Below are 118943 nucleotides of genomic sequence, written 5' to 3'. Positions count from 1 at the left end.
CACTATCCGCCCTGCGGTCCTGTGTGGAACAAGATCTGTAAAAAACACGTTGCCAGTGATCGTAATCTAGGCAGCAATTACATTTCCTCCAAAACAGGTTTGGCAGCACTATTTGGCAGCATATAAAATTTTTAGGAGATGATCACAGAGTGACGATTTACATGTTACACAAACTGCTCAGTATCAAGACACGTAACTCGTGATCCAGTGTGATATTTGTGATGAGAATTTACTATGATCCTACTGGACTGGCTGACAGTAAAGGTTTCTGTTTGTCATCACACTGCTGTCTGTAGCTGACATTTAAGTGACCCGCACTGCTGCAGAGCACTGGTTCAGGGTGTTACACACTCCCACACAAACCAAACACAGCCAACCCAAGCAGACGTCATCATGGAAACAGACCGCAGACCGTCTCGTGGTTTCAGCCTTCAGAATGCATGCTTCAGAGCAGAACCACTTTGATTACAGTCTGGTAACAGCGGGTCTGGTATATTTATGATGGTGTTGACAAAGAGCCACACTCTCTTTCCTTAGAGCCTTAACTCTTATCAGAAAAGAGAAGAGCAGCAGGGGAGGAATCCTTCTTCTAGGACAGACAGGCAGGCAGTGGGTGTAGTATGTACAGAGGAGTACACCAAGATGGTTCCATGTGATTCACTACAGAGCTGAGGCCAGTGACTACGTGAACATGTTTGACTTATAGCTCAGACTATAGACACAAGAGCCAGACTGATAAATTGGTCCTAACAGTATGAGAGGAATTGCATTTGTCAGGCCATCAACAACATAGAATTGCAGTACAGTATAGATGTGTCAATAGTTCAACTGTAAAATGTTCCCTCAGCTCAGTCACAATTCTTAAATTATTCAAGGCATCCTCATCAAAAATGTGTTTATGTAAAAACAAAAAAAATCCCCAATAAGCCCAGAACAAGTCTTTGTGCTATTTTCTTATCACCTCCTGCTCTTACTTAAATAAATAACCTCGCCTAGTACTAATTAAATCCATCTACAGACAGGCACCTCTTTACAATAATCTCATGGCCGTTTGTTATAATGATCTCTCACACATGATCTCATGATTATGTATACAGTATTTATATATAGATCTGAATCTGTATTAACATGCAAAATAAACACTTTTAAGCATCATTAAAGTAAACCTAAAGTATTGTGCAGGCTTGATGAAGATGTGAGTTCTGAAGACTATCCAGTGTTTCTACGTAATTATTTTTGCACTTACTGTCACATAATTAAGTCGATACAATAAATGTGAAAATATCTATTTTTCCACCCTTGTTTAGTCCAGTACATTCTCACACCTGCATCGTCACATATCGCTGCTTGGTCGTAGACTTTCCACGTTGACATGTGATGAGCAAGGCAGCCTGGGCGCATCTGTTGTTTTTGACGTTTCCGGATGCTTTTTGAACTTCACCCTGTTACATGCGTTGTGTCTTTTCAAAATACACTTCTGTTTTCACAGGAAATGAAAAGTTTGTATATAGTTTCTTTCAAAATAAATGTTCTACGATACGAAATGATGTTTTTTTTCTCCCTTCAACAAAACATGCATGTGGTTAGGTTTAGGAAACAAAAGCACTGAACCGCTAATAGGGTTTGCCTTTACATTCATACTGGAAGCAAACACCAGCCTCCTGGTGAAAGTTGGTGATATTTGGACCCATCCACCAGCTCTCCAACCCACCCTGCTTGGAATTTTCGGCCCCTTAATTGTCAGTGTTGTCCTTCAGCAATTCCCCCTGATGCTGTCGGGCGTCGCTACACACTGATGGTGCCGAGCCACGTGTCATGTCGACATGAAAGGACAGCTTTTTTTGTCTGTGTCTGACACAGAAGTCCCTGCACCAGTATTTAATGGCTTTGGAATGAGATCAGGTTGTTTGGTCAGATTTTGGGATGAAATGTTAAATGGAAACTTTGATGCGATTCCCCAGATTGGGTATCCGGCTTAACGTGTAGTGGCGCCCCCAAGGGCGGTGGCAGGGGCCATGGCCCCCTGAAGAATTGCTGGCCACCCTACTGGCTCCCCCAACAAAAATAATTGGAGGTGGATATTACTGTTTTTAAAAAGCTGTGGCACACTCATTTTTTAAAATAGCGCAAACATAGTTGGCAAAGCTTGTTGGAAGGAGGCTAAACAAAGCTCCGAAGTTGGGCTAAATTTGGTAAACAACTAGTGTGGCCATTTTCAAAGGGATCCCATGAACTCTCACCTCAAGATATCTGAATGAAAATGGGTTCTACGGGTACTCACGAGTCTTCTCTAAACTTGAGAAGGCTTGTTCAATGTGTTCCTTCAAATTAAAGCTGGATAACCAGCCTGTTTGAAGAACAATGAATCACCTAACATGTATTTACAGTTACAAGACACATTAAAACAGGATTGTAGTGGAACGCTTGTTAACTGTACCAGTATTAGTCCATGCATATCAGATAATTAGTAATATTAACTGTGGCGTAAGAGACCAAAGTACAGTATATCACTATGGAATTCTTTAACTCTCCATAGTGACATAATTTTTAACTAACCTATGCATTATAGCAGCCTAAACAAAGTCCTGAAATTCAGTTATGGCTTTTGGTTTTTGTGTGCCACCCCAATATTTTCAGTGGCCACATCTGGCTACCCCTGTGAAAGATTTCTGGTGCCACCACTGATGATGTGACTGATCCCCATTAGATACAGTCATCAATGTCATTATAAAGTTGAGTTTCCACAAAAGTTCCTGTAGTCATGGTGGACCACTGAATCAGATTTTAGCCTCCATGAATCCAAAGACTTTGACGCAGTAAATCTGGGAAATAGATGAGTACTCAGTATCAGCAAATAACCTGAGTTGAGGTATCTGATTCATTTTCAGGAGAAAAACTGACTATGAGCCTTGAAATGATCATTATGAGGAGAAGCCCTCCAGCTGTGAGGAATAATTTACAAAGCTGATGAGGGTGCTGCTGTCAAAACACCGTAGTAATCCGAAAATAATGCAGAGCCTGCAGCCATGCTGGTGTGATGTCCCTCCTCATATGTGGCAGGTGGAATCGATCACCATCCTCTTGCACAAACTACAGGTGGAAGCAGAGTTGAAATTATTTAACCGTGTTTTGGGAACATGCTATTCAGACTTCTGTCTCGTCACCTCACCCTCACCTGTGCCCCTTTAATGCAGAAGACCATAACGGAAATAAGGCGATGAACTCTCTTGAGGATTTATTGACTCAATTTTTGAGTATGTTTTTGCTTGAGCTTGTCAAATAAACTTGCTAATTCACTCACTCATTCAGCCTCAGGCTTTCATTATTTTGAACGCAGAAACAAGAGACGGTTTATTATTCCTGGCTGCTCTTTCTACAAACTCTTTAAACTTTTAAGCACTGAGGATTCATGTCTCTGTTTAGTCTGGGTTTTACTTTCAAAGAAATAATGTTTCTGGTTTCTTGAGGGAGTCTGGGTTTGTTTAACTGTTTGAGTCCATCAGGGGCGGAACTAGATTTTGTAGGCAGTACAATTGCACTGGGGCCCATGGGGTGGGAAGGGCCTTTGAGAAAGTGGACCCTCCAATATTGTGTTGGGTGGAGATTGTGCCCTTGAGAGTGATTTAGATTGCAACCTTAAAAGTATACCCGTGTTCAAATAAGAACTCAGGTTGCATTAAAAATGGTGCTAAAACACCGGGAAACATCTTCATCACCGACAGAGCCAGCTGAAAAATCAAGCAAAATGTCTTTTCCCCCAAAAAACTGCATGAGTTCATACTCTTGTTCTTGTTTGATGTTGTTATTGGGCTAAGGGCCCCGGGTTGCAATCAAACCCAGTAGTACACAGCTTTAGTACATGGGGTGCACATTCTACCAGGTGAGCTACTGTGTCCCTTAAATTCAGACTTGATAGTAATGGGCACAGGGCTGTCCACATATTTTTGGCCATATATGTTTGAAATTATGTAGTGTTGATTCTTTGTTCCTTCTTGGCCTGCATTTAAAATGTGTCTGCGCATATTTCTGGTTCTCTTGTGCATTTTCCTGATAAACATGTAGTTTTTAATATGTGTTTGAACTCATTTTGTGTTATATACAGTATAGTATATTTACAGTACTGTATGTGTTTGTGCTCTGTGGGGGTGAAGATGTGTCCTACTTACCACATGAATACATATGTTGTATCACAGTCTTGACACCAGTGGCTGCTTTGATGTCAACCCTCCGGGCCTTCAGAGTAGGCGCTCTGCTGCTGCTGCTGCTGTTCAACACATCCCAAATGACGTAACAAACACTGGAGACAGATTAGCTCCCCCTTTCTAAAGACGCTGAGGAAGAGGATGAAAACCCAGGGTCTCCACAGCAAAGTACCATAAAGCTGGAGGAATCTGTTTACAGTACAATTCCACAGTTACAGGATGTAGGATAAAATATGTATGTAGAGTAGATCAGTTCACACAACAGCTTTGCTAAAGATAGAAACACTTTGGAATCTTACTTTGTCAGATAAGAAGGTGACTGACAGCAGCTTCATCTCTGAAATAGGCTACATTAAGAGGATCTAGATTATGTTTTCTTTAAATCAACATAATACATGAAAAAAAATCCAACTGGCAAAATAAAATGGCTGATCTGAAGCTTTCAATCATTTTCCATGCTCCTCATCAGCAGTTGTTATCATGGAGTTGTATATAGGCAACTTGAACCCCCTCCCCCACTACTGATTTTAAAAAGAATAAATAGAAAAACTGGCTATTCTTTGACAGGCAATCATGCACTGCTGTCCGAAATTATCATTAGCAAATGTGATGATAATCATGAATAAGTTTAATAAATTTCCATTATTATTAGTATTGTTATTAGGCAGCACAGTGGTGTGGTGGTTAGCACTGTCGCCTCACAGCAAGAGGGTTCCTGGTTTGATCCCAGGAGGGAGCCCTTCTGTATGGATTTTGCATGTTCTCCCCGTGTCAGTGTGGGTTTTCTCCAGGTACTCCAGCTTCCTCCCACAGTCCAAAGACATGCAGGTTAATTGGTGACCATGCCATATTGGCCGTAGGTGTGAATGTGATCATGAATGGTTGTCTGTCTCTATGTGTCAGCCCTGTAATAGTCTGGCGACCTGTCCAGGGTGTACCCGCCTCTCGCCCAGTGTCAGCTGGGATAGGCTCCATCCACCCTGCAACATTCAAGAGGATGAGTGGTTACGAAAATGGATGGATTATTGTTATTGCTACTGGATCTAGTATTATGGTGTACTGCAGTTCTGTGTGCGGTTTATCTGAGTGGTGTTGCCGTGTTTGTGTAGACACAAACAGTGTCAAACATTGTACTTTCTCTTTATTTCAAATGTATGAAAAATTAGAAAATGTACATGAGAATATAAGTGTTATGTAGGCTATGTCACTGTCAGTGTGATAGTTTTTTTGTGTTAGCATGTCATAAACAGTCATAAAAAAGTCAGAGTATAGTTTGTCATAAAAAACATCATTTAAAAAAAGTCCTTGTACAATATGTCATTAAAGAAGTCACATTGTGTGCACTTTTCCTGTGTAATATGCTGGCTCCCTAAAATGGTACTGTGTCATCAAAAGTTTGGGACGCCCTGACCCCTGACCCAAGATTGTTGTTTCAAGATGCTCCGAAATGGTTAGTTTTAGCTGTTAAGTTTCTCCTGGGGGAGATTCCGACCAGACACCCCTGGAGATTTAAGACTTAAACAAACGAGTATGGCCCTACGGTGAAGATATGAAGTTCAGAAGGTTTTAAAGGTAACACAGTCTTAACACAATGACTTCAGAAACTGTGGGATGACCACAGGTATAAGCAATCATTCTTATTAGGTAATATTGTTATGTGTGTTTCAAACAACTTTTATTTTATAGGTATAGGCCTGTAAAAGAGTTTGAAAGAGGCAAGTGAAATAAACATTTACACAGCACATAAAAGCAAAGTGACACACAGCAGCTCTCCTCCTCCTCTCTTTGCCTCTAATCTGCCACCACACCTCCAACCCACTGCAGCCCCCGCAGACCTGACAGATTTATCAGCTTCAGGGAAGATTTAGCAGCATTTGGCTGCTGGCTCTGTGGTTATTTCCCTCCCTGAACCTTTTTATTAAAATATGAATCATGTGAGGCAGTTTTGCAGAGCGTGTTGTCTCACTAGAGGTCAGCAGACTGCAAGAAATGAACTGACAACATGAGGCCAGCACAGCAGCAAACATGTCAAAGTAAGAGAATACAAATAATGTATGTTGTGTATTATGAATATTCAGCAGCTAATATGGTTTGTCTAACCAAAGTGACATCTATTTACCATATCTGTTTGGATGTGCAGTGGATTATAATAGAAACACAGAAATATAGGAACAGAAGAACAAACCCCTAGGAGCCTATAAGGAATGTCACCTCAGTAAGCATAATCAGCAAATACAAAAGTCATGTTATCAAGAAAAATTAACAAACAAGCAACCAAAGGGTCAAGAAGCGAACATGAAATAAACAAAATAAATCAAGGAAACACATAAAATAATTATAATAATAAACTGAGAGTGTGATTGTGTATATGTGTATGAGTGAGTGCATGTGTGTGAAAGCATGCACGTACAAAAACATATTTTTGTATAGACTTTCAATAAAGAGAGATAGGGATCAGTTATAATCAGATATGATCAGTGTGAATAGTTTGGCTCAAGTGGTTGGTGAACTTCCTCAAAGAGGTAGACTGGAATGCAAATCAAATGTAAGTGTTCTATAGAGCTGAGCACCCCTACAGAGATATGACATAGTCCAATTCAAAACAATGGGAGGTGTAACAATTTGGCATGTCTGGTATTATAATAACGTACCTCATCATTAGACTGGGAAAAATACTTTGCAAGACATGGGAAACTTATCAGGCTGATGCAAATTTTTATCAATGAAAATAAGTGTTTGATACTTAATTACCATAAAACTTCTATTGAAAGTGTAGTCCCAGTTTAACACCCAGTCCCTTTTACTAGCCCAGTGTGGCTACACATTTTTAAAAATAAAGGCTGTCTCAATGAGAAGCCTGGTCTGGTTGCCAATTTTTATAGAAGTTCTTGGATGTATAAAAGCAGGTTGTTGGCTACCTACTTGAGCATTTTACCAAAAGGCTGAGCACCAGAGAGGACCATAAGTCATTCAGGTTTACCTGCATGATGAAAAAACAAGTGTTGACTCCCTTCCTCTGAAGCTGTCATAAAGTCAGATCCTCCATTACTCAGCAAGTTATTTATATTCCTTTAATCTGCAAGGGTCCAATGATCAAAATTATCAAAAGTGTTTTCAATAAAAATGAATCCAAGTTATGAATATTGTTTTAATAGGATAAAATGGTGTTGTGTCGGTGTGCTTGGTGCCGTTATCCTCGGGTGCTGTGCTTGCTGGAACAAGTGTCATAATATAACACATAATTGATATGTTATTTGAAGCCTAATTTTTATTATTTAAATATACAATTTGATCATATTTCCTGATCTTTCCTGAGCAACAGTTTTGTGTAAAAGGAATTAAAGGCCTGTCCCATATATAAGCCTTTTGAGTTATGTGATTTAAGCAAATAATAGCCCGGGCTATAAAAGTTTTAGGGTTTGTTAAAAACTGATAGAAAATTGAGCTGATTGAAGAGAAGGGCTGAGTGTTCAGTCCTGCTGCTCAATGTGACAACTCCACAAAACCTTTTTTGTAGAATGTGAGGCTTATGAAGAGGCTCCCCAAAAATAATAAAGATTTATTAAACATTTCTGACCAACCTAACTTTTTATTTTGCAGATGATGCTAATAGATTGAGACATTTATTGCAAACAGAGCGAATATGAGTCTTCCATGAGACCTGGCTAATTGGGTTATTTCCAGTGGAGAGACAAGAGTTAGAGTTACAATATTTGACAATAATTGCAATATTTGTTTTGAGTGAAATATCTCAGCAACTATTAGATGGACTGACATAAAAGTTAAGTTTGGTTCAGACAGTCACTCTCTCCTCCAGATGAATCATGATAACTTAGATGAACCATGAACTTTCCATCTATTGCCATGATCAGGTCAAAATTTAATTGGTAGCATTTTTTGGGATATGACCAAACATCTGCCAAACTAACCACTTGTCATGGAAGAAAAAAAAGCATAGATGATACACATTATTAGTTAACATTGGCTTAGTTTCTCTATTAGCCATGACAGTGAGCCAATATGCACAATACCAGCACCCTGGGGCTAACTCACCTAAACTGAATGAAGAGTGTATCTGTGTTCCCAGGGCCCCATGTTCCACATTTCAATCAGCTGTTATGACAAATTAACCCTCCATAAGAAAATGTAAAGATGTGTTAAATGTTTTGGATGTGGACGTCATCTTGTGAGGATTGTGTTGAGTTACCTTTGTCTACTACGGTGGTCAGGCAATGGTATTTGGACAAACTTAAATCTATATGAGTTGGCAGCCCAAGGCTGTATCACAGACCCTGATGCACTCCCTCCACTCACGTACCTGGACATTGTCAAGTACCTTGGATTTGGAATGAGAAGATAAAAGAGTGCGCACCCTTCAAAATGTTGCCCTAATCCCATTTGATCTAACTTGTCCCTTTCAAGTTAATGGTTTCATCTTTTGTTTTTCTTTTTCCTCTCTTTTGATTGGTTAATTAAGTGGCTTCTAATTCTTATTCATTTAAATTCAGGGCTAAAATGTGTTTGGGAGTTCTTTCTCATTACAAAAAGGGTAATTAATATCTAGACTAAGACCTGTGCCAGTGCAATTTAATGACTGTCAGAATCATAATCACAGCACCCTAACCTGCCAGCCCATGTCATATTAGGCGAATACAGACCTGAGGTACAGCTTTTTCATGTTCCCATTATGTGCTACATAGAGCTGGGAAACATACAATCCTAGGAGAGCACATAGAAGTGGGAAACATATAGGACCCTTTGCAATGTTCCTATTATGTGCCATATAAATCTGGGCAACATACAACCGTGGGAGAGCACATATGCAAAACTGGGAGACATAGGGCCCTTTGTAATGCTCCTTTTATGCGCCATATAAATCTGGGGAGCATACTGTAGGATCCTTGGAACATAGGAATGACACCAATGGGAGGAAAACAGTCATATAATGCTGTGAATGCCTCTTGTGCTTTTCTTGCTTGACATGCCAAATGTCTACTGTGAATATCTGCACCTAATTTCATGGCATCCAGCAGCTGCTGAGACACACAAGACCACAAATGTCAGCCTTAATATGGTGCAAGAGGAGACGTCAGGAGATTACAAGAAGTTATTAGGATCCATTCTCTGGGAACCACGAATGTTTGTGCAAATATAAGTCTTGAGATATGGGATAAATGACTTTATTTACCTGCTAGTAATACTGAAGGGACAGTCAAAGTATTATTAAAGTCAGTAGGATTCATCCTCCGGGAAACGAATGCCTGTACAAATGTCATGAGAGATTATCCAGTAGCTGTGAACATATTTCAATTTTTGCATGATTTTCAAAAGTCTGGAAAGGCGTAGGCTGTCGGTTCATGAACAGTAGGTTTATTTACAAATTGTGTGGCTCTCGCTTTACACTAAGTCATGTAGGACCCAAAACTGAACTGTATATGGTTCAGTAAAGCCTTAATGTTAATTTTTGGTTGGACAAAAGCTATATGTAGTTACATAACCATTTTCCTGTCCATTAAAGCTCGAGTGGGCAGTTCAATTTTGGCGAATGTGGGCAAAAATCCCATAATAACCTTTGAACATATTATGATTCAAGTTGTCTGAGAGAACTCTACATTTCTGCACCTCCTCTTTGCTGTGTTTTCAGGTTTTAGAAAAACTAGCTCATGATGGGAGACAGGGCATTTCGGAGAAAGGGTGTTCCTATTTGCTGTTCTACAAATGCATGTCCCTTCAGTAAAAGCCTGAGAATCCTACAGAAAAAGTTGTTGCCGGCATTGGCAACAACTGCCTACACTGCAAAGCAACCCAAAAAAGGAAGACAGACTTATCAAAAAGAGAGTGACAATAAAAATCTTAAAACACATGTCATTGTCATCGAAACATTTCAGGGATGGAGAAAAAACATTGCTAAAAGTTTAGCCTTTTGCTAACCTTTTGCTAAGGCTCACAGCTGCGGCTTGATGCTCATAGTTACGTTGCTAAAGTTAGCTTGAGCCTCAAATCACAGTGTGTCCTCCGCCTCTCTCCCCATTGCTACAGACCACCTCGCTGCGAGGACTCAGGCAGCAGCTCTGGAGATTGACAGTCAGTGGCTGCAGGCAACCAGAATCCAGCCAGCGCAAATTATGGGGAAACGTTCTGTTGCTGCTGTTACACAGGTTAGACCAGATGCTGCCACTGGCCACTAGTTGACTGTGACATCCGGCACTGAGGAGGTTTGAGCTGTCCATATTCAAAGCTGCCAACTGAAGGTCCATCTCCTGACCTGCTGCTCACCTCCCAGGGAAGCAATCTACTGTGGCGGGGAGCAAGGCCGAGGGACCAAGGGGTGGCTAGCTAGCTCATTGTTATTTCATTTATGGTAAAGAGAAAGAGAGTAGGGCGAGGAGGGGGCTGCATGAATGAGCTGAGTGCAGCGATACAATGGAATAAGACTAAATAAATGAATGTTTGGGAAACACGGAGGAGAGGGGGGAGCTGCAGGAGGACTGTGTTTTTTCAAATTCCTCCTTTTTTCCCCTTTTTCAGATTTCTGCCAACTTGCTTTAACTAATTGATTGATCTCCTAATCTCTTCACACACAACTAACAGATCCACAGTGAAAAATCCTGAATCCTGTCAAAGTTTCATTCATAAATCACCAAACACTGAACACGGTTTACTATTATTGAAGCAGCTGTGGTCGATGCAGGTTTTAATTGCCTAAACAGCTCAGGAAACATATTTATTCATCAGCTTCACATCCCTAAACCCACCTCTTCTCACCACACCTGCCTCAGACCAAACAATTCATCAGCCTCAGGGAAGATTTAGCAGCATTTTGCTGGTGGCTTCTGTTTATATCCCACCAGATTCTATTAAATATGAATCCCTGTCACAGGGGAGGGCAGCAGAGAGCAAGAAATGAATCAGGAGAGGAGTCACGCTCACTGCTCACAATACACAATAACATGTCAGGGCAGAACAACACAAGTCATATTTTCTCTACATGTTATGTTTATGTACATGTTTGATATGAAAAATGCAATAACTGGTGTGTCATCGTGAGGGATGTGTGGTTATTTTAACAGGCGCTGTGGGGGACTTAAATAAAATGAATGAAGGGTGAAGAACAGCAGAGTGACGCAGCCTTTTCTCAGCCTTTCTTATTCCAGCTGATGGATAACAACAGCTCTCCAGAGAGCGACCAAGTGTATCTGGAGAATGAGAATATAGCAGGCTTACAATAAAACTCCTCCTTCATGCATTCATCCTGTCCGTCCTGCATTAATACTCTCAAAAGAGACAGCACTCCCTGATGGATTCATCCTTTATCTCCTCTCTGTGTGCTAAAGCTGAAATCTGTAACGTTCACACAACAGTGAAGGTGACGGAGCTTCTTGTGTCGACTGTTTGAACTTGTTTCACCTTGTTTTTGTCTGTATGACTGACTGTGTACAGACGGATGACAGATTAAAAGGGACAAATCTGAATGAAGGAGTTGAGAAACAACAAAGTGCGGAAGCTTCCACACAAACACAGAGGCCCACTGAATGGTTTGATGAGAATGATGTGAACTATTTGCTGTGGCCTTCACAGTCGCCAGAAATTAAAAATGTTATGTTTATGTCTTTCTTTCCATAACTTAAATGCAAATTTATGGACGTTTACTCTGGATGGACATCAGAAATATTAATACCATCTGAAAGTGGAAGTCACACTGAATAATATCAATATGGTTCATGGCTTTGTGATAACATTTGACTGAGATATCGCTCCCAGAAGGAGTCGCAGTATCTTTGTCTTCCTTCACCTCTCTGGCGCCCCCTGTGGAGGCTTTGTTTTTTCTTCCTCTGTCTTGCGGTGCTCACACTACAGGGAAGGTGACAGAGCGTCTGGTTTCATCTTGATGAACTTGCTTCACCTTTTCTTGTTTGTGAAGAATGAAAATTCGTATCTACTTGTTGCATACAGATGTGTGACAATAAAAAAAAAATCTGCAAGTTCTGACGTGCCTTTTTTATGATTTCTGACCAGATTTATGGATGGTTATACGCGATGGTGATATCATCTGGTAGTGTAAGTCACACTGAATGATATCAGTAGGTTTTATGTCTCTGTGATAACATTTGACTGATTCAGAGAAAGGAGTGCAATTTTTTCACTGAAGCTCAGACAGGTGGTGCCAAGCAAGTCAAGAATCCTTCCTTGGTAGGACAAGTCCTTCTAAGGAAGGATTCTCCAGAGGCAAGGCAAGAGTCTTTCTTAGCATTCGGTAACACACATTGGAAAAACGAGTGTCCCCAGGTGTACGACATTAACCCTCAGTGCATCGAGGGGGTTTCAGGATACTGTGAGAATTCCGGCACTCTCCAATGTTGTTGTACAATTTGAACAAATGTAAGCAGTATTTTCAAAGTCATGTGCCTTATAGGGAGAATATATTTCTGGATTATACTTCAAAAAAAACCAAACAGATAGGCTAAACGAAACTTTTGTGGCTCCATCACTGCTGTAAACGATCAGTCGGAATACTTTTATGTTTTATCTTAATCATGTAATTTAACAGTCTCATTATTTGGCAGTGGACTCATTGGAAGGCATAAATTATGAGGTTTCTGTCAGTATTTTTTATGCTTGTATGATAAAAACTCCTGGAGATATTAATCCAAATAAATGACATATTTATCGAAATCATGCTGGGCTTTGCTGGCGCAGGTTTTATTGAAGAGACCTACACCTTCACTTCCAGCAAATTATGTGCAAAAAAATTGTGGGTACCTGGTGAGGATACACACATGCATCCTTTAAAATTTTCTGAATGAAGGACTCTTTTCTTGGTAGAGTTTCAAGGATCCTTGACATTGGAACAGTCCTTAGGCGGAATTTGATGATGTAGTATCCTTGACATTCAGCCATTTAAAGATCTTGCCTTGACTTTGAGAAACACCCAGTATCTTGGCCTCCCCTTCAACTCTTTATCACCCCCCTGTGGAGGATTTTGTAGTCCTTGTCATTTTACAAACCACATCCTGTGATTCTCCAGGCTGTTCTCATGCACTGGTCACACAAATACCTTCAAAAAGTAATGCACCACATTTGTACGTAATCAACGTAATCAGGAAGGCTGTGATTAATTAACAATTGCACTGCAGAGAGTGAAGAAGGAAGTACTGTTAGGAGCGAAAGTCCATACGAACACAAGGCAGGGTGGTGGATGAGTAAAACAACACAGGACTTTCCCCAGGAGACCAGTGTCTGTGTGAAACCAGGAGAACTTTGAGTTATTCTGAGGTGCGCTGCCACCATGTTTCTTTTCCTAAACCTAACCTACGTACCTTTACGTTGAGAACTTTACCTTAAGTACATGGCGACGCCATTTGTAGGGCACTTATTCATTAGGTATCACACAAATCATTGCGTGTGCATTTTTATAAGATATCATATGAATTGTTGTATGAGGATATGTTGAATTTCCTGATGGTTAAGATGTTTTACAGAATATTTAGGTTTTTTTCCCCTCCTCCCTGTGGTGATATCCCCGTCCGATTGGGTCTCCAGATAAATAATCAATCATGCTATTATTTTTTTTTCTGTTGAATGACTTTATCAAAGGACTGATCATTTCAGGGCTACAGCTGTCCTGCAAACTACTGAACAGCTCCACCATTACGTCTGAAGGTCACTGCCTTGGTAAGGAGCACTCTATCAGCAGCTGGTGATGAATACAAGGGCTGACTTTGTGATATAAATCTTTCTTTTTGAACAGTCCCATGACCAGCCTACATGTCTGAGCTTCAGGCTGACATCTTCACCAATCAATGAAAACTCCTCTTCAGTGCACTGACCTTCTAACGATCCTGATGATAATGAGGTGGTCAGCCGGTGAGCAAAGTAGCTGACATGACCGCTTACACTGAACCCTGCTGATAATACCTCAGCGTCCACTCGATTCATGTCTGTACACCTCCTCTGATCTCTGAGGAGGACGTTCGTCTTGGTGCTGAGGAGGTCAGAGGTCACGGTCGCCCACGCAGCAGCATTCCCAGGAGCTGCTGGGAATTCAACAGCTTCTTCAAGGACACTTAAGCAGGGTGGACACGGGAGCTTATTCCTACAGTGGCACTGATGGTTTCTATGACTTTTATGTGACTTTCTGTAACTCTTGATCCTGAGTGTGTTATTTAGCCTAAGATGTAGGAGATTTTTTTCAACGCATAGAAGAACACCTTATCCTTCAGTTTATCACAAACATTCAAAATCAACACATCTTGAGGTTGCTACATGGTTTTCACTGGACAGGAAGGGTAGAAAAATCTGTTATTTGTAAAGTAAATAAACAACAAGCAACAGCAACAAATATAAAACCATAATATGGCCCTTGGGAATCATGTGAAACTACTGTGGTCACACATTGCAGCCTAATAATCAGCCCATAGAATGTTACCCCTTTTCTGTTCACGTTCACACTTATTGAATTTTTTAGGCTACATTTTTTTTATTAACATTTTTTATATAAATTAAAAACATGCAAAAATAAAGCATTAATAATTTTAAATTCATTTCATAGGGTTAGATTTTTAACAGGGTCAAGTTTGATCGATGGTGTCATGGCTGACTGCTCAGTGTCACAGATCTGCCCGGTCACAGATATCGGTGTAACACCTGCCCAGCCGGTGCAGCTCAATTAGCATCGTAATGATTGACAACATTAAATGGGGATGTTGAGGATAACAGGCACCGAGCAATGGAAAATAACGAGCGCCATTTAAAAGGTAATTAATTTAAAAGGTGATTTATTTGTTTGACAGTTAACATTAAAAGCTTGAAGATGCTGTGTCACCTAACATTAAACTGTATGATGTTGTAGTTAGCTAGCTAGCACTAACTAAGCTTTACTAGCTAACAAATAACCACGGTTTGCCATAGTTTAATTAAAAAACAAGTGTGTTATTGGCTTTTGTCTACAAACCATGGTATCTACCACCATTGTTTTTATAGAAATAAAATGGTTGCACAACAAACACATGCTAATTTCAGCTACATTGCTTGCCGTGCTTGCATTAGCCCATGGCATATTAGCTAGCTAAATCACGAAACTAGCTAAATTACGAAATAATGACGTTATGTAGTAAAATTTTGCAATTACAGTCACATAATTTGGAAAAGACTGCTCGGTAGATTTGGTTATATTAAAACAATGTGGATAGCGATGTGTCAACAATATAAATATGGTTATACTGACTGATAATGGATCCTTGAGTTACTTGAGAACTAGCTAACTGTAGTGATAATATGGGTATTGACCAAGTCAGTGGTCTTAAGGTGCTTCAGGTCAAGGACCCCTTCGCGACGGGGAGATGGACCAGGGACCCCTTACTACATATACTGGGTAAAACTGAGTTGCACATTAAGCGGAATTTATACTTGTGCATCGCCTACGCTGTTGTGAGCATTTACACTTGTGCATGTGTCTGTGTCACTCTGCAGTTACACCCAAAACACCCAAAATACACATTAAACATGGCTTAATAGAGACAATTTCAAACACAAGTACACAAATCAGCTTCACTATAACTCGCAGTATTGACAGTCAGCACTTGTCTTTATCTGGACACATTTTCCCCACAAATACAACATGCTAATGTTAGTAGCACAAGCCTATGGCATTTTACATTGCAAAAATTAGCCAAGCAGCTAGTGATCTATGGACCTTTTTCACAGCAGACATTTTGACTTGTGTCAGTAGAAAAGCACAGGTGAAATTGATAACATTAAGGATGGCTGAGTTCCATTCAGTGTCCCAGTAAGCTAGTAACATTTAACCAACATGGACAATACCAGGGTCTCCCCTAAGTGGAACGCAGCTGTCATTAGTGTTATTGAACACACCTGTGTTGCTCCTACTCTGACGTGTCAAAATGTCTGCCGTGAAAAAGGTCTATTCCTCTGTACATAAAAATCGAGGGACAGTGGCAACACAAAGGTAAAGGTACATAATTTGTCTCCATTACAACTCACAAGGTTCACCGACAAAACAACTGTCTTATTCTAAACACGTTTTTCCCCCACAAATACTGCTATATCAGCAGTCTAGTAGTTAAGAGAGGACACTCCACTTTCACACTGATAAGTTGTTGCAAAAGGCAAAATACATGATCAAACATGTTTTAATTTCTGAAAAGAAAAAAAAAACGCTTTAAAAAATTACCAAGCAATAATTTAGTGCACCCCATGCAGTAACTCTGAGGACCCACTAGAGGTCACAGACCCCGTCAAAGACCCAGGGCCTAAAACTCGGCTACTTAACTCTATCTTAATCTGCTAATGTTTTAGAAATAGCCATATTTTTCCATTTGAAGGAACTGTATTTAACTCTTTTTCATTTGTAATACTTCATAGAATTGTTTAGCTGTGGTGGAACGTAACTAAGTACTTTTACTCAGTGTTACAAAAGTAGAAATTTGAGGTACCTTACTGTACTTGTGTGTTTTCTTTTTCTATCAACTACATTTCAGAGGTAAATGTATGTTTGACTTTTTATGTCTACATTTATCTGACAGCTTTTGTTACTAGTTACTGTATAATTTTTGCATACATAACATACAGGGTATACATGCTTATACATGTACAGCATTTTGAGTCATTTTCCATGCAAAAACATATGATGGTTCTAGTAATGGTCTTAGTAATAATGTTGAGGTTTGGACAGTTGGTTCTACAAAAACAAACGTTGTGAGTGTGTCACTTTGGGCTCGGGGTCATTGTGACAACATTTCTTGCTTTTTTCTGAACATTTACAAACCAAACAATCAATAGATTAAAGGTCCAGTGTGCAGGATTTAGGGGGATACATTGGCAGAAATAGAAAATAATGTATTTGGTATGTTGTCTTTAGTGTGTAATCACCTGACAATAAGAATTGTTGTTTTTTTGTTACATTAGAATGAGCCGTTATATCTACATAAGGAGTGGGTCCTGGTCCGAGGAGTCTGTCATTTTGTGCCACCATGTTTCTACATGGTAACGAAACACTGGCTCTAGATAGGGCTGTTTGCATTTTAGCGTTGGTCACTACTGTATATTTAATTGCCCCTGTGATGAGCACTGTCAGAAAAACACTTTGTTTTTTTTGTTTTTTTTTTTTTACACAAAACTGCTTTACTCAGTGTTTTTACCCTTCTAAATCACCTAGTCCATTTGTTTTGGAGAGGAAGAGACCTCTGGGGATAATTTGGCTCCTGGTAAAAACCTCCTGAAAGTCTGGGTCTTAAGTTATCAGAAAGAAAAGGGCAGCACACATTAACAGGTACTGGGCTAGCGACCCATCTCTAATGAGCCAAGCAGCATCAGAGCAACACAAATATATCAGGTGAAATTGCTTTATTGAATGGTTTTTATCGGTTGTCCTTTTTGTTTTGGGGAAGAGGAGACCTCTGTGGATAATTTGGCTCCTGGTAAAAACCTCCTGGGCATATGAATTCGAGATAAGGTGAGCAGACATCAAGTTATCAGAGAAATTAGGCGAGCGCGCATAAGCAAACCGAGAAAAACCTGTGTTAGAGGAACCCTGCTTTGTAACGTCAAAGTGCTTTGTTCAGTGTTTTGTCAATTTTAATCACCTGGTTGGTTTGATTTGGAGAGGAAGAGACCTTTGCAGATTATTATGCTCTCAGTGAAAACCTCCTGAATAATAAACACTAAAGGAATTCTTTCCAGGAGAAGTTCCAGCTAGTTGCAATCTGCAGTCCTCACCTCACCCTAAATTACACACACTGCACCTTTTTAATGGAGAAAAAAATAATCAGATTAATCCATCATGAAAAAACTCATATCTAGAGCTTTCATTCTAGAGTACTCTTACTTTTAATACTCTAATGTACTACACATAACTTTAATACGGATAAGCTGGAGTGATTTTGAATATAAACATTTTTGCAGATTAATTTACTATTTATTGACTATAAGAGGAATGATTTCAGTTCCACCCAGGTTTTTGTTTTGGCTGCTAGGTTTCTCTGCCTGAGGACGTTGTTGTAGATCGAAATGTTGCCTTGAAAGGAGAAAAAGAGAAATAAGCTATTTTTTTGGGAGCCTAACAGTGTGCAGACCTCCTTTGTGCCCTGTTGTGAAGTATTTTCTGTCTTGCACGACATGTTTTTGCCTGGGTGTGCACACACTGGGTCCCTCTTCTAAAGTTTATTTTTGCCATGTGCTTCGGCAAAATACAACATTATTTTAAAAACGTGAAAAATATGAACGTGGCTGAATTTTGAGGTTATTTGCCCTTTGTGGATGTTTTGTTGGTTGACTTCCCTTAAACTCTGTCCTCCTCGCTCTGTTTTAGGAGCAAGTCAAGCGGAGTGGTTTTTAACAAAAGCCAAAGTTGCCCTGGCTGTGGCTATAATGAAGAATAAACCCTCGGGTACGAGTGGCAGAGAATACCTTGAGGCTTTGGTCTGCAAGTTGAAGAGCCAGGATGAAAGCTGGAAGGAAAAAGCCCAGGGGCTGCAGCAGGAGGTGCTGAGGCTGCGGCAGGAATTACTGATCACCAGGATGACATCAAACACAAAGAGCACCACGGAGGCAGCAGGTTGGCCTTTCTCTGTGTGTGTATGTTACTAAAAATAAGTAGAATATCAGTCATATAAGTAGGACTACCATAACAAGAAAAGCACTTCTTAATTTGATTAAATGTAATGAATGTTTTTTGTTAATCCACACAAGAATTTCGCATATCCCTCTTACTACACACAACACACACATGCAGTTACAGTGGAGGGGTTGCGCAGGGTCAGCCATTATATGGTTCCTAGTGGCGTACTGGCACCTCTCCAGCTGCCAGCCCACACTTCATGCTTGGTCCATAAAAGGAACTGAATTGGCGACCCTCTGGTTCAACTGAGGTATTGATGCCTTCAAAGATTCTTTTTTCTTGCCTTTATTGTAGTGCAGCTGTAGATTGACAGGAAAGTGTTGAGAGAAGGAGAATGACAGGCAGCAAAGGGCCATAGATTGGAATTGAATCTGAGGTGCTGCAAAGAACTTGGCCTATACAGGGCACAGACTCTACCAGGTGAGCTGGAGGTTGCCAAATATATGTTCCCACACCGGGAGTTGAACCCGGGCCGCCTGGGTGAAAACCAGGAATCCTAACCGCTAGACCATATGGGACATCTGTAACACTGTCTTGTGTATGCTTACTTCTCACTTAGTCTCCAGTGAGAGCACAAGACATGTGTTGAGTGAAATCCCAGGGGAGTTGTAACATTAGCTGTAACATTAGGAACTGTAGTGGATGTGTTACACTGCAACATGGACCATAGTTGTTGTTGCAACTAGAGGAAGAAGACTATATATATATAAAGCTTGACGGAAGCAGGCCATTTTGTGAACATGTGTGCCAACTGGGGCTATATTTAAAAAATTGTTTTTCCGGTTCAAATCAATCTTCATTTGAATAATGTGATATCGAATTGTAAAATAGATATTCAATATAAAAGTAATACAAATAAAAATGCAGCGGTTCCCATAGATGTGCTTTACTAGGCCGGCCTGGAAAAGTAAATTAAATCCAAATTCCAATTTTCACAGTGGGCTGGTGGCCATTGGCAGCACTTGTCTGGCCCTGAACGTTTTGAATGTGGCCCTGAATGGTATAATTTTAAGTTATGCTGCACAGAGCGCCATTTGCTTGCTTATCCAATGTTTATTAAAATTGAACGTGTTGCTTGTCCAATTTCCACTAAAACCGAAACATCCTTGGGTCCCCAGCAGAACATGTGCAAAGTGTGATGTAGATTGGATGGACGGCTGTAAGGACATGCATACATACAGACAGAAAGACAGAGATCCCTTGCTTTATAGTTAGATTAAAAAAGAGAACATGAAAAGTCAAACTGTCACAACATAAGATTTGTTCAAAGTTTTGCTCTATAAAGCAGTTGTTTGAACGTAAATGAAAATACATGTACTCTAGTACTGTATGTAAATACTAATTTGAGGTGTTTTTATATTTCAAGTATTTTAATTTTATGCAATGTATACTTTTACTCCACTACATCTCAGAGGGAAATGTTGTACTTGACTCCACTGCATTTGTTTGACATCTTTAGTTACTTTTCAGTTTACTTTTATTTTTTTTAATCTCCTTCCTGTCCAGTGAAAACTATATATCTCCAAATGTATAGATTTTGCATGTTTGTGATAAACTGAAGGATGAAGTGTTCCTTTAGGTGTTGAGGATATTCTCCTGCCCTTTAACCCTTTAAAAACCCTCTTGGATCAGCTGGAAAATGCATCGTCACAAAGCTGAAAACAGGGCTGTTTTTCTGACACCATGAAAAGTAGACTTTTATAGATGCATGGTTCTCACAGGACAGCCAGGCTATAAACAAATCATGATCTTATGATGCATTGCTGTGGGTAAAACTATCCAACGGAATATAAAGGAGTTAAAATTAGCACAGCCTTAACATGCAAGCCGCAACATGCAAAATGGAATCATATATGATAGTAAAACACTGACAGGGACACTTAAACTGCACAGTCAATACTTTAATTTTACATACTTTAAGTACATTTTGCTGATTATACTTACATACTTTTACTTAAGCAAGGTTTTGAATGCAGGACTTATTTGTAGTGAAGTATTTTCACAGTGTGGCATTAGTACTTTAACTCAAATAAAGGGACTGAATACTTCTCCCACCACTGTAGCACAAGTTTCAATATAATTCATTCAGTGAGCTGTGGAGTAGCTGTTTTAACTGATAAGAACGTCAGCTGAAAGGTGAGCTCGTGTCAAAAAGAAGTGCAGACAATTTTGTAAAGGTATGTAAGCGTAGAGTGTGTCTTTGTCTGAGGAGAGGATATCTCAAGGACATTCATGTCTTCCTGACACTGAGCGAACTGTCCTGAAGTTATCTCACCAGGCTGCTAATGATTACAAACATAATGCTCATGAGTGTTTAGTTTTCAGGTTTATAGCTGCTCCTCCCTCCTGCTGAGCTGGTCAGTGTGTATTGTACAAACAGATTTGCTATTTCTTCAGACTGGTAGAATGTAGGAGTGTGATGATATTTCATGGCACCTAACCCAGATATCTAAACATAAAGATGTTGATGACATGATGAATACAGCACGACGTCACATGTCAGTGTTTCCCTAATTCTAAACTCATCTATATATCCATTATAAAATGGATAATAATTATATTTACTGAGCTATAAGATTCGTTTGTTGAGTTTGAAATAATATCAAACCTGCTCCATAGCTCTGCTAGTTCTCAAACAGGGCGCCTTGAAGTCCAAAGAGATGAAAGCTAGAGCATCTTTAGGTTCTCTACTGTGACGGTTTTCCCAGATCCATGGTCCACACAAGATTTATGTGGTGTGTGTATATATAATACAAGAGGGATTTAAATCAAATGCAGTGCAGATTAATATGACACTTGTGGATAGCTAGTCGCTCAAAGTCTCATTTGATTGAATAAACTTTTGTTAATGCTCCTGACTGCAGGATGAATCATCAAACATTTGAAACCATTTTACCTGGTTTTACAGAAAGAGAAAATATAGGGATTTTTTGATGTAAAAATACGCTGATACTGATTTTTGGACATACGTATACTTGGTATATAGCTAGAGCTATATGGACACTTAACACAGGGGAACACTGGGAAAATGTATTTACAATTTCGTGGTGATGAAGTGGTGAAGGGTGTAATGAAGCTTGTTTATGATTGGTGGGCTGTGTGGTTCCATGTTGTTATACCAGAGTTATCTGAAGGTCTTGAAGTATTAAAAAGCACTGATTTCAGTTACTTTAAAACAAACAGGCCTTCAAAGATCTTAAATTTAAAATGTTTTTGTCTGAGATTTTAGAAAAAATAGCTTGAAAACCCTCTGTAATATTTCAGACCTCTGACCTATTGTAAAATTTATGGGGGCCTTAAATTTCTTGCAGCCGGACCACCGCTCAACCTGAATCAGTCTTGGTTAAGGTGCTGGAAACAAAAAAGTCCAAAAGCAAAGAGAGGATTTCCGCACACTTACATCTGCACAATACTTCACTTTAATGTGAGCTTTCGGTCTAGGAGACCTTCATCAGAGCATACATGATTCGACAATGAATAGGCAGATTAAAAGCAGGTCAGTCCTACTCTATTCATTGGCAGTATGTAATACACCTTTGTACAATCATCTGGTAGAGGCAAAGCATTTGGGGAATTGTAGTTTTGTAGTTCTTAAGTTTTCTGGCTGTGAGGCCTACACATGGAGGCCTTCTCAAAATACCACAGAAGAATGTAACACAGTGAACAAAGAAAAACAAAACAATCAAAAAGCACTTTTGAAGTACAGTAGTAAAAGTCATGGTAAACAGGGCTTTGGAAGGGATCAGGAAAGGCCATCTTAAATCAGAGATCCCCAGATCCACAACAAAAAGACTACAAAAAATAGAACAGAGAGCTATGGAGGGGTATCAGGCGAGGGCTGTCATGAACCATAGACCACAAGTTCTACAAAAAAACAAGAACAAAGAGACATCCTGAATATTAGCCAGTAATGATTCTCTCTTAGAGCCATTATGTAATTTTGTTGATTATATTCTCAAACCATATGTTCAGAGTTTTCCTTCATACTTTCAGGACTCTACTGACTTTATCAACAAGATATCTACATTAAAGGACTTACCTAATGATATCATCCTGGCTACCTTAGATGTAGAAAGCCTGTACACTAACATTTCCCGTGATAGTGGTCTTTAGGCTCTTGAGTATTCTCTAAAAGATCGTACTGAGGAAGCTCATCCTCCCAGCACATTTATTTGCGAGCTGGCTATTTTGGTTCTTAAACTGAATTATTTTTCCTTTAATGGAGATTTCTTTCTACAATGTAAAGGGACAGCGATGGGTTCTACTTTTGCCCCAGAATATTCAAATCTGTATGTGGGTTTTTTTTTTAACACAGTTACGTTTTTGACATTAACAGAAACCCTTTTCTTCATAAGATCCTCAAATGGCTTAGATATCTTGATGATGTCTTTTGCATCTTCCAAGGTACCAGCGATGAGCTGACTGAGTTTGTTAATCTTCTTAATGGTATGAATCCTGACCTCAAATTTTCAGTTAATTTTGACCAAAAACGTGTGTCTTTTTTGGACATGTAGGTTGAATTATGCAATGGCAGCCTCATCACTACCTTGTATCAGAATGACACTGACAAAAATACTTTCCTTTTAGCCAGCAGCGCTCCTCCCAGAGCTCTTAAATATGGTTTACCAAAGAGTCAATTCTATAGACTAAGACAAATTTGTCACTCTGATGAGGATTTCACTGATAAAGCTGCTGCCATGAAAAAATGTTTCCTGGAGAGAGGTTACTCTGTACAGTGTATAGATGAAGCTTTCCAGGTTGCGTCTTCCAAAACCCGGTCCGATCTTCTACAAAAAAGTGTCAAAAAAGACAAAAGTTACTCTGTTTCTTTTATTAGCCCATAAACTCCCCAGGCTTACATAGCAAAGCACAGCATCTTAAAATACTGACCTATTTTGACCTCTGATCCAACAGTAGCTCAGCATTTTAAGGATCCCCCCCTCTTCGTTTATAGAAGAGGTCCAAATCTGCGTAATAAAGTAGTGCGGGCTAATATTAAGGCAAGCCCTAAGCAGACTCTTTTAGCTCCTCTTAAGGATGGGAATTATCCATGTGGTCATTATGCCCAGTGTCACAACATATGGAGAACTCCTGTCTTTAGACATCCTAGATCAGGCAAAAGCTTTTCTGTTAAGGGTTTTATCACATGTAGTACAGAAAATGTAATCTATCTAGGAAAATGTCCATGTGATAAGATTTATATAGGCAAAACAACACGTATGTTGAAACAAAGAATTAGTGAGCGTAAGAGCTCTATCAGACGTAATGTTATAAATTATCCTGTAGCCCGTCATTTCAATGAGGCCTCTCATCCTGTCTCTTTACGTTTTCAGGGCACTTAACATATTGAATTGCCAAGAGGGGGTGATATAGATATGAAGTTATGCCAAAGGGAGCTTTTTTGGACTGATACTTTAAATGCTCTTCAACCTACAGGTGTGTGGAAATCCTCTCTTTGCTTTTGGCCTTAAATTTCTTAAAAGGTTAATCTATCCATTTATCCATCTATTTCCTGATGCTTGTCCAGGTTAAGGTTGTATTTAATGATAAATTAATTATATATTACTTGGAATTATTGTTACATACAGCTGGCAAGTGCTGACAAAAATGTGATATCAGTGTCAATAAATTCATGAACTTAGTAAATAAGTCCAGATAATATTGTCCTGACTGGTTTTCACTGATATCTTTCACACTTCTCCAAGTATGACTTTTGAAAAGGTATTTAATTACATTCTGTTTGGTATTAAAATTACTTTAAAGGTCTTAAATTGAACACTGTGGGGGCGTCGGTGGCTTAGCAGGTGCCCCATATACAGTGCTATTGCTTTGCTGCATGTCACTCCCTCTCTCTCTCTCCCCCCTTTCACGCTTAACTGTCCTATCGATTAAAGGCAAAATGGCCCAAAAAATATCTTTAAAAAAATTGAACACTGTGAAGTCATTTTCAAAGTAAATATGCACAATTTGTATTTGTACTTACATCTTTCCATATCTCTGGTATTAAGAGGCTCCTCTCTCACCAATTGTTCGTCCTTCTTTTTGTCAAATGTAATAACTTGTTTAAATTATGTTATCATTCATTTCTCAGTAATAGCTGTCACTGTCTCCCAGTGGAGATTATGTCGTTTTGGAACAACAGCCCACTCCATATAAAAACACACACAGATATAAATGTTGTCGCTTTATGACAGCTTAGTTTCACTACAACACTTGTCCCCCTAAATCTGAAACCTCGAGGGCTGAGGGAGACATTTAGGGCTGTGGCCTGTGAAAATGATAACCAAGGTCCACCTGCTCACAGAATTATGAGTTACCCCAGCTATAATTTAGGTTTTAGAAGCCCAGTGATCTGATTTTAAGGCCTTAAACTACAACAGAGAGTCATGGTCTGCCTTCAGAATGTTTACCTTAACATATGCTTGTGTGAAAAGAATTTATATTGACTTACAGAAATGCATATTTGTTGGTGTCAGTCTCGTCTCCACTCTGGATTTTTTCGCCTTTGTGTTTTCCTTTCATATTTATTCAGCAGAAAAACAATTTACTTGCAGAGAAAAGTATTATTTAGCACCATTTTCCTCAAGATATGTGGTCCTGTTGTTTTGGACGTTTATGATGTTGTGTGAAAAGAAAAATATTGTTTTATAGAATAAAAGCATAGAAGCAGTGAGTAGAATATAAACACTGAGGTTGACTGAGATGTCCTGAACCCTCCACAGGGTTCATATTGGCAGTGATTAATTATGTGCATTGTGCTTTTATTAGCAGGGTCTAATTATATGAATATCACTTTGAATTAATATTATGCATGATCATTTGTATTATAATTCAATGCTGGCTTTTCTAACAGTGTTTAATAGGCTTTGTCTATCTGCAGTTACCTTTTGGCTACAGCTATGGCTTATAGCATTAGTTCAAAAGATCATATGCTCTGTGCTTTATTAATATGGTCTTTTGGTAGTACAAAGAGTTGAGTGAATCAATCTTATTTAGCCTGACATTAGCTCTCTGTTTGCCACACAGGTCAACATTTTGATAGCAACAAATTTCTCCTTCTGTGAGCCTTTTGTTCCTCTTTCATTGTGACGTGCTCATTCGTTTTAATGACTCTTCATATGTTCAGTGTCATTGAGTGAGTCACATGCCAGACTTCAAAGAAGGGACATGCAATTGTAATGCAGATATGTGAAAATTTTGATTTTGCGGGTAGCTTTTTGGCTAAGTAAGATATGATAATACATCAGAATTTATTAGTTGAATGTAATTTATATTCATAATCTGAATCTTAAAATTAACTAGAGGAATCTAAAAATGTAATGGAGTAAAAAGGAAACATCTCTGTGAAATGTAGTGGAGTAGGAGTATAAGATAGCACAAAATGGATTTGCTAAAATTGTCACTTCATACACACCGTATTATATGAGACAAAAACAAGACTGTGGCGCAGCAGTGACAACCAATCAGAGCCGAGGAGTCTCTAATGCAGCTGTCAATCATGTCAATCAATGCTCGTGAACTGCAGGCAAAGTGTCAAATGAGGCAGGGCTGATCGAATATGAATCAAGATTCTGTTACTGCATTGCCTATTTTTTGCCTCAAATGTTTTCAGAAACAACAGTCAAACTGAAATGAAAACAAAAAACAAAAAACAAAAAAAACCCACCCACTTGCCGGACCAACTTCCTTACTTTCTCTTAAGGTTTCTGTGTAAAACCCTCCAGGCCATGATGCCACGATGGACGACACTTCGCAGGATCTGTTCGGTCCAGGAAGTGCGATGTGCAGCATAGACCTTCAGTCAGACTCAGAGACTCCTGAGCTCCTGCACCAGGACCCCCAACCTGCCATCACATCCCCTCAGCCATCAGTGACCTCCGGTTGCTACAGAAGTCTTCGTGGGAAAGCTATGCCTCGTCATGTACAGTTACTCCAGTCGCTGTGCACCCTACACCGAGTAAAAGGGAACAACAGAGGCCTGGAGTCACTGTGGTTCAGCCCTGATGGAAGTGCAGAGTCCCTGTTGGTGGACTCTGTGTGCCAACTCCTGGACTCAGTGGTGGCAGCATGCAGAGATCCCTCTCCTCTAGAACCCAGTGACGTGGTCCTTCAGGCCTGCCAGGTGGCAGCCCAGGCGATGGATCTCTTCTGCTCTCAGAGGCTGCCGTCTGTGGAGTTCATGGGACGTGTGGAGGAGTGTCTGAGAGAGCTCACCGGGCTGCTGCTGCACAGTAATCAGCTCAGCAGGGTGAGTAACAGGATCCATGGGGAGGGAACGTTTCCACGCACACAGTATTTCCTTATCAATTTGGCCACAGCTGGAAAATTACTCACACAGTCAGAGCAGTTTAATTAACGAGAGAAATTGATCTGGGTCTTTTTTTAAAAATCATATATATATAAACATACAAACAAATAATGCTGTATCAGTTCTTGTCACACTACAACTCAGTTTCTCGCGGATGGCTGTTATTTCTCCTCAGTGTTGTCTTATTCTGGTATCTTGGGCACTGAGCAGGAGCTAAATTATAAGACTGTGGTCTGTCAAATGCTTATGAATTGTATTTTCAGTCTCATCAAACTGACATAAGGATCCCTATTTATGTTGCAGAATTTGAACTACTTAGCTGCGTCATTTTCAATGTCTGTGTAAGAAAGTTTCTTCAACATTTGCCTACACAGGAGGCCAACCTAAAACTTACTCTTAACATTCTACCTATAAAGATAACTGTTGTGCATATATTTTTTAATACAAGTAATACAAACCTCAGAATGTATCCCTTTATATCAAACATCTCAGTCAACTCCTGTGAAGTCTAAATGTGGATATTAAAAGTCTGCTGCATGATAATAAAAATGCACTCCAGTGATGGCAGAAAGATAGTATCAAAACAAAACTTTAACTCCTCTGCCACAGCAGGTGAAAAGATCCAGCATAAGATAAAATGAGGAAAAAATGTAACTAGTATACAAACAAAAAAGAAAATTTGCACTAAGTAGAAAACAAAGAGAGAAAGCACGGCCAGGCCAGGTTGTAGTGATCTGCCTCAGCATGGTGTAGGTGCAGGGAATTTAACATTCAAATCAACCTGACATGAGTTGAAACAGAAAATAATGATACAAATCATATTCCAGGAATATGTGTTTTCAGGGAACCCCTGTCTTCATGAAGTTTTACTCTATAGATTAAAGCTGCTGCAGATGAAATCAGTCACCATATTGGTCACATTCTTTTATTACCACTGGACATCCCTGGTGTAACATTAGTCTTTTTGCAAATAGGGCTTAGGGTGCCTGCGTGTCAGTTGCAGTAGTTTGAGTACATTACCTTTGCCCAAATTAAGTTTTAATACTTCACAATTTCCCACGAGCATCATTAAAAATTGATGATGTTTTATTTTATCAAGGCAAGACAATATTATTGGTGTTTGTGTAAAGAAGATGTGTTGACTCAGCGTAATGTATTCAGCTGCTGCAGCCCAGAGATTGTAGGCAAATGTAAGAATTGATAATTTGTCTGCTGAAAACCAAATAGCTTGAATATAATGGGCCAGATAGATTCAAAGGCAGCTGCAAATAGGGTGAAAAAATGCTGGAGTGCTTGGTCTATAAAATGACTGAGAATAGTGAAAAACGCTCATCACAAGGTGACATTAAATCATTGTTGCTCAAAATCTGGCCCACAGGCCAATGTCGGCGATTTTGTGCTTTCTCAGAAAGGGACATGAATCATCCATTGTCCATTTCAATGCCTTCACTTTCAATAGCTTACATATAATATACCACTCTGCTACTGCATTGAACGGCGCCCCCTAACAAACGTCTTGTCAGGTCAGTGATGACAAACTTTAGAAAGCTACTGGTTGCGTGGCAACTAGTGTCACCTCACAAGTGTTGCAGGAATTACACTCTGTCATCAGTGCTAGTGCCGTTCACCAAAATCAGCAATGTAGGTGGACAACTCACTACTGCACTTTTTCTCTGCGACCCTCACTCAAATGCTGGCTCCCTAAATTTGCACTCAAAACTTTAAGCAGCCCTGCTTTAAATATACAGTTCTTACTGTCTGCAGCAGTATCTGATGATGACAGTGGATACTAGAGTTGCGTCCTATCGCCATCTAGTGAAATCGCCGATGAACGATGTCATCGCCAGTGGGGTGGGGGGGGTGGGGGGGGGGTGCATTACGCGTCGCCGCTTAAACGTTCACTTATAGCCTCTGTTTGGCGTTTGAGCAGCTTTATAAAACTCTTGAACATGTAATGGCTCCTTAATTAGCAAGTTGACTTTACATAGACGCCATATCTTTTCAATTTCTCCTGACATTGTGTTGTTTGGTTTGTTCACGCTCGGCCTGAACATATTCGGGCGGAACATACGCGGAACGGATTCCGCGGAGGTCCGGCGGACTCAAAGTGGACGTCCGCAAGCCCTGTGCACGCAAAGCTCAGATTTTACACCTCCCCACACCTCGCGATTGCATCGTCATTTAAAAAAGACATTGTGAAACAACCCTTCTATCGCCGATGAGCGATCGGATCGCCCTTTGGCACAACCCTAGTGGATACAGTGATCAACCACTTGGATTAATAAGCTTGGAACAGAATCATACCAATACAAATGCTGTTTTAATAATTTGCTTACAAAAATAGTCTGCTGACAGTGTTTATTTGAAGTCTTTTCATACATGACAACATATAGGAAAACATTTTTAAACAAAAACTGCTATTACACCAAATCTATTATCACCAAAAACATAAGTCCTCCCGTTCATTTGAATGTGGATAGTGCGTCATGCCTGTAGTGGTGAAGCCGCAGGGGATGCAGAGAAGTTAAACAGAATGAATTTTGAGTTGAATTGCAACCCAACATCACAGTGCGGTGACCAATCACATAGCCAGCGATCAGACTGAAAACACCCACAGTTCACCAGAACAAGTAATACAGAATCTTTCTATTGTTAAATGTTATAGAGAGTAAAGGAAATAAGAGCACTCCTTTATATCTGCACATACATGTGTCTTTTGTGGCAATAAAGATACTACAGTGATGATAATACACAGGAGATCCTTAGATCTTTTAAGCCAACATAAACAAATTCACCAGAGACAATTGCTGAGATGGGAAAATTGGCTTTTCATAGTTGGTCCTCGCCCTGCCTCCCTCACAAAATGGCCATTTAAAGCCTCTATCCCACTGCACAAAAAAAACACTAACACCTACTGACATCTGTCTTTAGTATTTAATGGGAAAGCTTAAAATCAGCATTCACTTCTGGGTCAAATGACTTTGCAATAGTTATGAAAACTCCAGCTTTGATCTGCTGTGATCAGCAGTGATGGAAATATGACACCTGTGGATGTGCTAATTATAGTTCCCTTACTGGCAAGATGCAATGACATGCCACTGAAAAGTATTATCTGTTTCCGCCCAAACGGTGCTCGAACATCAGTCCAAATTTAGTCAGCACCGAGTTTGAGAGAGAGACTGAATAAGTAAGTGATACATAAAAGAAGTAACCACTATAACATTGTCACTGGCCTTGAATCTGCTTTACTGTTTACTAACCTGTTTTCAGGCATGAGCGACCCTTCTACAACAGCACATAGCCCTGTGGCTAATTGCTGCAATGTCTGATTTGGTGTGAATGTAGCCTTAACCTACTCAAACGAGAAACAGTCATGGCACCCAGTGATGGAGACAGAAAATGAAGGTGCATCAGGAAAACACCTATGGTTAAAGTCGCCCTTGTCAGGTGGATTGATAATGTCTGGACATGTAATGCCCCTGTAATGAAACAGCTTTACTGTATTTTAAAAAACAAATGGCGAAGCTGTCTGTTTAATTACATTATATTCATGTAATATTCATACAGATGTCAGTTAGATGGTAATCTGCATGAGACATAAAGGAAAGAAAAGGTTATAATCAATTACACCTGGACAGACGTGATCAACATAGGTGGTGTCCATTGTACTAGGTAGTGTATTGACTTTTAAAGGAGCAACAGCTTGCCACAATTTTTCTGTGAGACGCCACATGCTCTACCTTCATAATATCTCCGCTTAAACCTTTATTACCTTTGAAATGTCATTGAGAATATTTTCATTACAATAAAGAAGGAGAGAAGTATCCTGTATCATTAGGCTCAACCTTCACTCAAAGCCCACTGAGTCCATAAAGGGTAAAATTGCCTTCAGAGCCGCTCGTAAAAGTCAGTCACCGCCTTGCACATGTTACCGTCATGACAGGGCTCAGCAGCTGGGAAATGGAGATGAAAGAGAGCCGGAGCTGACAAGGATGAAGTTATCCCATCTGGCTCTAACTGAACGCTCAGAGAACGGCTTACCCAGCTAAGATGGCTGCAGGCAATTTCTTCTTAACAGCAAATTGCCTTTTCTGTTTGTCGTGACGAATAGTAAAGAGATGGAGTTTTCTTTCAAAGAGGCGAAGTGATGTTAAGCAGTTGTCAATGAAACTGATGATGGTGGTGAGGACGGTGTAAAGTAATGTAAATTTAATGAGGACTTCGATTAACACAGCGCTTGTCTCTGAGAAACTTAAATGCCACAGCAGAGACAAGGCGCCTACAGCCTTATAGGACAGGTTACTTAGAGACAGACAACCAATCACAATAATGTGGTTACATTTAAAAGAGCAGGAATGTCATTAGCTGGACTCAGTATTAGATTATTATGGAAGGACAGTACTTAGTTGTTATGATGGAATCAATGCATTATCATTTTTAAGGGAACTTGCATTGTTGGAGATTTAGATGTGATGAATAAGACATTTGAGTTGTTTAGGCTGTATGTTCTGACTACAGTTTATTTAATGTTGCATAGGCAGCTTCTCTTAAAGCAGGCCCCTATGTTGATGGGTGGGTGGGTTGGAGTGGTGACTTTAGGGATTGTGTGACTTGCTGAAATATTTGGTAATGTGTGGGTATAAAAGTTTAAGAAACCATTTTAGACCAGAATACAAAAGAACAAATTTTTTTGTCCATTGAGGTGGAAAATTGGCTTTACCTCACCATGTCAGGAAATGGGCACTAAAGCATACAAACCCCATAGAGGAACGGATAACAATTATACAGCACCATCAAAAAACTGGGCACCATAAAATACCGAAAATGGCTTAAAGGAAAAGACAAAAGAGAAGTCACAAAATACTGTAGAGCAGGATAGTGTTGGAACTTTTGGATGCTGATTGCATTGTAAATGTGTACATTTCTGGGAAACTTCAGTGAGCAGTTTATAGATATGGACTCTGATAGCTCAGGGTATCTAATGGTGCCGAATACAAATCAATAGTGGTCTTTGCCCCCTAATTTAGAATTAGTACCTCACTGTTTAGAGTTTATTGGAGTCTTTTTTATGTAGTGTAACACGAGGCCAGGGATACTGGTCCAGTGAATCGGACCACTGCATCCACAAACTAAAGACAACGTAAAGGAAATTGAGGAAAGACTACAGTAACGTAGCAAATTAGCAAAGTAATCTCCACTGCAAACCTTATTCACAGTAAATAAAAGAATGACTTATTGCACAACAGTTGTCCACTTTTAAGAAACCAGACAACCTTCCCTCTGTTGCTCCATATGGTAAAGTAAATGAAAGGATGTAAAGTAACTGTTGGCAATTTAAAGAAAGCACAATACAACCTTGTCACTTGTATATCGTTCTAGTTTTGTGGTGTTGCTGTCAGCAGTTAACTGTTAGGGCTGTACTCTGAAAGTCGAAGATTTGTATCATCAGTTGGAGAACCCTCAGTCGACTGAGATACTTCCAGTCAAGCATTCGTTTTTATTTTTTTTTCTTTGATTTTTTTTGCTTTGTTTTTTTTTTTTTTTTTTTTTTTTACAGTTTTTTGCGGTGTATGGTGTGGTATTAGTTCCAAGATTTAGCTTCAGAGTGAGCACCCCTCACTGTCAGGCTGCCTGGAGTAAGAGAGGCTTTGCCTGGTCAGACTCTGAGATGACGTTATCTTCTGCTTAGAAGGGGTGAATTTACAGCTCACAATACAATACACTCTCTGGCTTTTGATATCTAGTGTCAAAAAAAGTTCAACATTCGATCTGTCATTAGCATAGTTGGTACGCATTAGCCCACATTACTATACTCTATGAATGTCACTGTCACCCTGAACATCTTGCCGAACCCTGTTCAAACTCTCAAACCCTATATGGGAAAAAAGGAACGAATAGGTGAATAATTGTACTGAACAGCCAAATTGTATTTAACTGATACATATCTGAGTTGGGTGCAAGTGGCAATCTCCAGGGCCTAAAAGTGAAGCCACACTAAAGTGTCAAAAACTGCAGTTCTTTGACTGGCCACTTGAGGCTGCTTCAAGAGGCCAGTCAATCCTCATAGACCCCCATGTTAAAATGCTCAATGTTACAACAGAAATAAACATATTTACAGCCTGATACAAGCTACTTTCCTCCTTCGTGACAACTGTAGAGGGGGAAGAATTTATATATAACTAACCCATTTATATTTCATTAAGGCTTAAAGTTACACATAATTCAGTGTGGGCCACATAGAGTGACAGACTGTCTGCGATAGCGTCCTCGGCCTCTCAGTCAGATCCACCCCTCTAAAGATCCAAGGTGGCGATGAGCATAATTTCAAACTCGATGCTTCAAAATGGGAGTCTACAAAGCAATGGGAGACATCACGGTAGCTACATCCATTATTTTTACAGTCTATGGTCGGGTGCAGCCCTAGAAACTATAAATCAAAACATAAGCCACAGTTGCATATGTCTTGCATCAAATATAGATCCAGGTGTGATCCATCCTGGTGTATTAATGTAATGCAAAAGTTACCACTGCTGGTTTCTGATTTCCAAATATTGTTAATGTCAACATCCAAATCCTAAGTATGACTGTGAAACTCATATCTCTAAATTGGGGCTGCAACTCACAGTTACTTTAATTATTAATGAATCTGCTTTATATTTTCTTGATTAATAGGTTAAGCATAAGATGCCCATCGCAGTTTCCAGTCCGCAGTGTTATTATGTCTTATTTTGTCAAACCAAATATAGCCAGTTTACTGTAATGTAAGGCAAGGAAAGCAACAATTTCTTGAAATGAACAATATTTGGCATTTTTGCATGAAAACTGACTTGTACAATTTATCAGTTATAAGAAAAGCTTGTGAAGTTGCGGCACAACGCACTTTATTTAAGTTCCTCACCACCCCAAGCCAGTTGATCTAAGGGAAACACTGAGCTCTTTAACTGACTTGTTGCTAAATAATATGGAAGTACAAATGGTGTTCAGCACTCAAAAGTAGTGAGAGAGCTTGAGTCCTCTGCCAAGAGAACGCAAGCACAAGAGCTGTAAACATGGGATTCTTCCCCATCGATGCTCTCCATCCCACATGATGTAAACATGACCTGTCAACAAGTTTCTGATGGTGTGAGCACCTGTAGTCCTGTGTTTATTTTAAAATGCTATTCAGTAACAGACATGTTGCACCTGTAAACATCTCTGTGGGATTCCCATGAGATTTGGCTCAGGCCCTCCTACCTTTTCATCATAGCCCCTGGTAGTTCTGAGAGAGACTGCACTCTTCTGTTTAAAGTAAAAACCCTCTCTCTGATACCACTACTGTTAGATATCTGTGATGCTCAATGCATGTGTAATTAATCTTTTTGAAGTGCTCACTCACCTGCTTGGTCCTCTCCTTTTAGTGAGTATTATTTTAGTTTTTCCCCAGAATGTATTGTGACAAGGCTTCAGTGAAGAGATGTGAACTTGTTACTCTGGGTCAAATATGGGCATCTACAGGCAGAGAAATAGCTTTTTAAAATGTGATCATTCAGCTGCAGGTATGGATCACTGATCTGAGCTGTGTCTGTTGCTCAAAATGCAGCACCTTGTGGCTGCATCACAGTTTGGTCTATTGACACAACCATGCCTGGAGAAATTGGTTTCTCTGCCTTTTCTATTATGGATGCGCCCTTGTATTGGTGGCTGATATTCCCAACGGCAGCTTGGGAAAGAAGCCTCTGCACAGTGATTTTGAGGAGCTGTCACTGAGACCTGATGTTGTTCTAGGTCTTTAAAACATTTTTGAACCCAACTGATGAGCTGCTGATACATATGTTCACCATACATATATGTACATATACAGCAAACAACAAACTGAACCACAGTCAAGAGTCAGAGGCCTCAGGGAACTGCTCCTCAGTTTGGAGAAGCAGACAGGAGTACTGCAGTGGAATCTAAGCAATGTACTACCAAAGACGGTGGATAAACCAAGACGGTCCACTGCGAGTCAGTTTCCTGTATCAGTGTCACGTGGGGTTCGCGACCACCACGCCCCTTTAGGAGACTAACAGCAGGTCCTGAGTCCATTGACTTCAGTGGGAGAAATGAATGTGATTATAGAATATGGCTGATTCTTTCGCCCCATAGTCACGGAAGCAAATATTGGACCCATTTATCACAAGCCACATATCTTAATAACATTCCGACACCAAAATGGCAAATTTCAGAAGGACAAATCAGGAGACAATTTACTTTGTTCAAGACCTGTCTCTGTCTCAACAACACACTCCAGCGGATATCTTAGTTACAACATGATTGAGCTAGCAAAGCAGTTTAGTGTTGCTATGTGTGGTATTTTTTCAGTTTTGGGAAATCATGATGTCTAGAAAGCATCAGTGGCTGCAGCTGACAGGGACAGCAAACAACAGCAGCAAAGCTAACATCAGGACGTGATCTGTTAAAAGCCTCCCGTTGTCGGATACGACATGAAACTACTCCAGTTAGCTCAATCATGTTGTAACTAAGACATCCACTGGAAAAAAATTTTTTTTTTCACGGGCTGTTTATTTATTTAGCTTACGGCCAGTAAGTGTACACACATGTTGACAGAAGCGAGGTTGGGGATACTGGCGGTTCTCCATCGTCTTTGATTGGGGTACGGGGGATAACGCCTACTTAGGAGACCAGAAATGTATACCATTTCATACAATGGGAGTATATTGTAGGTGGACCATCTTGTAGTAACCCAGTATCTTTGGTACTACTGTGGACAGGGGCAGCAACAAAATGCCACCTAAAAAATGGCTCGCCTAAAATAAAATCAGTAACAGTTTAAGTGTATACTATATTGAGAATATTTTCATCGTTTTACCTTGCCGCAGACAGCCCTTTCCGAAGGGGAAACCATTAACAGCTTTAGTTCTCCATCTACAGTGTGCTCTCATCAAAGCCACCAGACTCCATTTACAAAAATAGAAATTTAACCTTGCTGGAAACAGGAACTGCTGGTCTTCTGCTTCCTCAATCAGTTAGATAGTTGGTGAATCCGAACTGACCCTTTAAAACACCAAAGTCACATAATAACACAAATTAACTAACCGATAGAGGCAGCAGTACACCAGCTGCTCCTGTGTTCAGTAATGTCAAATTAATGTTTTTCTCAGTGTAGTCTGGCTTTGAAGAAAGTGATAAAATGACTTCAGTTCCCCCTCGGAAAATCGCTGTCTGATGGCAAGGTAAAGTGGTGAAAATAATATAGCACACACTTAAAGTTAGAATACGTTTTTTTTTTTTTTTTTTTTTGTTAGGTGGGGCTTTTTAGATGGCTTAGTTCCAATTTGATACTGCCCCTGTCCACAGCAGTACATTGTTTAGCTTTTTCGCTGGTGCTAATGCCCACTTTTCCAAACTGGGGGCATGCCAATGGATGCCTACTGTATGTAATGACTAAGGACAGGTACCTCATACAACCCCACTTCAGAAGATCTGAACAAGGGACTGATGACATTTTTCTTGTGAGAACAGACTCTCTGACTGAAATAAAGCCAGGAAAATATGCTATACCAACTATGACTATGACTTAATCATAATAATATATACAATAATACCTCTACCATATCAACTGTAAACTCCACCAGAACAGTGGTCCTCAATTAAACCGCAGCTCCACACAATTTACCAGTCTCTGCAAGTTGCTTTGACCTTTGTACTAAAATGAGCAGAAACCACTGGCTGCCACGATGGTAGGGAATCAATCTAAATGCTCACCGTGAACTGAGGGAAATGGTGGTCAATAATGTAGTAAAGTATATTGAGTTTAGTTGTAATTTGAAAATGAAAAGCCCACAGCCCTGTTTGAAATTGTCTTTACCTCAACTTTCACTTGGCTAAAAGTGTTTTTTTATTTTTAGCTTGGAGTCAAGAATTATGTTATTTTCCACAGTTGTCCGAAACCCACAAACATCAGTAGAATTAATTATATGTTTCTGCACTTTGAAGCATTGCATTTTAAATGGAGGAGCTGCAGCACCTGTGCAAGTACCTCAAAAGCGCTGAAAAGACTGACATCCCAACAGCTGTTAGCATCTACACATTAACTGCCACTTCAACTGCCTCTCTTCTTATTTTAAGACTTTTTAACCTGTTTATAGAGTTTTTGCCTGGGATGTAGCGCATAAGCGGGCACATTAGCATTCCCCCGTAGCCGTTTCTACTTTTATATCTGGCTGTATGAGTGCCTTGCCATGCACAAGTCACTCTGCATTATCTGTATGTAGAGTTCACTGATTACAGTGTATGAGATGTATGTATGTTGATGTGTATTTCAAAGCAACACGTCACTGCTTTGACTTTGACCGCAGAGCTTAATGTTCGCCACACTAAGCATTTTCTGTGTGTAGACGATAACCTTCTCGCAATTTCCCTTCAAAGAATTGTCCTCAAAGATTTGCACATTCTTTAACTTTCTCCATCAGGACGTTGCAAAAGACTTTGAGAATACACGTTAATGAACTCTTTATATTTCTGACATTGAGTGAACACTCCATCGCTCTGCCAGTCAAACTGATTGTTGAAGACAATTCAGATATGGAGGAGGGAGGTCAGAGATGAAGGGCAGGGGTAATTTCAATACTGGAAAGACTCCTGACAAGATCAAGGAGTGTTAGCGGAGGAAAACCACCACTGCGTCACGACTCTAAAACATTCTGACACCAGACTAATCTTTCCAACATGCTGTTCAAAAACAATTTTATATTTGGAGTGGGATAAGATTGTCTTCATGAACCACTGAATAGATTTCCAGTGTATTTCCTAACATCTGACAATATTAAGGGATTACTTAGTATATGTAATTCTGAACATTTTTCATATTGTCACAAAATGGAATAGAATAAAGACATGTATTGTATATATATTCAAGTACAGTCTGACCTCCTTTTATGAGAAAAAGAACAGAATGTAAATCAGCATATCTAGAGAAGATGACAATATAAAGAAATTCCTTGTGATCTGACGTCAACTTGAGCCAAAGTAGAGACAAACATTGGAAACAAATTATTCAGATGTCTCTAGAGTATTCTGTAGCCTGAAGTTTTTGCTCACAGGGATTACTTTATATATGTTTACCTTATTATTGGAGACTTTGGCCATGTTTAATATGAACATCCGACATCTTCAAATAGACAGTATATGACAGAAAATAAGGAAAAGCATAAGAGGTCCCCTTCAGTAAAAAGGTAGTAATAAAAATGATGCTGTAATCATTATGAGTGGAAAACATATTGCAAGACAAACAAATGAATACATTGTCACATTTTGCTGATAGGTTCATTACCATCAGTTTTGCAATATGTCAGCCTTGTTAATCAGCAACATTTCTTCATTATGTTAATAAAAGTGTAATTTGCTTGGCATTATATTTCCCAAAACTTCTTTGCGGTTTCAAATTTGTTGTATATAAAAATATTTCTCTGAGACAGGGCTCTATAATTACACTGTAACTCTTGTTTATGTGACATGCTGTTTTTCCTGGTAAAGGAAAGAGGGAAGCCAGTCAGTCCATGATGGTCTGTGTACATGAATCACAGCCTCAGGAAATTAGATTGTGGTGACAAGCAGGTTTGAGTTTAAGATATGTCTTCCACAGGCTCCTGTAGGTCTGCTTTGTTGTCATACAGGGAGCGGTGTAATATATCTTACTGTACATACAAGCCCTGCCTAAAGTGATGTATCATTTGGATTTGGCCTGTCCTCAACAGGGAGGCGGCCCAGGTGCTCATACAGGTTGCCTGTAATCTTTCTCAACCACTGAAAGTGGGAATGGAAGTTTGTTGAACATGTGTTCTCTGTGGGAGCTGTAACCCAGCCTAACAATCTGCTGCTCGCAAACATGGTCCTATAGCAGAGATAAATTAGGTATTTGGGTGAAAATGGCTTTCTCAGCTGCTTTAGTCTGTGCCCTCCACCTGTGGAGATAAAATAACCGAACAGTATATATATATATATATATATATATATATATATATATATATATATATATATATATATATATATATATATATATATATATATATATATATATATATATATATGTTATATATATATTTTTTTTTTTTCAAACAGCGCACCTAATTAACAGTCCAGCTCCAAAAATAGAAAATCAAAATGTGGTGGCAGATGTTTGAATTGTGGTGGTCTGCCATAAATAAAGGTGTGTGCACCTGTGGAGAGGCTCTTCAGCCTGGACAGTCTTGTGGTGACTCAGAGGAGGAACAGGCCCACAGCAGCAAGTGCTAGGCCTTTGAGCGACACTTGTTCGTGTTCTTACTGCAGTTTTGGCTCAGATTTGAATGCTCACAGTGTAGTCACTGAGATGTCGCCATTTTAGGTGATGGAAATGGTTTGTTGTGTTTCCTGTCTTGGCTGGCACCAACTGAGGGCATATTTTGCAGACCATCTTTGGACTTTTTTATCCACATTTTCATCTGTGTTTGAGGATAACGCGAGCTTTTCTTAAGCTTTACTGCCGCTTTGCTCCTCACTTCCACTCATTTTCCCCTTTTCGTTATGTCCACGCTACTTAAAATTCCTCCTCACCTCGGCACACTCACCTCAGCACAAACTTTGCTGTGAAAAATGGGCGTGTACAATGAAGTGCATCCCCAACACTGCAGATTGACTGACAGCTGTCTGTTAATTTCTGCTGCATGACACGCTGTTTGGATCTATTAAGGTCTATCCATATCGAGTAAGAATGACTATAGTTTATCATCGTCATCGACATATATTTTATTGCAATCCCGTTTCGAGATTGTTTTATCGCCCAGCCCTAGTTAATGTGTTTAGTCTGTTATCATCTGATTGTGTTACTCCAGGTGAGTATAGACAGTTGTGCTGATATGTGTGTATATGTAAGGTGCAACGTTATACTGTTAAAGGTTTCTATTGATAATATTAGCTAGTAGATGTCACATTTCTCCTCCCCTCCCCCCTTTTCCATTGCATCACTTTTTCTTGAAAAATAATATATATATATATGTATGTGTATATAAAAATGAAATAACTGTTGTTAGTTTTAAGTATGTTCCATTTTGAGCAGTGATGCTGGGAGCGGCAGCAATTTACCCAGCAGCAGGTCCATACTTTCAGTCGCTCACGGCCACGAGTGAGCTCTTTTTTTCCAGGCTCAGTTCTCAGACACACCTGGAGGAGTTGTTACGGTCCAGGGAGGAGGCAGATTGGACAAGATGAAGAGCCCAGACGATGAAATTGCAGATCCCTGAATCCCAAGTGGCGTCATTCAAATGTCACTCTCCCACTGTGTTCAGCTGCAGGCATATTTCATGTAATAACCTTTCAGAGAAGAGCAGTTTAGTGTCTGGTTGTCCTCATATAGTCTCACAGCCACCTCATCTCACTGTGTCATCCCTTTTGTCTACTGGAAGAACTTTTATTACCTTCTCACATATTGCATGCAGCCTGCCTCGTGTGTTCAACCCCAAACAGAACGCTCAAGTACCCCTTTTATCACTTCGTTCATTTTTCAGACAATGCCACCTTTCACCGTTATGGCTACAGCATATGCCTGTAAACATGAAGGATGGGATAGAAGTTATGTAAATATACACACTCTGGAGGTGAACCTCGTCAGTGAAAGAGTTGTCAGTTTCTTCTACAGCATGCTCCATGTTACCCAAAAACATGGTTATATACTGACAACCATAAGTGTTTTTCAGTCATGTCTGGCTTCCTAAGGAATAAGAGATGTATTTTTCCTCCAAAAATCCAGCGTGGAGTTACTCTTTATCAGGGTTCCTGCAGATCCTTAAAAAAGCCCTAAATGGCACTCATTCATTAATCTAAAAATAAGGCCTTAATTGACATTAAAATGTCTTGAATCAGTCTTTCAGAATGTCTAAAACTGCTAAGACATGGGAAGTAAGATTTCCTTTGTTTTTTTTTCTCTGACGTTGCATTTAAAAATCTTAACATTATTGGTAACCCCTATTTGAAAAAAATAAAAACTAGAGAATATCTCTTGCATGTACGTCTCACAGATCAGAATAGTGAAACCAACAGCACCTCATATTTTGTTTCCACTGGATCTGGCATGGCTGAAACAAGGCAATGCATACAAGGCTGGCTGTATAGTGCTTTGTGCAAGAAAGTTTTTCAAACTTCAAGGCAGTGGAATTCCACATGCAGAATCACTAAATCACAATCAGAGAAACACTAAATTGCTGTGAAAACCCACCAACAAACACCAAGTATTTCCCAGTTATATTCTACCCTCGTCTTCACCACGTGATGAAAACATCTTGTTTCATGTTGCAATGATTACCCAATGGATGTCGGATCATGCTTTAGTTTTCTTAGATTTTAGTTACGGTAAAATTGATCTTAAATTTCATTCTGACCGGAATTTAAAAAAGTCTTGAACAGTCTGAAAACTAAATTGCCTTAAGCTAATGGAACACAGCTCAAGTACTATAATAACTTATTTGGCCTTCATGTATGCTTGAGGACTGGCTGCTGCATTTAGAGCTGAAATTATTTATTGACTAATCAGTTAGTCAACAACTTTAATACATAAAAAGTCATGTATTAAGCAAAAACTTGGTTGTAGCTCAGTATTCCTCTGCACTGCATCTTTACTGTGTCAGTGCAAGCAGCATGTAACTGAGGTGTAAATCACAAAAGCTTGTGATAATACTTTCTCGAGCATGACATCAATACTGCATACACCAGGATTGTGAAAAGTGGTCGAAGGATAAGGACAGTGTTGAATGGAGAAGACTTGAACAGAATAGGGCTTTAGTGCTTGACATGAGAGAAGTGGTGAATCAGCTGATGAATGCAGTGAGAAAGCTGAATTCACCGAGAAACTGACCTCTATCACAAAATCAACACTTCAAACACGGCAGATCTTCAAGTGCTTTATATATTTCTTTTTTTTAATATCTGTTCTGCAAGTAAACAACCAGACTAGTAAAGAGGTCAGAGACGGAAGGCCTCAACAATCTACAGCCTGAGAAAATCTGGTTAGAAAAACTGAGTAACAATCTCCTCCCTTCAGTTGTTTCAAATTATGAATTAATCTCTTGATAGGATAATCATGCAGACAATTTCACATGATGTCCTCGTATCATCCAGTGCTCTGGGGTAATCGGTAGCAGAGGCAATACAAAGCGAATTGAATTTTCTTTCTCCTCCTTCAGTTGCTCACACTCTGAAGAACGCAACCAAACACGCCTATCTGATCAGCTGTAGGCATTAAACTGTTTCAGCTGTGCACTTCAGAGATGTGCAAGGTTACTAGTTGAATTCCCCAAACCAAATTAAAAGGCAACAATGGTCATGACGCCCTTGAGCCAAATGATTTATCCCCAGCTGCTGCAGCGGCGCTGCCTACTGGCACAACAACAGAGGACAGTTTGGATGTGTTGAAAATATGAAAAACTGAGTGAATATAAATGAGGCTGTTGCTGAATGTGAGCATGCATGATAAGCGTACCCCCTTCCAGGATCACAAAAATTAAAACCTGTGGCAGCAGCTAACTGTGTGCTGCATGCGTTTGGATACGTCGGGTGATTCCATATTTTTTCTGATTGTCAAAAGACCAAACCAAAAGTGAATCTGCCAACGAGTATTGTGTGTGTATCAGAGCCTGATGTATCTTCTTCCTCTGTGCCATAGAGCTCCACTGTTGTCCAAAAACTATTAAAAACACATCAATAAGCCACACTGTTGCACTGGGCACCCTGTTCCTTCATTACACACACACACACACACACACACACACACACACTGTAGTTAAGTGTGACTCTACCACACATACACCGTCTTTCTGCCTCAGATACTCACCAGTGCACCAAATGTGGATTAATCTGTTGCTGAAAGTAGTCCCTGAAAAATGCACTATTTCCTTCCAATGCGTTCTCATCCCAACTTGTCAATTGTGGCTGCATTGTCAGTGGACTTTCATGTCTAAATATGACACGCTAGGTAACCTCCTACATCTGTTGTTAGCGTTCTGGGATGGTTTGACATTTTCACTTTTTAGATGCATTGTGTCTTTTCAAAATACACTTCTGTTTTCCTTTCTCCTAGAAAGATACATACAGTATTTTAAAAATACACTGACAGTGTAGGTGAAACAGCTGGGGCAGTATTCACAAAACTTCCTAGCACTAAGAGTTACTCCTGTGATTAAATTCTAAGAAAATTCTTAGAATTGTGCGTTTTCTTAGAATTTCCCCTTAAAGTTAAGGCTAGGTCCTTGTAAAGATCAGAGTTATTCACAAAGTGTCTTAACCTTTTAAACAGCTCCTAAGGTGAAAGACTGTTAGGAACATGGAAGAGGTATTTTAAGAGTTTCTTAAACAGAGGAGAAAATGGTGGAATGATGGAGAAATTGGAGAAACATTCTCCAAACACTGGATGACAGTGAGTTTATGAAATGCAACAGATTAGATCATGCAGTGATAATATGTGCAGTCAATCTCATTAGGGATACGCACACATTACCAATGCTATAACACCAGAAATAAAATGATCACAACACTAAGATATTTGAAAAAATGGAACAGTGCAGCAGTGATGACTTGAGTCTGTCTAAACCCTCCATCGGCAAAGTGATCACACAAACAATGACAACACTTTCACAGTCAGCAGTTCATTTTCATTTCCACTGGGTGTCCACGCCTTGCAGGCTCACAAAAGGGTGTGTCTCTGACAACCAATCACATCTGTTAAAAGAAAGCATCACACTTAGCAAAGGGGTCAACCACACCTTGACACCAAGGTAAAAGTTTCTGTCTCTTCCTTGCCCAGAGTTGCTATGAGAACTTTCCTAAATCACTCAAGTTAGGACTCCTTACTAAAAGATTTTAGGCTAGGTTAGGAGCTGAGTGTTCTCAGTATGTTTTTGAATATGGCCCTGGTTTCTATGTTAATTTCCTTGTGAAACAAAAGCACATGGATAGGTATAGGCAACAAAAGCATGCAATTAGGTTAAGAAAAAACCCCCCATCATGGTTTGGCTTAAAACTCACATAGGAAGCAAACAGCTGGGTCTTGGGTGAAAAGGGTTGGTTTGCCCCATCCATCTCCCCTCCCACTTGCCCTATAGGGACTTCATAGCTCTTTATATTACGTAGGCTGCATGACAAGCTGACACTGCCCAGTGGTGTTACAAACTGACGCTGCACGTTGGAGTATTATATCACTGCAAAGGTGCCTCTATGTGTGGGGATCTGATACCAAAATCACTGACAGAGTGTCAGTATTTGACAAGTTGGGAATGAGAATGGGCTGTTCCTGCTGTTTGTTTGATTAAAACTACAGAGACCGGCTGTTTTAGCAAATTACATTAAAAAATGGAACTATTTATTTGTGTGATTTAGAAGTCTGAAACCAGGTTAGTATTGCACAGATGTACTGGGTTATTATGGAAGTATGCGTCTCTGGGGCTGTTGATATAAGCTACCCGGTTCTTGTATAACTGTCGTGCCAGATGTAAGTTCAGTAAGTTCTCAAAGAGTCCTGAGTCCCTTGTTGCCTGTTGTGTGTGTGATTTTCATTGACAAAAACTGAAGGCAGCATTATTTTGCTGCATTGCTGTTGTTTTTTGTTTTTGTGCCAGACATCAAGATAGTCACTATTACTCATGGTTTTAACGATTTTGAAGACTGAGCATATTTTGCTGCTCCTTTGTCATCTTTTGCTTCTTTTCTATTTTCAGTTCAAAGGTACATTCATTTTAAAAGGAATATGAAATTATCTGCGTAACTATTTTTGTATTAATTGTGATCATATACATGTATGTGTTTTTTTTAACAGAGTAATCAGCAGCAGGACTAATTTTCAAGGTTCTTAATTTTGAGCTTCAGACAGCATTCACTGTGACGCATTTGAAGGCTCGGGGAGCAGAGAGTTAGTGTTTATGTGTGGAGGGTTTCTTTGTGGCTGACATAAAAAAACAGAGGATAGTTGGAAAAGTTTTGCAGGTGGGATTTCATGTCATGGCTCAATGATACATGCAAATAATCATCGTCAAAGTGAATTCCAGTTAGCTGTGGACCGGCTGAGGCTCAGGAGGTAGAGAGGTCATCTGCTAATCAGAAAGTCAGTGGTTGGATCTCTGGCCCCTGCAGTTTACATGTCAAAGTCTCCTTGGGCTGATTGCAATGGCTCACACACCAATGTTTACCACTGCTGATGAGCAGGTGGCATGGTAGCCTCTGCCACCAGTGTGAATGCTGGTTTGTGTTGTAAAGCACTGTGAGTGGTCACAAAGACCAGAAAAGCGCTATATAAATGCAGCTTATTTACCAGTGAGCTGAAAATTGCAAATTTAATTACCCGTCAGGGCTCAACAATAAGGATTGCCCGATTGCCCGGGGCAAGTAGAACTCACGGTCGGGCATGTAAACTAGCAACTCACTTGCCCGATTGGGCAAGTTGCTAAAAATAGTAAAAGTTAATAACTAATTGATAAAATAAATGTATTTTAAAACATGCTCCTTTGGCTCTGATGCAGCGGTCTCTCTGCCTGAAGTCACAGGCACAACTGTGTAACAATGTCCTGCCCACAGCCCCCATTGATATTATTTTGCGCGACGGACGCTTCATATAATAACATAACAATATACTATTTATGGTGTTATGTCATCGTGTCATTTCTGTCTCTACATGGTCATGTGTTAACAATTCTCCTCTGCTCTCTGTATCGCGCACGGCGGAGTTCCGCCACACACACAGGTGATCACGCTAGAGCGGCTCGGGCTGAATTTTCCTGACCAAACCTGACCCCGGTCCCGGTGCAGTTTGTCAGCTGACAAAGTTATTGAAATGGACACTGTAAATTAGGGATGCACCGAATTTTCGGTAACCGAATATATTCGGCCGAATATTGCAAAAAAACACACATTCGGTATTCGGTGGAATAAGTTAAAAGCAAGGCCGAATAATAGCGGCGTGTTTTGATAACGCAATCAAACAGCGTGCCGTGACGGGCGGAATAAAATGTCGGCAGTGTGGCGATCCGTCCGCCACTGCACTCGCATTTGCGACTAAAATAGTTTTGAGCGCGCAAAATAGGCTTAAATCATTCAGCACGCTGTGTGAGCAGCCTACAGATTTCAACCAGCAGCAGAAATGCTGCTTATTCCTTATTGATGCTGTTTTTGAAGTATGAATAAGTCAGTAAGTAATTTATTCGATTGAAATATCATTGATGTATTATAGAAAAGTGATTTATCTTTTCATAAATGACAAAAGGCACATCTGCCTCATTTTTGCTGTGGTATCATGATACTACTCAGAACCATGGTATTTTCATTGGTATCACACAGTGATTCCCAATATTGGTACCGTGACAACACTAATCTGGAGGGGGTTCATCTGCAAAAACTAATGAAAAACTAAACAATGATATTTGGTACTCGGTATTCGGCCAAGCGTTTAATAATATTTGGCTTCAGCTTCGGCCACAAATTTTCATTTCGGTGCATCCCTAGTGTAAATAACCATCAACAGACTGCTGTTACGCACAGACAAACAGCTGCCCGCACAGCAGCTCAGCACAGCACTCATGCTGAGCTTGTGTTGCGTTCAGGCGTTGTCACGTAAATAACAACTTCCAACAATTAAATAGATCATAGCACAAAACAGCATGTCAAGTGACTTTTTACTTTATTATATTCAATAAAATTGTATGTTCCTAAATCTTGAGACACCTCGTATGTAAGCTAGACAGACATTTCACCTGCTCATTACTGTGCACACATGTACTGTATGTCCTTAGTCCTAAAGAGCCCTTCTGGTGCCAGTAGATACATAGAAACATCCCAGCAGGCTGTGCTTTGTAAGCATACAAAAAAGTTTCACGCAGGTGAAAATTATTTTTCATGCGTGTGCTTCACCTCCGCTGCTACAACTCCATCCTAGGGGAAACGCTGCTGTGCGTTTTGTGCAACAGGTGGATGTGGTAGTCTACTGGTAGAGTAGAGAGAGAGCTAAGTAGCGTTGAAGTAGAGTAGAGCAGGGCAGAGAGATGGAAGCAAAATATATTAAACCCGGTGTTAATACAGCAGAACTGGAGAGAGGGGTGAAAAATAAATAGAGGTGGGCATGGCTCAAGTAGGGCGCAAAATTATAGACGGAGAACGATTGACAAATTTTTCACTTTAAGCCCTGACACTGTGATATTTGTGTAGGAATTAAGGTACAATACATGACATATGTTGTTTTAATTAATAAATACAGCGTGAATAAAGATTACATAACATAAAAATAACTGCAGTCTTTGTTATTTGATAGCCGCTTAAATTAAACAATTTTTATAGGGCAAGTAAAAACTGACTTCGGGCAAGTAGATCTCTGACCAACTTGCCCAACCGGGCAAGTGAAAAAAAACCTTAGCGTTGAACCCTGCCTGTCAAGGCTCCAACCTGCAATCTTTTCAATTCAAAATGCTTTGGATGTGAAAATGTTACGAGAGAACAAAAGGCAGCATAATTAACATGACTGATGTTTATGTTTATGTTTATGTTTATTTTATTTAAGAAGGGACAGTGCACATTAATTAACATGATCACTTAAGTCACATAAATGTGCCAGATTTAGCCATACAGGCTAATTTTCATCTGCAGTCCCTGGCAGGTTGATGGCATATACAATATATATGAACAGGCATTAAAATAACGTTCAGAAGTACAAAAGCACATAAGCACGGATAAAAGCGAATTGATGGCATGTCCATAGAAAGGCAGAAACAGCAAGATTTAAAGCCTATTAATAAAGTAACCTAACCATATAACAAAAACATTAAAAACTTAGCATACAAAAGTAGAACATAAAACATAACACAGACCAAAACACACAGTCAAAAGAGACACACAAATGCACAAAGCAAATCACATAAACAAAAGCCACAGCACATGAGCACAATTAGCAAGACAGTGAGAGAACGTACTATACAGAGCACCTAAGTCCTAAAATAACAAGGACGATGTGTCGAACAAGGACCACTTTCAAGCTCATAACAAAGCGGCAAACTCAGGGCTGCAAAGTAAAGCCAACACGAAAGTGCTAAAAGATGCAGTTCTTGATCAGCCGCTTGAGGCTGACTCTGGAGGCCAGGTTTTGGTCTCTATAGCTAATTTCTCCCTTCATAACAACTATACAGGGGTGAAGTTTTATATTAAGTCATCTGTTTACCTCTCTTTAAGGCATAAAGTTGTGCGTGATTAAGGGCAAGCACTTTGAAGGGCAGGCTGTATGCAGATAGGGTTCTTGGCTTCTCAGTCAGATCCACCCCTCCCTCCTCCACAGCTCCAGCCCCTCTCCCAAGTATGGTCACTTCTGGCTCAAAAAAACCCAAGATGTCAATGGCCAAAATGCCGAAAACTGGAGCCAATGAAGCAATGAATGACGGCACAGTAGCGACATCCATTATTTTTTACAGTCTATGCTAGCAGCCCATGTGGTAAATCGTCTTTTAAGTTTTTACCACCTGCACAGGTGGCGAATGGGGGAGGACCCACTGTGCAAGTTTTGTGGTGGGAGCGGCACATTGGTGCACATACTGCTGGGGTGCAAGACTGCCCTTAGCAAGGGGAGATACAGATGGCATAATGACAAGGTCCTCAGAGCACTGGCTGACATCTTGGAGCAGGAGAGATAGAGAAAGCACCAGACCTACATAAGACCAGTTTAATCCATCCAGTTTATCAGCTGCCACCAAGAAGACCAAGATGAGCTTCCTGCAGATAGCACAATCATGGGAGATGAGGGTGAACCTTGGAAGGAAACTGATTTTACCCAGACTGTCCAAACACCTCTGAGACCTAATGTGGTCATATGGGCTGAGGTGGCATAAGAAAATCATCCTGGTGGAACTGGCGGATCCGTGGAAAGATTGGTGGGAAGAGGCCTCACAGAGGAAAGCCACCAAGTATCAGGACCAGGTCTGACAATGCAGGAACAAAGGGTGACAGGCCTCGCTATTTCCAGTTGAAGTTGGCTGCAGAGGTTTGTCACACAATTTGTGTGGAATACGCTTACAGCTCTGGAAACAGCAGGGAGGGAAAGGAGGACAGCTGCTCGCAGGTTGGGGGAAGTGGTGGAACGGGCCCTTTGTTGGCTCTAGAACAGACGGGAAGGGGTTGAGCTGGAAGCCAGGAAGAGATGGGCAGTGACTGGCCATCACTACCGACCCACTAACTGGAGGAAGTTGTTGAAACATCCTCGGAAATTTGGTCGCAACCTGAGGACATCTTCTCTTGGCTGAAAGCTACAGTCAAGAGAATGTGACAGAGGGTGTCAGCATCTCCAGTAGATCTATCTAATAGTAGATAAATTCATTAATCGAGAAAATAATTGATAATGAAAGCAATCAGAGTCACTGCCCTTTAGTCTTTCATACATGCAGTGTACAGCTCTGTGATGCCATTAATCAGTATGGCATGAATTGTCAGCACATATTTATTGTAACAACCAAGAGAGAAGAAATGACTGGAGCACACAGATCAATTTACAGCCTTTATTAATGCAAACACACAATGTTGCAACACCACTGTGTCTTCATCAGAGTCACTTTGACACTCTGTCCTTAAGCTGAGGGGCCCCTTACTTAGCCGTGTGCTGCTGGAAGATGCATGCAGAACCCTGTTTCCTTTATTGTATTTTTTCTTTATTGTAGTAAAATTAGAATCAGTTGATTTACAGATTTTGTTCCCTTAATGTTATTAAAGTTCTAAAGATTATTAAAAGAAAGTTACAGGGAATGTCCCTAAGTTAAGTCTTGTTTTTTTCCCAAACCTCAGCTCCAGGCTTCAGAGAAGCTGATGGAGTACCTGATCACGCTGGGGAGCAGCAGCATGTCAAAGTCCTTTCTCATTCGTCACATCCTCTCTCAAATCAGCACCCTGGCTGATCAGCTCTGGCAGGCCTTCCAGGTAAACACCCTCACTGCTTCACCACACCTGCTCCTGCATCCCCATCATTCTCCTCTTCTTCTTTTTCTGGCTCTTTCTCTTTTGGCTCTGTGACAGCATTGATCCCTCCACTGCCTCATGATTGTTTTCTCCCTGTCTGTGTGTGTTTTGCCGCTCAGGTTGTTCACTTTTTGACATTGCTGTCTATCAGCAACCATATTTACAGTTCATATAAACATCAGTTTCGCATTTGAACCATATTAGGATCATGACTCTCTCTCGTGCTCTCACTAGTTCTGTCTCTGTTTATTTCTCCCCCACCATCTCCCTTTCTATTCCTCTCATACACTGTTTTATTTCACCTTTTTGCTCTTAGACAGTCAGCCTTTGTGCCAGGCTTCAGGTGCAAACAGTTTGCCCTATTGACCGGTTGCCACAGCCTCTTCTGTTCCTCCATAATCAATACTGCGTCCCACCAGTTTCCTGTCTGCCATGTATTCAAACGTCTCTCAGTAGCTTTTTCAACCAACTGAGTCACAGGCCAAGTGAGAGCTGCATTTGGCCGGCCTGCTTCCCGTGAAAGGCAGAGCTGAGTGTCAAGCCACCGGGGGTCCTTGGAAATGGAAATGTGTAAAATAGGAAAAGGATACAGATGATTTTCCCCCCTTCACCCCTCCCGCTGAGCTTCCCTCCCACTCAGCAGGGTCGGTCATGCTCACTTGCGCCTGTTTTTCTCCTCCTCCTCAAGAGAGCCTCCTGAGGCGGGTGATGCCAAAAAAGAGAATTTTATCAACACTGCATTTTTGAGGGCCAAGTTGAAGAGAAAAAATAGCTGAACCCACTGTTTGCTGGAGATATTGACAATGCAAAATAGCCTTGCGCTGGGTTGGATCCAGGGTCTCCAACAAAACAGCAGTAAGGCTATTTCCAAACAAGAAGTGTCATCACCATTACATATGTATATACTCTATATATAAACCAGCGTGTTACTACTCACTAGTTGATGCGTCACTAAACTGTGTTGCTGTGAACCGCCTGGGTTGTCAATGTATTGTTGGTCTAAACGCACTCATGCTTGCAGGTAGCTGTTCTGAAACTCAGTCTTCTTGGGCATGGTCCTTATCGCTCTGTGTATTGTCTGTTCTGTTTGACTGAACATCCATTGTGTAGCCACTAGGGTTGTAACAGTATACAGGAGTCATGGTTCGGTGTGAGCTTAGTACAGCAGAAAAGAACCTCAAGTGCCTGAGGATCCGTTTCTTTTCATTTATTTTGAACAGACGGTAGTGCAAGTGTCAAAAACAGACAAAATCCTCTTGCTGGGGACTGAGGAACTATTTTGCCCACTGGCAACTGTAGTAAACTATTTTCATTACAAAAATATGGAAGTTTACAAGCACTTCTGTATTAAACTGTATGGACACTGAACAAACACTTTCCCAAAAGGCAAAAGGTCACTATACTATGCTTATCACTGTAAAACTGATAAGCATCTCTTATGATATGAAACTACAAAATAGTGGTTGATTTTTCCCTTGTCCCGGTCATCGGCACATCTGGGTTGTGCTGTTGAATGTCCGTCATGCTCAAAGTGTTTCCATCATAGACTGTGTAATAAAGGTGGACGACAGGACCAGCGACTCCCCAGAAGTGAAGCTAAAACATCTCGATCGCTCCCTGGTGGCTGGCTGCAGTATAGCTCTTAAGCCCCACCCTCTCCGTGTTAATGGATGGAACATGGGCCAAACTGAAATTTAAAGTACACATCAAGTAACCTTTTGGTTGACTGTTGGTATCTGTCATTTTAGGGAGTCCTTATTATGCTGATGTATATGTTCAGCATGGGTTTTTTCCTGATGTTTGATCATAACTGCTTATTTGCTATAAAAAATTGGTTTGACATTGTGATTGACAGCTTTTTGTGCCAATTGGTGTGCTTGCCATCAGTGCCGCTGCTTGTGATTAGTAGGTCAGTGGAACCTTGATTCCACAGAAATCACTCTGCAGAGCCTATCTCCAAATGACATCACTAGCACAAGATGGCAGCGGCTGATTTGGGATATTTGGCTTCTTTTTTGTACAGTGGAAGGAAGTGAAGAAGTGTTGTTCATCTTTACAAAAGTGGAGCAACACTGCCCTGTACCATGATGGTTTGGCACGATTACACAAATCATTACAGTCCAAAGTTGATAAAGAAAATACATAGAATTACTACTACATGTTGTATCACTTTTAATAAAATTGAGGGAACATCATATTGAGGGTTCCACCTGCCAGGTTGGTCACACCGAATGTCTGACTGAGGAGTTTGCCCTTGCAGCCATTAGTGCGCCCACAGAAATGTCTCCACCCCCACCGCTCATCTCCTTTCTCTCAAGGCTAAAGAAGGGACGAGATTGCTTTTGAAGCCTCTGTGTGTTTGAAGACTGAATCTCTGGACTGCTTTATTTGCTTGTAGCTCCACGCCTGCAGCTCTCTGCGGTTCATTCTCTCAGGGCGAGAGGTCTCAAGGGAAAAGCTGTGTGCCACCCCATTATGTAAAAAGCTGTAGGGGAGACTACATCTATATTTCCATTAACATTTTACGCACTTAGCTCATGCTGTTATACAGAGTGAATGATAATGAGTGCAACTGTTAAATCGTCAGTTTTCTGAATCACTGCCATCACAAGCAAAGTGTTAAGTTTGTCAGTATTTGTTCTGGAGGTGATATATAAGAGAATACTCCTGGACTTGAGATGGCAGGATAAAGATGTGTTAATTAAGGCAGTGATACAGAGGGAGACTATTAAAAAGTTTGATTGAAGTAATTACAAAACAACAAACAAATATTATCTTACTTTAAGCAACCATAATGGATATATTTATACCTCTGGGCTGGCGGCAGTTGTGGCCAGAGGCAGCTGTGGCTGGAGGCATTATGTTTTCGGGTTGTCCGTCAGTCTGTACATCCATCTGTCTGCAATGCTGGCCATACGTACAAACATATGGACGGCCTATTGTCATGAATGCGATATCTCCTTGTCGCCTTGAAGGAATTTCTTCACATTTAGCACAGTGTTCCACTTGGACTCAAGGATGAAGTGATCTGAATTTGGTGGTCAAACGTAAGGTGACTGTGACCTCACAAAACCCATTTTTGGCCATAATTAAAAAAAAACATATACTAATTATGACATTATTTCACCGTGACATCATAATGTTCTGCAAAAACACTTTTCTGGCCATTATTCAACAGCATAATTCAGGAACAGAAGGGGAGACATTTGGTCAGATACTGAATTGGCGACACCAATCTTGGGTGTCCACATTGAAACTGCGCTGATTGTATAGAACCTTTTAAGGCCGTCGTCACCATGATATCAGTTTGTTAGCTGGAGGCAAAACCTACTCGCCACCACAGGGCTGTAGGCTACATAGGAATCTTAAAATGTCTTCTTCTTGTGTTATTGGGAGCCAGAATAGAAGGAGTCATGGCTCAAAACTTAAATTTTATTGCATACCAGCCGCCACTGCCCGTCAACAAAAACAAAGACAACTATGGCTAAAAGGACTGGATGCAGGTAATCATCAAAAATGCTGCATGTGCAGCGCATGTTTCATATGAGGTCACAGAAAAAGTATTTCCTGTTGTAGGGAATAAAAACGTTATTTGTATTAAGGGTTATCATATCCACATAATCAGAAATTGGGGAGGTATTAAGAGGAATGTGGGATTTCTCTGTAACTTTTTAGCGCAGTTGCTAACGTTAGCTTCGATAGCAAAATAAACTGGAGGAAATCATTCAGGTGTTGTCCTTTTTTGTAAGATTGGCATAGTAATCAATCACAAAGCCGCCATACAAACTTCAGCAATCCTCCAATCATCCATCCACTGAGTGACAGCATATGGGTCGGCCAGTCTGGTCCTTTTGGTCAGTGTATACTTATTCAAGTAACACTGATGGTCCCAGAGAGTGAGTGACCTGACATGGTGCCTTCGTAAATTCAGTCTACGCTAAAACGAGAGCCCTGTTGATCGAAGAAACGGAGTGTTATATTTTCATATAAATTAACAGACAGTGAGGTTAATCACACATTCACTCGCTCTACACTCTGCTGCGATGACTCCCCAGACAGTGTGCCCAGAGTGTTCTCTGCCACTCTGAGAGTGCGGTGCTCTGGATAACCAAACAATACATTCTGACAGTCCTCCGAATTTATGAACAGTACAAGTTTGTGCCAGAGTGCGTTCTGGCAATCAGAATCAGTATTTCTGAGTGCACTTGCATCATCTTCCTGCATTGTCTATAAGCAACCCAACAGAACTTGCCAGCTAGCGCTGGCTAATGTCTGAGGAGAATTCTTTTGCCTCCAGCTAAGCCCCGCCCACCAAAAAAATGTAATACTGTTTACTAACTTACTTAGATCTTCTGTGCTGAGGGAGTGAAGATGTGTGTGAAGCGTCCATGTTTTAGAATATTTCGCTTTTTTTGCAGAAACATGCATTTGTCCACTGTTATGGCTACACAAGTCTGGACAGACAGATGTAAACAGTATCTGCAACTTGACTGGTTCATGGAGGCATACAACCACTAGGCAGTAGCTCTACTTGTATCAAATAACAATGTTATGTAACGGGAAAAGGTTTGCTCTCTTGTTTTTGTACGACTAAAAAAGATTAATAGTTAAGCACTACACAGGATTAAATTATCAGTGAAACATTCTGGTACCAGGTTTCCTCTTGTAAAACTAGTCCCGTGTGGATGTAGCACATGGTCGGTTGTTTACCTTTAAGATGAATATAGTGCATGGAGGTAACTTCTAGTGACATTAAACTGTATGTCACTTTGCAGACTGGGACTCTATTAAGACCCTCTGGGAGTTCCTTGTCTCCCGTTAGAATACCACTGAGCTCCACACTCCTGTTATAAAACTGTGCTTTCATAAAGTCTCTACGCTGAGTCGGAGCCATGAACAGACCCCTGCCTCAGCTCTTTGTCAGCAGCAGGAGACCCCCAGCTCCTCGTCGATAGTGCCGAATGAAAAGTATTTCTCAGCGTGGAGGATTTCCTTTGTGTGGAAACTGTCATGGCAGTGACATATAAAACTGGATGTGTGGCTGGCTTCTCTGTCTCCCTTTAGTTCAGTTTCCACTCTTTTTTGAATTTTGTTTTTTAATGTTAGGGTTAAAGCAAGTGTTGGTGCAAGGTCACATTTCTTCTGTACAGCACATCATTTGGTGATAGAACTGTTTGTAATTGAGGAAATTACTTCTGATTTCACAAAAAGATACCAAAGGTCTGTCTGGTGATAATATTGCCTTAATAACCAGTTTGGTTTGGTTAAAATGAAATAGCAGTAATTGGGGCTGATGTGAAAGCTGTCAATCAAACTGGATGAGATGGCTTGTTGCAGCCATCCTGTTGTTCCGGGGACAATAGAAAATATGTTTGGAAGGAACAGAGATCCTACAAGAGCAGTCTTAGGGACGAAAGGACGAGGTAGACTCACTATCAGCGCATTACGGGATGCAGCCTATTGTTTCCCTGATAGTGCTTCACTGTGAACAACTAATCTCTGTTATAACTGGCCGGAGGAGAGCTAGTCAACGTTAGCTGTTAGCAGCTGGTGGCCAGGGGCTTGTCATTCTGTATAACTGTTTACTCCTTTAGGTTTGTTTGCAAAAAGTCACTGTGAAAATGAACAAGACCAGAACTAAAGGACGACGTGTCATATCAACAATGTCTGCCCAAACCGGATGAACTGAATCACAGGTGTGACCCTTTGTCAGGCATAGGCCAAGGCAGGTGCAGCCTTTTTTCAATTTATATAAATAGCATGGATAAACAGACTTGCAGCCGCCCTACAGCACAACATCTGAGAACACAGGATAAAATGCCTGAGCTGCTGAAAAAGCTACTTTTTCAATGAAGCACTCCGATCTAATAGGTAAAATGAGCCGTCATCAGGCATCCACCAAATGCAGCATTGCTATGCATCTGTTCCTGATGAAAGTAGAGATTACAGTAATCAACAAAGAGCATTAGTCATACTTACTGCAAACTGAAAAGTAGAATAATCCTTCAGAAGCTGAAATGGTGAATAGCTGTGGTTTAAATCTTTGAGTTGATTTTATAAATAAGAGGGTTACTCACTGTTTCCCTTCATTTATTCTACTACTGACTTCTAATTTCCTTGATTAATAATGACACGAGGTTTTACTGAGGCGTTCTCAGGCAGCAGGTGATTTGAATGCAGTGTACAATGTGTGTAAGTTGAATAAGTGACTGGCTTTGCTGGAAAAAAAAGCCAACCATAAATGATAATAAAAACAGGGATTTTTGTGAAAATCTTAAGGATTTGTAACTTAGAATGGTGTACTTCAATTAAAGTACTTTCATTAATTTTTTCAAAATCTAAATTACAAATTAAATTGAGCTCTTGCATTTCAAAATTCTTTCAAATTGCAGTTTTCACATAAAAACTACACTCAACTACCTGCTACTCTAAGGACACATTCACACTGGCGCTATTTGGTCTGCTTTAAAAGAACCCTGGTCCACTTCCCTGGATAGTTTGGTTCGTTTAGAGTGGTGGGAACGCTCATTCGAACTCTGGTGCAGACCAAACGAGCGAACCCTGGTCCGCTTGAAAACTGGGGGTCTCGGTTCACTTGCAAATAAACCCTGGTGCGGTTTGCTTACAGTTGGAAATGCAAACGGACTATCCAGCGCACCAAAGAGAGGAATTGACGTAGAGCACAGTGCACAGCAACATGCTGGGTAGCTCACTGCCTCGCCTGCTGCTCATACTGGGCAACTTCTTGTGAAACAACAATTGGGTTTGAACACCAAAGTAAAAACAGAAACCCCAAGACTGCATAAATTTGGTGTTGCTCCATTATTTTTGTGGTGACCAAGCCGGCTGAAGGGGATGGATTTCTGTTTTTGGTCCTGGCCAATCGATGAGCCGGGTTTTCTTCTTTCTCATGCATTTTTTCTTCCTGGTCAGTGGCCGTTTTGGGCAGTACCGCCCCCAAACAAGCAGCTGTTGTAACTGCACGACTTTGTCCAGGTGGTTTGGTCCACTTTAAAAAGTGTAGTGTGAAAGTGAACCGAACCAAATGAAGGTGTGAAATTTTTCGGTATTCCCCGCCCAATTGAACCGAGTTCCCCAGGCCATCCGGTGCAAATGCGCCCTAAATTACACATAGGTGTGAATGCGCCCTAAGAGGGAAGCAAACACACAGATTTACTGCAACTTCAGTTTTATCCAAAGCAAACCTTTGTGTGTTTGAGTTTGTGTTTGCATGCAGTGTCAGTCTGCCATCATCATATCTACCAGCCAGCTGCTGTGCATTATATTTTTAGTCTCTGTGTCAGTGATTTATGTGGGTGTTTAGATTCAGGCAACCCTCCACTCCAGCTGATAACAAAACCATATGGTTTGCTGGTCTGAATCTCTGGCCAGTCATCGCTGTGGCCAGTCATCGCTGCAGCCCCTCTTCCCCCAAATGTTTTGTTCCCAGAGATAGTTTCAATCATTAAATCATTTTGATATAAGTGCATTAGTTATTAGTTTTGGTCTCATTTATACATTTTGCAAATATATTTCAACACTGGCGTGTCCTTGAAGAACATTGCACAGTTTTCCTTGAAATGTAAACAAACCCAGTTTAACATGCATTCATTGTCTCTCACCAAAGTGGATGATGTACATGATGTTCACGTTGTAATTTTGGGTGAATTTTTACTGAAAAATTTACTGGAAGAGGAAAATGACATCTGTTGTACTGATCGCTTGGATGGGACCAGGATCAGTTGATAGTGTAATAAAGTTTTTGTAATGTACTTAACTCTTTATAATAAACATGTTAAATACTTAAAACATTTGCAAAGCCCACATACTTTTTTAACATGCATTGTCCTCTTGTCCCTCTTTTCTGTGCTTTGTTACTTTTCACAGTGCATCATGGCAATCAGCTGCTGTTACTCGTCTGAAACCGTTTTCCCCCAAAACCTATCAAAACTAACACTGAATCTATTTTATGAAAGAAAAAATGAAGAAAGATTTTATATCAAAGGGAGAATAAATAAGTATTTATCTACATTTAGAGCAGCGATATCCTGGGGCGCCGAAAAGGGGTGGGGGGGGGGGGGGGGGGTGGGAGGAGAAGGATTCTAGGGGCCCATGATTAAGAGGGGCTCAGAGAGGCCCCTAATAAAATCATAATACTGACAAAAAATAATATGACACTAAGTTATTAACTAACTTATAATCACAAATATATTTTATTTACAATGTACTCGTAACAAGGACCAAGGACGAAGTTAATATTCCATAACTTTCCACCACATGAACCACTAACAAACCCACCTTTGCTTCTTTCTCCTCTCTTAGCTTCCTTTCTTTCCGTTTTTGGCTACCTGATTTTTGAGGCCTCCTTACCCGCTGTCTGTGACAAATTACCAGCGCACTGCAGCTGATCCAGTCGGACCGAACCATTTTGGTTGGTTGGGGGGGGTTAATGTTTCCAAAACAAATGAAGTTATTGTTCAATCAATCAATCAATTTTATTTATACAGCCCAATATCACAAATCACAATTTGCCTCACAGGGCTTTACAGCATACGACATCCCTCTGTCCTTATGACCCTCGCAGCGGATAAGGAAAAACTCCCCCAAAAAAACCCTTTAACGGGGAAAAAAAAACGGTAGAAACCTCAGGAAGAGCAACTGAGGAGGGATCCCTCTTCCAGGACGGACAGACGTGCAATAGATGTCATACAGAACAGATCAGCATAATAAATTAACAGTAATCCGTATGACACAATGAGACAGAGAGAGAGAGAGAGAGAGAGAGAGATGCAGGTAATGACAGTAGCTTACAACAACATTATTGAAAGTAATAATATTATAGTTATACTTCTGGCTACTGTGGTACAATATGTTGAAAGTATGTATTAATATCTGGCAGTATACATGTGTGACAATAGTCGTGTATAATAACAGTAGAAGTAAGACTAATGACTAATGATGGCAGCAGCAGCAGCAGGGGGCATCTGGCAGGACCACGGCAGCAGCACAACCACACACGTCACGCTGTCCAGGCACTGCTGCGATATGAGTTAATCTGAGAGACAGTGGAGCACAAAGGCCTGAGCCTGAGCCAGCCCTAACTATAAGCTTTATCAAAGAGGAAAGTCTTAAGTCTAGTCTTAAATGTGGAGACGGTGTCTGCCTCCCGGACCGTAACGGGAAGATGATTCCACAGGAGAGGAGCCTGATAGCTAAAGGCTCTGGCTCCTGATCTACTTTTGGAGACTTTAGGGACCACGAATAACCCTGCGTTCTCAGAGCGCAGTGTTCTGGTGGGATAATAAGGCACTATGAGCTCTCTAAGATATGACGGAGCTTGACCATTTAGAGCTTTATAAGTTAACAGTAGGATTTTAAATTCAATTCTGGATTTTACAGGGAGCCAGTGCAGAGAAGCTAAAACAGGAGAAATATGATCACGTTTCTTAGTTCCTGTTAGTACACGTGCTGCTGCATTCTGAATTAGCTGGAGAGTTTTTAAGGACTTACTAGAGCTACCTGATAACAGAGAGTTACAGTAATCCAGCCTAGAGGTAACAAAAGCGTGGACCAATTTTTCTGCATCTTTTCGGGTCAGGATAGGCCTAATTTTCGCAATATTACGCAGATGAAAAAATGCAGTCCGTGAGGTTTGTTTTAAATGAGAATTAAAAGACAAATCTTGATCAAATATTACTCCGAGGTTTCTTACGGTAGTGCTAGAGGCCAGAGCAATGCCATCTAGAGAAACTATGTCATCAGATAAAGAGTCTCTGAGTTGTTTGGGGCCAAGAACAATAACTTCAGTTTTGTCTGAATTTAACATCAGGAAATTGGTGCTCATCCAAGTTTTTATGTCCTTAAGGCAGTTATGGAGTTTAGTTAATTGATTACTTTCTTCTGGCTTCATTGATAAATACAACTGAGTATCATCCGCATAACAATGGAAATTTATAGAGTGATTTCTAATGATGTTGCCTAAAGGAAGCATATATAGAGTAAATAGGATTGGTCCGAGCACAGAACCTTGCGGAACTCCAAAACAAACTTTGGTACGTAAGGACGATTCATTATGAACGTGAACAAACTGAAAACGATCAGATAAATAAGATTTAAACCAGCTTAGTGCAGAACCTTTTAGGCCAATTAAGTGATCCAGTCTCTGCAGTAGAATTTGATGGTCAATTGTGTCAAACGCCGCACTAAGATGTAATAAAACAAGTACAGAGACAAGTCCTTTGTCCGAAGCAATCAGAAGGTCATTTGTAATTTTAACTAGTGCTGTCTCAGTGCTATGATGCACTCTAAATCCTGACTGAAATTCCTCAAATAAATTATTATCATGGAGAAAATCACACAGCTGGTCTGCGACTACTTTCTCAAGGATCTTTGACATAAAGGGAAGATTAGATATTGGTCTATAGCTGGCTAACACCTCTGGATCCAGGGTGGGCTTTTTTTTGCTGAGCGAAAAAAGAAGTCCAAAAAAGTTAATAGCTTACAAATTATGGCGAAAAGGTAGTTTCTTGCAACCCTAGAATTAAGATAAAAATATTCACAAACGAAAAACCACTTGTGGTTGCTGATAAGTAGTGTTTAACTTTTGATTTAACACTAAAAATTAAAACCCTCTGCGCGTACTGCAGCGCAAGCAGACAGATGTGCGACTCAGAGCAGCATGTGTCACTGACACCAGACCGGTGGAAAATGTCACCATCAGCATATTATTTTACATCAATAAAATCTATTTTATCATTATTTTGAGTCACATTGTTGAAAGAATTTAGTTGTCTGAGTTCAAGCAGGATAATAGGTCTCCATTCATTGCACGTCGGCTTTCTATTTCCTTTTCGGAGATGGTGTTGCATTCAAGGTCCCCCCCAAAAAACGAGAGAAAAAAAAGGCCGAATATTCGTTTTTTTGTTTTTTTTTCCACAATCGAATCCCGTGCCATTGAACGAAGCTTCGAAGCTTCGAATTTTTTGGGTCAGCCCTATAACGTACACTCTACAGAGCCAGGTCCAGGATCCTCTTCAAGTTTGTCAGGGAGGAATGTGGAAGTGGAGGAAGAGATTGTTCTTTTTTCACAAATATGGGAATGATAGTCAAAAATACCATCAAAATGTATAGTTTTATGTAAAATAGCATCAAAAATTTTCGGCGGCCTCCTGGCCGGCTGTGCTTTGTACCCAGTAAAAAATATTTTCATGGGGCCCAAAATCCCTGGCGGTGCCCCTGGCGATACCAAATCATAGGCTGTGCCTATCATTACAATTAAATCCCTAAGTAGTAGTTGTATGATTGTTATTAAGATATTAAATTCTCAGTTCATCAGCACACCACATGTTACCATAGTGACTGCCAAACAGGCCTCCACCCTTCTCCAGCTGGTGGTTAAGAGAGCAGATAGTTCCCATCTGTCTTGGGACATTTAGCTGACTCACACTTTATGTTCCACAGGTTGAGAGGACAGGCGATGATGGTTGAAGGGCTTTATGTCATGTTCACACATCATCATCCTTATTTCCTTGTTATGATTTGCATTAGAGTGGGGGAGACCTTAACAGTCCCTCAGGGCATTTGTCTGGTAATGCACATGCAAGAAAACAAGGTCGAGAGGAAACTAGTCAGAAGACTTCCAGATTTTTGGGATTTTTGGTTGAGAAATATTAAAACTGTATGATCATACACAGAGATAAGTGGGTATTTTTAAGTTAAAGACCTATTTCACTGCAGGAAAGATGGCTTTTTAAGAAAACTAGGATGTCTATGCAGTAGAAAGATGCTAACGCTTTTGAAATTGGTATTACAGAACCAGAGAAAACAGAGGAAAAGTACGCTTTTGCACAAAACTTTTGAAGAAAACCTACAACTACCAGAATGCCTTGCACCACACACACACACACACACACACACAGATTAATAAACGCTCCCGTTGGTGGCTGGCTGGCAAGAACAGTGTCGTATTATGGTTAAACAGTAAGCTAAAACATGTTTCTGAAAACATTTGAGGAGAGAAATCGGCAACTCGTTAACAGAATCTTGGTTTATATTTTATCATGCTGCCTAATTGTACCGTTTGTTCTCAGTTTTTTCCACCTCAGTTTTCACTGTGCAGGAAAACAGTATGGCGCTCACTTCCTGTTCCCAAACTCTGGCTATTACAGTTACACACGGTACTAAAATTTGTTCCTAAAAACATTGTAGGCAAGTGTGGTCCTCCTGACGGCTGTCAGTTTAAGCAACAGCCCAAGAGTCAGCGAAACTTCGCGAAATGATGCCGTGGGTTGGGGAGGGATATCTAGGCACTGGATAGATGGGGGGAAGTCTTCCACAGTTCATTTACACATATTACCCACACTGTTTTGACACAGAGCTGTTTGAAAATCGGTACCCCTTAAAGTTTCTTTCCACCAAGCAGTCCAGCTCATTTCAGTTTGTTACACATCAGAGCAGTTATTTTAGAGTTTCCATTGTTCAAAATTGTGGATAGTATCAATAGAACTGTTCGATTTCATCCATTTTCTTCATCACCCCTCCTCCAAGCACTGCAGCCCATTGATTTGAAGGATTTAAATCAAATCCTTTGCTAGTGACCACTAAAAGGTGTGGGGGGGTTAGAGTTTACTGCGATACAGAGCTACAGCGAAGTCTGTTGCTGAGTGGACTGTTGGCTCCACACACACTTCCCTTGCTGCCAGGAGGAAGATGAGGCAGAGAGAGATGAATGAATTAGACCTTCAACACATTGTTTTGAAAGTGAAAACAACGGTTTTGCTCTCTGATATCCAAACACACATCATCTCCTATCTCTCTTCATATTTCTCTCCCAGCTACTAAAACCCACAAACAGTGAAGTTTGGGTTTATATGAGCAGTGTGGTTTGCTAGTTGCCCAAAGGCTTATTTGATTGGATGAATTTTTGTAAGTGTCTCTGAGTGCAGGATGATTATCATCAAACATTTGAAACCATTATACCTGGTTTTACAGAAAGAGAAAAGGCAGGAATTTTAATGTAAAAATACTCTGTTACTGATTTTCTGACATTATTTAGCATTTAACAATGATGGGCTGACACAGGGATGCAGGATTAAAACTGGGAAAATGTATATATCATTTTTCTGGGTCTTTAAAGTGATAAACAATTTAATGCATCAATAATTATAATCAAATTGAATGTATTATTCTGAAATAATGCATAATGAGTACATTTACTTTTAGTACTTATATATTTCGAATAAGAAAAATTGCTCAATGATTAAGCAGCCTTAATTAATACGTTTCTTTTGATGGTCCTGTCTGTTACATGAGTAGTTGTGCCAGCTCTAGGTAGACCTGTGCTTTCAGTAAAGCAGACATCACAGTACAGGTGGGAACTGCCCATTGGTTCGACAGCCCATTGGTTCGACAGCCCATTGTTCCGAACATATCAAACTCATTGTTCCTAAGTCTGTTCCAAAATCATCATGATGCCCTGTGGTTAAGGTCTGGTTAGGTTTAGGCACAAAAACCACTTGGTTAGGGTCAGGAAAAGATCACGGTGTGGGTTAAAATGAAAAAGAAAGTGACAAACACATAAGCTGTGAGCCTGCTCCGCCTCAAGCCGGTCGTGGCGCACCATACGCCCGCCACGAGCCGTTCAGCACCGCAGACAGTCAGACTAATGGGATGTCGAACCAATGGGCTGTCGAACCAATGACATGGACCCGTACAGGTATACAGTCTGCATTTGAATATAACTGCATACTGCAAGCTACATGATGCATCACTTTGAATCTCTGAATTTCAAAGGTGTCATAGCGATCCTCTAAAGAAAGAGTATTTTAGTTGCATTATTTCAAGGACATAAGTCATTGTGAGTGGAGGCATTAAAGTCATGAGTGTCCTACCAGGAGCAGAGTGGCTGAGGCCAGTGTTTCCTGTCTGACATACACCCTCAGAGATTCTGTAGCGCGGTGCCACTGTCCTTGGAGCAGCGCAGCATACAGATAAGCTGTGCCATCTGGGCGCTGCGTTGTTCTGTCAGAGGGCGTGACAGTCAGTGGCATAAACCAAGCAGCCGCAGCCCCTCAGGACAAAGCCACCATGAAACCCAGCAATAACACTAAACCACTGGGCAGTGTAAATGCCACTCTAACTGTATTACTATGCACCCTCAGTTGTCCCTGTCCCAGTGTCTGCATTTTATGCAAACTGTGGGTGGTCTAGAGGATTGTAGGTGCGTGTAGAGCAGATAAAGCCACAGGATCTGAGATGGATCCTGTACAACAAGGAGAAAACAACAAGATGAAACTGATTAATCACTTAAATTATTTACATCAGTGTTTGTTGTTAACCTGGCAATGATTTAAAATGAACTGTGTAAGGCTGAAACTAATGATTATATTCGTTCTTAATCAGTCCTTTGATTACTGTATTACTTGTGAATGGATTTGTCTATACAATGTTAGAACATAGTTAAAAATAGTCATCAGTTTCCCAAACACAAGGTGATTTCTTGTTTTGCCCAAGTAACAAACCAATGTGGAAAGAAGCAGCACATCCTTAAATTTGAGAATCTGGAACCAGAGAATGCTCAGTACTTTTACTTTATAAATGACTTAAACAATTATTCAGTTATGAAAATAATAAAATAAAAGTAAAATGTATTTTCTACTGTTTGACTAATTGATTGTGGTAGGGAATACATGGCATGTAAATGGTATATATATGGCAGTGTTGTTATGAGTGAAAAATGTTTTGATAGTAAACAGAGAAGGAATGTAATATGTATTAAATGATTTAGATATAAGTGGGGGAAAAATAAGGAATAAAGAATTTGTGAAAGTGAAACAGTTCATTTAAGCTGCCATGTGCAGAATTTGTTTGTATTGATAACGTATTTAAAATTATTTCAATGGCATATGTTTTTAGTACAGATGCCAACTTTGAAATTTGACGCTGTCACTCATGTAAGTGTCACCTGGTCAGATCTGTGTGGTGTGTACTAACGACTGTCTTTTTAAAATGATCTAAAATGATCTACTCATTATATAGGGGCTTTAATTGACCAGAAACATATTTTAAAAAAGCATTCTATTTATTTGTTATTAATTTTAAAGCCCCACAAGTTGATTCATTTTTTACCACTTGAGGGCTGCACAACAAACTGGAAACACAACACTGACATGTTATTGTCTTACTAAGATGATATTGCGAACACCTTACCAACAACGTTTCCTCTCACAACGGTCATATAATATCCTATGAATTAGCGCCCCACAAATGACATTAATGTAAAGTTACTATTAAATGTGAAGTTATATAGGCTTAGGCAAATGAAGTTACTGTGTTACTGGTTTAGGAAAAGAAATATGGTAAAGGCGTACATTAAAAATGTTCCGATCACTGGTCTCTGGTCACCGGTCTCCTGCGGAAAGTCCTTTATTCCCATGAGCACATTGGTCATGTGATCGCAGCCTTCCAAAATACGTTAATTAATTGGCTCATGATTATGTGAGATATGTACAAATTTTGCTTCATCACTTTCGAAAAATGTACGAATAGTGCATGAGAACAGCCTGCCAACAGTTGTCATCATTCCTCCTCTGCTATCATAGGATCGTCCAGTGGTTTAAATGCACCTTATGGAGATGAGGAATGAGTGAGGATGGAGGAGGCTTCTAGAAGAGCTTAGAACAGGGAAAAACCTGTATTCTACACGTCCCTGACTTAGATCTCTAAGACGGGAGTGAGGGAAAGCACCCTTGGAGAAGTGTTTGTTTTGGATTGGTGTGCAGGTTGTTAAGTCCAATATTCACTTCCCTTTTAGCTCTGATTTTTGTCTCTTTAGTTGCTTACTGCTCCACAATGTTCACTAGCTAGTCTCTAGCTGTGCTTGTCCTTTCAATCACTGATAATATAAAAATATTGGTTTGTGCAGCTATAAGTAACTTATTAAATGAAACTGCAAAACATTTGCAGGCTCCAGCCTCTCAACAAAACCATACTTAAGATGAAATAACTGGAAAATGAGATAAGAAACATTTAATATGTTAAACAATAGATTAATTAAAACATCATCAACATGATCATTAGTTGCTCTTCTAGATTGGATTTCCTTTGAGGAATCATCAGGCATATGTGTGTTAAAGTGGTCTTCCTGGCCAACCTTCATTTGGCATGAGATCCCATGAAACTTCTCTGTGTTATTGTCTCATTAGAATGATTTGATGAGTTTCATAACCAGCCAGTGTCTGGGCTGATTGCCCTTAATGATATTAAGTTTGGCTCGAGGATATTAAATTTGGCTTTGGGGTGAGGTTTCAGACACACAGGGTTCAGTGGTGGTGGCAGAGCCAGAGGAAATGAGCATCACAGTGGATGCCTCTAAAGGCCGCTGCCAGTTCAATTTGCACTCTCTGGCTCCACTACCCTCAATGAATGCTCAGGGAATATTTTTGCTCCACACATCACATTTCATCTTTAAATACCAAGAGGTGGCTGATTCCTGCATTATAAACACTTCCAGTCCGACATTATTTCTTGAGAGCCAGGTCGTCTGATGCTTGATTGTAATCTCTGACTCTGAAAAGTGTGAGTTTAATAGAAGTGCTTTGTCCGTGTGAGTGGTGGTGGGGTTTGGAGGAGGAAAATCTTCAGGAGATATGAGTTAAGCTGCTGTGCACTCTCATGACATTACCAAGAAACGGGCTTCATGTGCCTTAAAGCTCATTTGTTCTTGTGCTCACGTGTGTCACCATGACAGCAGAAAGTTCAGCTGAGACCGCTGTTTCCAAGGCACTTAGTGACTCACTGTAAAACTGAAAGAAATCATTTGTCATGCTAAGTTGACCCTTCGGTAAATCTGCTTTTAAAGACCATAGTGTCAAACAGTAGAGGGGAGTACTGTGTGCTGGATTGCACTATGAGGTATCAGGTAACTCCTTCCACAAAATGTCAGTTCTTGCACTTTGTGAAGGTACAGAGTAGAGGTACCCAGACAAATCAGTTCTGTACTGATGATAAATAACAATAAAATAAATGAATCCATTGCCAACATTTGCAGCCTTACTACCTGATGAAAACCTTGCTGATCAACACATCACATCAGTAAATACTGATCTAAATATAGTGCAGACTTACTCTCTTTACCCAGTGTATAACATCCTGCATGTGTTCTAAACTGTTCTAAATAGTCTATTATATAGTTTTTGCTTCTATGTCATGAATTACCTTTTTTAATTATTTTTTTAACTGCAAAATTCCAGGCTTATATTTAACATGGGAGTACCCCAAGGCTGCGTTTTGGGTCCCCTGCTGTACTCCCTGCACAACAAGACAGGGACAACAAGATTTCAGATCATTCAGACTAGTACACCATTAACAAGTGTCCAGAAGACACAGCTGTGTTGGGCTTGATTAGAATATTTATCTGTTTATTTATTGTATTAAAACTAGGAAAAAAACTTGGTGAAATAAAACTTTACTGCCCACACAGCGTGGTGGCTGTGGCTGATGCTGGCTGTGTCTATATCACCTTTTGTGAATATTCACAACTAGTCAAGCATTTGACCACAAATCTAATACAACAATCTTCTGCAGTGAAGATAGCAGTTTAACATCCATCAATGTAGTGCTGAAACTATCAGCACTACATTGTCATTATCATTATCAAATGTAACTTAGATCTATAGGTCATGTAGCTTACACCACAACGCATGGAATGTCAATGCATGATGATAAAATGTGCTGTGTTAGCTAGTGTGCATGTTAATGTTAGCACACGTTTTATTGTTCGGTAACAGATTATTACAAAATAGCCCAGTAAACGAACTGATGGCTTCTAGAAGACAACAGTATCGTGGTAGTGAAAAATACACATGTAAACCGATTTGTACCTTGGTTCTGTGTTCACCATGGTTATCTCCTCGGCCACCATTTCATAAGCTTGAAATGTGTTTGTTGTCACGGTGACAGACTTGCTCAAGGACACGTTGACATTTGGACAGGTTGAGCTGCAGATTTACCACCAACTGTGCGATTAGTGGACGACCCCAGCCCTCCTGCTGAGCCACTGCATGTAGCGTGGGTGTGTAGTTGCCCCTTAGTTAAGCTGCCCCCTTGAAAAAAAACAAAAACAATCAAGGTGGAATAATCGCAGAATTCATTTAAATTAATTCAAACACAACTGAAGGGAAAAACCTGGATCTTGATGGTCTTTTCAGCAGCAGAGAATTCTTGTTTGTCTTGGTCATAGCAGTAAAAGCACAGGTGGACCTAATAACATTAAGGATGCCTACATTTCAGTTGTTATTGCAATGCAGCAATTACCTGCATTATTCATTACATCCGTGTTTCACAGGTCAAAATGTCTGCTGTGACAAACTTTTTTTTTTTATTTGATAAAGAAATCAGCGTCCTCTGATGGATGAAAATGAGCATATCATTGGTATTGTTTTACTACCATTTCTTGTGTCTTATCAATTGACAGTACATCAGTATTAGTGCATCTAATCTAATTTACAAGCTGATTCATCTGTTAAGCTCTGTTACACTTTATGTTTTATACGTACTAAGCTATTAAGCTGAACTGCAGTGCTTGAAATCTGTATGAACGAGGCCAGAGTAATGTAAGGTAACATATATATTTAATGCCTATATAAGCTAAAATTGGACTTTTTTCAGCCAACATGATTTGCTAGTTGTGTCAGCTTTATAATGTTCACACAAACGTACTATGAGAATAACAAACAGTGGTCTTGTCGGCTCCAGTTGCCACAAAGAGCTTCGTCAGTGTATCTCTGCCTCTTTTTATCCTTACTCACCAGCTCTGCTCATATCCTCAGGGAGAAAGAAAACCAATAACACACCTTCGCAGGGAAACAAACGATGACGACATTGCTCGAGTTTTCTTCCTGTTGTACAGCTTTGTAAAAAGTACAGGGCAGGCAGGTGGGGAGAGGATGCTGGCATGATGAGTTGAGTCAGCTGTAAGTTGAGAAGTGGAGATAGTCGGTCCTGATACAGGAAGAGCAGCAAGAGGGAAATGATTGTGTGGCAACACTCAGTGCAACATCCAGGTGCTGATAAAGCTGCAGACACAAAGACGCGCATCTCAGGGTAAAAGTCAGGCTGCTTTTCAGTCTCCATGTTAACCTTATTAAACGTGTATCAGCAGTTAGATTTTTCAGTGTTGAAAACAACCACTTAACATGTGTTGATTAGAATCTTATTCGGTCCAAAACTGACCCCTGTACCTTGACTCTTAATGAAAAGTTGGCAAACTAAGATGTGAATCGGTGACTTCAGTAAATGTTATCCGCTGCTGTTATGCTAATATACACTGGAAAGATGTGACAAGATAGTAAAATTAATGGAGCACCAACTCTCTGGTCTTCCCACCTAAGATGGCATTTGTTATTTTAATGAATGAGTTTGTCGCTTCCCACCCAGACGTAGCCTGCTTTGTTGTCATCAGTGGCTATAGTTGCTGAAAGGGACATGACAGTAACTGGGTGGCCAGGACAGATTATTCTATGTCAACTACACAATAAAAACTATATTTCTATCAGCCTTTAATTTCAAACGAAACATTTATTTTCCCACTGCAGTATGAAAACTGTTTTTGTTATGATTTAAAGCACTTTAGGACATAATTCTTTTAGCTTATTACTTTCTGTTCATGTATTTATGGTATTTGGTATATGTTTTCTTATGCGTCAGCGCAGGCGATGGCTGTGGTTGGAGGCGTTGTGTTTTTGGGTTGTCTGTCTGTCCCATTGTGGTGAACGCGATATCTGAAGAGGACTTCGAGGGAATTTCTTCAGCTTTGGCACAAATGTCTACTTAGGCTCAACAATGAACTGATTAGTGTTTGGTGGTCAAAGGTCAAGATCACTATTACCTGGTCTGTTCCATTCTTGTGAACCTGAGATCTCAAGAACGCCTTGAGAGAATTTCGTCAAATTTGGACTCTATGATGAACTGAATAGATTTTAGTAGTCAAAGGTCAAGGTCACTGTGAACTTTCGTCCGTCTCATTTTTGTGAACACAGTAAGTCAACACCTCGAGGGAATTTGGCACAAACTTCCATTTTGACTCAAGGATGAACTTAGCAGAATTTGGTGGTCAGACGTCAAAGGTGACTGTGACCTTACAAGATATGTTTTGATGACAGGATATAATGATGACATGATGAATTTTCCAAATGTATATCCAAAAGGTCAGAGGTCAACTTCACTGTGACATCATAATATTCTGCAAAAACATTTCTCTGGCCATTACTCAATGTCATATCTCAGGAACAGATACTGAATTGGTGACACTAATCTTGGGTGTTTATCTTAAAATTGTGCTGATTGTATAGATCTTCTGTGCTACTGGGGCTAAGATGTGTGTTTTCACAGACATGGATATAAACCGTTAATGACCGGTGCGTGGAGGCATACAACCCTGAGGCAGTAATTCTAGTTCAGTTTGTCTCTTCATATGATGGTTTTATTAGTATTCTGTGTTGAATTTTGTTTTCCACTCAGGCAGGCTCAACTCAGAATACCAAATCCCATCTCTAAGTAGACACCTGTTAGAGCTGCTGCCGAAATGTCCAGACGCTGGTACAACCTCTTCTACTGTCATCCTGTTCAGCTGCCTATCACCAGCAGGAGATATACTCCTTGGTGTGCAAGGATTTTGTAAGTGGACTATGAGCAGAAGGCACACTTTTCATCTCTTTCACTGTGTAGATGACTAAGGCATTAAAACGTCTTAGAGGTGAAACACTAGGGTTGGGTACCGAAACTCGGTACTTTTTGTACTTTGTACTGATTCACGTCGGTACTACCCAGTACCAATTCACTTAAAATGAAACGGTGCCGAATTTCGGTACCTGAGGTGGAGGCGGAGTGAGAGCGCGTGACTCGCACCTCAGACTCAGCAACAATGGCGACAAAAACAATGTGCAGACAAAAGTTAACGTGCAGCACTGTTCCTAAATGTTCTCAATAAAATGTTGAAACTGAGAAGTTTAGACTATGGGCCTGAACGACGCATAGTGCGTTCAAATTCACACCTGTTCTTCTCTGTGCATTTTCTCCACGACCGTCATAGCGAGAAGCCACGCATATCAGTGGAAACAGCAGAATTGTAGCTTTCTGACAAGGCCAAACACTTATCGGTAATCCAATGTTTTGACAGCGAAAAATTACAATAAAATGATGTATAACAGAGCTTTCATACAGCTCTGCACACACATTACTCTTGGATGGATTACTCACGAACGCAGGCTCGCACAGAAATGCCACGCATATCACATGAAAGCGCAGGACCATACACATTATTGTGCTGTCATCCCATCACGTTCTAAATACAGATCAATTGTCTACAGAATAAAAACTTGACGAATTTCTTTACAATCCATTATACAGATCTTGTTGTCAGTCACTTCATATAGTGAGGAATATCATATCTTACCACGTCTTAGGGGCGGCACGGTGGTGTGGTGGTTAGCACTCTCGCCTCACAGCAAGAGGGTTGCCGGTTCGATCCTGGGCGTGGGAGCCCTTCTGTGCGGAGTTTGCATGTTCTCCCCGTGTCAGCGTGGGTTCTCTCCGGGCACTCCGGCTTCCTCCCACAGTCCAAAGACATGCAGATTGGGGACTAGGTTAATTGGAGACTCTAAATTGTGTGAATGTGAGCGTGAATGGCTGTTTGTCTCTATGTGTCAGCCCTGCGATAGTCTGGCGGCCTGTCCAGGGTGTACCCTGCCTCTCGCCCGATGTAGCTGGGATAGGCTCCAGCCCCCCCGCGACCCTCAAGAGGATGAAGCGGTTAGAAGATGAATGACCACGTCTTGCGTGTGTTTCTCCCTGTCTATCCACATTTGTAGTTTCAAGATGCAAATATCTCCATATTGTCCAGTTGAAACTCCATCAAACTTTGTATGACAAGACCAGCCACTTCACCTTTGCGCACCCATACAACTGCAGCCTAATGCATGCTGACAGGGCCGTAGTCACCATATACATTGAGAGGGACACGTGCCCCCCCACCAATGCCCAAAATGTCTCCCCAATATATAACTGAAACTGAAAAACAAATATTATCTTGGAGGACATCATTGCGCTTGGTTGACTATTTTTCTATGATCTTAGATGTAAATATTGCATGTTTCTTTCAGATTAAAACACATTTTTGACTTGTGAATGAGTCAATGGAATTTCTTGCAATAATGAAAAAATACTGGCAATTATGTCCTCCTGGCACAAACCACATGTTTTGGACAGCTGTGAAGTGACAGAATGTCCCACCATCATGGTTCTTATATTGCCACATTCCAGAGAGTCTCCCCTATTCATATATGGCAGAATATGTCTACTTCCAACTTGCTATGCTGAGATACATGTAAAAATGTAAGAATTTAGTAACACGGATTTGTTTTTTTCATTGATATAAAAATTAATATAAAATACAGGCACATAGAAGAACATGAAATGATGGCAAATCTGGATAGCCCACATTGTCCTGAAAAAAAAAAAACAAGATACAGCATGTGTATGTAGCCTTTATAATGACTGTGATATGAGCTTAAAAGTAAAGGCAGTAAAAATACCCCAAAAAGGCCTAGGGCCCATAGGGTTAAAAAGTACCGAAATAAGGTACCGTTTGGTACCGGTACCGAATTCCAGATACCGGTACCAGTACCGGTACCGTATCGGTTCAATTATGAACGGTACCCAACCCTATGAAACACAAGACTTGTGTTGGCTGAAATAGTTGTTAACTGTGGTGCAGCTGCTCTGCAGAAAAGCTGGACTGCACTGTCACTGGGTGAAGGCCATGAATTATATATATTTTTTGTAACCGTGGGTAAGGTGTATTGAAGAAAAAAATCAGCTATAATGTTGATATAAACAAAGTTGAATTAGAGTGTCTGAAAGAACAAGATGAATATGAACCAAAATATAAGTGAGTTTACTTTGTAGTTCAGTTTGCCAGGAGAGGAGCTTAAATATCTAGTTTGGGAATGTCTTCGGGTCTCCCAGGAAGATCTAAAGGATGCCACATCAAACCTTTAACCTAAGCCCAGCATTGTCACACCATACTTTCTGCACTAGTGTAGCCGCAAAGGTTGACTCTAACCACTTCTGTCTCCCTTTAAACTGTTAATTGGTTAACCACTGAGAATATTTTTGACATGTTACACCTATAGGTTACTTTGCTACTCTTCAGCTTACTGCACCACATAAACCCCAGTCTGGCAGGAGCTAACTAGGTAGTTACCCGCTCATGTGGCCATTTCCACTAATAACACTGTACCTTAATACATCTAGTCATGTCAGGTGTTTCTCATTCTTGTGAATGCCATATCTCAGGAACACTATGAGGGAATTTCTTCAAATTTGGCACAAACGTCCACTTGGAGCCTACCATGAACTGATTAGAATTGTTGGCGCTTCTGTGTTGCTGGGGGAAGATGTGTGTAAAGTAACCATGTTTAGAGTAGCTTCTTTGCAGCAACTTTGCTATTTGAAGCATTGTCTCCTGTCATGGCTACGTCTGAGTCTGGACAGACAAGAACGTAAGCTCTAACTTGACTGGTTGGCAGAGGCATATAGCCACTAGACAGTAATTCTATAGTAATAATTTCATTTAATTTAATTTATTTTCCACATTGGCTCACTGCTGCTGGACATCATGGGAAAATGAAAGCTGAATGCGCATATCATAACATTTTTAATGATCTTACCTGTTCTTAATGCATAATGTGTGTACGTCTATGTTTCTGAGTAGTCTATATCTCATTTTCTGTAGTAGTGGTGGAATTTTACTTGATGTGCTGAGTCATATGGAAGACTGACTGTGTTGTACTCAGCCATAGTTGAGGCTTGCAAATCAACATGCCCTGTAAAATTATGACTGACAGTTGTCTCCCTCACCATCAGTGCTCTCAGCATTGAGCAGCAGATATAGCATTTGCTTAAAAAAATCTATGCAGTAGGAAACAGAAAGGTGTAAAGGGAAAGGAAAAATGCTTCACTATTATCACTTTGCTTGTCTTGTTAGTATTTTTCAGGCATTTTCTGGGGACATCTTTTGTGAGGAAGCTCTGGTGGCATCTGTGGTGATGGCTTAATTAATTAGCATTCTTTGGCTCTCCAGTTGCCTGTTGTCTTCATCTCTATCTGTCATCTTCCTCCCACAGTGCTCGCCTGTCTCAGCTTTCATTAAAATAATCCACTGCATCCACAGCTCTGCTTAATTGTTGCTATCACATGTAGTATATGGTAGAGCAGTGCTGCATGTATTATGTTATAGTGCAGAAATGAATTGGAAATATTTGTTTTCATGATTATCATGGCCTTCTTACCACATGATGAAGGTTACTTCCTGCAGACAGACATCAGGCAGGCGAAATATACCCCTTCTCTTTCTTCATTTTTCCTTTTTTAATGGACAGAAGCATTATTTAATGTCAGTCAGATGTGCCCCACATAAATGCAAGCTATAGCATTCTCAGGCAACTTGAGTAATGGCTACCCGCACTTCACAGTTATAGTCATAATGGCTTTGGCATTTTAGGTTGAGCTACTATCTGACTGGCCTACAAATTCACTACAAGCTAACTTATATCATCCTGAGCACTGTGTGGAGACATGCACACACATTCAGCTATATTAAATCTGCAAAGCAGTTAAACTTGAGCTGTCATTGCAGGAGAAGTTGTAAAATTAATTGAGCCAATATTTAGACCAATCTGCATCATTGCCAAGTACATTTAAAGAGCAGGAATCTGGCCCAGAACAAAATATATTTTGGCAGAATTTCCATGAAAAGCTCCACTAGAATCCAAACTATTACTCTGCAGAGAGAGAGGGAGACTGTCTACCAGTTTATTCTCCAAATCCACTCATGTGTCTAACTTTCACAACTTTAAATGCACAGCATGTCAACAAAAGGAGAATTAAAATGTGTTTGGCTTGCTTTTGGTGGTCCTTGTTCAACATAATCGGTTCAATAAGAACCAGTTTAATAAGATATACACAAAGAATATCAGTGGCTGATGATGTGTCATCATGTGCGGCAACTGATACAAATTTAGTCATAAACTAACCAAAAAAAAAGATATTAGCACAAGGAAATACGTAGCAGATCAAGAGCAAAATAGATTGAGAGACCACTTTTATGTCTGGAATCTCACGTCTACAACGGACTTGAGATGCGTCCTTGTTGAGGACTTGGCTCAGATTCTGGAGTTACTCTCTTATCCTGAAGCCTCCTTAAGGAATCTGATCCTGTTTGATTTGGCGGTGGGAACCTCTTGCGACTGCATGCCATTGCTGATGTCGACCCCAGCAGGATTTGAACCCTGGACCTTCCACATGGAAGATGAGTGCTCAAACCACTACACTAAGGAGGCCCAAAGAGTGGAAGTCTACACCCAAGTCACCTTTACTGCAATGTTGTAGGTCAAACAGTTGTGAAATTGTAACAATAAGTGCAGGCAAGCAGTGGCAGACAAAGCAGCGATAGGCAAACCAACAGTGTTCCTGTATTTAAATTAGCGTAGTCGCTGCAGCTCCCAGTAAACAGAATGGCCCTGTGCCACAGTCCTGATCAGGCAGCACTGTAAACACAGTGAGCGAGAGGGGAGCGTAATGCTCGTCCTGGCATGGCAACGACCGGTAGCAAAGCTGGTAGATGTTCACACTGCCACACAGGAGATCGACAAGACAAGCACCTGCAACAATTTCAGTTCAGAAGAAGGAAGCTAGGCCAATGGGCGTAGGAGGTGGACATGCCTTCAACCCCAAAGAGCAACAGGGAGATGAGATGGACACTGCCTCCATTTACAGAATGCTCTCTTGCGAGCAAGCAAGGTAACACAGACCCAGCATGCACTAACAGAAGGATGTGGCATATCATTCTGCTACAAAGGCAATAACAATCCTTTACTGTCCGTGTTATAAAGAGGATGATCTTGTCCTGTACCTCAAGGGTAAGGAGCTCCTTGACTTCATTGTTTTCCCTTGGAGACATTTTCTGCCGCTGTTCTTCATCTTTGAGTTAGCTGCTAACTGCTTCTAGCTGCTTTTTAAATCTCCCAAGGGATGGGTTGCACACATCGTCAAAACTTAATGGCCATCCTGGCCATGGTCCCGTGCTGCCAGCTGTCCCTTCAACTATGATGTCAATTCGGCACTGTTATTACTTCTCCTGCCAGCTTAAACTCAAGACAGACAGCTCTGCCCCCCCCCCATTCCATAATCGTACATTTTATAAAGAATGGCGAGGCAGAATAAGCTCTGTAGAGCTGCAGACATTTGATCCATTGTTAATGATGAAAATATTAATTAGTAGAGAAAATGCTGTACAGAATAGCTCTCGTTTGTTTTTTTTTTTGTTTTGGTTTTTTTTACACCATTGAGTAAGTCATGAGTAGAAGGCACAGACGACTTTGAAAAACCTGTTGACTTGAAAATTTGTAGATTTGAAACTCTGTGTTAACATTTGTAGGTGTTCATTACCAACCAGTTTCCTTCCTCAACAAAGTGCTTAATGGCAGACATAGGACTGCCTTCTTACTTTTGGTGTGGTGAGCACGGCTTCGTTCTCGTCCACCCTGCACACGTGACAGATCTGAAGAATGTTCATCAGATTAATGGGTTGGGAAGAAAACTTGATGGACAATTAGTTGAGGATCAAAGCTGTCCTCTATACTCAAAGCGCACAGCTCTCATTAGCGGTCTAACCAGGAAGGAAAATGAGACTGGTTGATCAAAGTCACTTTATAAAACTAAACCTGGGAGCCTATGTGGACTGAACAGGTTTTTAACTTCCTCTGTATTCACTCAGTGAAAGGTCCACCTGAATCTTTAATTTAGGATGTCTATAATCTGATTTTGCTTGTGAAATTAAAGGGTGGTCTAGTTTTGCCTCCACGACCTATTATTTTACATGGTTTATTTTTTTGTATCTTGATCTTGAACTATAGCTTCGCAGGTAACTAAAGTGTACTCTTCCTACTCTTCCTACTCTTGCACTTGAAATTAAGAAGATCATAAATGACATGTTCTGTATATCAAGGTAATACAGACAGCAGAAAAGGTGGAACATGGCGGCCATTATTCAGCTCAAGAACAAGGAGAGAGACATTTGATCACATACTGAATTGGTGACAGTTGAAGTTAACTTGGTGAGAGTAACACTAATACTGATAGGAACGAAAACGGCAAGAACAAGACGCATTCTGTGTGGGGAAAAAAACTCAAGTGACTGTAGTTTGTCAGTTTTAGGATTCACAAGCGGAAGTGAATCCAGTTTCATGAAGGCATTTTAGACTGGCCTGTAGTGCCACTGTCAGTGGCAGGCCAAGTTAACTTAGACCAACCCAGGTTTGACAGTTCCACAAAAACGAAGTACTGGCTTATTTTCCCCTCTGCGCAATAGCAAGCTATGAACCAAGAGTCATGTTTCCAGAGTTACTATCAGATACCTAAAATGTCAGTCTAGGAGCACTTCCTGGACTCAAGACAAGTTTTGTTGAGGTGCTCTTTGGAAGGGAATTTTTAGACTGAGAAAACAAGGAAGACTCCAAGGCACTCTCAGTTGAACAAAGGTAAAAAGACTTTATTTTAATGGCTTGGTAACATTTCCCTTTAAAAAAACTCCGACGCGTTTCGGCAATTAAGCCTTCATCAGGGAGTCAAACAGTTCTCAACAGGAAGGAGAGTTTCTTAAAGCATAAGTCCACCTATCAGAAACCTCCACCTGGCAGGAGTGCTGGTCAGGTGACAATTGCCATTACATAAAAGCATCCAGCAGATGTCATCCTTACAACACAGTCAGAGATAAGTATCATACAATTCTCGAGAAGGTCAAACATGAATATAGAAGGTCAACATGTAAAACACATTACAGTCAGGTTAAAAAATAAGCCATGCAGAGAGTAAACTCAAACAACATTAAACAGACAATCAAATAAAGACACTAAACTCATGCAAAGACAATCAAAGAAACACACTAAAGTCAAGATCCTCATTCAGGCCTGGATATTTAGTGGCCTGTAGTTTATAAATCCAAAAGGTTTCCCTCTGATTTAACTGTCTCTGTCTATCCCCTTTCCTCAAGGACAGTGGAATGTGATCAATCCCACAAACCTGTAAGGTGGATGGGTCACTGTTATGATGTTCTATATAGTGTCTTGCCATGGGATAGTTTATGTTGCCTGTGCAGATTGCATATTTGTGTTCAGCCAGTCTGTCTTGTAAGCGTCATTTAGTTCTTCCTACATAGAAAACTTTGCACATAGGGCATTCCAATCTATAAATGACAAATGAGGTTTTACAGTTTATAAATTGGTTAATGGTGAGTTGTTTTTGGGATACAACATCCTGAAATGTTTTGGTTTGCATTACATTAGCACAATGATTACAGTGGTGGCATATGTAGCAGTCACTAGGCCTAGTGCATAACCATGTTTGTTGGCAATCTGGTTTGAGGTAGCTGTGGACCAGTTTGTCTCGCAGGGTAGGGCATCTTTCAAAACTTACCAAAGGTGGTTCAGGAAAAACCTGGCTCAGAAGATCATCACTCTCAATGATACCCCAGTTCTTTCTTATGATTTGCTTAATTTGTTCAGCCTCTGTACTGTACATAGTGACAAATACTGGTCTGTCTTTTGTCTGTTTATTAGTCTTTCTTTTCAGTAGTGATGACCTATCAGTGTGTTTAGCTCTAGTGTAGGCCTTTTGGAGAGTGGTGTTTTTATACCCCCGTACCTTGATATCATTTCTTTAGATTCACTTTCAAAAACCTCGTCTTGGTCACAAATTCTCCTTACTCTTTGGAACTGTCCATATGGTACATTCCCTTTGAGCCAATTTGGATGGAAACTTCTGGCATGTAGAGTGGTGTTTCTGTCAGTTGGTTTCCTGTACACAGAGGTATGTAGAGATCCTTGATCATCTTTAGAGATGGTAAGGTCAAGAAAGTTAATAAAATATTTACTGTATTCCAAAGACAGCTTAATGTTTGAGTTAATACTGTTCAAAAATGTATGGAATTCTTTTAACTCTGTTTCTGATCCTGACCAAATCAAACAGACATCATCAATATAGCATCCCCACCAAACAATGTACTTCAAAAACATATTCATTTCACAATTAAAGACAAAATCTTCTTCCCATTTGCCCAAGAACAAGCCTGCATATGACTATAACATGCCCCCATTGCACACCCTTTTGTCTGTTTAAAGATCTTGTCCTGGAAAATGAAGATGTTGTTAGTTAAGGTCCATTCTGTCAATGAAAGTAAAAAGTCAGTGGGTGGCATTTCAGATGCAGGTCGCAACTTTAAAAAAATGTGTGAGTGCTTCAAGACCCTGTTGGTGTTCAATGTTCGTATACAATGCTTCCACATCCATTGTGACAAGAAAAGATTCAGGGCCTATATTTTGCAGTTCTTTGATCTTGTTCAAAACATCAGTTATATCTTGTATATATGCAGGGAGAGAAGGTAAAAAATGTTTGATGAAATAGTCAATGTACTTAGATAATGGTTCAGTCAGGCTTTCATTTCCTGAGATCACAGGTCTGCCTGGTGGGTTGTCAACACATTTATGTATCTTAGGTAGCAAATAGAATGATGCCATTTTTGGAGTTTCGTTCCACAGAAATTTAAATTCAGGCTCAGATATCCACCCCTTGTCCTTTGCCTCAAATAGTATTCTTCCCAATTCCTGTTTGAGTGACTCTGTTGGATTGTATGTCAAGGGTTGATAAAACTCTGTTATTTAGTTGACGAAATGCCTCTTTTACATACATATTTCTGCCCCACACAACAATAGCACCCCCCTTATCTGCCTTTTTAATGACTATTTCATCATCTTTTGATAGTGTTTCCAATGCTAACTTTTCTTTGTGGGAGAGATTGCTTAGTTTGCGAACCCTCTTTTTCTTAAATGAATTGTCAACATCAAAATTCACCTTTTTGGCAAATGTATTTAATGCAGCATTTTGAACCAATGGGCAGAAAGTAGATTTGGGCTTAAACTGTCATCTACTAGAAAGAGAGTCTATCTGACCTGTATCTGTGAAGCTTGCAGAGGCCGTGGCATTTTGCTTGTACCATGTCTTGAGATGTAGATTCCTGTAGAAACGGAAAAGGTCGATCTTTGTATCAAACTGCTTAGCTGAATGGGTTGGAGCAAAAGATAATCCTTTGGAGAGGACTTGGATACTCTCCTCTGACAGAGCCTTGCCAGAGATGTTGATTACAGCTTGTGCCTGGTTCTGCTCCTTGTCCTCCTGGGCTCCTCATTTCGTTCTACCCCTCCGCGTTCTCCTCTTTCTCTGCCTCTGCCCTTTCCCTGTCCACATCCGCTTCCGCGTCCGTGTCTCAAAGTGCTCCTTCCTCTGTTGGGATACGATGGGTGTTCTAAAAAATCCTCTTGGGGGGTCTCGGGTCCAGAGGTCATAAACTTGTCCTCTTCTTCACTGCTGGTGAAGTTGAAGGAGATTGTTCTGGGCCTTGCTTTTGCTGATGGGCCTCCATCTGTACTCCTCTGTGGTCTCTTATTCCAGTTGTAGACTTTGCCCTCTTTATAGTCTGTGGCATCCCTCTGGAACTTCCAAATCTTATCCTCTTTAAGGCTTTGGGTGTATTTCATCAGATCCGTCTTCAATTTTTCATCAAGTTCTTGTTTGATGGTATTAGTTGAGTGTTCTGCTATTGTCTTTCTCACCTCAGCAATTTCTTTCTTAAGTTCTTCTCTGTCTTTATTTGACTCTTCTATCAACAAGAGCATTAAATCAGATGAACATTTGTTGAGAATGGCTTTCCACTTGTCTCTGAAATGCTTCTTGTCATCTCCTCCATAAGCTGGGAATTTCTTGATCCTCAGTCCTCTGGGGATGTATCCTTTTCTCCAGTAGTCTGACAAAGTAACTGTGTTCAAATGGAGTCTTGTGTCTTTCTCCAACAGGTGCCTCAGTTCTTTAAAAGCTTTGTGTACATCAGCTCTGGGTAACTCAACGCCAGGTAAATCATCCAACAGTGATGTTGTTGTGATAATCCTTTGTTCCTCATCACGGGAGTAAGAGAAAGTATTTTCCATCTTGAAATGGTGAGTATCAAAGGTCCAACACAGAACACTATAGCTGTGGAGCTGCTCCTCAAAGGCACATCCCGGGTGCTTGCAGAATTCACAAAATGTCAGTCTAGGAGCGCACCTCAACAAGTTTTGTTGAGGTGCTCTTTGGAAGGGAATCTTTAGACTGAGAAAGCAAGGAAGACTCCAAGGCACTCTCAGTTGAACAAAGTTAAAAAGCCTTTATTTTAATGGCTTGGTAACATTTCCGTTTAAAAAAAAAAAAAAAAAAAAAAGAAAGAAAAAAAACAAGAGACTATCAGATACCTGCTGACCCAACTGACAAGAAAGATGCAAACATGGCTCATAATTTGTGGTTTGAAAGTGTTTTTGTATTGTTACACTCTCGGCTGAATTTTCACAGGAAATCCTTCTAGAGTGAATGAAGCTGAGTAGTTTGATTTGGTTGCTCAGTCAGCCATGTTTTTTATCTTAATTACCCAGAATTTATGACAGTTTAGTCCTAAATTTGATTTGGCTTTCCTTATAAACCAAAGCTTTGTGCAACAGATGGATTTAGACATCTGTCCGAAATCTATTAGTTTGAGAGTCTGGTTATGAACCTGGCCCCTGGTGGACTTGGGTCAATATCCAGTTTTGATGGTCCAGTCCGGTGTACATGCTTGAACTGGTTGGATTTTATGCAGACTGTCTGAATCGGCATGAGGTATTCTGACATTTTGGCAAATTAAAAAACACACCTTACATCAGCAACATGTGCCGACTGTATCCCAGCATTAATCCAGCTTGTATTACATTAGTGATAAATAACATGACAGCCTGATTAACATAATTTTGTCTGTTTACAAATGGACTAATTGAGCCACTACTGTCTGACAGGCCATGCACAATTTGTTGCAGCACTGAGGCAGGCAACATGGAAGAGATCAAATTTCACTTGAGGTTTGAGGGGGGGTGGAGCAGTGCACATCATGTTTGTTTACTAGAAAGTTCATGTTTTTTAGGGTGACAGGACATGAAAGTGCAAAGTTGGTCTATCAAGAAACCTAAAACTGCACCAATGTGGCAACATTTTGAATTTGCAGCCAATGACAGAGGTGTTCTACCTAAATGTTTCTGTTTATTCCTGTCGCTCACTTAAATAGCCACGCAGTGGGTGACAAATGGCTGATTCATGAGGTTTAAATGAAGCGTTATCTATACGATACCTCCTGATTTTATTATAAGAACATACATACATAAGCTGATAGCTGGCTGGAGGGAGACCGCCAGGGAGCTGAAAGTTTCAGTATCGGTAACAACAACCTACTGTGACCTCAAGCTCACTGCTGATAGCTATGTGGTTTGTTCATTCATTCATTCATCTTCTAACCGCTTTCATCCTCTTGAGGGGCTCCCACGCCCGGGATCGAACCGGCAACCCTCTTGCTGTGAGGCGAGAATGCTAACCAAGAGAAGGCAAGAGAAAGGCATATTTATGGGTTAAATGTGGACAGAGAACACTGATGTTATGTGATGTGATAGCCGGACACTTCCTTACTGTGTGTCTGTTCTGTCAAATTTGGTTTACTTAATATCAGGCTAGTTTGAAAGTTTTTACACCGGCCCAACCCTAGCCCCTGGAGGCTATCCCACCCTCAGTGAAGGAGGAATGGCAGAGGCAAAGTTGAACTAAGGATTAGAGAAAAGAGGAAAAGGATTTGTACTTGTTGGGTCTAAGGTGAAGCTCTTCTGTCAGCTTTGGCATTTCTGCTCTATCAGGTCTCTCTAAGTGGGAGAACACTGTAAATATTGTGGTTTGCTCTTTGGGGAAAGGCTGCTGTCATATCAGCCGTCTCCAGATGTGACAGAACTGACATTCTCTCTGTGACTGTCACTGCTTCATGAGACCATTTAACAAAAAAAAATAAAAAATCATCCAACCTAGTGAACCCCTTTTGGGTTGCTGATGCTGAGATACATTTCCAGAAAACAAGGGGATGCAGTACATTTTTTTGTATGTTTGTGTGTGAACCAGACAAACCTGTGTTCTTCCACCACCTCGGGCAGTCAAGATGTCAAGATATGAGCGCAGAGAACGCTGACTTAAATGAGATTGGATCGATTTTCTGTCGGTTGAATCAGTGGATTGTCAGCGGACTGCCTTGAAAGAGACGGTCAGGGGAAAAAAATAAAGCACTGCAAGAGGACGCTTCTACAAGACAGATGCTGGTGAAAGAAGAGAGAAAAAATCAATTCCTGGGAGTTGTTGTCTGCTGTGGGCTAACAGGAGGGGAAGGTGGTGTGTGGTCAAGTTGTGCATGAGCCTGAAGCACACAGTGGTAGGACTCACTTCAGTGGAGAACCACCAGGAGTCATTTGTACGATGAACTTCAAAGGAGAGTCTCACTATAGGTTTTATTAGACTGCTGTGCTTAACACGGCTGTATGAGGAAGACCGCAGGTCCAAAAAGAGTTTGTCATCAATACAATTTGTTACAGTGTGAGGATTTGCTGCTTTTCTGTTTACACCATTGTGCATTTAAAGTAATTTGATTTTGAAGATGTCCCCTTGGCCACTGGGAAATTATGATTTTCATCTTTTATTATTAAAACAATTAAATACTGTATTTTAAAATGGATTTATAATGAAAGTTCAATGTGATTTCTAAAGCACAGTAACAGACACTACTAGCTTTACCTTGCCTTACCTTGTTAAACAAGAAATGGAATAAGAAGGAGCTCTGGCTGTTTTCTGCCTTTTGCTTTGTCTCCATTTTAAATGTCTGCTGTGTTTGTGAGTGTCTGGATTTTATTTTGCATCTTTATCCCTGATACTTTTTCATATCACTCCAGATATGCTCACACCAAAGGAAGCTGTCATGTCAGATAAGCCATCTGTGATGCACAACCACAGTGTTTAACAGAAAATTAGCCAGTTAGCATTTCAGGTTTGAGTCTTGCTGTAACTTGGACAGAAAATTAATTACACATAGCAGAAGACAAAAGCCCTCAGGCGCAGGACTGCTGGGCGCAAAAGCCAATTTTTGACTCAGTGGCCGAACCATGGAATCACAACTTCCATGTCTGTCATGTGATGTCATGGGGTCCAAAAAGACTTACATTGTGAAAGAGAAGTCTGCAAGTCAGTGGATAAATCTTCTTGAGTTTCACAAACCCACTGAAATGACTCGTTTCACTATCAGATTTTGATCCGATTGTCCGCTAACATATGAAAGTCCAGAATAAGTCCAGAAGCTGCATGATTCAATCACCTCAATCAGCCTCCTAAACTAGCCAGATCGTCCGGCAGACGATAGCCACTCTGCCTGCTAATTCTCTAGTGTGCGTCATAGATTGATAATAATTAGGGGGTGGGAATCGCTAGAGGACTCATGATATCATCCTGATACTTGGGTCACGATATGATATCATTGCACTGTTGCGATACAATACGCCAAGTATTGTGATACAATTTATTGCTATATACTGCAATATATGAATTTTAAAAAATGACGGGATGGAGTCACATACAAGGGTTCCAGTGTTTTTAGCTTGTAACAAAAGCCTTTGTTTTCAAAAACGCCGTATGAACGCAGATCTTTGCACATGAAGTAAGTGATGGACTGTGTTATTTTCCTAGCTCTCTCAGAGTTGGATGGTAGTTTTATCAAGCTAAGTGTGTTCAGTGCTGGTTGATTTTTTTTGGTGGAGCAGGTGGCTCACATTATATCACAATGCTATTCTGTATTGATTTTTTCCCCCACCCCTAATAATAATAATACCTAGATGCCAGACCCCAAGATGGTGGCTTTTCATGTCAGCGGAGTTCCTCACCTGGTGTATATGCCAAAAAAAGTCTCTGGCTTCCAGGTTTACTCCTGTGGTATGCAACCCACTGCATATGTGCAGTAGTGTTTCTTCTGCTGGCCCTGCCAGCGAGTTCAGGCTTGGCTCATAGACTTTACAATGTGATGACATCACAGATTTTTAAATAGCTTCTCTGGCTTCCAGGGATATTTTACAAATATTAAACCTCCATGTAAATATATAAAAAGAGTCATAATATTTCTTTTATAATGGTGGCCTATGGGGAAAATGCTCTGTGAGACGCAGGTTTTTTTTTTTCTGCAGTACCAAAAATGGCCACTGTGAAAAATTGGCTGCAAGGCTGAGCTGTGTTCTTGAGGGTCTGGTGTGCTTGCCCTGTGCGCCCAACAATATGTAAGATTCAGGTAATTTTACGCCTGAGATGTTGACCTTTTTTGTCTTCATGTCTCTTGTCATTATTTTAAGTTCTGTTTGAAGTTGGACATTAGTAATTTATCAGAGGCATTGATTTCATGGAGTGTCATACCTACTTTTTTATCAGAAAGTTGGTGGTAATGTTTAAGTAAATGTTGAGAGAGAGCAAAGCAGTTGGAGCAGCAACATTTGAAGTACCAGTTAATCAACGTTTGGAAGGTCTCTTAAAAAAATGAAGATTAAGTTTCATTAAAACAGAGAGAAAGTTTTCACTTAACAAATACTAACTTAGTTTAACTAGAATGGGTAAAAATGATGATATAAATAGAATATTTTATTACAGTATGCAGTATGTGCTGCCATATCATAACTATCTTGGCTAGATGATAAAACTGTACTTGTCTTGTACATAGTTTTCCACCATCATCATTCAACCTTATTTGTAAGTGAAACAGGCAGTATTTGTCTTTTAATTTAATTTCAAGGAAGCTTAACCTTGTAATAGATGCTGGGTAATATTCATAATGTGACATTATTGGCTTTTATTATTAAGAGAAATGATCGGAGAAAGAGAAAGAAGGGGGAATTGTTTGAAGTGGTCAAGGCTGTACAAGATACATGTAGAAATTCAAAAATAAACCCAGAATAGAAAAGAAAAAGTACTTGTTTAGCAATTAAATTATATATATATATATATATATATATATATATATGTATATATGTATATATATATATATTTAACAATATATATTTAACAGGTTGTGTTGCAGCAGAAACATAAATGAATTACTGAATCTCCACATGTGGTGTTGACTTGGAAGCAGCACTGAGAAACTAGCCCTGCTTCAGCATCAACTGGACCGGGCAGTTGTGGCAGACCGAAGAGTGAAGTTGCACTCTGGGTCAACACGGGCTGAACTTCTATGCATTTATGTACTGTAATACTGTGCCCGCTCACCCACAGTATTGTTGTACAGAGTAGGCTGAAGCTTCTCACTCACGCTGTGGGCTTTCTTTTCCACTCTGGTGACAAATCAATCTCTGTCCTTGATCAGTAAATTACTGCCCTTCACACTCCCAGCCGAGCACAGCTTCATTATGTACTCTTTGTCAGCTTCTCCTTCACTCTCTCCACTTTTACTGCCTCACTCTCTGTTTGACTCTGTCACATGTTCTTTCTCTCCTTTTTTTTTTTAATCAATCTCTTCCCGTCAGAGCTTTTCTTTCTCTGCATTTTGCATTTTCTATGTACCTTGTTCCTTTCATAATCTTTTCCCTTGATGTCTGTTTTTGTCTCTGTATTCTCCATCTCTGGATTATTATTTTGTCTTTTTCAGCGATGTAGATCCGACAGTGTAAAAAAAATAAATAAAGCAACACCTCCAGGAAAAAAGGTATTGATGTAAACTCTGAAGTAACATCAGAGTTACAAACAGCAGTAAAGCGACGAGTCACAGAAGGTTGAAAGCTAATTAGCAGCATTTATCAGCTGTAGAAGTTCTGGCAATTAGCACTTTGATATGTGAGTTTTCAAAGTAGCACAAAGCAACTCCCAGAGCTTAAGAGGTGAGATCATCTGTACCCAAACTACAGGAGTGCAAGTCCCACCCACAGAAAATGTCCAAAAAATATTTATTGTGTCTGGAAAATGAAGACAAAAACACAAAACTTCAGAGCAGCACACACCACATTGTATTTTCTCAATCTGCTTCTCTTTATGAGCGAGGGTGTCCTTATGAACACAGTTTTTTTGCCAGAGCTTTTGTCCTTTGTTTTCTCGTTGGCTTGAAGATGGCAAGGCTCAGTTGGAGAACAGTGATGTCCTATATATCTGTTAATATTTCTAATCTTTTCCAAGATGTAATGATGTTTGTGGGTTGGAGTTGATTAGACACTAATCCTAAAAAGAAGAAAGCCTTAGGCACACAAAGTATGTATTATTTCTCGTTCTTTTTTTTTTTAAATTAACAACCTACACACAGTGCTGATATAGGAAAAGCCCCTGCATACACACCAGAACACTTATAAAAATGTTAATAGTAATGAACATTATTATTACTGTTGTCAAAGGTTTTCCCCTGCCTACCCATTCTTTATGTTGTTATTGCTTTTAGCATTTCTGTTTTTCGCTGATGTTCCTTCACTTACCATCGCCACAGCAGAGTTACATTGTAGCATTACGTACTTCAAGGCCTGTGACCATGGCATTCGACTGATGATAGCTATTAATAGATGATCCATAACATCAGTGTTTGCTAGTTGGAGAATATTCGAGCAGTGGAAATATACACGTGGGATGCATCAGTCATAGATGGCTTGTGGGGATCATATAGAAAAATATTGATGTATTGTTACTCTTGACAACCATTTGACATCATGTGAAACAGAATATTTGTTTTTTTTGGACTGTTAGTCAGACAAAAAGAGCAATTAAAAGGCATCACGTCGGGCTTTGGTAAAAAAAGAAGCATCTTTTGTATTTTTTTTTTTTTTACCTTTTGAAGATCAATTGAGAATATTGAGGATCATCAAATAAAAATAAATGTTAGTTGCAGTGGTGTTTTTTTTAAAGTCAAACCCTTTTCATGAAGCGGTCCCCTCATATCCATCTTCTAATCTGTCTTCATTCTTGTATTTTCTCTCACATGAGAAACCTTCAATTCCACCCCTCAGTCTGACTCTCCCTCCATCAGGTGCAGGCTGCCGGCTTGCCTGTGACGCAGTCCAGAACAGTAACAAGCTCCAGGTCTAATCAAATGGACCATTAAATCCCATTCAGGGTGCAGCTTTATACTCTCAAGGCAGCTGATGTTATCTGGGTCATGGTGCTTCAGGCTCCCTTGCTGCATACAGATCCATGAATTGTCTCCTCACCACAGTCCAGGTCCTCATCCACTGCAGTGCAAAGGCCTTTCACATTTTCAAATCCCACCAGTGGTAATTAACAGCGTTCCTTTGCAGGCATAGATATGTCAGTTGGTTTTTTTGACAGAGTTTTCAAGCGTCTCTACGAGGAACCCCAAACTATGAAATCTTCTACTGCTTGGTATTTCAACACTGTCTGGATACTGATGAGCCATTTCTCATTTCTTCCTTCAGACCACAGTGTTGAGACTTAGAGTAATGACAGTCGATTTGAAGGGCAACGTAGAGTTATGGTGGAAACTGACCCATGTGACCCTGTTTACTGTTTCATACATGATTCTGTCACACCAGGAGATTTTACTGTATTACATTCTGTCACTTTAATTGAACTTCATTTCAACTAATTTTCATCTAGCATAGCAATTAATTCAAGTGTCTGACTGTTTTTTTCAGAATTCTAAGAAAATGTTTTTTTTTGACACAGTTGATGCTGATAAAGAAATCTCTACAAAACTCACAACTAGTTTCCCGGCGCAGCACAGGGTGGCGAACCCTGCGCAGAGCTAGTTTCGAGCAGTGCAACCTGAGGTGCGCTCAGTTTGGTAGTTTGGCAGACTGAGGTGCGTTGAGATGGGTGTGGCGGCGCAGCAGGGGGAGGTGTCGACAGATCCACCTTGGCGCAGTGACAGTTTCGTGCCAAAAGGCTTCGCCGAAGGTGCGCTAAAAGCTTGCCAGCTGAAACCAGGTCTACTGTCAGTGCAGGCGGAATGCAGCCAGCCATGCTGCTCTCTTCTGCCATGGCGAATTGAGTAAATTCTCATTACGCCTTCGCGCGGCGCATTTAAGGGCGAGGAGAGGGGCTCATTTGATTGGTGTGATGTGTGTAAAACCCACTCCACGCCTTCTCCCCTCCCTCTTTCCGACTTGCGTAGGTAGGAGGGACGGAGGTGGGAAAGAGGAGTAGCTGCGCCAGGCGCACGGTGTGCCAAACTTGCAAACTCTGCCTGGCCACACCCAGTTGGCGAAGCGCAGGTCCACCGCGCCCCCGCCTCGCCCCGTCTGCGAAACTAGAGCCCCCTGTGTTTAGATCCTGTTTGTGTATGTGTGCAAATTTTTTGGGCCTGTGTGAGTGTGATGTGTAAAATTATAACAAGAGTAGAGAAACTAAATTTCCCCTTTGGGATCAATAACATGTCTATAACAATAATAACATTGTTACATTGACAAAGGACTCATGTTATAGCCGACACAAAGTCCTGTGGTGTTTGTTGGGGTTAACACAAGTAATGTATGTTATAACTTATATAGTGTTTGAAAAATAGCAAAAATCACGTACTAAATTTCAGTTGAATCCACAGAACAGCAGCTGTGAACATGTTGCACCATGCAAACACAGATGATTGTGTTCAGTTTTAATGACGTGATTCTCAGGGTAGCTAATTATCACCTTTTGAGGGCACAGTTGTACTGCACAAGCCTCTGTGTTAAAGTTGCAACCTCCTGCAGATATTGAAAGACTCTCCACAGCATCCTGTTGCCAAGCTTCAAAGCCAGAACTCATCTTCGTGCTCACCCGGAAAGTCGATTACGGAATAACCTTCCCCTCGACCTCAGCCTCACCTGAACCCTCACATTTTAACCTTTAGCTGAAGTCCCTTACTGGGGGAGGAGATGTTAAGGATGAAGTTCATTTTGACTTTGCAGTTTGGCCTGGAAGTGAAAAATGGTACTGTAGCTGGCGTGGAGAGAGGTGGTAGTTTATCAGGATTATTAAAAGGCTGCAGTGAATCCTGTCACTGTCAGCCTGCGGCCCGCCAGATCCCCAAGGAGTGCTAACGAGCCAACAGACAGCACAATCAGTTTGTCCTGCTGTTTTCACCCTCTCACTTAGAAAAGGACTCTGGTTAGGATACATGCAGATGAGCCCTCCATCACCCCATCCAATGTTCTTATCTTGAAATCTTTCTGTCCTTTTTATTGATTGTCTTATGTTCTGTTTGTTCTGCTCTGTTGTTCTTTGGCTGCCACTGTTAGAGGAATATAAACACTGGTAGCCATTAGAGAAGCATTGGCACTGCAGACAGCTTTAATCTAAATTATACATAACTCATTACAAGTTTTATATGACTTTCAATAACTTGTATAAAACTTACACTAGTATACACTATATTGAGTTGTAGTGTATACACTATATTGAGTTATAGTGTGTACACTACAACTCAATGTGCATATTGAAACTTGAAACTTTATAAGTCTGTCTTTGGACAAATTTTGTCACCATGATAGCATCACAACCATGCAAGATGCTGTCATGAAACATTACAGGTGTGTAACTGAGATCAAAATGAAGGTTGAGTTTGAAGATGGTTGTGATCTGAGCAAGGGGGCCAGTTAGATAGTAGGGGCCATTGACCCCTCTATTTTACGCTTTTGGCATACATTTGTTTTGTGTTGCAGATGGTTGTATCACTATCAGGTCACTTACTGTATTCATCAACAGTTGGTCAGTTAAAAAGTGTACACAGCAAAGAGTACACACATCTTAGGACCTTTTATAGATCAAACAAAATAACATACAACAAAAATACAGTTTATTAAAATACGAAAGTGCATCATAACCATAGACTGTATAAATAATGGATGTAGCTAGGTGAGGTCACCCATCGGATTGTGGTCCCCAGTTTTGATGCCTCAAGTTTGGCATTGCAGCCGTCGCCATCTTGGTTTTTTGAAGCCAGAGGTGACCATATTTGGGTGAGGGACGGATCTGACTGAGAAGCTGAGGACACTGTCAGCAGACAGCCTGTCCGTCAACGCGGCCCATCCTTAATTATGCATAACTTTAAGCCTTAATAAAATGTAAACCAGTTGAGTCATATAAAAATTCACCTCCGCGAACAATTGTCATGAAGGGGGAAGTTAGCTATAGAGACTAAAACCATTTTTTTTAACAGGCTAAATATCTGTGAATATCTTTATTGCTGCTGTAAAGGTGGGCATTTTAACATAGGTGTCTATGGTATGGGGTCAGATCAGTCTCATAATGAATGAACTCACACAGGTTTCTCATGAATACACATGCTCTGGTTCACAGTTGTATTTCAGACTCACTGATGCACATGATCTGTTTCGTAAATGCACACGCTCTGGTTCACAAATAAAAAATTTCATGCAAACTTGTAATATAAATTCGGAAATGCACACGCTCTGCTTCACAACTATTATTTTGAGGCACGCTTGTAATATAAATTCACAGATCATGCAAATCGCTGAATGTGCATTTACAAACTGCTTCTCATTTGTGAACCTCTCTACATTTGTGAGAGAAATCTATGTGGTGAATTTTGAGACTCCCTTGACGTCACAGGTCCACGAACATCACCATTGGCTGATAAATCTGTCAGTCAAATTTATGATTCTGATTGACAGATTCATCAGTTAATCAGGTGTGTTCGCTTTCAGCCAATCGTATGGCTCCTTACATAGGGTGTATTCATAGTTTATGTTCATTCAAACATGTTACCTGGCTGAGCAGAACGCTTCAACTCATTATAACTCAATAACATTGCATGATTTACAACGAGGGGATAATAAGATAAATGTGCTACTTACAGGTTGAGATTGATCCATGTCTCTTCCACCGTTTGAACACTGCAAACAGTAGCTCAGTAGCTCTGCGGTTGGTTTAAAAGAGTGGAGAAAATGTAAGGAGCCATGCGATTGGCTGAAAGCGAACACACCTGATTAACTGATGAATCTGTCAATCAGAATCATAAATTTGATTGACAGATTTTTCAGCCAATGGTGACGTTCGTTGACCTGCAATGTCAGGGGAGTCTCAAAATTCACCACACAGATTTCTCTCACAAATGTAGAGAGGTTCACAAATGAGAAGCAGTTTGTAAATGCACATTCAGCGAGTCGCATGATCCGTGAATTTATATTCCAAATGTGCCTCAAAACAATATTTTTGAAGCAGAGCATGTGCATTTCCGAATTTATATTACAAGTTTGCATAAAAATTATATTTGCGAAACAGATCGTGTGCATTTCTGAATTTATATTACAAGTTTGCATAAACATTGTATTTGTGAACCAGAGTGTGTGCATTTGCGAAACAGATCGTGTGCATTACTGAATCTGAAATACAACTGTGAACCAGAGCATGCGCATTTGTGAAAAACCCTGCGTGAGTTCATTCATTATGAGACTGATCTGACCCCATACTATGGGGATTGACTGGCTTCTGGAACCTGCCTCAAGTGGCCATTAGAGGAACTGCAGTTTTTGACACTACATGTTGACTTCATTTTTTTTTAACCCTGGAGGTTGCCACTTGATCGTAACAACTAAAAGGGCTATGTGAGTAAGTAGTTGGTTGGTATGTACACCACTTTTGTCCAGGCTGAAATATATTAACAAGTATTTGATGAATTGCCGTCAAATTTGGTACAGATATGTATGGCACCCAGAGCATGAATCCCTAATGACATTGGTAGTCCCTGACTTTTCATCTAGGGCCATCAATCAGAATCATAAATTTGATTGACAGATTTTTCAGCCAATGGTGACGTTCGTTGACCTGCAATGTCAGGGGAGTCTCAAAATTCACCACACAGATTTCTCTCACAAATGTAGAGAGGTTCACAAATGAGAAGCAGTTTGTAAATGCACATTCAGCGAGTCGCATGATCCGTGAATTTATATTCCAAATGTGCCTCAAAACAATATTTTTGAAGCAGAGCATGTGCATTTCCGAATTTATATTACAAGTTTGCATAAAAATTATATTTGCGAAACAGATCGTGTGCATTTCTGAATTTATATTACAAGTTTGCATAAACATTGTATTTGTGAACCAGAGTGTGTGCATTTGCGAAACAGATCGTGTGCATTACTGAATCTGAAATACAACTGTGAACCAGAGCATGTGCATTTGTGAAAAACCCTGCGTGAGTTCATTCATTATGAGACTGATCTGACCCCATACTATGGGGATTGACTGGCTTCTGGAACCTGCCTCAAGTGGCCATTAGAGGAACTGCAGTTTTTGACACTACATGTTGACTTCATTTTTTTTTTAACCCTGGAGGTTGCCACTTGATCGTAACAACTAAAAGGGCTATGTGAGTAAGTAGTTGGTTGGTATGTACACCACTTTTGTCCAGGCTGAAATATATTAACAGGTATTTGATGAATTGCCGTCAAATTTGGTACAGATATGTATGGCACCCAGAGCATGAATCCCTAATGACATTGGTAGTCCCTGACTTTTCATCTAGGGCCATAATCAGGTCAAAATTTAAAATGAATTGAAATATCTGGACATATACTCGTGTAGATGGAATAGCATAAAACAGCCAACCATGGTTTTAAATAAAGGTGGTGAATACTGTAAACATCAGCACGTTAGTATTGTCATATTGTCATTGTGAACATATTAGCATGCTGATGTTAGCACCCAGCTCAAGCACAGCTTCACAGAGCTGCCAGCTTGGCTGTAAACTTTTATGAGGTGTTTGTTTGTACTTGTGCTCATCAACGACCTCAACTGGCTGCGTATGGATTACTGCAGTCCCTTCTGTGTGCTGTTTGCTGGAGAAAGTCAAAAACATTGTTTAATACAGGGAAAGGTCTTGTTGAGTGTATTGTGTTCAAAATGCACTCCATGTTTGAGAATGTATAGATTAAAGTACAGTGTGTAAGATTTAGTGGGATTTAGTGGTATCTAGCAGTGAGGATTGCAGATTGCAATCAGGTGAAACTTCTCCCAGTTAGAATTCCTTCAGTGTACATTGTTCGGGAGGTTTTTACCAGGAGCCAGATTAGGTGCACTGGTCTTTTCCTTTCCAAAACAAACAGACTCAATGATTTAAACCAGGAAAAACGCTGAATAAAGCAGTTCCATGTTACAAATCAGTGTTTCTTCAACACTCTTTGACATGTTGCAGACGGGCTGCTCGCCCAGCTCCTGCTCATGTGTGCTCACCTGTTTTCTCTGATAAGACTTTCAGGTGGTTTTTACTGTGAGCCGAAGTATCCGCAGAAGTGTCTTCCTCAAGTTTCAAGTTAAAAAAAAAACAACAAAACAGTGTTTTTCTGACACTCTGGTTGCAAAGGGGCTGCTAACTATGGTGGTGCAAAAACGTAAATGGCCCTTTTTAGAGCCAGTGTTTGATTTGGCTGTTCTGGGCTACTGTAGAAACATGGTGGTGCAACATGGTGATCTCTGTAGACAAGGAACCGCTCCCTATGTAAATATAAGCAGCTCATTCTAAGGTATTGAAAACAAGAGTCTTATTTTCAGGTGATTGTAGACTAAAGAAAACAAACTTATTATATCATATTCCATTTGTGCCAATATATTCCCCTAAACCCTACACACTGGGCCTTTATAAGTAGAATTGCAGAAAACATGCTTATGTTTCTAAAAGTATGACAAAAAATGAATCTCACGTATATTGTAAAGGTATTCGTGAAGTTGATATTGTGTCAGAGAGGTACTGAATCAATAGTAGCTGTTGTCTGGACTTGGCTTGGTGCTCAAAGCAAGGCAAGACTTCATGTGGAAAGGATTTCTAAAGCAGGTTGCACATGAAGAGGCCAGCAGATCCACTCTGTTGTTTCATCTCAAGCGGCCATTTCAGTTACCCCCTCTGGCTGAAGAGTAGTTGTGTTGTTTGTGTATATTCCTGACAGAAGTTCCATCACAGCTCCCTCTAGACTTTCAATCCAGTTATCGATTTCTGCTGCCCATCAAATCCCACTTCATGGCTTCATAAATTCTTCGGGCATGTTGGCGTTGGACAGGTTGGAAATGAAAGTGAGAATATCTCAGGCCAACTCTTATCAGCCTAACTGACATAAACCACCTCTACTTCCTGAATGCTGTTATAAGTTATTGTGAAATTAAACTGCTGGTATATTGTTTTTTAGAGGTGATGATTGGCTGCCAAATAGATCACATATAAAAAGTATAATGGTGGTAGTTTGTGCAGGTTGCTGCATCAGCGCACCAGATAGTGTAAACAAAACAAATAAGCATAATTTAAAAAATATGATGGCTGATGAGTTGAGTGGTTTGTTGTGTCTGAGTGTGTCAGACCAGAACAGATTGATGTGCAGAAGCAGCAAACAGTGTGAGGATAGAATGAGCTTTTCATGTCTTAGACTACAGTTAACGGTGTTTCTGTTGGACAGCCTTATTTCCTGTGGTCAGACTGCATTTTGAAGCACAGTGTTTATTGGCAGTTATGTACCTTGGCTGAGTGCTCTGTGGCTCTTCATCTTTTGTAAGACACCCTCTTGTTTTACTTCGAATTACAGTGTTTGTCCAGCTCAGTGGTTTTAAATGATGTTCCTCCTTAAACGAGCAAACTTTTGCTGCATGTTTTAAACAATGGCAGGGACACCTTGCTGCCCAAGTTTTGATTCACTGATTTCATTTCCATCCCATGTTAACTATTACTCTAAAGTTTGACCAAAAATGGCCCCTCCGGATATATCAGCAGATATATATATGTGTATAAAATATAAAGCTGCCACTAATGGTTTTTTTTAGTCAAAGCTTGGGTAGGCAGTTCAATTTTGGCATCATTGGATAAAATCCCATTGTAACCTTTGAACAAATTGTAATTCAAGTTGACTGAGAGAACATTAGACTTCAGTGCCTCCTCTTAGCTTATTTTTCAGGCTTTAGAAAAATCTAGCCTGTGATGGGAGACTTTGGGCAATCACAGGTCATTTCAGAGAGAAGGTGTTCCTATTGGCTGTTCCAAAATATAAATGAAAGCCTGATTCAGTGGCGGAGAATCAACTGCAGAGACAGTTACTATTCCGGCAGTGGCAACAATTGACTACATTGCAAAGAAACCCAAAAAAGGAAGACAGACTTATTCAAAAGAGAGTCTGTAAGAGTCTGACAATAAATGAACTAAAGCATGTTTTAATATCAGCAGAACATTTCAGAGATAAAGAGAAAATGTTGCTCATAGTTTAGCCTTCTGCAAGCCAAAGCCAAACGGTCATAGCTGCAGATGGTTCACGTTCATGTTTATGTAGCTAACATTAACTAGAGCCTCGAATAACAGCATGTCCTCCGCCTCATTCCCCACCACTACAGACCACCTTGCAAGGAGGCAGCAGCTCTGGAGACGGACCTCAGTCAGCCTCCTTGGCAGCCAGGATTCAGTCAGTGCAAACCTCAGCTGCTGGGGACCAGACAACCCCGATTACCTGCCAGATCAGCAAACTTTCTGTTGCTGCCTTTGTAGAGGGTAGACTCTGTGCTGCTGTTGGACACCAGCCTGCTGTAACACCGAGCGTTGGGGCGTTGTGCCCGCAGATTTCAAGTTGTTGACCAAAGGTCCGTCTCCTGAGCTGCTGCCTCCTTGCAAGGTGGTCTGTAGTGGTGGGGAATGAGGCGGAGGACATGCTGTTATTCAAGGCTCTAGTTAATTCTTCTAGATTTCTGTCTACCTCAGCTTTATTCATTTATAGAATATCAGAAACCGCCTCAAAAATGCCTCAGAAACGTTCTCAAAGTCACATATTGAAATGACATGTTTTTCTTGACAAGCAGTCTAAATTCTAATGATAATAAATTTAGAGTAATTTAAAATGAAGAAAAACAGCAAATCCTCACTTTTGAGAAAGAAACATCTGAGAACGTCAAGCATTTTTGCTTCACAAATGACTTCAAAGATTATTTTTTTTTTCATTAATTATTGCAGATTCATTGTCTCAGCTCCAGTGTTTCTGTAAAAAGGATAATGATATGAAAGACTAATAAATTGGTCTAAAAAATATCCATTACCTGTCTGGCTATTCTCTCCAACATTAAACTACTTAAAGATCCAAACAATGATTAAAAATGGTAAAAAAAAATAAAATAAAATAAAATAAATTTAAGCAAACATAGTTCTCCATCTCTTGTCTGGATTTTGTTGTGTCTGTGTCAGTGCTGCTATCTCAGGGGTTACTCTAATGGTGATCACTTAGCTTTAAATAATTAAATTAATCAATTATGTGACCTTAGTCATGCTGAAATGATAATTCAGTCAATCACTGATGGACAGTGAAGTAACAATTTTGATATTTGATTAATCATTTAAGTCATTGATCAAGCAATAATGCCAATTAAGATAAGAGATTAAGATTTTAAGATTTTTAAGATTTTTCTTTTTTATATAATTGTAAACTGAGTATTTTCAAGTTTTGCACTGCTGATCAGACAAAACAAGACATCTGAAGTCAGCTTCTTGGGCTGTGTGATGGGCTTTTGTCATTATTTTTTGAGCTTTATAGACCAAACAAATCCAAACAAGTAATCATGAATGTTATTAGCAACCCTTAGATCAGTGAGGTGGTAGACAGCCATCTGCAGCGGCCAGGCTGCTGAAAATGTTTTTATGCTGCCTCTGGTTTCTGATGAGACCTGGAAACTGATACCTTTCCTGTGTGTGTAGAGCCGTAGTTGTTTTTCTGATTTAAAATCTACATATTAATTAACGGCAAAGCCTGCAAATAGGATATGCACTGCTTAGTCTGTTTAACTGAAACCATGTTTAAAATAAATCGTAACATTCTCAATCTCGTAAATCCTTTAATTCCCACACTTGCAGCTTCATTAATTTTATGTTTTTGCAGGTTCTTGGTATTAAATGGATCATCCAACAATATTGGCAAATCTCTTACAAGATGACAAGAAATCATTTAAATGTGCTGAGTTTAAGCATCAAGATGTTCATGGATAGAGCTAAAATTATTTTCTTTTTAAAGGAATACTTCAAATGGCCATTTGTGCATGAATTACTCAGTCCATGTTACGTTGAACTTCCAAAGGAAACTTTGTTTTCTCACATGCTTCTAAGATATACTAAAAATCCAAAAACAGATGAATTCAAGTCTTGGGGTCTGTGTGAAACTACATCAAAACATCCATTCACAAACTCTCGCACAACTCATACAGTATAATCTGTGTCATTTATAAAGTACCATTTATCCAGTTGAATGCTCAGTACTTCCCAAACACATTGATTTTGCTAAAACCACTATTTAGAACACTTCCACATGAACTGTCTCACACAGGGACGAGTAGCACACCTGGCACCTGGCGCAATTGTGTGTGTTTGAACTCTGCTCAATGAAATTCAGGAGCAGAGCTCAAACAAATGGGCTTTTCTTTTCACTGTGAAGACATGTAAAAAGTCTTCTTCACGAATTTGATGTAACACGGGGTGAGTAATTGATATACAAATGATCATTTTTGTGGGTGAAGTACCTCTAACAATGATTTGCTAAACCATGCCATGCTGCAGTCTTCCCTTCCCTCCTTTACTCAGATGCAATATGTCCTTTCCATCTTGTTGACAGTTGCTGCAGCAGACAGTGTGAATGTCTGAAGCCTCTGTGTCATGCTGCCTGGCTTCATCTCTTAATGGCAATGTTTCACCAAATATGCGTGCATATATACATATAGCACAGTCCCTTAATTGACAAATCAAATGCAAATCTAACGCATGATTGGAGCCTGTTGTGCATATATTTTGATGTTGCTGTAGATTTATTTATGCCAGTCATGCTTGAAAGCACTGCAGTAAAAGATGATTGAGCATCTATACCTCACTGCAGCTTTTAATTAATGTATACAGTAGGTTTCTATGGCTTTAATGTATGAGTTCCTCTTAATTACAGACTAGGCCTTTGAATCAGTGTACTGATATTCAAAGATAAATGAAAAAGCAGAGATTTCCTCTCATGGCAAGCTTTCTGCTCATCAGTGTCATTGACTGTGAAGACATATTCATGAATAATGAGTGTATCTGCCCAATATTACTAAGTTTAGGATTCATGAAAAAGATAGCATGAACACGGTCCAAAGTTTCATCTATGTATTTACTTCCTGTGTGACCTGATAAGATAAAATAAGTGTAACAAAATGATGATTCATTAGGAGTGGTGTTGTGTCCACCTGATGAATGTAAGTCAATATTCACTCTCTTTTAGCTCTGTTTTTGGTCTCCACCAGCTCCTGAGGGAAATATCTGTCTCTTTAGCTGCTAAATGCTCCACCGGGTTCTCCAGCTAGTCTCTAACTGTGTCTGGCAGCTGTTTGCTGCTGAGCAGGCCGTGAACAGTGGCTTTATCACAGCGCTGAGCCCGAAGTACAACAGTGAGGCTGGTGGCTCTAAAAACAAAGCAAATATTAAACAGCTAAGTAGAACTGGGTTAAACTGCAGATGTCTCTGTGGATTCATCACTTTGATTAAACTTTTTTTCAATCTATTTTCAAGATGGCAATAGGCAAATTTTTTGCTCTAAAGTGTCATAATGAAATAAATGTTGATGCACAATGTGACAGTGACACCCTCTGCAATTAGAATGGTTCCTTATTAGCCTCGTTTTCACTGTGCCACCTGTCTGCCACTGGGTAAGACATCCACTTGGAGAATGATGACTGACTGACGATCCAGTCACGCTGGCAGACTGGTACCATTTCTATTTGCTTTCATGTCTCCATTACAGAGCTATTATAGTTTTATTTTCTTTTGGTTTGTAGTTTTTTCTTTTAGTTTTTTTTTTATTTCATTTTAAATATTTGTTTCCAATTCAGTTTAGCTTCAGTAAGTTCCCAGAGTGAGCTTGCTCATTTCAGTTTATTTGTTGCTGTTTAAAAATGTTTAGTTTTAGTTTAGTTTGTGCAGTGTGAACTGGCCAGTCTGAGCTCGACTCAAGCCGGCTGATGGTGTCACCTGCAACTCCGCTAGTCAAATCGCCGACGGCTGCTTTTAGAACATATGCCCCCCCCCACACACACACATTCTCACTGACTGATTAATTGGCACTAGTTATTTATATTATTGTGGCATATTTATTATGAATACAGTCCATTCAATGCCAATTTTTTTCCTGTTTTTCGTTGTTTCATCACTACTACAAATGCAACTGTAGCCAGTATCTCACTATCACTATCCTCATTCATATTTTAAGAAGCTACAAATTATATTTAGCCACCAAATAAGCTTGAAAAGCTGCAAACAGAGCACAGTTTCATAGATTTGTTGCATAGAGATGCTACACCATCTCATCTAGTTGCACTGGCGTGAACCAGCAGGTTTTTAGACTGTTGCAGAACGGTGCATCGCAAGTAGTTGCCTGTTTCAGCTCATCTCATCACAAATCTTTGGTCTGAACTGGGCTTTACAATACAAACACTTAAAAGGCAGCTCAAAGTCATGTAGACATCGCAGTCTCTAAACTTATGCACAACTGCCACCTCATGCTCAACAAATTTGACCAGATTGACAAAGACTAAAACTAAAGACATTTTCTGTATATTTTATTTTAATTTAGTCAGTTGCAAGTACGCAATACTGTTTCAGTTCAGACTGTGTTTTGTCTAAAATCTGTTTGTTTTATTTCAGTGAACAAAAATGTTCTTTCACACCTAGTTTTAGTTTTTAGTGTAGATTTAGTTAGCTAAAATAACCATGCTCCATTATAGACTGAATGAATAAGCTTTAGTTCTGTATGGTTGCTAGTTTTCTGGGCTCCAAAGGAAACGGACAGCGATACAGTTGTTTTTACATCACCAAGAATAATACCAATTGGAAATACTAAGGGAGAAAGTTTTCTGTTTCCGCTTTAATATTAAGATATTTAATAAGTGTTGAAGTTTTTACGAATCAAAGCTCCCCAGTGTTTGAAAGGCGGCTCTGATGTTTACTGAGGGTTCTGGAGAAAGTAATTCAGGTGCTTTGAGCATAACTGGTGGTAACATAGCAACAGATACGTTAGACACACTGCTGACATTTTGTGCAAAGAGCCAGTAAAATGTTATTGATTACACTTTTTAGTCATTGATCATCAGGAGAATTCTGTCTTTAATAATTTGTGAGTGTAGCTACAGAAACAGTTTTCAGGCAAGCTAAAGTGAAAAAGTGAATCATGAGATAAAAAGAAAATGGAGTTCTGAGCACTCTAGAGCAAAGTGCGAAGTGACCCAATCCTGATAGGGTCTAAGTAGTGTGTGTGTGTGTGTGTGTGTGTGTGTGTGTGTGTGTGTGTGTGTGTGTGTGTGCGTGCGTGCGTGTGTGTAAGGGGTTAAGAGGTGTTGTTGTCACATTCTGTCAGCTCTCTGAAAGCTTAGGCCTGGAGGAATACCTGACAGCCATCTGGCGGTTGTTTTTCTTTGTGACATCTCACACACACACACAGAGGTGCACACACAGAAACTTTCGCATGCAAAAAAAATGAGGCGCACACACACACACACTAACAAAGGCACAGTGAGATATCGCCTGGAAGAAATGCAGGAGCTTCTGTTTATTTCAATAATTAACATTTGGTTTGGAGTGTTTTGTGAATTGTATGCCTTGAACTTGGTGTGTGTGTCATGTGTTGCTAAATAGCTTGTGCAAGTATTTGCAGCATGTTGCAACATCATGTATAAACCTTCATCCCTGGAGAATTACTCCAGTGTTGGTTAATTTGTGTTATGATTCACATTTTCTGCTGGTTTCTTACTGCGCTCTCGTCCTCGGATTACACTGATCAGAAACAGCTCGGCATGACATGTAATTTAAAGGACATCTTTAATGTCTACATCTTGGTCGCAGTAGTTTCTACACTTGTGCTGGTTGACCTTTAAATGTGGTAGGAAGCTCTGACATATTCAACATTTCAGAGTTCAAAGCTGCTGCTGGAGAGGCTGCTGCTCTGAGATGTGTCCAGAGGGTTGTAATGGCAGCAAACAGTGCAGTTACACTGTTTCAAGTGTCCCATTGCTGCTGTTTTGAAGCCTCAAGTTCGCCATTTTGAGCTGTGGAGGAGCAAGGGCTGGATCTGACTCATAGATGTGTATATGTATATAAATGCTTGAAGATCCACTCATAACTAAAAGTGTATGTAAAATAAAGACTAAAGTATTGGTTAAAGTTGTCATATGGAATATTTAATGTGTGTTGATTGATTCATATCGTCAACTCATGCATTGAGTAACATTACAAGTTAACGTTCCACCTTAAAAGTTGCTGGCAGTTGGCCCAGTGAATGAAGTCATATTTTCTCTGACTGCAGCTGCTGCAAGAGGCAGCAAAACTTCCTCTCATTTTGTAGTTCCAGTTTACTAATAAAACTCTCCACGGTATGACCAGTGGTTACATAAGTCTCAAAACCAGCCACAACTCAGCCCTGAGCAGAGTGACCATCCGCTGATGACCAGTCAACAGACTGCAGTGTTCACAGCTCCACCTTTTAGTACCAGATATGTGTGCTAGGTACCCCAACAGAGGGGTGATAAAAAAAAAATGGGGATGGTACGCTATGGTTCCATTGGTACCATCCACAACTTTTCACAGTGGAAAGAGAAAAATGTGTACCGAACTGAACCGTACCGTCCTGCTTGGTGGAAACAGGACTTATGAGGATTGACTCGCTTCTGGACCCAGCCTCAAGTGGCCATTTTAGGAACTGCAGTTTTTGGCACCTTGTTTGGCTTCATTTTTCAGTCCTGATGGTTGCTGCTTGGGCAACAGCAGAGATGGAGGAAACTGTCAAATTGAAAAAGATGACCTTTTGGGTTTTTTAGCCCGGGGGACTCCTGAATCAGCACAGAGACAAATCTGTCCTGTATGTAAAGGTTTTCACCTTTTCTTTTGTCGAGAAATCTGACAAGGAGATCCTGTAGAAGTGGTTATACTGTATGTTAAAGATATAGTCTTCAATGTTATTAAAATAAAGGTGATGATCTACAATTTTGTTTTGATATTTAGTCTAGTTTTAACAGTTGTGCAGTTATCAGCCACTTCAGCAAGAAGCTTCAACTGTTGGAAACACCACAGAAGCAAACTAATGAATGAAATCAGTTTTGCATTTACAAATCTCCATCAGATTTATGTGTTTCAGTTGCATTCTGAACCACAAAGGGCCAACAAGGGACCACCACAGGCTGAGCGTTCTTTTGCTTTTTGCACTTTCCTTCACTTCCTTCCTTTATTATCGTTTAACACTGATCCACATCATGTCACAGTGTTGTGTCGTACAAATTCTGCAGCTCTGTTGTTGGTGTTCCTCTTTTTTAGGGGCAGGAGAGCTCAGGGCTCGACCAGTTTCCCGTGGACCAGCATCAGAACTCGTGTTACCTGTTCTGGATCCTGGAGGAGCTTCTGCAGAAGTCAGAGGTACCGTGCAGGGTGGAGGTGGGGTCGGAGCAGACGGACCTCCTCAGTCACTTGGAGCAGCGCGTCTTTCTACTGTCAGATGAGTTCCCCTTGTTTTGCTTTGGCATGTGGAGGATAGGACGTTTCCTCACCTCCTTGCACAGGGAAGAGCAGGGGCCATCAGGCACATTCAGGGGTTTGCTTTCCACTTCCTCATATGACCAAAATAGTTTGAAACGTCAGGGTTTGGTCCAGGATCATTCTGTACAACACTAGTTAAGATAGCGAGCACTTAAACCTAGTGGACAGTGACTGCTATTCTTTGATACTCATACTTATTATCCACCTGTATTTCACATAAAGCCCAGAAAGTTCAGGTTGGGGAAAAGTAACGCATACTAAAATTGATCATTTGAAAGTATTCTATCAAAAGGTGGACATCAAGGCTTCTCTTATTGTTTACTCTCAAAAAATTATTGTTGACGTAGAAGTAGTTGGCAAATACCAACACATTTGGATTTCAATCTTTTTACATGCTTAGTTTAGTTTAGTTTGCAATAGCTGCCAAAAAATGTGGGACATGTTTGTATTTTGGGCTCATTCTGTTGTAATTTGTTCATTCTGCTAACTGGTGTGAAATTCATAACTGCATGACTGAGTGGGAAAAAATATTTTCTAATAGTTGTTTACTTATCTATCCCGTCATTAAATGTATCTGTAATTGAGTAAAAAACAAAACCTTTTTTTAAAAGTTTTATCCTGTCAGCGTTGTAGCGACTTGTTTGACTTGGAAGTGCTTTTTTAAATTGAGTAATAAAACTGAAACCATCAGTGCAAGGCACAAAATTACTATTGATTATTTTAAGTACTAATAATGTACTAATATGAATCCCAATATGTAATGCATCAGTGAAGAGTGCTTAAAAAGTCCTGTTTAATTTATGTGAGGCTCTCTACATTATCCTTCGCCATGATTGTTAGAGACTCTGGTGTTGAATCAGTGGGAGATATCTGTTTTTGTACTTCCTGCAGGGGTTCAGTGAAGATCTTAAAATACTACATGTGTGAGAAATGGATTGATATCATCTCTGTCTTGTTAATGGTTAGGGAAAAGTGTTAAAACTTTATAAAATGATGTGAGGAAACAGTTTTCATTTCTGATTCATTTAGAACGCAGTACGTGTAATGGCACTCCTATTATTTTATGTGGTACAGTGAAGAGTACGCTTCATCTTGAAGGTGAAAATTTGTTTTGATGGGGGTGGGAATCACCAGAGGTCTTACAAAATGTAAGGTTTGCAATACGTTTTGCAATATGCTGAATATTGTAAGTAATTCACATTATTCTAGTAGGCTACCAAAATTTTGTTTTTGCAATATAAAATATGCATATAGTAAAAAAAATTGATACTTGGCATCTGCGTATTGAGTATTGCCATGCAAAATATCGCAATATCGATCATTTCCCCCACCCCTGGTAATTACACGTATGGATTAAGAACAAAACATTACAACACAATAACAAAACAAAAACTTGCTGCAGACTCAAAAAGAAGCAGCTGACTGAAGCTTAAACTTAATACACATCCATGTCTGCACTAAACTTATACCAACATGCCGTTCTGATGGCAGAATTTTCTGTTCATTAAATGCGTGTTTAATTCTTTACCTTTTAACTTAAAATGTGTGCTGTTCGCAGTTCCTCACAACTGTTCCATATATGTACGTATATATATGTACATCTTATTTTGGCAAGTTTTAAGTGACATTTGGATGCTTTCAGGTCTTTTTTAGTGTTAATAGAATACTTTATTTTCTAATATTGATGATCCTTTTATTTTTGACAAGCTATTTCCTGCATTTTCATCAATCTGGCATCTACTGTAACACATTATGGTGAAATTGGTTGTTGGTGCTCCTTTAATATTAATGGTATTCTAATCAAAACATTACAAATGCAAATTGATACACAAACCCTACTTAAAATCATATTTAGTTTCCTTTATAGAGCCCTTAAAGATTATGGCGGATACATTTTGTGTTGCCTCTTTTCTGAGAAGAGCTGCCTCATACTTGTTCAGGTCTAGCATCTCTTTAGAAGAATATTCACTAATGGAAAGAAAGAAAAAACACAGCTCAACCAATATCAACATTAGCTGAGGTGCTGGAGCTGTAAGCTATTCAACTGAATGAAAAAATGCATTCGTACACTCATTTTATTCAGAGGAATATTCACTGTAAATAGAAATACAGATGAAATGGGGGTTTCTTTACCCCCAAAACATGCAGTGGACTTTGCTGTACAGTGGTGGAAAAAAGTTTTCGGACACCCTTAAAATTTTACACAATCTCCAATATTATCATGAAATATTTGTGGAAAAATCTTTTTTGTGTTTCAAAAGGTGTGGCTGCATTAGACAGATACAAACAAATACAAATTATATTTTTTTGTTTATTGTTTACAAGAAAAACTAACAACTAAACAAATAAACTAAATTCTTGACAGTTTCAATATGTCAGTTCTCAACATTGTCGGTATCAAAGTCAACAAATAACAGAGAATGTGTTCAAAACTGAACAAAAAATAAATAAACCATCACATCATCAAATTAATATTTAGTAGTCCTGCCATTGGCACGTAGTAGAGCTCTAATCCTGGCTGGCATGTTCCCCACGAGCCTTTCACACTGTTGAGGGGTAATCTTGTCCCGTTCTTCTTGAATTACTGCTTTTAATTCTTCTAAATTCTTTGGTTTATACTTTGAAACAGACCTTTTGATAATCCACCACAGATTTTCAATGGGGCTCATGTCCGGGGATTGAGCTGGCCACTCTAAGACCTGGATACTGTGCTCCTGCAGCCAAGTTCTACTGGCCTTGGATGTGTGGCAAGGGGCATTATCTTGTTGAAACATCCAGTGTTTACCTCGATGGAACAGTGCACGCGCAGAAGGGAGCATGTGGGTTTAGAATGGTACAATACTTGGTAGAGTTCAATGTGCCATCACAGACAGTGAGATGACCAACACCAGCAGCACTCATGCATCCCCAAACCATGATACTGCCTCCACCATGCTTGACAGTAGGTACTGTACATGCTGGAGATAATGCTTCGCCTGGCCTTCTGCGTACCCTCACATTAGTAGGAGGAGGATAAAGCTGGAAACTGGACTCATCTGACCACAAAATCTTCTTCCAATTCCTGGCTGTCCAGTCCTTGTGTGCCTGGGCCCAACGATGCCGGGCTATCATCTGTCTCTCATTGATCAGGGGCTTCTTGATAGCCTTGTAGGACCTTAAGCCATGATCTAAAAGTCGGCCACGTACAGTGCGGGTGGAACACTGGACACCAGTTTGGTTTGACCACTGCTGCTGAAGCTCCTGTGATGTCATTCGGCGGTTTTGCCTGCACGTGCGGATCAGGATGCGGTCATTTCTTGCTGAAGAAACCCTTGGACGCCCAGATCTTGGTTTGTCTTCCAAGCTGTTGGTTCGTCTGTATTTCTGCCAAGTGTATCCAACTGCTGAAGGACTGCATCTGCACTTCCTGGCTATCTGGCGGCAGCTGTACCCTTCCTGGCTGAGAATCTTTATCTTCAGGCGTGTTTCCTGCGTTAGGTTCCTTGTTTTAGCCATTTTTGTGTCTGAAGAACTTTCAAATGTGCTGGCTTTATGTAGACACGAAGCTTGGCAACAAAAATTGTGTCTTTTAATAAAAAGAACAACCTTCATCACTGGTACCAAAATGACCCAATACTCAAAATTTCTAATGTATTTTTATGGAACCAATCAATTTTAAGTTTTTAATGGCTTTTTTAGGATTTATTTAGTATTTTGGCTGTGACTGTACTAAAAGACATTGCACTTGAAGACCTAAGAGTGATTCTTAATGCAATATTTCACAAATGCATGGGGTGTTTGAAAACTTTTTTTCCACCACTGTATTTCCTTTCCTTGTACCTGCAGTCTACCTTTACATAGCCTAAAGGGCAAACTGGAAATACAGAAGTAATTTGCTGCTGCTCGTTCTGTCTATTGCTGTGAGCTCATGCTGATAATTAGAGCTGAATCTGATGAGTTTATCAGCATTTTTATTAACTCCTCTTTTCTCTATGGGGTTCGGCAGCTGGACTGTCAGATGGCAATATTAAGAGAAATAAATGAGTAATTCAAGCAAGAAAGAAGGACAAAAAAAAGGATTTTAAAAACTGAGGTGGACATTTCCTCCCATCTCCAGTGGAAATTAGGCCTTGGCTTGCACAAGTAGAGATTATTGAAATGGAAGCTACAGCAGCCCTCTGCTAATGGATGCTATGCCTGCATCTGTTTCCTAATGCTCTGTTAGCCTTTCATCATTCCCAGGTTTGGATCTTACCCTCTCCTCAAGAAAGCGAGTGCCTCCATCTGCAGTGATGTTCTCCTCTCCCGCTGCTTATTTGGTGTCTGCAATAATGGATCGGGCATGAGCGCAGCTAAATAAGTTTCCTGGTACGTCACGAATTACCAGAGGCTCATGGGTCCCAGCTGCGCAGATAGCTATCGCCACTATTGTGTCTGCTTTGGGTTTCTGCCCGACTCTGTCTGTGATCTCCTCATCTTTCATATCCTGTTGAGAGCACAGCAGGGAAAGGCAACGCTTTAAAAAAATCAAAATGGACTGCTCATACGTGCACTGATGGTTAATGTGCCTCAGTGGGACTGACAGCTGCAGAAAATGGTGGGTTGCGTCATCAGCAGAGAACCCAACTGAGAGTCTTAGCATATGCGGATTAGCTGTTTCATCAGTAGAGATTTACATTTGGATCATGAAAGGAAGCTATAGGATATTAGAATCTGCCTACTTATACATTAAAGCTGGGGTGGGCAGAAATCTGGAAAAAGCAGAAAATCCCAGCAGTGTTTGAAAATACACTGACCTCCTGCAGCTTTCTCTTCTCTGTCCTAAGCTCCACCCACCAATCAGCCGCCGGCATATGCACATGCTTCACACAGCAACTCAGTGTTTCCCATACATTGATTTATTTAATTTTATTTCATTGTACACTTGTGCGCAGCACATTCATTCATTCCCTGCTCCCTCTTTGTTTATTACAAATGACACAAGAATTAGTTTGCTAGCCACTTCATGGTCCCTCTGCCTTGCTCCCTGCCACTATCAACAGCTTCTGCCAGAGTAAAGCAGGCTGCAGCTCCATTGGTGGCTGTAGCAGCTCAAATTCGGCCAGCGCAAACCCTCCAGCACTTGATATCACAGCAGGCAGGTGGTCAGTGGCAGCACCAGAACGAACCTTAACGGCAGCAACAGAACGTTTCCTGATTTTGCGGCGAGTCAGGGTGGTCCAGTCCCCTGGAGCAGAGGTTTGGATCCGCTTTTGGCTACTGTGGCTTCTGTTTGGGGGTCCGTCTCTAGAGCTGCTGCCTGTTGTCCTCCTGGTGAGGTAGTCTGTAGTGGCAAGGAGTGAGGCAGTGGACACCCTGTGATTTGAGGCTCTAGCTAACGTTAAATACATAAACATGAATTTGAAGCAGCAGCAATGAGCCTTTGGCTTTGTTTGGCAACATTTTCTCTCTATCTCCGAAACAGTTTGCTGATACTGACACGTTTTGTTGCATTCGTCAGACTGTCTTTTAAACTTTCTTTTTTCTGTCTTACTTTTTTGGGTTTCTTTGCAGTGTAGACAGTTGTTACCAATGCTTGAATAGCACGTTTCTCTGCAGGATTCTCCGCCATTGAATCAGGCTTTCACAGAAGATCACCTATATTTGTAAAATAGCCAGCAGGAACAATGTCTCTCTGACCTGTGATTAGCCAAAGTCCCTCATCAGGGGCTAGAGTCCATAGGAGGTGAAAAAGGCTAGAGGTCTTTCAGTCCACTCAAATTACAATTTGCTCAAAGTTTATTATGTGATTTTTGCCCAATGATGCCAAAACAAAACTGCCTACCCCAGCTTAAATCATGTATTATTTATGAACAAGAGGAGTGCTTAAAAGCACCTTTTTTGTCTAATGATATTCTATATTTTACTTTCTGTCGACAAATCCCATGAAAAGACCAAATCAACAAGTGTTGTATTTTTATTCAAATCCTGGTATATTTTCTTCCTCTGTGCCATAGGGGGCTGCACAGTTAATAGTATTAAGATCAGGATCTTGATTCATGCCTCTGTCATTTTTGTGTGACAGCGATTCCTCCGTAGGGCGATTGACAGCATCAAAGCAAGCGCTTACAATGTCTCCCTAAGCTGTATCAACAAATGACAAAGTTTGCACAGGAAGAGGGGGCAGGACGTTGAAGTAAAACTGTTATGTGTGAAAGAAAAGGAACACATCAGTGAGCCAAACTGTTGCACTGGGCGACATGTTCCCTCACTACCATGAACACATACACTGTCGTTTATTTTGACTCAATCCTACATACACCATCCTGCTGCCCAAAACACTGACTAGAACACCAAATGTTGAGTTATCTGCAGCTTATAGTAGTCCCCAATAAATGCACTTTTCCCTCCTGTTTGTTTAATAAAAGCTACAGTGACCAACTTTTAAGTAAATTATTGAGCCTTTTTGAAAATCAAACTATATATTTGTGTTTTAAAAAATTGTGTTTTCCATAGGAACCAATTGCCTTGGAGCTGAGAGCCACAAACAGGAAGTCAGGAAGTATTGAGAGACGCACTAAAACACTATTGGTTTACGTCTTGTCATGGGATTCTTTGACAAAAATATATAACACAAGCCTTATCATTTAAAGATATTTGGCATTTAACAATAAAAACAAAACTTACCGTACTACTCACTGTACTATATGTATATTTATTTTGCTGTTAGTAGTTTCAGATGAGATAAAATGAGTGTCCGGCAGCACACTGGACTGCTCGACCATGAGTTATTGTGGCTATTATGAAAAGCATGAAAAGCTTGAAATAAGGTAGGAGAACATAAATCAGCAAGAGTGTGAGGTGGCTTAGTGTGCAAATCCTGCAGAAAAAAACCTTAGCAGATTGGGTAAATAATGCTTTGGTAAGGCATATCCACACTCTCCCATCAGGAGCGGATGATTTATGAGCTCTGTGACTCTGTGACTCTGTGAATCTGGACGATCTTGATTGATATGAAAATAAATTTTCCATATGTTCAGTGGCTGCTGTTAAAGAAGTTTTGATGGCTGATCCTGAAAGAAGCCTGGTGTTGTTAAAGCCAGGGTAGTCTGTTTTAAAATGTGGCATGTGATCGTGTGCAGGTTTTTAAATCGCAAAGTGATGTTTAATAAATTCAGCATGTATTATCCCCTTTGTATTTCTACTGATGACAGGAAAGTGAAGCTTTAAAAGTAAAAGTAAGGAGTATATGCTGCTTCGTGGGTTATTTTTTAATGCTAGATTTAACAAAAGAGTTTTAAAATGAGACAACAAAATGGACTGACTTGAGACTGACACTACATATGGAGATAAAACAGATGGAAAGAGAATTGTATTCTCTTGAACTTGTGGGAGAATTGATTTAAAGAAACATTCATCACAATGCTTTGAGCAAGAGAAGAGATTAAACCACTCCATGTCCGTGTATTCTGAATTCAAAAGAGGGTTAAAGAGAGCTGAAAAGGGGTATTAAGACTGTCCATTTTATCATTAAGGACTTAGTGAATTTTGAGCCATTTGGGCCGATGTAGATGACTTTTGAGGATTTTTTTGACCTTGATTGATATGAGAACTAATTGAACTTTGATGCGCTCCCAGATGCTTAGTGTCTGATGTTCTAGATCATTGGCCTTATTTGACAGCTGTTTCAGAAATCAACTGTAACGGCAGCTAATTATTTTATTGCCGCGGAGCAATTAGCACACCAAATTAGACCCTCAAAAAGATATTCATAACTGGTCTGGCAAACGCTTATTGAAATGAGAGGATGCCAGTTGGGAACGACCTCAAAAATGACTCTCTGGTTGGACAAAAGCCAGATATTAGAACATATTTTAGGGAGTAGAAAGCAGAGGACTTGTTTTCTCACTGTCAGTCATATATGGGTGCAGATAATACATTTCAGAGGTCGTGAATTCATTTCACATATTACACTTTCTCTAAAAGCAGGATGGGCATCAACCTGCAAAGAGTGGCAGATCTTCCTTTTGGCAACATAGGCAGCCAAAATTACACCCAGTAATGTAATAAATACATAAAATCATACTGCGGCGTATGATTCCTTTATGATGTATTGGAGGTGTGCTAGTTTGCAGGTATCCCCCCAAAACGTATTATCTTCATCTAACAGCTTACTGTGGTGTTATTATGCCTCAATGCTAGTGACAGCCATGGCCAAAGGCATTATGTTTTCAGGTTGTCCATCTGTCTGTCCGTACAACCAACCCATTCTCATGAGCATTATATCTCAAGAACACATTGAGGGAATTTCCTCAAATTTGGCACAAATGTCCACTTAGATTAAAAAATGAAGTGATTAGATTTTGGTGGTCACGGTGACCTTACAAAACATGTTTTTGGCCATAACTCAAGAATTCATACGCTAATTATGACAAAATTTTACATAAATGTCGAATAGAATAAAATGACGAAATTATTAAATTTTATATCCTGGTTCAAGGTCACCTTCAGTGACATCCCAATGTTGTTCAAAAACACGTTTCTGGCCGTTTATCAGTGTCATATTTCAGGAACAGAAGCGGAGACATTTGGTTAGATATTGAATTGATTGTATAGATTGTCTGTGCTGCCAAGTTGAAGATGTGTGTGAAGCATCCATGTTTTAGAATTTGTAGCTTCTTTGCAGCAACATCCATATTTGAAGCATTGTCAACTCATGGTTACATATGAGTCTGACTCTGGACAGTAAACTGTGTAACTTGACTGGTTCACAGAGTCATACAGCTGCGAGGTGGTTATTCTAGTTATTCCAATGATGTCCATATATTGTTACTGTTTTTGAAGAATAGCATTCTAAGGGTGCTTTCACACTTGCCATGTATTTCAGTTCAATCAACCCAAAGTTCATTTGCCCCCAAAGTACGGTTTGTTTTGGCAGGTGTGAACACAGCAGTCACACTCATTAATGTGCACCTCCTTCTGTACTGCCTTAATATGCGCATTCAGTGCATCCAGTCCATCAAAACATTGTTTTCTAGTTGGAGCCACGCCTCGTTTTCAAACTCTGCAAGCAATACAGTACACGATGACCAGCGCTAAAGTCAACTCCCGTAGTTGTCCCATTAGAAAATGTTGCATTTATCTCGCAAGTGTACTCTTCTTTGTTTACTTCCTGGATTTTTCCTGCATGGAAATTCTGACCAATCAATGGCAGCTTTTTTGCGCAAGGCATTTGATCTGGTTGTCTTGTAAATGCTGCCGTGAGAACGCACCAACTCTAGGCAATTATACAACTTTGGAAAACAAAATTAGCCTCTGATTCGGACCAAAGCAAGGTCTGAAAGCACCTTAACAGACTCCACTCACTCTGCGACAAACCCTCCATTTCCTATAGCTGCTGCACAGTTGAAGCCTCCTGCTGGGTTTCTAGTGGGAAGTTTTAAATATGGAACAGTGGGAAATATTTGTTTCTGCAAGCCCTGATATCAATGAACAGTTAATATTTTAATGTGTGTGACACATTCGATTATTAACTTATAATTACTTAGCCTACTTATTCACTAGGTGAATGCAGATCTCTGAGTTACAGTTATTTGTAACTGATGTTGCAAATGCTGAAAAGTGAACCCAAGGAAGATTTGATCAGTGATTCAAATGTATTCTGATTTTACTGGATTTGAATCAAATAAATTGCTATCAAATCTCAATCCCGGACATCCGACTTCACAAGCTCTGCATTCACAGTGCTTATTAAGTACCGCTGACAACAAGAATAGAATTAAAGGTCAACTTCGGTATTTTTCAACCTGGGCTCTATTTCCCCCTGTGTATGTGTGCGTATGATTCATGGGTACCACTCGTTCTAAAATTGGTTCAGTATTGAGGCGTGAAATGAGCTAAACCGGTAATGGGGGCAAATGCGTCCCATATAAAAGTGCTTTTTTTCGCCACTGACCAGTTCAGATCGCCAGTGCTACCTCTGTAGATAGCATATTGTAGCGGCCCTGGGGCAGTGGTGACTGTGAATGAGTGGAGTCAGCTGTCAGTCAGTGTTGGAGCAGAGAGCGGGAGGGCGGCCCCGCTGGGTACTGTAAGTGAGTATGTGTGTATGAAGTGTGTGTGTTACGCTAGAAGAGTCAGAGGACGGAGTCTTTTACGTGTGTGGAGTTTTTGGAGTGCTCAAATAAACGGGCCTTTTTCCCAAATGCAAGAACAGGATGTCGCGCAACACCCCGTACAGCTTTCACAGGCTGCCTTTGTCGGACGAGATGCTGAAGTTGTGGCTAGTTGTGCTACAAATGGATGCTAACACTCCTCTGCAGACACTGCGCCTTGCAGACCATCAGGTCTACAGTGCTCACTTCTCCCAAGTTGACTACTGCCAGCCGAAGAAGAGAAGACATCCAATCCCGAAACACCTCTTCCTCAAGAAAACAGCTGTCCCACGAGTAGAGAGAGCTACAGACACAGTGGAGCAAAGCTCGTGACATCACACAGCCCAGAGGTAAGGGAAAGGCTAGTATGCTATTTACAGAGATAGCACTGGTGATCTGAACCGGTCAGTGGCGAAAAAACACACACTTCATACACACATACTTACTTACATTACCCAGTGGGGCAGCCCTCCCCCTCTCTGCTCCAACACTGACTGACAGCTGACTCCACTCATAGCACTGGCGATCTGAACTGGTCAGTGGTGAAAAAAAGCACTTTTAATGCGCAAACTTATACGGGATTTATTTGCCCCATTACCGTTTTAGCCCGTTTCGCGGCTCCAGCTCAATACTGAACCAATTTTAGAACGAGTTGTACCCATGAATCATATGCACACATACACATGGGGAAATAGAGCCCAGGTTGAAAAATACGGAAGTTGTCCTTTAAGAGCTGCAATAAATCTCAAGCATGAAAGCATCTGTTGACCAAATGTTTTAGCATTTATTCCTGTAGTGTAGACATAATTGCTCTGAGATGGAAAGCTTCCAATAAATATGTTTCCTTTTCAGTGGGGCCAAATAGTTTTTTAAATTTACCGTCTCACTACAGAACTGTTTTGTTTATGTTCCTCCAGTTACACAACATATTCAGCAATACCCCCTGTTAGTTCTTCTAGGCCCCAAATAACCTGCTGTCATATAGTCTGAGTACAAACAGTCCTTGCCCCGTCTCACTGGCTTGGTTGCATCATGAGCACGCAGTCAGGCTGATGAATCTAATCTGGTTTGGCTGTAAATTGTGGATGACTTCTGCTCGTTCATCTTAATTTTGCAGATTTTTGCATCACTGGGAGATGACAGCATTATTTACACTTCGGCCACGTTCAGTTGACACATTACTTCTCAGCATATCAGCGGAAATACACAGAGGAGGAGGAGACAGCGTCTATCAATCTCAATACAGAAAATGAGAGCTTTTTTTCAATACACTACTGCACTAATATCGAACAATATTAGGGGGAGTGTCAGGATTTATGCTGAAAATCAGTGTAGCCGCACATATTTATAGTTCCTCTTGTTTGTCATTATGTGACCTCATGAAGATAGAAGACAGCCATCCTTACTCTTGTAGATTTGTCATCTTAATCTCACATAGGCCAAACATTGACATGAATTATGAAGTCGAAACTGTACTGAAGAAAATCTGATTTTTATTAAAAAAAAAATTAAACATTGCAAACAATGAAACACAGTAGTTTTTGAAATCTTTGTGTCAAAGTCGGAAAAAGAGCAACAGAATGACTGTAGCTTTGTGCCACTTACTCCGATTTACATGTGTGAATCCATCCTGCCTGGTTAGACAGTCCAGTAAATGGATGATTTTATCTTTAATTCAGACTAATTTGACAGCCAGCATCTGTCCTCCAGAGGTTCCCGCTAACTGCCTCCTTGGGCTTTCCAGAGGCTTATTGTGACCGTCGCTACCAGGTGCTCTCCGCTACTCATTAATGACATTCATTTATCAAGAACACAAGCAGTAATGGATGCACATAGTCAATATCGCAGCTGGCAGTGTAGCTGAGCTTTGAATGCCACGGCGGATGAGGTTTATGTTTGTTATTAAGCTTCCCCACCCAGTGACCTCATCACCAATCTGAACATTTTCAAGTAAGACTTGCAAGCAAATGATTGTTGAAAAACCAGCTGACTATTTCCATCACACGCTTCACTATTTGTGATTTTCAGAATAAGTGGAGGAATCTGATTTTATTGATCAGTTAGCTCACATGTAAGATGTCAGGCATGTGAACAAAGTCCTGCACAATTTCCCAGAACTGTTCAAAGAGCAGTCAAAAACACAAAAATATTCAATTTAGAACTATATAAAACAGAGAAAAACAGCAAATCCTTACATTAAAAAAAGCTAGAGCCAGACAATGTTTGGCAATTTTGACATTTATCATGAAATTTGACCTGGTTCTAAAATTAGACGGGGGCTACCAAACAATTGGGGGCTAAAATCAGGTTAAATATGTATATTGGCTGCCTGCCTTTACCTGATAGCATCTGTTGTAGGCATTTAAATGAGAGAAAACATATTTCTGGCCAACCCCCACCCTCAAATTAGTAGGTTAACTTGATTTCTTAGCAGCATAATATTAAAAATATTGAAATTTGTCATCAGTAAAATCTTGAGTTATATTTATTGCACATATTCTTATTGCAAATTTAAATGTTTTGGTCTGTTTATTGTTATCATTGTAGGATTATTTTGAACTCACCTGTACAATCTACAGTATATTTGGCTGCACATTCCTTTGTTAGAAAATAACTGATGTCTTTACATGGTTATTAATTTATGCTTGCGGTAAAGGTAACTGTAAACGAGCTTTCAGATGCACTGAGGGAGTTCTGTTTTCTTTCTCTGATGCAAATTTACTTTTAGCAGCTCCAGATCGGTCTGTAATTACTTCAACCCAGAATGGCCATGATTAGATTTTTTAAAAACATGTTGGTCAATGCTTAAGTTCAGTTACAATGTCTCTAGAGCAATTTTGGCCTGTGCTTTGCATGTCAACCACTCTGAGAATTCCTTAATAAGCCATGGAGTAGAGTGAATGGAAAGGACTCTCATTTTCTTGTGTTACTGGTTGGTTTGATCTAACCTCTGTCAGACTTGTTTTAATTCACACGAGAGTGAAATTTTCATTACCTCCCTCTTGCTGTGCAGCCCTCTAAAATATTCAGCAAACAGTAAGCTAAGCTCTTGCAACCTTAAAAGCTGTGGTCTCTTCAGATCATCTCTGATGCATGCCTCCATACAATCACAGTGAGTTTACCTTCAGTGTATCTTTCGTCATTCTGTATTGATCGCTTTTCACCTCACAGGAAGGGCAGCCAAACAGAGCAGCACCTTGTACAGCTGTGAATTCAGTGGCTTGTTGAGGAAGCTGGAGTTCTCTGGCTGTAGCAAAGAGAACAAGATGATCAAAATCTTGAACATCCAAGCAAGCAGTGTGTCAGTCAATATCTGTCAAAATGTGCTTTATGCTGTAAACAAGCTTCTTTATAATTCTCAGTAAGAGAACTGGCTCAATGCCTGAAATATAAATGCGCAAAATGAAGTGATTAATTTTGTATTTTTGTGCAGAAATGAAGTGGGTATTTGGTAACAGAGTTGTTTCATTTAAGACATTTATACCTTCTTGCATCACCCAAGCAAATTTTTCAGAGTTCTGGTGACATATGGGACAGATAATGTGTCAGTATGCCTCAAACCAAGTGGAAATTGGGGGGACAATTTTTTGTCACTTTCCAAAGGCTGCAATGAAACATTTACCCAACAACAGTCTCTCCTTGATGGTGGCTTATATATACCTCATTTGTATGTCACTTTAGATGACAGCATTTGCTAAATAAATTATATAAATGTTTCCATCCTCAGTCAGGTCTGTCTTGTCTCAGTAATGCAGGTTTGAATTTTTATGTGCAGGGCTCAACAATAACGATTGTCTGATTGCCCAGGGCAAGTAAAACTCGCGGTCGGGCATGTAAACTGACAACTCACTTGCCCAATTGGGCAAGTTGCTAAAAATAGTAAAAGTTAATAAATAATTGATAAAATAAATGTATTTTAAAATATGCTCCTTCGGCTCTGATGCAGCGGTCTCTCTGCCTGAAGTCACAGGCACACGCTGTGTAACAATGTCCTGCCCACAGCCCCATTGATATTATTTTGCGCGACGGACGCTTCATATAATAACATAACATTATACTATTTATGGTGTTATGTCATCGTGTCATTTCTGTCTCTACATGGTCATGTGTTAACAATTCTCCTCTGCTCTCTGTATCGCGCACGGCGGAGTTCCGCCACACACACAGGTGATCACGCTAGAGCGGCTCGGGCTGCATTTTCCTGACCAAACCTGACCCCGAGCCCGGTGCAGTTTGTCAGCTGACAAAGTTACTGTTATGGACAGTGTGTTAATAACCACCAACAGACTGCTGTTACGCACAGACAAACAGCTGCTCGCACAGCAGCGCAGCACGGCACTCGTGCTGAGCTTGTGTTGCGTTCAGGCGTTGTCACGTAAATAACAACTTCCAACACTTAAATAGGTCATAGCACAAAACAGCAGCATGTCAAGTGACTTTTTACTTTTATTATATTCAATAAAATTGTGTGTTCCTAAATCTTGAGACACCTCATATGTAAGCTAGACAGACATTTCACCTGCTCATTACTGTGCACACATGTACTGTATGTCCTTAGTCCTAAAGAGCCCTTCTGGTGCCAGTAGATACATAGAAACATCCCGGCAGGCTGTGCTTTGTAAGCATACAAAAAAGTTTCACGCATGTGAAAATTATTTTTCATTCGTGTGCTTCACCTCCGCTGCTACAACTTCATCCTAGGGGAAACACTGCTGTGCGTTTTGTGCAACAGGTGGATGTGGTAGTCTACTGGTAGAGTAGAGAGAGAGCTAAGTAGCGTTGAAGTAGAGTAGAGCAGGGCAGAGAGATGGAAGCAAAATATATTAAACCTGGTGTTAATACAGCAGAACTGGAGAGAGGGGTGAAAAATAAATAGAGGTGGGCCTGGCTCAAGTAGGGCGCAAAATTATAGACGGAGAACGATCGACAAATTTTTCACTTTAAGCCCTGACACTGTGATATTTGTGTAGGAATTAAGCTACAATACATGACATATGTTGTTTTAATTAATAAATACAGTGTGAATAAAGATTACATAACATAAAATGACTGCAGTCTTTGTTATTTGATAGCCGCTTAAATTAAACAATTTTTATAGGGCAAGTAAAAACTGACTTCGGGCAAGTAGATCTCTGACCAACTTGCCCAACCGGGCAAGTGGAAAAAAAACCTTAGCGTTGAACCCTGATGTGGTTTGCATTTTTTTTTTTTTTTTGAGAAAACAGTTTCA

The 118943-nt window shown here is 40.2% G+C and overlaps 1 protein-coding gene and 1 non-coding gene across 2 annotated transcripts; one reads left to right on the top strand and one right to left on the bottom strand.

Moving 5' to 3' along the window:
• Window positions 1–14832: 14832 nt before the first annotated feature.
• mei4 (meiosis-specific, MEI4 homolog (S. cerevisiae)) lies at window positions 14833–104496 on the top strand. The gene is made up of 5 exons (XM_049589987.1): window positions 14833–14956; window positions 18529–18774; window positions 26562–27085; window positions 49952–50083; window positions 103383–104496. The coding sequence occupies exons 1-5, from the start codon at window positions 14929–14931 to the stop codon at window positions 103734–103736; spliced, it is 1284 nt and encodes a 427-aa protein (XP_049445944.1). The 5' UTR covers window positions 14833–14928; the 3' UTR covers window positions 103737–104496.
• trnae-uuc (transfer RNA glutamic acid (anticodon UUC)) lies at window positions 19284–19355 on the bottom strand. The gene has a single exon. It is a non-coding gene; the product is annotated as a tRNA-Glu (tRNA).
• Window positions 104497–118943: the final 14447 nt, after the last annotated feature.

This window comes from Epinephelus fuscoguttatus, linkage group LG11, assembly GCF_011397635.1.
Source record: "Epinephelus fuscoguttatus linkage group LG11, E.fuscoguttatus.final_Chr_v1".
Lineage (NCBI taxonomy): Eukaryota > Metazoa > Chordata > Actinopteri > Perciformes > Serranidae > Epinephelus > Epinephelus fuscoguttatus.
The sequence above is the reverse complement of the archived record's forward strand: the minus strand, read 5'-3'. Positions and strand labels throughout refer to the sequence as shown.

Excerpts from the sequence above, each read along its gene's own strand:
- mei4 (XM_049589987.1), top strand. The coding sequence starts at position 14,929 with ATGGAAAATAACGAGCGCCATTTAAAAG. Across the intron at positions 14,957-18,528 it reads TAACGAGCGCCATTTAAAAG|GAGCAAGTCAAGCGGAGTGG; the intron begins GTAATTAATTTA and ends GCTCTGTTTTAG. Across the intron at positions 27,086-49,951 it reads ACAGTAATCAGCTCAGCAGG|CTCCAGGCTTCAGAGAAGCT; the intron begins GTGAGTAACAGG and ends CCCAAACCTCAG.